Below are 117,269 nucleotides of genomic sequence, written 5' to 3'. Positions count from 1 at the left end.
ATGCTACCATTATCCCTAAGATCCTCTTTAGCCTTATTAAAGACTGAGGCAAAGTATTTGTTTAGCTATTGGGCCATGCCTAGATTATTCTTGACCTCCACTCCATCCTCAGTGTTTAGCGGTCCCACTTCTTCTTTCTTTGTTTTCTTCTTATTTATATGGCTATAGAACCTTTTACTATTGGTTTTAATTGCCTTTGCAAGGTCCAACTCTACTTGACTTTTAGCCCGTCTCACTTTATCCCTACATGTTCTGACCTCAATAAGTAGCTTTCCTTGCTGATCCTTCCCATCTTCCACTCCCTGTATGCTTTCTGCTTTTTTCTGAATCACCTCTCTGAGATGCTTGCTCATCCAGCTTGGTCTACAACTCCTGCCTATGAATTTTTTCCCCTTTCTTGGGATGCAGGCTTCCAATAGCGTCTGCAGCTTTGATTTAAAGTAATCCCAGACCTCCTCTACCTTTAGAGCCATAAGTTCTTCAGTCCAATCCACTTCCCTAACTAATTTCCTTAATTTTTGAAAGTCAGCCTTTTTGAAATCAAAAACCCTACTAGCAGATTTATTTTTGTTAATCCTTCCGTTCAGTTTGAAATGAATTAGCTCATGATCACTCGAACCAAGATTATCCCCTACAACCATTTCTTCTATGAGGTCCTCACTACTCACCAAAACCAAATCTAAAATGGTATCCCCTCTAGTCGGTTCAGGAACTACTTGATGAAGGAATCCATCAGCTATCGCATCTAGGAAAATCTGAGCCCTATTATTATTGCTAGCACTCGTCCTCCAGTCTATATCTGGGAAATTAAAGTCTCCCATGATCATGCAGTTTCCATTAGTATTTACTTTATTAAAAACATTAAAAAGGGCTCTATCCATATCCAAATTAGATCCCGGTGGTCTATAGCACACCCCAAGCACTATCCCAGGGGAGGCTCTAGTAGTTTTCTTCCCCAATGTAATTTTTGCCCAGACGGACTCTGTCTTAGCCATTCCATCGCTTCTTATTTCTTTACATTCTACCTCATCGTTGATATACAATGCTACTCCACCACCTTTACCTTTACTTCTGTCTTTCCTAAACAGCACATACCCTTCAATACCCATACTCCAGTCATGACTACTATTCCACCATGTTTCTGTTATCCCTATAATATCTGGTTTCACTTCCTGCACCAGTAGCTCTCGTTCCTCCATTTTGTTATCTAGGCTCCTCGCATTGGTGTACAAACATCTTAATTTTTGCTGTTTGGCCTCACTCACATTCTGTACCTTATTAGGCACGGTCATTCTACAGCCAGTATTACCTATTAGACTGGTATCCACACTGCCCTTCCTCCGTATATACATTCTCCTACCCATGGCTGTATCCTTTCTTACTTCTTTACTGGCACATGAGAGGAGGGAGTTACCTTACAAGTGGAGAACCAGTGTTGGCAAGACCAATTCAGTCAGGGTAGATGTGGTCCACTCCCAATAGTTGATGAGGAGGTGTCAATACCAAGAAAGGGAAAATTGCTTTTGTAATGAAGCAGCCATTCCCAGTCCCTATTCAAACCCAAATTAATGGTGTTAGGTTTGCAAATGAATTATAGCTCTGCAGTTTCTCTTTGAACTCTGTTTTTGAAGGTTTTTTGTTGAAGGATGGCTACTTTTAAATCTGTTATTGAATGTCCAGGGAGATTGAAGCGTTCTCCTACTGGCTTTTGTATGTTGTCTGATTTGTGTCCATTTATTCTTTTATGTAGAGACTGTCTGGTTTGGCCAATATATAGGGCAGAGGGGCATTGCTGGCACATGATGGCATATATCACATTAGTAGATGTGCAGGTGAATGAGCCTCTGATGGTGTGGCTGATGTGGTTGGGTCCTATGATGGTGTTGCTAGAGTAGATATGGGGACAGAGTAGGCAACGGGCTTTGTTACAGGGATTGGTTCCTGGATTAGTGTTTCTGTGGTGTGGTGTGTAGTTGCTGGTGAGTATTTGCTTCAGGTTGGGGGGTTATCTGTAAGCGAGGACTGGCCTGTCTCCCCAGGTCTGTGAGAGTAAGGGATCATTTTCCAGGATAGGTTGTAGATCATTGATGATGTGCTGGAGAGCTGGGGGCTGTACATGATGGCTTGCGGTGTTCTGTTATTTTCCTTGTTGGGCCTGTCCTGTAGTAGGTGACTTCTGGGTACCTGTCTCGCTCTGTCAATCTGTTTCCTCACTTCCTCAGGTGGGTATTGTAATTTTAAGAATGCTTGATAGAGATCTTGTAGGTGTTTGTTTCTGTCTGGGAGATTGGAGCAAATACAGTTGTATCTTAGGACTTGGCTGCAGACAATTGATCGTGTGATGTGTCCTAGATGGAAGCTTGAGGCATGTAGGTAAGTATAGTGGTTAGCATAAGTAATGTTAAGGTCTTGTTCATATTGTTTCAACTAATCCTAGTACCAGCTTTTTTAAAATATGCTGGTTGCAAGCATAGTTTCATGTATAGTAGGGAAAGAGCATTAAGCTTTTTATATTAGCAATGGACCCAAGCCAAAAAACAGATCTTAGTACAGCTGAACTATCAGGAAGTTTAGTTTCAGATTTGAATTTTGAAGCTGGCTTCTATTTCTGTAATGGACCAACACCTTCAGACTTTGGAGAAGTTCTGGTCAGTATCTGGATCCAATATCTGCAGCTCAGGACTCATCTCCCATTTCTATTAAGCCATTTTACATCTATGGTTTTGAGACAAGAAGTTCAGTCAGACAGTACACGTCTCTTGCAATAAAATGTACTGAATGTATTAATCCTATTGCAAATGTAGCTTTCTTGTACTGGCACCAGAGTTTGGGCAAGTTTCAAGCAAGCTGTAATTAGGCAATGGTACGATTCCAATCGGGATTTTCCTGAATTAACCGGATTCTTATTTTAATGCTTTCAAGTATGCCTGGAATCTCTTGCTACTCCAAGTGTTGCCTAAACCAGATTATTCAAGATGGCCCATTTTCCATAAACCCAATTTATATTTGCATCTGCAACCCATTGCTTATTATAAATTGCATGGCAGGTTATTTCAGAAGGGTCATGTTCTATGCTACCCTAGATGCTGCCAAAGGATCCAAACCATTTGCAGTTCCAGCTCAGCCTTTATTTGCATGACAGGCCAACTGCCTGACAGAAACAAAATATTCACTGGTTTCTAGGGATGGCTGCCTTATTTCTTCCTCTGTGGTTGGACACTTTCCCATACCATTCCATGATGAGTTCGGCTGGCACCATTGCAGTAAACAAGCTAGAGACATACGGGGCCCAGGTGGCTTCAGGATGCCAGCACCAGATGTGCTCTCTGTGCCTTTGTTACCTTCAGTGCCAATATTCAGTGTCATTGCCCTATATATGTACCCTTGGAATAGGGACTGAAATTTTATTGTTTCATGCAACCAACAATCTTAATGCCCTCCTCCTAACCCACCCTGCTGTGCCTGGCAGGCCATATTCACCATGGGTGAGATTGGAGATCGGTGCTATGCAGAGGCCCTCCAAAGCTGAAGTGTTAATAAGCATGGCTTATTTAAAACTTTATGGGAATAAGGGAAGGGAGTTCTGAAACTTATCCTTCACTTTCCGTTGTGGCTGTAAATTCAATGATACATCTGTCTGTTTTGTCTGTAGCTGTTGCAGTCTTGAGGGGTGCCTCTCCACACCCCCAGAACACTGGACGCAGATGAAGAGGAGAAAGAAGAGGACTAGGGAGGATATGTTTAGTGAGATCTTGCAAAACCAGTGCTGCACCAGACCACAAACAAAGGACCTGGGGGGTTGACATGGCAGACAGGATGGAGAGAGACAGAGAGGACAGGAGAAACTGAAGAGAGAAATGCATCAGGACATAGTGGGCACACCAGGACAGCCAGCACACACAAATGCTACAGATTCTACTTGACCTACAGGTCTAGCAATCACCAGACTTGCCACCCTTTGCAGTCCCTGGAAAACTCAATAGTGGCTGCTCCCTCTACTCCTCAACATTTTACGAGGCATCATAGATCACATCCCTACCACAACCACTCCACTCTGGAGAACAGTTAGGACAATCACAACTTCACAGACACCGACTGTGCCTCTCACAGGTCAGTGTGTGAGTAGCCAAAATGAACTGCATTTGTGCATTAAATGGACAGAAATGTTAGCTGCCTTTCTAATTTTGAAGTTCCCTTTAGTTAATTTAGGTTAGACATTTGTATTGCATTGTTCTTTTTAATTTTTTGCACGGTTTTATTCCACTCAATAAAATTTTATTTTTTGAAAATAAAGACATCTTTATTAGTTCACTCCACATACTGCAGAAAGGCATAGTGGTACTCAAAGCACTCAGTACTTGTAAGTGTACAGCACTACAGAACTTAAAGGTTCAACAAAGTACCCAGTCATATGTGTAAATGTACAGCAAGCACCACATAAGTCATAGGTTCTGACACACACTGTAGTAATTATAATTGTATCGCATAATTCATATGTTCATTAAAAGACCGTGTCATATTTCTCAATGCACACTGAGCAATACACAATTTCTAACAGCTCACAAAACCCTACGGGCCAGAGCACAGTCAAGAACAGCACAATAATATGACTGATCATTTGAGTGCTCTTTCAAAGATTCCCAGAGCCACAGAGCTCCATGCTGAGCTCTTGTAATGGCCCTTGTGTCTGGCTATTCAAAATCAGCAGACAGCTGCTGCCCTCTCTCTCTCTCTCTCCCCCTCCCCCCCCCCGCCTTTGCTTCACAGATATTATGCAGGACACAGCAGGCAACTATAACCATTGGGATACTTTTCTCACTGAGATCCAATCTTGTGAGTAAACACCGCTAATCTACAACCTTGTGATTAAACACCACCACCATCCCTTCAATCTACCGAAAGCACATTTGACTGTCATTCTGCACCTGCTGAGCTGGTAGTTGAATCTTTCCTTGGTGCTGTCAAGTTGGCCAGTGTATGGCTTCATGAGCCAGGGGAGCAAGGGATAGGCTGGGCCCCCAGGATCACTACTGGCTTTTCAATCTCACCAGTGATAATCTGCCAGTTGGAAAAGAATGTCCCTGCTTACAGCTTTCTGAACAGTCCTGTGTTCTTAAAGATGTGAGCATTGTGAACCTTCCCCGACCAGCCCACACTGATATTGGTGAAACATCCCTAGTGATCCAGGAAGCCTATAAACCAGAAAAAAACAGGCAAGAGCTCTTTGGGAGGCTTTTTCTTAAGCATCTCATAAATTGTAATTACATTCACTAAGGTTGAGTGTAGTTGGGCACCAGATCTTAAATAACATAAGGAATGATCATTTCTCAAATGGCGGTCTCCCATTTACAGCCATATCAGCAGGCATTAAAACTTTAAAAACTTTGACCATGGCTAAGCTTACAACAATATCTTCTGGTAGAGTTAAGAACTAGAACATAATAGAATATACAAGCCAAGTTCTTCCCTCAGTGACACCTTTGCAGCTACCTTGCTGCTTTCAGCGAAGCTGTGGAGGTGTCAAAGGTGGCAGAATTTGGTCCAAAGTAACTTGAATTTGGTAAAAAATTCTGATGGGTGACTTCCATGCAGTCCTCCCATGCATTGTAAATTGCCAAATCAGGGCCTTATTTACTACCTCATTTTAGTATATACACCAAGCTAGAGGCCCTGATTATGCTGCTGTTGATTTCAGTGACAAAATTCTTATTGACTTGAGAGCCCGAGGCGCCCAGATTCCTGAATCAGGCTACGTCAGAGTCTTACACTTAGTCTCTTGTAACGTACAGAAGATTTGTAACATTTTATCCAACCCCCTTCTTCCATCCATTTCCGGTTTTAAAAATGTGCAAGCAAACTTCAGTGACTAAATTCACTACCCAGAGCAATTGGACTTAAAAGCTTTGTAAGCGCCTTTGAAAAATCAAGAGATCCTGTTTTCACCAGCTAAATCACACACTTATGTTTTCATATATTGGAGCTGCTTCTTTGCATCTTTCTGAAAATGGACTGACTTTAAATTGATTTGATAGTCTAACCACATTTATCTCCAAAGAAAAAGGGATCTGTGGAAACATTTAGTAAGCAAGTAAATGGAACAGTTAATAACTCATTTCATATGTTCTTAAACTTTCTCCGCCCCCCACACTTTCTCTCCTAAAGAGAGAGAAGCATGAAAAGAAGAATTAGAAGGGATTTGATTGCTTCTCTTTTTTTTTATTCTGCCTAATAATATGAGAAAGGGTCGTTTGATTAAATTAATGGCAGCTAAATGAGGACACATAAAAGGAAATTTACACTCAGTGGAGTTCATTGTCATGAAAGGGTCACAGAGTCAAATATTGGAGCTTGAAGGCCTGGATAATTTTATGATCCCTGATACCATTATAGTTATACAACTTAGGGCGGGTCTACACTAGAAGCACTACATCAGCGCAGCTCTATGCCGACTGGAGAGCGCTCTCCCATCAGCATAATTACTCCACCTCTGCAAGAGGCAGAAGCTCTCCTGTCAACATAGCGCCTGTGTGGACAGTGCTTAGGTCACTGTAACTTGTGTTGCTCGGGTGGGAGGGTATCTTTTTCACGTTCCTTCGCAATGTAAATTAGATCAACTTAAGTGGTCATGTAAACCTGCCCTTAGTAAGAAAGAGGTAATCAGATCTCATGCTTGAGGCTGCCAGCTGAGTTCTACAGGCCTGAGAGGAGTATTTCCTTCACTCATTTGCAGCATTAGTTAGGTATTGGCGAGCTAAATTTACTCAACCTCCTTGGAAGCATCATGTAGTGGAATCTGCTAGATACAGGATATTTGACGTGATGGGTCATTGAATTGATCCAGTATGGTAAATTCTGCATTCCAGGAAAGTTTGGGGGTTTTTAGGCTAGTCTTGCTGACTAGCCTAGTTGTTATTTCCTTTTGTACCAATAGAAGAAACAAAGCTGAAAGCTCTCTCACAAACTGCAATTAATTCAGTACTCGGAGCCTGATGCCACATGATGGAATTGGGCAAAATGGCCTTCTCTCCCTGAAGGTCTCACATTCAGACATCACTATTGGCCCAAGTGGGGCTGATTAAAAGTGCAGAGTGCCAGAAACTGCCCCCCAAATCCCATTCTTTACCAGATTCTGTAAGCACTGCACTAATAAATGACAAACATATATATCATTCCTGTCATCTGGAAAGATCCCAAAGTGCTGTACAGACTGTATATAGAAATCACTTCACCTGCCACTGAAATGTGGTGTCATCTGAAGCGAAATGAAGGCCGAAGATGTGAAATATCTTAGCTAACTGAAAGATGGACAGCATGTAATTACCCGAGTTGGAACCCTGGCCCCCTGCAGCCCCTCTTACTCTTGCAGAAAGCACCATGGAAATTTTAATAACTACAGATTGTCAGGACTTTGGTTCCACATCTTACCTCTGAAACAGTCACCTTTCCTCACCTTTAATTGCAATAGCATTTCACTTAACTGTCAGGAGAAGGACTTTTAATGATGACACCAATGCCTAATAAATGACAAAGAGCACAGTAGCAAAAAATAAGTGTGGTAATTTATTATCTATCTCAGGTACCAATATGGTCCCTCTCACCATAATATCTGAGCACCTCACAACCTTTAATGCATTTATTTTCACAACTCCCCTTTAAGGTAGGAATTACCCCCACTTTACAGATGGGAAACTGAGACAGAGAGAGACTAATGTTCACTACGTACCCAGCAGTTTATCTTCAAGGCCAGTACTAAAGATTTTGGTGCCCCAGGTACTCTGCTTTCAGCTATCACAATGGTGGATTGGGGTCAGGAGGTGACAATTGACTGGAACTTGGTGGAGCTGCTTCGGGTTTCTGCTGCCTGCTGGCATGGGAAATGGCCCAGAATGGCAGGACACCCTCTCCCAAAAGCTGTGCTGGTGCCATGGCCAGGCTTGAGTTTTACTGTCCCTGTAGTTCAAAGCAGCTTCTCACTTTGGGAATGGAGGAAATGCAGTGATCCAGGCCTTGGCTAGGTTATGCCTCCCGTGAGGAGAGGCAGTGGCAAACCAAAACAGTGGAGATACCTTAAATTTTAAGCTTTATAAAGGAAAAACCCAGAAATTTGGCAGGAACAATAATATAATATTATGATTCTATTACTTATATTCTATTATTCTATTGTTTATATAATATAAATAATACAAAGTAACATCAAATACTTGCTCAGGAAAATAATAAACTGTAAATTACCATCACAGTACAAGACGTTTTTCAACAACATACTGTGCCACCCCAAGAGGAAATCAACCCCTCCTCTCCCTGGCTGTGAAGTCCTGCTTCACCCAACATGGCTTTGTGGAGCTCCTTTGGTTCGATGTTGCAATGACCGCACCTCTTTCCAATAGCTCCACCCGCGAACACCAGTCCTCAGCCAGAGGGACCCAACCATTCCCCGGGCGCCCAAACTGTATTCCCTCTCTCAGTGTCCAGTGGTCCAGCTCACAGGTCATATGCTCTATGCCTCTCGCAGCCAGTCCTTGCACACTGCCCTTCAAGGCCCAGTTTCCTCTCCCCAGCAAATCCCCTTTTTATCCCAGCACTGTCTTTTTTCACATTCTTCTCTAACTGCCTTCCAAATGCCCCCTTCGGTGGGATTCTGAGCCCCTTCCCCACTCAAGCTGCCCTCTCATTGGCTTTCTCTCCGCCCTCCTGCCCCACCCACAAACAGCATTCTACGCTGCTGCTTCACATTACACCTAACGTTATACCTCTTGGTCAAAACTGCAGCAGGTGCTAGTGCCAGGGGCAGAGTTACTACAGAAACCCCTTTAAAGGGGCTAGCGCCATGCTGGTGTGGCCCCAGGTGGTGTGGGGGGAGGACAGCCAAGTTAGCAGTTCCCCCTAGAAAATAAGCTGCTTGATTCTGGTCCTGCTCAATTTAAAATATGTTTTGGGAGAGTGGCTGACTAATGCTTTGGGAGTGGGATCTAGTATCTTTCCCCTCTGGATCACCAGTACTTTTTTGCCCTGGTCAATTCAGACTGAAAGTTACTTAAGGCTGTTCACTGGCCTGGGCGAAATGAATGTGGTGGTTTCAGGCCAGTCGTCAGTGCTAAAACTGGTCAACATTTCTTTTTTCTTTCTTTCTTTCTTTTTGGGGGGGTGGGAGGAGGAAATGTCCTTTTGATTAAATACATTTCTGTCAAAAAAATTGTGCTTTCATAAAAAATATTGAAACCTTTTTTGTTTAAAGAGACAAATTTGGTGGTTTGTTTGTTGAAAAGTAAAAGTATTTTGGTTTTTTGATAAAAGCCCAAAACTTTTTTTTTTTTTTAAAGAAAAGTTTGTTTTTACCAAAATTTTACAGGAAAAAGAAGAATTCCTGATCAGCTATACGTGGTAGACAAGTAACAAAACCAGTACTATAGCTAGGGAGAGCAGCCTCAGTACAGAGGCCATGAAGAAAATGAGAATGGAATTCACATTTTTCTTTCTTAGAGGTGAACTTCAAGGTCAGACAGACCAACTGAAGACCTACATGGAAGAAGCTTGCGCTGCTTCTGGCCTTGATATTCTTGTTCTATAGATAAATCTAGCAGCTTTTATAAGTACTAAATCCTCTTACATTTTTTAAGAATAAAAAAATGGAAATTTGTCACCCATCTGGTTAAATTTATCCTTTGAAGATACATTTAAGTTAAAATCTGATTGACTTAAGTGAATCACAAAGCTTAAATTCTTCAGTCTGTATATCTTATGGCATATTTAAAGCAGCTCTCACCTTGGTTTTTAGTGTGCTGCTTTTACAATTTAGGGGATCCCATGAAATATTGAACGGAGCTGGGGTCATGCAGACTTAAGAAGAAAGTCTTCAGAAACTTTTAACACTGAACTGCTCACACATATTAGTAGCGTTCAGGCCTTCAAATGCAAGTTTCAGGAAATTAGAATTGTTTTCCTCTCATGGGTGATAAAGCCCAGAAAACAAGGTTTCACAATGGAAAAGCTGACAGAAGTTTCAGTATATTGTCTAAAACAAAACACTGTGATTTTTAGTTTCCAATCAAACGTATATTTCTTTAAAATTCTGCTCTTATGTAACTTGTAAATCATTTGGGTGACAGCTCACTAGGAAATATGAGGCTAATGTTGAGCTTTCTCTTAGCAGGGGAGGAAAGGGGAGCAGGGGAAGGAGCTTTTTTCTGAACTAAACAATTTTAAAATCTCTTATCCAAACAATATACGTGCTGGATGAAAATATTCTTAAAATATAAGCTATGAATTTTTAGCAAGCAAGCGAATTGAAGTATGCTGCTGCCTCCTTGTGGAATTCTGTAAATGTCCATCTGGAATTTCCTCTATACCCAGAATTGAAATGCATCAGCATGTTCTAGTCAAACTCTATTTAAAAATATTCACGTCTTCTGTTCAATTAAAAATAGGAACAATGCACCACAACAGACAAGCTGAAGTGTAATAGACACAAACTTAGATGCATTAGCAATCGGCAAGAAAAAAAATCTGTTAAGCTCCAATCCTGAGCCCACGTGCTATCAATTGTGATATCAGAACCTAAATTTCAGAGCGCCCCCCCATGACCAGGTAGGATTTACTAATCTCCATCATTGCTGGGATAAAACTGATTCATATGTAGTTATAATCCATCAAAAATTGCAGAAGAAAGTATTCTTTTTATGGAGCTAAAGGGTTGCACTAAACAAATTCACAGTTCCAAAGTAATTTCCAGAGAACTTGCCATATAAACAGGACTTTTGAGAGAAAAAACTTTTTCTTAATCAAATAATACTGTCTTTTTGTAGATTACTAATAACAAAAGATTTAAGTCGGTCAGTCAGGACACACTGCAATGTCTAAGGCTGAAGTGGACTGAAAATATTGCTAGAGAAAGTACCACTCCACTTCCTGCAGCACATTATTTAACTGTATTATTAAGGATGGGTTCATTTTTCATACCCGAGGCCTCCATTGGAAGCTTGAACTGATTCCACACTGGTGAAGAATTATAAAATATTCTTGTTGTTCATGTGACTATTCAGCTCCCCATTAAGAATTACACACTGCCAGCCTCTCTATTTTCAGGACAATATGCTGATTAGTGCTTTATAAATACCAGAGGGACACATCACAGCCTTCTAAATCCATATTCCCCATGCCTAGGTTTCCACCATTCTGCAAGGAATGGGAGGCTTGACTGCATGTATGACACCATTTCCTCCCCATTCAACTGGGGTCTACACTGGGGAATAGGGTGGAGTCTAGGTGAGCAAGGGACAGGAGTACATCACCAGTTCTCTGGTCTCACAAACATACCCAGGAAAAATAATACAATGTCAGGCAGTATCACCTTTCCTGTGGAGCTCACCCAGCAATCCTTATATGCAGGTCAGTCCATAATAATACAGACCCAGCAAAGCTATGCTGCCAGGGAACTGGGGTTGGGCTAGGAGTGTGTGACAGAAAATGCCCATGTTCTAACCCTACACATTATTGTAATATTTTTTGTATGAGTCATACCTTATAAATATCATTTGAAAACTCATAATTTGCTGGTCAGTATTGTCCTGATAAAATGTGTGTGGCAACATTGTATGTGAAGTTATAAGATTTCGCTGTATGATGCTATTAACGCATGTTCCAAATCCCACAGCTCTGCCCAAACAGAAGTCAGCAAACTGGTCTGTCCTAGACAAAGGAATGTGTGCCTGCCTTAATTTGCATTTAAGCAGTAAACAGCATCATCAAGCTGGGAGGGATACAAAGAAAGCTCAAACAGGTGAGAAAAAGCCAGCAGGGAACATCCTTCCAGATAGGCACAATGTCTCCTACAGCCCAGCTGTAAATATTTTTCAAACGGGAACTGAAAATAGAAAAAGGAGGGACAAACACCCCAAAGTACTCCCCTATCTTCCTGCCTGTCACATTAATTGTACCTGAAGAAATAAAGGAAGCATTCGTTGGACTCTGGGGGACCGGTCCAGACCTACACAGTTTGGCCAGTAAGACTGCTTAAAGCATGTGATGAGAAACTTTGCTTGAATCTAATATAGTCTGTTAAGTTATCTTTATTTTCCTTGTAACCATTTCTGACCTTTACGCCTCATTTCTGGTACTCATTTAAAATCTCTCTCTTTGTAATTAATAAACTTGTTTTTACTGTTTTATCTAATCCAGTGCGTTTAAACTGAAGTGTCTAAATATCTATTGGAGATAAGTCGATGTCATATTATTCCCCTTAAGGAATAATGGACTTAAAATATTTGTACTGTCTAGGAGAGGGCTGGCAGTACAGGACATACATTTCTGGGGGAAATCTGGCACTGAGGGTACATTGGGGTCATCCTGCAGAAGAACCCAGGCTGGTGAGAGCCGGAGCATAACTCAAGTGTGGCTGGCAGGCTGCAGTCAGACACTCAGAGTGTGGCTTGCATGATAGAAGGCTGTTTGTGAGTGGCCCAGGTGGGAGCTACTTCAGCAAGGCACTTAGGTTGCAGGGCAGAGGTGACATCGCTACTTATTATTCTGGATTGTACCCTGCTATGTCACAGGGTGTCCACCACAGGCAAAAGCCAGTGCAGGGCACAGGGCCTCTACAGAGAGGTTCTGACCTTCCACAGATCCCTCTGATGTACCAGGTTTGGGAGCAGGCCCCAAAGCCATTATTGCAGGCAGTGGAACTTCCACCCCCAAGCTGATGTGGAAGAATTTCCATAAGGAATTCCTTATGGAGATTTCCACAGAGCTCCCACAAGAGGGCACAATCTGGCCCGTAGATAAACAGCACAGGTCAACCAACATAAGGTAATGCCACTAAGCATAACCAAGAAACCCCAACATAATCTGATACCAAGTTAAGTTCTTCCCTGCTTTACAGATGGAAAAGCATTAAAGGGGCAATGACCCAAAGCTTTGGAGTATGACCTTCATGGGCTAACTGCACCTCCATTCCAGAGGTCATTCAGGAGAGGCTGTATATTGCTTCACACTGCCAGAGCGAGAAACAAATGAGTATGAGATACGTTTCATTTTGGATGACTTCAGGAGTAAAAGAAAGAAAAGGGGATCTAACAGTATAAGAAAAAAATCCTGAGAAGGGACAAGTTCCAAATATTTCTTATGAAAGAAAAGCCACCCAGGTTTGTGAAGTCCTCAGAAACCTGTCCCCAAATAAAGTTTAAAAAACCCCAGTTGGTAGGAGTACAACACAGAGTAGCACAAAACATAGAAGTAACCAATCCTTCAGAAGCATCTTCCTTTGTAAATACTTGGCCCCCTATTGTGTCACTGGAATAAGGGCAACAACAGCCAGAGATGACTACATCCACTAAAAGTCAGTAGCACAGGGTTGTCTTTTTTATAGAAACTATTTTCCAGCATACCTTTCTGGGATGGCCTTTTAGACATTGCAGAGGCAAACAGATGAAGCCTTAAAGTAGCCATTTTGTAACTGTCTGATTGCCACAAATTCCTTTGTTTCAGCTGGTAAGTATTACCTCCTGTTATGCTCCCTTTACCTCCCCTAGTTTTCTCTTTTCTATGTATGGGAAGATAGACCATTCTCCTAATGCTTTAGTCTCTTATCCGCAAGTCTGTAATTAGAGTCAGTTCCACCCAATAATACAGAAATTTCACTACCTATAAATCAACCTCACCATGGATCACCTCTTCAAAAAAAAAACAACTGAAAAATTAGGTATAAACAGCTGGGTACCAAATGTACACAATATGAGTGTATTTTAGGGCAGCAACTCAATAGAAAATACTCCCAAATCACTAATGGATTGTATCACACCATTTGGAGACCACTGTGTATGTAGTGCCATTCTTTTCTAGTCCATTTTAATGGGTGTGCTCATGGTGATGTACCTATTGGAGCTGGTTGGATTTTTTTTTCCCCACATAAAGCTTTGATGAAAACAAAATTTCATTTTCATCGGTCTTTTGCAGAAATTTTTGACTTTTAATTGAAAAACGTTTCAGTTCTTCATAGACCTAGTGTTGTCAACACGGTGACTTAGGTTGGCTAAACTACAACGCTCAGGATATGGATTTTTTATACCCAAGTCATGTAGTTAAACTGACCTAATTTTCTTAGTGTAGACCAGGCCTTAGTTATTTGAGGGCAGAGGCTCCCAATGGTGGGGAATGATAGAGAAGTTCTCCAAAGCACTTTCCTCCTCAAGTTACAATCACTTCTTTCTTGCCTAGGTTTACAGTAGCTCATCTTCATTCAGGGCCTAACTGAGTAAGCTGGTAGATGGTGCTGCTTATGTTTGACATCATGGAGATGTAGAGCCAGGTGTCCTCTGCATACCGCTGGCTTTCCTGTCTGCTGTTGTACTGTCTGGGCTTCACACAGATGTTGAATATAATGGGAAAGAGGACTAAGACTGGTCAGCCTTTGCAGATGCGGGTTTTGAAGGTGGAACAACACTTAACGATAACAATTCTCTGAGTTTGGTCTGGTTCTATTCAGCAAGCACTTGAGCATGAGCTTACGTCCACTGATGGACAGCTGAACTGGGGCTTCTGAGAAAGGACTTGAACTATTTATTTCTATTCATTTATTTATTTCATTTCTATTCATCCCTGCAGCCTGTTGGATACAGAACAAGAGTATTTTGTGATCAGCAGTGCAAATACCAGAGAGAGATCCCGCAAGACAAGTTTGGTGGAGGTCAGCCACCAGAGCAACAATGTCTCTGTACCATGCCCTGGCCTGAAGCGATGGTTGCCACCTCTAAAAAGTACAAAAAAATAGAATATCCGGGATGACCCTGAGCCCATAAAACTGGAAAGCTGGCATTGTCAGGGCTGGATTAGCCCAGGGGCTTTAGGTGCTGCCGCCCAAAGGCTTTAGGGGCTGCAGCCCAGGGGCTTGGGCTAAGGGGGGCTCCGGCGCAGCAGGGCCCAGGCAGGCTGCCTGCATGCTGTGGCCCCACGCTGCTCCTGGAAGTGGCTGGCTGCTGGCACGTCTCTGCAGCTGCTAGCAGGGGGTGGGGGAGGTGGCTCTGCATGCTGCCCGCAGCTCCCATTGGCCGGTTCCCAGCCAATGGGCGCTGCGGTGGTGGCACTTGAGGGCACGGGCAGCACATGGAGACATGCTGTCCCCCTCCCCGCAGGGGCGTACAGAGACGTGCCAGCAGCCGGCCGCTTCTGGGAGCAGCATAAGGCTATGGCAGGCAGCCTGCCTGAGCCCTGCTGCGCTGCTGTCTGGGAGCTGCCTGTGGTAAGTGCCTCCTGGCCGGAGACTCCACCTCACACCCCCTCCTGTACCCCAACCCCCTGCCTCAGGTCAAAACCCCTCCTGCACCAAACTTCCTACCAGAGCCCACATTCCTCACTCTCTCCTGCACCCCAACACTCTGCCCCAGCCTGGAGCCCCTTCCTGCACCCAAACTCCCTCCCAGAAAGAAACTAATATAACAGCTGTTCTAAGGTAAGTAGTAAGGTATTTTGAATTAACTTAACTATATTCTACCTGTTTTAAGACTGAAATGTAACCACAGAATGGCTTTATGTTAATTAAAAGGCAAGTTTAGTATAGGGTTAATAGCCTCGATGCCATGATTGTGATAATTTTGTTTTAAATTAGGAAAAATACTTGTATACAGGGGCCCCACAAAATCTAATCGCCTTGGGCCCACAGGAGAGTTAATCCGGCCCTGGGCATTGTATACTGAGAACCCTTATAGATTTCTTGGGACAACTATCTCAATCAAGGGTTGATCCTGGGAAAATCTGGACAGGTGGCAACCCTGTCTGAAGCCCTATTGAGAGGGATCCAGGAGGTGTTAGAGACTCTTTTGATAGCTTCTTGATTGGGTTGCTTAGAAAAGCAAGGTTAGACATTAGGCAATAGTCTGCTAGGTTTCTAAAGTTAAGTTTCTTTAATAGTGGTTGCACTATTACATGTTTTAGGCATTGACAAGCTCTATAAGTAGAAATGCCATGCACTTTCCTCAATGGGCAGGGGAACTTGGGCCCAGAGTGAAAGGGAGCAGTCTCAGGACCAAGGGAGGGAGACACTTGCTGAGGGACACCAGGTAGCTTCTCCCCCTAGGAGTCTCTGGCACCCATTGGCCAGGTGGGGGAGACATGCTGATTGGCCAGCATTCCCCAGCTTCTGGGATTTAACCTGGAGTGAGGGCCATGTGGAGCCTCCTTCGGCTCCATTCCAGCAGCCCCACCCTACCCACCTGAACTAGGAATGGGAATCTGGCCTCACAGATGCTGTGGATCTAGCCAATTGCCCATTTGGGGGTCAGGAAGGAATATTTTCTTCCTATGGGCCAATCAGCAGTGGATCAGGGAGTTTTTCACCTTCCTTGCTGCACCTTCAAGCCACAGTGGGTTAAGTAGGAATGTGCTTAGTACCTAACTGAGCTACTGGGGTGGAGTTGTTCATTTGTTGTAACTTGTGGCTGGTTTCCAGGGGGGTTAAAAAGATAACATGAACTGTTCCTAAAGGAAAAAGACCTGGGATTTTGGTGACGGGCCTTGGACTCATGGGTGAGACCTTTTGGGCTTTGAGGACTGAAGTCCCCCACCCCGGTGTACCTTTGTCCCCCTCATGGGGGGGCGAGGAGGGGAGGATATTAGGACTCAGAGAGAAATGAATCCTGGGTGGTACACTGAGGAGAGCTATGGGTTATCTGGTAAGGCTTCTGTCCTCATTTTGCCATTGTGTCCACGTGAATTCTTAGTGTTCTCTGTTTTTCTTACCCCCAAGGAAAGGCAGAGGCCAGAGACATGGGTAGTAGCTTTAAATGCTGGTGTTTCTGAGATTATTTCTTGTGTAAATGGTCCGTATTCTTGGAAGGAGGGCATTTTGTTTTGAGCCCTCTGTGTTTCCCATTATGTCATCCTGGACGCAGGCAACCTACTTTGTGAAATTATAGCTTCTTGTACCAAGAGTTGCCTCCTTCACAGCAGTGACATAGGTTTTTCAGGAACTCCCTGTGGAAATTTAAAGAAGGACTAGTAGGGATTTTGAAGAAATTCTGGCACTTCCCTCTATCATCCAGCTTCCTTCTGGCAAGGGTCTGAATAATTACAACATGAATTGAAGACTATTTCATCGTGCACACGTGGACTAATCTAAGCTTTTTATGAAACCATTAGACCTACATATAGGTATAATATATTCCAGGTAATCAATTCATTCACCAAAATCCAAACAGAAGTTAAAGACTCCTTGAAAGAGTGACATTTCCTTTCTGTCAATGAATGAGCAAAAAAGCAAGCAGAGAGTCTACTTCTGTTTACATGGTTCACTTCTGTTTACATGGATCAGAAATTATTTTGCTTAAAGTTAATATCGTCAAGATTTATGCTAATTGAGGGAACAGGTCGGCTGAAGGGGGGAACGGAGCTATCTGAGGCAGTCAGCTGAAGAAAAGAGAGGAAAGACACTTGCACAGAAGCCTTTAAAGGTATAATGATGTTCATTTCTCCCCTTTCCTTTCCTCTAGCCTGAGGGAAGCTAATGGCTCAGTTTCCTTCTTCAGCTAGCTGTGCAGTAAACTTTGGAAGACATCTGGCCAAGACTTCTGGTTAATCAGAGTTCAGATAATCTTAGTTCTACTGAACCTCAAAGACAGTTGTGGTAAATGGAGGATTAGAACCAGAGCTGTGCAACATTTTTGCAACAAGACACAAAACCACGAGAAACTTGCTGCGCGCTAGATCCTGTTACAAGCTTGAACGTGAGCCTAGACTTACTGAAAAGTCTGTGACCCTCTCAAAGTGAAGCCTGACAGAGACTTAGGGGTTTTGCAACAAAACTGTGAGTAACCTGGCAGTTCTTGCTGAGTTACACTTTGAGCTTTCTGGATCTGTGTGAACCTGAAACTTATAGTGAAATTTGGAAGGGGAAAATGGGAGTGGTGGGAAAACTGTGTAAACTGAAACTGAAGAAAACATTTGCAGAAATGCTGGCAAAGCTGAACAGTTGAGTTTTGTATGCCTCTGATTAGAACCGTATTGTCCCTCTTTGGCAGAATTCAGGGCTCCCAAAAAGGTGTGCATGTATTCCAGCCAACTGAAATGAAAGCGTGGATATAGTCCTCCGATCTGCATACTGATCAGAATGCTCCTGGACATAAAAATCCACAAAGAGAGATAATATATAGACAGCTCTCCCCTCCATGCCCAGAGCAGGGTATCTTAATGAAATGGCTTCCATTACCCAACTGCACTTGCTGCTGTACAGTTTAGCTTGCAATATTTATTTTGCTTTCTACAGTAAAAAGAGGTGCTTATCCAAACAATTTAGGTTCTTCTGACAAATACTTTTTTTGCAGTTACTGTATTTTAAGTAACAGCAATAATAACCAGGCTGCACAAAAATAAACCCCACTTCCTCTAAATATCACCTCCAATTATATTTGCTTCATCAGGAACCCCAAGATGATATTTTTTGCAGTTTCCTGAAGATAAACAGATTTGAGGTCTTGGCGGAAGCACATTCCGAAGGGACACCCACACAGAATGAACTGCCAGTAGCCCCCTTTCATTTATGCTGGGTGGAATTCACCTCAATTGCCCTGCTGATCTCAACTGTGCCAGTAGAGCAAAGGGAGAGTGGCAGCCTCTTGGGTAGGAATGCAAGAGCCACCTTTCACAGCAAGCCATAGGTGTGACTAGTTGAATACAACTCTCAAGTGCTTATGTTGATTATTGTAAACTACTTTAATGTAACAAATATCTGGGGGCGTGATCTGTTAAAGGCTGATCCTGCATACTTTACTTGGAAAAGTTCTCGCTGATGTGAACATCTAACCTGAGGGTGGATTCCAGGATCAAGCCCAGGAATCTTAACGAGGCCTATATGCAGACTGCAGAACCTGTCACTAGGTGGTGCAGTTTTCCACAACACACACAGCAGATCTAGCAGACAGCCTTATTTTAACAACAGGGGACTGCTAGGCCAACTTCAACAATACAAAGATGTCACATAAAGACATTGTGGCTTCTAACAGACTTTCTTGCAAATGTATCATATCCTTCAGCTAATATAAATATATGCCAATTTTAATTCATTCGTGGTACTATAAAGTACATTTAGGGTATACACATTAAAACGTATATGCAGGAGACCGAAGAATACAATCCTGAATGTGTAATGTCAATAAATGCATTATTACTGTTTGCCTACAGCTTTAAGAAGCCTTTCATGGCATTAGTTATATTTGTTTATCATTAAAAACAACCAGTATGTTTAGCCTACCTGAAGATTTTTCACTTCAATCAATTGTTTTGTAACAAATAAAGGACCTATACACATATGAGTAAAGGCTGCAGGATTTTATCTAATGCAAATTAAATGAGAGATCCATTTCTAAATTTACCCATATTTCTTTTAGTTATGTATTACTTGTTATTTCATAGTACCCCAAAGTGTGCTAGGTGCTTCACAGATAATAGTATTTTTAAAATGTCTTGATATTCAAGCATCCCAGAAATGATAGCTTCAGCTCCGAAGTGGCAATTTGAATTCTATCTGTCTGTTCCTTCTGCATTAAAGTAGCTAAATACAGCCACTGTCATTGTTTTAGAATAGGAAGAGGAAGATAAAGAGATAATTATGCTTTTTAATTTTAATTTGGTGTTATTTTAATTTATGTTGACTAAAAGAAAAAATGAAGAGACTGCATGAACAATGTATAAATCTGCCTAGAATTCCATCAGTCTAAAAAGAAATGGTTTAAGATTGATTGAAGAAGCCTATATATTTTACAGAACTCTGTTCAATCATTGTAGCTTTAGGAATTCAAAAGCAAAAATGCACCTTATTCCTAATTTGCTCTTTGTTCAGTTCAGGGAAGGAGGCTAGATACTGATGTTCAAATTTTCAAATGTGTACAATTTAGATGCACACTTCTCCATCTGTAAATATGTAAGATAAAATTATGCGCATGTATATAAGGTAAGCACACTGGCAATCCCACCTTGTATGTGTGTATGCGGGAATTTGTGTGTCTACACTGGGCACTTGTGAAAATGCCTGTTTGAAAATATGGATCCTATTCTTTTGTGTGCATGGGTGTGTCCATTATAAAACAATAAAATAATAATAAAAGCTTCTGAGGCCTGGTAGCACTTGACTTAAATCTACCAGTTTTGCCTGAGATTGGGATTGTAGTTAATAGTAAATGGCAGTAACATGTGAAGTGAACTAGAAATATTTTCCACACATGAATATATGAAACAATACAAAGTAAACTACAACCAAGGCCGAAAACAATGTGAGTATTAAGGTCTGCACTCAAGCACAGATCCAAACAATACAGTGATATGCAGCTCTGAAGTCACAGTTGCATTAGAAGTAATATATCACAGCTTATAGTTGGAGTGTTTCATATGATTTTTAAAATAATTATTCACATGATTTTATACTATTTTTGTGGAATATATTAATTAACTCAAAATAAAATGAACTATCTTAGGTGCTTTTAATGCACCCCTTACTATTCTATTATTTATAATAATTTCCATTTCGGGCCTGATCCTACTCCTGCCGAGGTTCATGGATTTCAGCGGGAGCAGAATTAGGCTCCTCCATAGCACCTTACTTCCAAAGATAAGCAAGGATGTTAATTAAACATCACAGCATCTTGAGAGACAGCCTCTCTGTACCCAAGTGATTTGCTCAAGGTCATGCAGTGAGTGCCAGAGCTGAGGCAGGTCTCCAAAAGCCTGACTTCCAGCCCCCTGCCAGACTCTCTAGGCAACTCTCCCTCCCCAAATCAGTATTGTGATAGGTTTGTTTGCGCTAGAGAACTATTGCGTCTGTATCTAACTTCAATGAGCAGAACAAATCAAAGCCCCATCCTCCTACCAAAAGCGTACAAACAATTTACAAAACTATATTTTGTAAAGCTTTTAACACAATTAGTCGCACTCTCCTTCATGCTCTGCCAAACTCACGGTTCCAGTGAGTCTTCTTTTATTTCGCGATACCTTTAAAAGTCTGTTTCTCTCTTTAATTAAATAATAGTGTCTTTGTTTATGGAAATGTTTATTCTCAGCTGCAGTGATTAAATATACAAACTTCCTCACTTTTCTCTATTTTCATACCACTTGAGGGTAGAATTCTCTCAGCCTGATTGGAGGTTCAAAAGGTCATGACTCCTATTTCATCCATCTGTTTGGATACGTCTACACATGCTAAAACAGAATGTAGCTGTGGCAGTATGAATGGTGGGAGGGGCTAGCTGCCCCAAGTGCTGTGCCCATCAGACACTAAATACATACGCAGGCAGCTAGCTCCTTGTGCTGCTCATGATGTTGTGGCTACATTCTCTTTTTAAGTGTACTAGCTCGATGAGAAGGTCTCCTCAAACTGAGAATCACACCCCCAGCTCAAAGTGTAGCTATACCCATCGTGTAACCCATTAGTGGCGTGTCACAGGTTCCCCTCAGAGCCCTATCCACAGAGGATCTGAGGCCATTCCAGCCCCACTTTGTCTCTCTAGCACAAGCTGTAACAACTCATGCTTTTAGCTCTGGTGGCCTCAGGTTCAATCCTCAATGTTTTGGCCAAGGTGGCAGCCATCACATTAGCACAAAAAATAATGATAAAGAAAACTGTTTCGGTATGCGACCAAAAAACAAGGACAGTAAAATTACTAAGGAATATATAAAGGGGGCTAAACACTAGATAAAGTATGAGTTTTCAGCCACATTGAGACAATTCCTCCAAAGAATATAAAAAGGTCAGGTAAAATCAGAAACAAGGTATCAAGATTCTCACTTATACATAAATATGTAGCCCATGTTATGGCAGAAGAATGTTTTTGTAAGAAAATGAAGAATAAGTTAGAGTGGCATCCTTTTATTACTTATTTATAATACTTTGCACCAAAGACCTCAAAGAACTTTACACACATTTATTACTAAATCCAGACAACTAATGCTGGCTGACATTTTTGTTCAATATTGTTTTCAATGAAAAATTACCATTTTTCATATAGAAAAATGTTGAAAGAATTTTTTTTTCCCCCAAAATGTTGTGATCCCCCCGGCCCCCACCCACAAAAAATTCAGTATTGCCAGTTCAAAGTGTTCATAAACGAGATTGGCTTAAAAATCATGAGATTTTTAAAAATAAGTTTTGGATTCTTTTTATTTATCTTCTTCATGGAGTAATAGTAATAGGATGAAATTTAATAGTGAGAAGTGTAAGGTTATGCATTTAGGGATTAATAAGAATTTTAGTTATAAGCTGGGGACGCATCAATTAGAAGTAACAGAGGAGGAGAAGGACCTCGGAGTTCATAGAATCATAGAATATCAGGGTTGGAAGGGACCTCAGGAGGTCATCTAGTCCAACCCCCTGCTCAAAGCAGGACTGATCCCCAACTAAATCATCCCAGCCAGAGCTTTGTCAAGCCTGACCTTAAAAACTTCTAGGGAAGGAGATTCCACCACCTCCCTAGGTAACGCATTCCAGTGTTTCACCGCCGTCGTCGTGAAAAAGTTTTTCCTAATATCCAACCTAAATCTCCCACTGCAACTTGAGACCATTACTCCTTGTCCTTGTTGGTTGATCAGAGGATGACTATGAGCCGCCAATGTGATATGGCCGTGAAAAAAGCTAATGCGGTCTTGGGATGCATCAGGAGAGGTATTTCCAGTAGAGATAAAGAGGTTTTAGTACCGTTATACAAGGCACTGGTGAGACCTCACCTGGAATACTGTGTGCAGTTCTGGTCTCCCATGTTTAAGAAGGATGAATTCAAACTGGAACAGGTACAGAGAAGGGCTACTAGGATGATCCGAGGAATGGAAAACTTGTCTTATGAAAGGAGACTCAAGGAGCTTGGCTTGTTTAGCTTAACTAAAAGAAGGTTGAGGGGAGCTCTCTATAAATATATCAGAGGGATAAATACCAGAGAGGGAGAGGAATTATTTAAGCTCAGTACCAATGTGGACACAAGAACAAATGGATATAAACTGGTCATTGGGAAGTTTAGACTTGAAATTAGATGAAGGTTTCTAACCATCAGAGGAGTGAAGTTTTGGAATAGCCTTCCAAGGGAAGCAGTGGGGGCAAAAGACTTATCTGGCTTTAAGATTAAACTCGATAAGTTTATGGAGGAGATGGTATGATGCGATAACATGATTTTGGTAATTAATTGATCTTTAAATATTCATGGTAAATAGGCCAAATGGTCTGTTAGATGGGGTGGGATCCGAGTTACTACAGAAAATTCTTTCCTGGGTATCTGGCTGGTGAATCTTGCCCATATGCTCAGGGTTTAGCTGATCGCCATATTTGGGGTCGGGAAGGAATTTTCCTCCAGGGCAGATTGGAAGAGGCCCTGCAGGTTTTTCGCCTTCCTGTGTAGCATGGGTCACTTGCTGGAGGATTCTCTGCTCCCTGAAGTCTTTAAACCACGATTTGAGGACTTCAATAGCTCAGACATAGGTTTTTCGCAGGAGTGGGTGGGTGAGATTCTGTGGCCTGCGTTGTGCAGGAGGTCGGACTAGATGATCATAATGGTCCCTTCTGACCTTAGTATCTATGAATCTATTTTGAGTTGTTAGAGTTGACATTTTTAAGTTTCTCTCCACAAAGCAAGAAGGCTAGAAACTTATCATTTAAAAATGAAAATTGAGATTATCATGTAATCACGCTTCCAAGAGCTGAGGCTTTTAAAAAAAGTGCAAGATGTCATGAAATTTGAGATACCATTACGAGATTTAGCAAAACTGAGGATTCTACCTATGTGGGCAGTTCCTCAGGTGGTGTAGAGCTACCATCAAAGCTCTCATGTCACCTTCCTTCCAAGCCACTGGTGTAGGAGGCACGGCTGGGGGATGGGACAGGACACGGATAGAGTGTCCTTCCCGTACCCTGGTAATCTCTGGCTGCTAGAACATCCAGTTGGGGCTGTTGGTAGCTTGTGTCAATTTTCACACCTCTCAGGCGTGATTTTATTTACCAGGTGGACTTACGTGGTAGTTGGAGGTTCCCTCAATTGGGCCAGAGGGATATAATGGGCATCTTTGCTCCACCCCACTGACCACTAGTAAATAATCTAGCCCCAAATCCTTTTCCAGTTCTCATTTCATAAATTGCCCAGTAACTTAGCAAATGATCAAAAGGACCAGTGTTGCTGGGTGAACTGGGTAACCATTATTCAGAAGTAATTAATAGTTTTTTTGATTTGGAAACAGTACTAAGTTCTTTTTTAATTCACTATATTTCTCTCTCCAGTGAATGCAGCCATGCCATTACAAGAAAGACTGCTTTGATGTTTACCTGAGCTAAAAGAATACTATTTCTCAATCTTACCATAGAAGACAAGTAATAATTAGGGAAAAAAAATACTGTGTGAAGAACAAAGGATAATAACAAAGACAGTATTGCTTCTGTTGTTAAAATACTGAGATAAAATAAGACTAGACTTATACCATCCCAGTTTTCTTTACAAATGGCATGGATTTAAGACTTTGATTAATCTCTTGTTTGGCTTTATCACTGGCTCTTTAAAGAATATTCTTGCCAGGTCATGTTCTGGAAAAAAAGGCTTCTTTAAAAAAATCCTACCATAACAAAATTAAAAACAACAAAGGTATCTCTGTATGCACCTTTTAATAACACAAGTATCAAACATATCAAATGTAATGTACTGTCATGTATGCCTCTCTCCAGATGAAGACTTCAAAGGTTGTGCTTTGACCTAGGGCGAGTTTGTTGGGGGCGGAGACGGGGAATATTTTCTGGAGAAGTAGCATGATCCAGAGGATAAAACACTGGACTGGGTGTCAGGAGACTTGGGTTCAATTCCTGGCTCTGACATGTAATCAGACATTTTACCCTTCTGTGCCTCTGTTTCTCTCCTCCCACCCCTTTGCCTATCTAGAATGTGAGCTCTCACTATGTGCATGCACAGCGCCTAGAGCAATGGAGCCCCAATCTTCTTTGAGGCCTCTAAGCACTACTACAATACAAATAAATAATAAAAAGCTTATTCTGCACCCAACCCAAGGAGAATATTTCAAAAACCACTGTACGAGAATGCAAAACAACTCTTTACCCATTCCTTTTTTGTTCTGCCAAAACCACAAACAAAGCAAAAATAAAGGTAAAAATAGCTTTTAGCTTTACATTCCTAGTAGAACTTTGATGGCAACCACAAACAATGGATTATATATATACACACACTTTTCTTTCCAGCTAATAAAATAAACCATTCATTCCTTTCCAACAGACTATATATTCCAAACATATTTCATGTACATTTAAAATACTGGTTATTTCCCCAATCACATTAATTTCCTTGTTAAAAAGCTACAGTAAATAAACCTAATAGTACCTTGGAACTCCTATGGTACCTTTCATCCAAAGATCTCAAAGCACTTACCACACATTTATTAATTTAGCATCACAGCTGTAAGTAGTAGATTAGCATTACTGTCTTTATTTTTCATGTAGGTAAGCTGAGGCACAGAATGGTTATATGACTTTTAACAAATCACTGGGAGTATTAACACTGATTTAAGAATGCATCATTGGTAGAGGTGGGCATAGAACTCTGGAGTCCTGACTCACAACCCCTTGCATAACACTGGCTCCCTTAGCAGGTTTATAGAATTTAAAAAAATCAGGGTAAGGATAAGTGCTGTTGTTTTTTCACGTGACAGTGGAGAGCTCTGGGAAGTAATGAAACAAAATTAAGTATAGGCATAAAGAAAAATGTAAATAATTAAACAAATTAAGGAAGCTATCAATTATCTCCTGTTACACAGAGTTCAATATGAATTGTGTCTATAAAAAATTCTCTGTTAAAGCAACACTTTAGAGACTTTTAATTCATAGTGTGAACTATTTTCTGGCAAACAAAATTTGTTCTGTGAATGTGTGTTCTTTAAAGGTTTATTTTGTCACCTCTTCTCCTAGATTTATTATTATTGTAGTCTCTCAAAGGTCACAGTCAGGACCATCTCCCCACTGTGTTGGGCACTTCAGAAATGCGCAGGAAGAGACAGTCCTTGCCCCAGAGAGCTTACACCCTCTCCCTCCCACAAACTTGCCTCCTTCTTAAACCCAATATTGGAAATGCTAATCTCTTTATTTTCCATATTTGGCCAAAGCTAGATCTGGAATTAATTACAGCCACTCGCAGTTAAATCCAAACAACATGAAGGTTACAGTATATGAGTAGACCTTTGTTGTGTCTTACATTGGATCCTATTACTAGCTGTGAATTTTGATGTACTTACATTTTAACTCAAGCTCATAATTAGAAAATGGAAGGTTTTATAATGTAATTATCATTTCATGCAAATGACGGAAACTACTCAAGTCTTTTTCCCTTCCGAAGAAATGCTGTTACTTATGGGTTTTTTTCCTTCTGTCGCTGAGCCCCCAGTTCATGACTTTGAAATGATTTACATCAGAGATACTTAATGATTCTTCCTATTTCCAGATACATTACCCTTGTACCCCTTTTGCTTTGTGGTTTGAATAATGCCCAAGTTTCCACATCTGAAGTGAGTCTCATGTTTCTCTTTTCTTTTTGTTCAGTCTTTGTTTATAAAGTGCCCAAAATTATTGGCAATTTGATTCAAACCACATGAGCCCAGGAGAACCTTAACAGAGTGTCCAATTCCTGCATTTAGACATGCTATTAAGGCACCCGCATTTCTAAATTGGACTCTCATGTATCAATTAGTATTTTTTGAGCATTGACAGTATGCTTCACTTTGTACAAAACAGAGGCAGAGATGAATTCCGCCATAAGAAACTTTTGTTCTAAAATTCAAGTTTCTTTCTAAATATATGCAACTATACTTTCAATTATATAGCACCGAGTTGCTGAAACCCTTTATTGTACCAACTGTTGGAGATTCTTGAGAGCATTTTGCATACAAAATTTTACGCATGCTAATAAGAAATACCAATTCCTTTGCATTTCTATTATTTATTCTTTCTGTAGGTGGTGTTCTAGACAAATAAAAAGACAGGTTCCTGCTCTAAGGATCTTGCAGTCTGAGGACTTGATCCTGTAAATATTTATTAGCAAGCGTAGGCTTACTTCCATGAGTAACTTCATTGAAGCAAGCACTATGCCTAGTAGATTTATAGTAGTGAAGACACAGCACAGCCAAGGATGGCAAACAAAGGAAGATGGTGGGGGTTGGGAAACTGCAAGCATTGCAACTGTGGAAGAATATATATACATATTGTTAAATTCCTTTTTTCCTTTTGGAAGTACTTTACTTTAAAGGAGCAAAGTCCAGATACAGAACAGAAGAAGCAGAGTGAATATTAGGAGAGGTTGTTGGAAGGCTAACGGAAAGAAGTGTCTTGAGGAAGAATTTGAAGGCAAATAAGGTATGGCATGGGATCAAGGAGAATATTCTAGGCACAGGCATGGTTTAAGAAAAGTTGCAGAGACCAGCAGAGGAGTGACAAGCCATACTGCTCTGGCAGAACACAGGGTGTGAGCTGGGGACTAACTCGGAGATGATATATAGGAAGGCACAGAGCTGGTATTGCTCTGAAGGTAAGAATGTAGAGTTTAAATCTGATGTGGAATGAGATAAGAAGCCAATGCAGAGATTCAAAGGTGATGTGTGGGTGACTGGAGGAGTAATAAGCAAGAAAAACGACATTTGCTGAATCGCTGTGGATAGATTGGAGAGGAAAGATGTAAGAATCCTGAAGGTCAAAGAGGAGCAGGTTGTCACAGTTAAAGCAAGAGGTGAGTTGGGTAAGAACCAGTATTTTAGCAACAGAGATGAAGAAGAAAGGACTTATTGTGGAGACCTTCTAGAGAAATAAACAAAGATCTAGCAGCAGCCTGGATGTGGTGGGGAAAAGAAAAGGCAGTTCAGGCATGACATTCAAGTTGTGAGCCTATATGGCTAGTTTGGTATCTGTTTATCTGAGAGTCTCTCTGTCTGTGGGTTCATATCCTAATCATGATCAGCAGAGGCATCTGTGCCACCTCAGGTTAAATGGGAGGAAGTAGTTCGTAGAGTGTTCTCTTTGACTTAAGGGTGCATTTGTCATAAAAATTTGTTAATCTTCTTTTAGGCATGACAAACCCCACCTTTGTTCATGGTCACTTGGGGTTGGGGAAGGGTTGATTTGAGAGGTTTAGATGTAGGAAGATGGCCATCTGCTTGAATTTGTGTATTGAATCCAGTAACTTGAATTTCTGTACTTATTGCTGCTATTTAAGGGGTATGAAATTTGGTGCAATAAAATTCGACAGAAATCAATATGCAAACAAAAAGATGAGAGTGGTGGAACTATCAGCTTTGACAACAAAGGGAGACAGAGGCTTTTGGGGAAAAGTTGAAGATACGGAGTTCCATCTTAGCTCAATTTGGTATGAGCTGATAACTAGACATCCAGGACGGAAGTTCAAACAAACAGTTATAGATGCTAGACTGATAGCAGGGGGAAAGGTCAGGGGAATGTGAGGTAGATATGGGAGCCATTGGCAAAGAGGTGGCAATTAAAGCCATGGGAGCGAATGAGGTAATCCAGTAAAAGAGCATATAGGAAAAACAGGAGGGACACCAAGGACCCAGAGTGACACCTGGGATGGAGAGGAACCACTGAGTAAGAAGATAAAAGAGCATTCAGGAAGAAGGGACGATAATCAATCAAACCCAATACCAAGAAAGTCCAGGGAGGAGAGGGTCAAAGAGGAGTAAAATGCTGGCTCTTCTGAAGACTGCAGCAAGATCAGGGAGAATTAGCACAGAGAGCAAGCTCCTTGCTCTTGACCAGAAGCAGGACATTAGTAGGTCTCAGCAGAGTGGAGGGGATGGAAGCCATATTGCATAGGATATCTGAACTAGAGCAGTGAAAACTGAGGCAGGAAGAGCAGACTGCATGTTCAAGACACTTGGGACTGCAGAGGGAATGAAAGATAAGAGTGAAAAAAGGTGGGAAGTGACAAGGTTGATGCAAAACCTAGATTAGAATGGGGAACACGTCAGAATAATAAGGGCTCATTTTTAGGTATAATTTGCAGCAATGTAAGAGCAACATTCGTCTGTAGAGCAATTCTTCAAAAAAAATAAAAGCCAAATCAACATTTTTCAGTTTTACTTCAATGGCACAAATCATATTTCCCCCTTGCCCTCTCCCTTGAAGTAATTATTCATTTGTGAAACTATACAAGGTCAGCTATGAGAAAAGTGTAACGGTTAAAAACTGATGCACTGGGTTTGCTGTTAAAAGACATACAATTTTGAGACTGTTAGGGGCATTCAGTATGTGTTGTAAGCATTTTCTCTTGTAGTACAATATAAATAATAGCTTACCCACCCACATGCAGTACATGTAACATGTGTTGAAGACAAATTGATTAAATAAATTCTCTTGTCATGGAAAATAGTGAGAACAACATGTTGATGACATTGAAACCATAAAAGATTATATTTCGAAATGTTCCAACATCTTTGACACATTAGTTCTGTGATTCTAACATCACTGGCATGAGATTCCTATTTTTCAAGCTTAATAGTATCCTCTTCCATGTTTTTTCTTACAATGTAAACAAAAATGTTCCTATTTTGGACTTTTCTGTGTTGTCTATCCCAATTACACAACCTTAGTGTGTGGGGTCCAGTTCTGCCTGTACCTATGTTTTTCCCCTGCCTACTTTAAGATGACAAAAGCCATTCTTTTTGTGTCCAAAAAATGAATAAATATTTTCATCCCCAGAGTAGTCTTGCAGGCAAGTTACACATAAATACATAACACTAGCCTTGGTCTGAAAATGGGATCTTCCACTTTAAGAAGGACAATCACTCACTAATACTGCCCGTCATACTTGGGAGGAGCTTCCCTCATGAACATCCACAAAGCTACCTTATTGTCCTCCTTAAAACTCTCCTTTTCCATAATGCCTACAAAAAACCTGACAACAGCTAGGGAGTTGGTATGATGAAACCATTGACTCTCATGCTGATCATTGTTGCCTTGTTTCTTGGTACTCCCCTATCTGTATCTACCTGCTGTCTCATCTTCTACTTACTTTTTAAGCTCATTGGGGCATGTTTTTGTTCTGTATTTGCCCAGCACTTAGAGCAATGGATCCTGATCCATGACTGAGGCTCCTAAGCAGTTCCACAATACAACTAATAATAATACTAATGCCCTTGTTTATTTTAATAAGCCACAAAAGCGGTCTAGTAAGCTTGTATGTAGAGCTGTGTAAAACCCACTTAATTCAGTGTGAGTGCATTTTGCAACCTTAAACCAGTGGATTTTTTTGTACCCATCTTAGCTCTGTTGGGTTTGCTTGGCATTTCAGATTCACATAGAACCAAAATTATAGGATCAACCCATATGAACCCCAGATACATGCAACTGGTGAGTTTTGCCACAATTGCTTTTTCAATCCTCAGCTATTCACTTTTCTTCTAGCAGGCCCCAGAACTCCCACCTCTTACCTTTGAAGTATTTTGAGAGGGTTCAGGTGGAGCGACTTCAATCCTTCTCCTGTTCCAACCTATTCATAAAAGGACAGCTGCTCCGTCTTTCTCCCTACCTTACAAACAGAAGTTCAGGGAACACAAACTGGCTTGGCTTAGGGTTTTATTGTGGGCCTCCCATATAACTACATACCTGTGTGAGGAAAGGACATCCTGTGTAAGTCAAAGGGAGCTACTGAACGCTCAGCACTTTTCAAGGTCAGGCAGCTGCCTCAATAGGAATTTAGGGCCCTGATTTTAGACTCCTATTTTTTTTTTTTTTAAGTCTCTGCCTGTGTCAATAGTGTAAACTATAGTTAAGCCTTTAGCCTTCACGTGTGTGGAAACACTATGCAGACAGAATGAAAGCCATAGAAAAAGCTGGAAGAAAAGCAGTACAAAGATTTTAAAGTTCTTGATTAAAACCCTGGCTGTCAATGGGAGCTTTGCTATTGAGCTCAATGGGGCCAGGATTTCAGAGTTTGAGTTGGGGCAATGAGCTGAGATAATCACTTGATAGGGATTAAATGCAACCATATGATACATGTAGCTTGGCACAACGACTTCTGCAACTGCCAGAATGCAGTGGGATTGAGTGGCCAGTTTCCTCTTCTGGTCTATGAGTTGTGAATGTGAACAGGGACAATATCTGGTGCTTCTAATATACATTATTTTTTTTAAATATCTAAAAGACATGCCTGCTCATTTATCTAGGTCTTCTTAAAATATATCCTGTGCCCATAACGTATCTGCACTTACTATAGATAATGGCTGTGCGCTGATATCCTCTACCAGGAATATGAAAGATCTGCACTGTCTGGGAAAATTTGCCCCTGAGTTTTGTAGAGAGCTTATTTATTCCCAGACAGGATTTTTTTTTTTTTAAACATATAGGGTAAAATCCTGCTGGTGTGTTGGGAGAGGTTCAAAGGAAGGATTCTCTTCCCTTTCTCTCCCACTGCACCCCACTCACAGTGCAGGCATCCAACACAGCATTACCCTGATTACTGGAAGGGGGAAGCTGGCTATCTCAGCTGGTGGTGTTCCACAGTTGTAATGGGAGCAGGTGGGGAGGGGGAAAGGAAGAAACAGTCAGCAGCTGCCTTTAGCAGCAGTCTCTAGGGGATTTAGAGGACCACAAGTTGCTCCTTTTTGGAGCAATAGTAAGAGTGCAACTAAACATGTTACCTGAATCATGCTAGCACTATGATGGCTCCTAGTCCTACTCAGCTGCTATCCCTCTCTACTTATCTTATTGTATGTCATGTTTCTACTTGTGGTAGCTAAGCTCCTCTGCCTGGGTACCAGTGGTTAAAGCACGAGATTCTTAGGTCAGTGATTCTCAGACTGGTTCACAAAGCAACGGCAGGTTTCAGAATAGCAGCCGTGTTAGTCTGTATCCGCAAAAAGAACAGGAGTACTTGTGGCACCTTAGAGACTAACAAATTTATTAGAGCATAAGCTTTCGTGGGCTACAGCCCACTTCATCGGATGCATAGAATGGAACATATAGTAAGAAGAAATATATACACATACAGATAAGTTGGAAGTTGCCATTCAAACTGTGAGAGGCTAATTAGTTAAGATGAGCTATTATCAGCAGGAGAAAAAAAACTTTTGTAGTGATAATCAAGATGGCCCATTGAGACAGTTGACAAGAAGGTGTGAGGATACTTAACATGGGGAAATAGATTCAATAGGGGTAATGACCCAGCCACTCCCAGTCTCTATTCAAACCCAAATTAATGGAATCTAGTTTGCATATTAATTCAAGTTCAGCAGTTTCTCTCCTTGGAATCTGTTTTTGAAGCTTTTCTGTTGCAAAATTGCCACCCTTAGGTTGAAGTGTTCTCCTACGAGTTTTTGAATGTTATGATTCCTGATGTCAGATTTGTGTCCATTTATTCTTTTGCATAGAGACTGTCCGGTTTGGCCAATGTACATGGCAGAGGGGCATTGCTGGCACATGATGGCATATATCACATTGGTAGATGTGCAGGTGAACGAGCCCCTGATGATGTGGCTAATGTGATTAGATCCTGTGATGGTGTCACTTGAATAAATATGTGGACAGAGTTGGCATCAGGCTTTGTTGCAAGGATAGGTTCCTGGGTTAGTGTTTTTGTTGTGTGGTTGCTGGAAAGTATTTGCTTCAGGTTGGGGGGCTGTCTGTAAGCGAGGACTGGCCTGTCTCCCAAGATCTGTGAGGGATCATTTTTTAGGATAGGTTGTAAATCTCTGATGATGCGCTGGAGAGGTTTTAGTTGGGGGCTGAAGGTGATAGCTAGTGGCGTTCTGTTATTTTCTTTGTTGGGCCTGTCCTGTATTAGGTGACTTCTGGGTACTCTTCTGGCTCTGTCAATCTGTTTTTTCACTTCAGCAGGTGGGTATTGTAGTTTTAAGAATGCTTGATAGAGATCTTGTAGATGTTTGTCTCTGTCTGAGGGATTGGAGCAAATGCGGCTGTATCATAGAGCTTGGCTGTAGACAATGGATAGTGTGGTGTGTCCTGGATGGAAGCTGGAGGCATGTAGGTAAGTATAGTGGTCAGTAGGTTTCCGGTATAGGGTGGTGTTTATGTGACCATTGCTTATTAGCACAGTAGTGTCCAGGAAATGGACTGCTTGTGTGGATTGGTCTAGGCTGAGGTGTGGATTGGTCTAGGCTGAGGTTGATGGTGGGATGGAAATTGTTGAAATCAGGGTGGAATTCCTCAAGGGCTTCTTTTCCATGGGTCCAGATGATGAAGATGTCATCAATGTAATGCAAGTAGAGTAGGGGCGTTAGGGGACGAGAGCTAAGGAAGCGTTGTTCTAAGTCAACAGCAGGTGCCATAGAAAGCTCCTTTTGTCAAACTGATGAAGAACCTATCAGTCCTCAAGCAGCCATTCTTCTGTCTATATGTAGCCTACTCCAGAATTCTTAAAACAAGATTTTTTTTTTTAAAGTGCATGCGTAAAGCAAGGCTCACATACTATGGTCTGCATACCTTTCTTGGGTTCCTCACAAATACACAGAATCACACAGCACATGCAACATTCCCTTCCCGGAATATTAACAAAACATCATTCAAATCTCCCAGCCCTCTTCCACAAATGCCACACTTTCTTTCTAAGACTTTCTCTTTCCTATGGTCTTTCCCAGCAGAGACTTCTACTCTTGCTCCCTGCATGCACCCACTAGGAGTTCCACCTGGGTAGGACAATGGGGTCCTCGATAGCCTGACCCTGGGCCTCTTCTCCACCCATGGAGACTCCTTTTTATAGGAAGTGTCAACTTAGGGCTGCAATCAATCACTTGACTTGAGCCACTGGGAAACTTTGTGACATGTATATTAAATGATATCTTGTGAAAAACAAAAGGCACAAGGATAAGAGGTATTTAAGATATTTTTGAAGCCTGATGATGAGGTATCTGTTTATTATTATTTCAAAAAGTCTCCAACTACTCAGTTAGCAACCCTTCCCACTTATACAGTGCCTTTTATAGGAGGATCTCAAAAGGCCTTTACAATCACTGATTGATTCACAACACCAGTGAAGTAGGGTATTATAATTATACCCATTTTACAGATGGTGGGGAGAAAGGTAGAGATGTTAAGGTCAAAAATGGGTGGCCATTCTTGGAAATTTTGTCTTTAATGATTTGCCCCAAAAGTCACACAATAAATTAGTAGCAGAGCCATGAACAGAAGAGAGTAGTCTTAACTCAGCCTTTTGCTCTAATCTCAAGTCAGGCATTCCCTTATCTGCGAGTTTCCTGGTCATGATGGGTTAATATGACTATATTGTGTGCTTCTGTGGTTTAATTGTTATGTTATTAGGGTAAGTAAAATAAAGCTGCAGCTTTTCTTTTGCCATATTAGTGCAGTTTAATTACATTTGGGAAAGGCGAAGAGGAGAGTGGGAGCTTGCCAGCATTAATGCTGTCTGTCATTCACAGCCCATTGATGACAAGGAGTTGAAAGCTTGGCAGTTACTCTCGTAATCAGCAACCTGGCTGATGACGAATGGAAAAGATTATGTGAACTATCCAAAAAGGGGCTGGGGGAAGTTCTCCAAAGAAAAAAACAAAAGAACAAAGGGGGAGGAGGGACCCAAATCCAACACTAAGGCCTTTGTGTACACTTTACATGAAAGACACTCCACAAAATAGTTGTAGTATTCAGTGAAAAATTCCATTAGAAACTATAGCTAATGTAGGATCCACATTCCTAAAAATACAAGTACAAATATTTACAGTTGATGGTTGCTAAAAGTAATTTAGAAATATACATTTTTTCTAACTGAAGAATATATCTTATTGATGAAAAATACAACTTGCCAATAATACAGATGGTCTTGCCTCATTTTTATTTTTCATTGCATTAGCAGAGGAATCTATAGAGCCTTTCAAAAATATAGCTCCTGGTTTTCTGAGATGAGAATGAATACTGTTATTTCCTTTCATTAATAATGACACAAAATAGGCAACCATCTGCTGCTCTGGGTACCTCCGACATTATTTTAAATAATACAAAAAGCCCACAGCAAAGCTCAAGAAAAACTCCAGCAAGACATAACCTCCTACAAAACCCCCTGGAGAGGATTTTGTCCACCAAAAGTCTGTGCCTGATTAATAATCACCCTCATCAAACCCTGTGTTAATGGGGTTTGTCTGGGTAAATGAGGAGGAGAATAGATTCCATTGTGGTTGTGGCTTATCAGATACAGTGGAGGATTTGGGATTTTTCTGCTTCACTTGTCAAAATCTAAGTGTAATAATACTTGGCCATCCCCTTTTACTGCACCTTGTAAAAGTATCAGCCACCTCTCACGTGCCATTTCTTGGCCTGGGTTGTCTTTGTGCCACCCTTCCTCAGTTTCTCCTCCACGCAAGCTTCTGAAACACTCCACAAAGGTTTATGTCCAATAACACCACTGTTTCTTGGGATCTCATTTCTTACTTTATGTTTGAGTTTATTTTATGTTATCTTCCACTCCAACTCCAAGCTGGGCACAGTCCCTCCTCCCTGAAAGCCTGCCTTTCTTCTTACGCAGCACTTGTTAGACTGGAGTTCAACCTTCTCCACAAGTCTCTGCTTCTATCTTCCCCTAGCTGACCCAAGGCCCTAGAAAGAGCTTCCTTACTCTCAAGTATCTGAAGGAACTATCACTACACATTTGTAGTGCCTTGTCCTTCCAAGGCTTTTCGTTATCTATGATAGGCCTGACTGGGTCCCCTGACCTTCATTCTCCCTACCTGGAGCAGCGAGTTAAGCTTTTCATAGGTGGACTGAAGCCCATCTCCCGGTAAGAGGACAGCCATCCTATGACACACCTCCATGATAAAAATCATGCTTGCTTGTTGGAGGTGCTGTCATGTAGTTACTACGGATACTGAGTATTCCAGAAAACTTTATATAATTGTTCTGTGGGATCCTAGATGCATGCCATTCAATTTGTAGCACAGATTATTTTTTCTTGTGCTTGGTTAGGCACGAGGCCTTACAATACTCACAATTACTGTACCACTGTTACTTAGAAATAAGTGCCTGATTATGTATAATTGTTTTATGTAGATCATATGCTACTCAGGTAGCATGTCACCTGTTGTGTCTTGTACAATGCCAGAGACAGAATTGGAGCAGAAATAACACACAGGTTTTCAATTGTAACGATTAGCAGCTGAGGTCAAGTTGATGTTTATGAGTGGATAATGTTGGTTGTGCCAGACTTTGTAAACGGAAATTCTATATCATACAATGGAAGGGATATAATACTACTATCTACAGTTCATGGATATCTATTTAGAATCCAGTCTGTCTTCATACTACATGGAGTATAAGTACTAGGACAGATGGAACAGAAGTCCCATTAGTTGAAAAAGGCAGTCCAAGTTTTCAGTGGAGCAGCCTACAATAATGAGAATGAGGCGACTTCCAAATTTAGTGTATGGTATTGACTATATATTTATTATAACACTTTCCAAATACTATATATAAGAGATCTCCTTAGAAATTCTTGTGGAATATTTTAGCCACTCTGCAAACCTTTTTATAAATCTACCAGTATAAAAAAAAAATCCAGGGTAATCTTGCATATTTTTGTGACAGTGGTATTCTCCCGCTGCCTAGAAAACACTCCCTTAATTACTATAAGATGACGAGGGATATTCATTATGATTCACTGAAGGTTAATGTGATAAAAAGTTACAAAATACAGCCCCGGTTCTCGAAGTTGATGCACACAGATGGGTCCTGGTGCCTGCACTGAGTCTGTCTGCATGGTTCAGCTTGCAGGACTGAGGAATACCAGTTTAGCAGTGAATAGGTAGATGTTTGAGATCATCAGACAAGGAAAATATTTTGGAAAAATGTTTGTGTCCATTTTCCATCAAAATCTCATTTTCATTGACATTTTCTGACCTGTTCTCTAGTACTTACATTCTTCTTCAGTGAAACTAGGCAACCTTTCCAATCAATTTACTTAATGATCTGCTTGGAGTTTTCATTGCAAGACAGGTAAAATACTAAGCAAAGAAAGTCTGTATTGCATACCTGTCAGTCTCCCTATCTCGCAACGTGGGCACAAACCTGCTCAAAGGGACAACTGTTTCCTCATTCTGCCTCTCCACTGCTCCCCAAATGTGACTCTACAGATCTCAAAAGTCATGATTTTTTCATTCTCCATTTAGTGCTTTCCAAACATCCTCTTATGGAAAATCCCTATAGAATGTAATGGGGATGAAGTGAATAGGGTTCTATAGAATTTATTTTCAAAAAACAACATAAAATATATTCAGAATTACAATTTCTAAATATTTCTTAGCTGTCCAATAGAATCCTATAGCAATTTGTGATTCTCTATTAAAATCTAAAGGCCAATACAAAAACAAAGAAAAGGTATTTAATCAAATATAAAATGACGTTAGGATCGTTCCCTATGGTCCCATCTGTTCCATCATTTCCTGCAAACATTACCTCATCTTAATCTCCCTCCATTTGCCTTCCTGTGCAATATGGGTAGGCCTTCATTATTACATAAGTAGTAGTTTGGACAGGAGTTATACCAGGAGACCCCAGACATTACACCTTGCACAACAGGGAACTCTCATGTTTGTTGTCTGTTTCAGTTGTGTCTCTCTTTCTCCACACTGTGTCCTCAAGAAGCGAAGTCCTCTTTCTGCTGGCTCTTCTCCAGAATATGCCACTCCAGCCATCTGATTAGATTTGATCCCTACTCTGGCTAATCACCATGGCATTAGACAGTGCCAAGAGGGAGGGGTCTGCACATAAGCCACCACCAGTGAGCTCAGACAGAGAGACGACTACAGCGTCTTCAGTTCAGTATCACCAGTCTTTAAATTGCAAGAGAATCCAGCAGCACGACTGGACAAAGACAGAAAAATTGCTCTGACACCGGATGTTCCACTCAGTGTGGGGACAACTGAAAGGCAGCCAGAACATTTTGATCTACAGTTAAAAATTAGTGTTAGAAAATGCAGACTTGTTAACTCCCATCATCTCTTATTTTATTTTATCAAAATACTTTCAAGCTTGACTATGGTTTTGTTGACACGAAAGAATGATCCCATACACTCTTAAACAAAGGATGCAACTATAAGAATGCTGCTTTTGGTGGGACACAACTGAGAGTACCAATTCAGGACAAATTGCTTAGAGCAGGGCAGTCACAGCCCCAGGCTGGTGGTTCTCCACCTCTAAGGCACACCAAACCAGCCAAACAGAGAGGACTTCGGTCTCACCCCACTGGCTAACCATAAGTCATACAAGCAATTCCCTTAGACACGCCAGTTTTCCAGTATCACCACCAGTGCCACTCATTATGGGGACGGATGGTTATGAAAACCAATACCCCAGTAAAAGAAAAAAGGTTCTCTCAATCCCAAAGGACCAAGCCCCAGACCCACGTCAATATACAAGTGAGATCTTACCCACAAATCACGCTGTTGCCAATCCTTTAGAATCTAAAATCTAAAGGTTTATTTAGAGAAAGAAAGAAATATAAATGAGAGTTAAAATTGGTTAAATGGAATCAATTCCATACAGTAATGGCAAAGTTCTTGGTTCAGGCTTGTAGCAGTGATACAATAAACTGCAGGTTCATATCAAGTCTCTGGAGTACATCCACAGCTGGGATGGGTCATTCAGTCCTTTGCTTAGAGCTTCAGTTTGCAGCAAGTTTCGTCCAGAACAAAGAAACAGGATTGAAGACAAAATGGAGGGGTTTCCAGGGTATTTTATATTCTTTGCCCGGTGGAAGGACACCCCTTTGTTCTTACTGTGGAAAATCCCAGCAGCAAGATGGAGTTTGGAGTCACATGGTCAAGTCACATGTCCATGCATGACTCAGTTTGCAGGCAGTATCTTGAACATTCCCAGGAAGACTTCTTATGTGGATTGGAGTCTCCGAAGGTCCACTGTCAGTTAAGTGCTTCTTGATTGGGCACTCAATTTGAAAATTCCTTTCTCAAGAAGCTGACCAAATGCTTCACTAATGCTATTCACAAACACACTGAGATACAAGTACATAGCCAATATTCATAACTTCAACTACAAAAATGATACACACATACAGATAGCATAATTATAACCATCAAATCATAACCTCTTCATAGGCACCTCACACAACAACCTTTGTACAATATTTGCTGCAAATATATGACAGTGGTTGCAACAATGATCTATATGGTCACAGATCATGTCAATAACATCACAGCAACAAATATAGCTTTTTGTTTGGTTTTGATCCATTAAGTGTCAATATCTGGCAGATACCAAATCTGAAACTGGATATGACAGCAACTTTACCGGGAGGGAGCTGGTTAGCAGAAGGGGATTATCTGGCTGAGGAAGGAAAAGAGATGTGCAGTCGGTGAAGGATTTAGGGATGTGGAAGTGGGTGGAGGAAGGGAGGGTAGCAGAACAGTGGTGGGTTGCAGATCACAGAAGCACCACTGGCTACCCACATTTGACTACAGACTGTCATTCATCACTGTACTAATACTCCTGTATCCCATTCTGCAATGGCACTTTGGTGACAGAAGCCTGCACTCTTTGTTTACTTCATAAATATCCTTACTGATTATAATGCAATGAACTAAATAAAACTATACATAAAATACTGTCAATTAACAAAATAGACAACCCAGCCAGAAAAAACAACTTTACAAAAATAAAGTGATGCACTGCTCCACCACTTCTCTCTCCATCCCTGCTGATCTTATTAACTTCTTGTTTTGCACAACCGTTTTCCTTTAGATAAGTACATCTTTCTGTATCACATGAAATTCTTCAGTTTTTGTCTTTTGCTGCATAAATAACATGTCCATATGTTGCAATTTCTGCTGTCAATAATAATTATTTAAAAATAGGATATAAAAGCTTCTCCACCTTCAAGGATCAATCTCTTTGCATAACCAAGGGCAATTGCAGCTCATTTTTTAAAAAGCTTTGTAGCCTCATGAATTAAATTAAAATCATACAGCAAATGTATACGTAAATGACTTATTGGGTAACAGATGATTCTAGAATATTTCTAGAGCTTTTGACCATAATTTTGTATTAGGATATTAATAATAGATAATGATACTTAGAACTTGTATAGAACTTTTTCTAAATATCTTAGTGTCTTTCAAAAAGGTACACATTACTCATATTTTACAGATGTGGAAATGGAGCAACCAAATACCCAAAGATTTTCAAAAATGGATGTGTAAAGTAAGTCTCTGAAGTTCATATTTAGCGATCTAAACAGGTGGCCTGACTGTCAAGAACTGAGCAGCCAGCAGTTCCCAGGACGCGCTCAGCACTCTTGAAAATCAGCCCACTTCTTTACTTAGGAAGGAACTATTTTAAAAATTTTAGCCCCAATATTTACTAATTATTCCCACATAGCTACCACACATCATTGTCCAGTAGGCCACATTTGAACCAGTGCACAGGTGTCCAATGTATCCTTGGAGGGGTTTGAATGATTTCAGCTTAGAATTACAGTAGAATTTAAGAGTTACGAACACCTCAGGAATGGAGGTTGTTCATAACTCTGAAATATGTTATAGTTGTTCTTTCAAAAACTTAAAACTGAACATTGACTTAATACAACTTTGAAACTTTACTATGCAGAAGAAAAATGCTGCTTTTAACCATCTTAATTTAAATGAAACAAGCACTGACAGTTTCCTTACCTTGTCAATTTTTTTTACCTTTCCCTTTTTTTTTTAATAGTTTACATTTAACACAGCACTGTACTGTATTTGAGGGGTTTTTTTTGTTTTGTTTGCGTGTTTGTTTTTGTCTCTGCTGCTGCCTGATTGCATACTTCTGGTTCCAAATGAGGTGTGTGATTGACTGGTCAATTCATAACTCCGAGGTTTTATTGTACTAGAACAGTAGTTCTCAAACTGTTGTACTGGTGACCCCTTTCACATAGCAAGCCTCTGTGTGCTACCCTCTCCCTTTTAAATTAAAAACACTTCTTTGCATATTTAACACCATTATAAATGCTGGAGGCAAAGTGGGGATTGGGGTGGAGGCTGACAGCTCACGACCCCCATGTAATAACCTCGTGACCCCCTGAAGGGTCCCAACCCCATTTGAGAACCCCTGTACTAGAAGATTGTATATCACAGCCCTTCATATGTTTATAATAATTAGTCTCTCCTCTATGTATTCATTTAACTTTCATGCTCTCTAGCTATAATATCATATGATAGGATCATTAATATATCATAGTGTGTTCCTGGCCTGATTTTGAAACTAGCAGGAGCTGTGCATGTTCAGTACCTTTGAAAGCCACGACACTAGCAGTCTGGGGCAGAGACCTTGTCTCATCTTGTTCAGTGGTGCTGTATACATATTTTACATTTTGTATAGCGTCTTTCCCCCCCAAGAACTGCTAAGTGCCTCTCAGGAACATAGTCACCCCTAAGGTGGCAAGATAGCAACTATTCTACTTGGCTCACCCCAGCAAAGGAGGGAAATTTTGGCCAAAGATACCAGGGGAAATCCCAGTGTTCATATGCCTCTTACTTTTTTAAAATGTCATGAAAGGAGCACTGGATATTTTTGCACTTGCCGGAGCTGATAGCAGGTCCTTTTTAGTCTTGAATAAGTGTCAAATCATCATCCTAAATCTGCACAAAGGGCATGTGTGTGGGGAGGTGGGGGAGCTCTATTCATTCCCTCTGAAGGGACTGGCCAGTGTCCGAAGAGGATTCTGGGCGAGATGGACCATTGGTCTCACCCAGTATGGACGTTCTTTTGGGATCGGGTGGGAATCCTGGCCCTAGTCAATGCCCAGGGACCACCCAGCGCAGGGTTGCAGGGAGAAGCAGGGCTCAGACAGTCCCAGCCTCGGACAGGTCTGCTGAGAAAGTCCCCAACAACATAGAGGGCGTCAGGAGATTCCCACTCCCTAAGGCCCCCAAACCAGCCAAAGAGAGGGGCACTGGGACACAGAGGGTTCCTCTTCCCACCCCTAAACCAGTGGCACCACGGAGCTGGGAGTGGGAGCTCCCCAGCTCCTGTGATCACCAAAAGCAGCCCAAGGGTGGGGGCCCCTCATGCAGGAGGAGGCCGGGGGGGGGGCCCTGAGAGCCCCAAACCATCCCATCACCACACCAGGTGGGAAGGGAGGGGGCTCTGACTCTCCCTCCACCCGGAGCACAGGGGCCGAGCAGTGGCCACCCCCCAGTCTCCAGCGCTGCAGCGGGGAGAGGCGGGCTGGCGCGGGGGGCAGCCAGCAGCCGGGGAGGCGGCGCGGGAAGGGAGGGGGGAATCCCCGGCCCCCCCAAAGGAAGAGGGGGAGGGGAGGCTGGGCTGCCGGAGAAGGAGACGGTGGCTTGCAAAATAATAAAATAATAATAAATGCTGCCTCTTCACAGCAGCCCTGGTGGGGAGGGTCAGTCTCGGGGGGGAGGGCCTCCCCCTCCAGGGATGGGGGCGGATCCTTGCAGCCCCCTCTACGCGTGCGGCGCTGGGGGGGGGGCTTCGCCGCAGCGCTATTCCCCCTGGTGCAAGGCGGGTGGCCAGGGGCAGCCAGGCGCCAAGGCTCCGGCTCCCTCCCGGGGTGGGGAGCCGGGCTGGGGTGGGGGGCTCGGTGCGCCGCCGCGCGAGCGTCTGGAAACTCCCCCCCCCCAAGCGCGTCAGGGGCTGGCTTCTCCCAACCAGGCTGCCCCGTGGGCTGCTCCGGGCTCCCTTCAAACAAACAAACAATTGCCCCAGAGCTAGCGCGGGAGGAGGCAGCCGGCCGGGGCGGGGGGAAGGGCTGCTCGGCGCTTCCCGGCCCGGGAGAGGAAGAGGAGGAGGACGAAGAGGAGGGAAAGCAGCTGCAATCCTCTCGGCTCCCCTTCCCCTGCCTCAGCGCGGCTCTGCTGATGCTTGGCTGCTGCTGGGCTGGTGGAAAGGGCTGGCTGAAGGTAAGGACTGGCACTCTGCGCGCTGGGAAGGGCTCGCTCGCTCTCTGGGTTGCCCTGGATCCGGAGGGGTTGCGAGGAGCCCTTCCCACCTGTGCTCCAGTCTCCTAATGTCACCTTGGAAGTTACTTTTTGTTTGCAGAGTTCCCGTGGAGGCTCCTCAGGGCAGCCTGGGCATTGCACCACCTCTCCTCTGGAGCCAGAGACACTGGGGTGGGGCTGGACTTCGCTGGGGAGTGGCGCTTTAGGGGGGCCTTTCAGGGTCATTTTCTTCACCCCATTTTCAAATACCACCAGCCGCCCGCTGCAGAACTCCCCAGATTTCATGGCACTGCTCACTTTGTTTGTGCCCTCACCTTTGAATGGCAAAACGAAGGGGTGGGGGAGGTTGAATTGTTTCCTTTGTGGTGGGAGAGGCTTTAGTGACCTTCCAAAGTTTTGTTCCAGCAGGAAACCGTTCTATAAGTTTTTCAGAAATTAGGCTGTTTCTGGCATCATCTATTATGTTAGATGGTTGTGGTTTGGTATACAATCTTACACGCTATATTCTTTTATGGGGGGGAAGACAGAAAAAAATGGACATTTGGATGTTGTTTAGCTACTTCTAACTTGTGGCTTTATTAATAAATGTATTTTATATGTTGCAATTGTACATAACTTTATTGACTGAATATAGCATAGTCACTATAGGACACAGTGTATGTGTACATTATATATAAAATTAAATCAGGAAAATAAAAAAATTGGTTTAAATAAATTACACTGTCTCCTAAGGTTTAAAACATTCCATCACTGCTTGGCAAGAAGATCAATAGTTGAGGATGCACTTGCTATACACAATCCTGTCTTCACTACGCCATAGTTAAAAAGGGTCTACTAATGATTATACCATTAATATTCTTTTCCAACTTCAGTAAAAGTTAAATAAATGTAACAAGTGATTAATTTATAATATGGTCTAAAACTGTTTTTGGTATTGTGGATAAATCAATAACTAATCAAGATTATTAAACTATGAAAGGGGCTACTGCTGACATGTACTAACAATATTTCCAAAGGATTTTATTATGTATTTTAAATACAAGTTTGCATCCTAAATTTATGTACCCAAAATAGGCTTTTGACCCCTATGAGAAGAATATATCTTTTGAGAAAAGTATTTAAGGGGCCATTATATCCTGCAGTGGAGTACTAGCTTGTAATAAGATCCATGAATAATAAACTGTGTTTCATGGTGCCAGACACACTGGCAGTGTGTTGCATGCATAATACTTTTTGAATTGTTATTTTACCTATGGATTTTCTTGGCATTCTTATATGTATTATAAATGCATTAATTGATGGGCACACATTAGTTTTGCTGTAATTCAGCCATGGATTTATTGGGTATTATTTGGCTTTGCTGTTGTGATTTATTTCATTTGTCTCAGAGGGCAAAAAATCTTGATTGAGCACCCTTGTAATTTTTATCTTTCTGTGAGTGTACTTTATATATACATACACCATTCCCTCGTTAGGTGTTGTTAGAAGTAGAATAACCATTTTAAAAAATGCCTACAGGAGTTCACACATAGAAAAATGCCCATTTTCAAGATATACAAATGTGCTTGATAGATTAGAGCAAATCTATAATACATGTTTTAGAACCTTCCATTAAGATGCGATTTTAAAGATATTTGAAATGGTGTTATAAACATATGAAAATGCAAATACGTTTATAGAGTTGACACTCTAGTCTTATTTACACAGGTTGTGCTTTTTTATTTAACTCTGCATGTTCAGTGTGGGAGCTATTGGTATCAGTGTAAAAAGGGCTAGAGGTCTGAAAGCACACAATCTTTTTGGACGCTTCAGCCTCTTGAGAGAAATAGTTCCCCTAACAGTGTGGTTTTGTAGGAATATCTGTTGTGATACGCTGAGGAGTTTCTCTCAAAAGTCACAAAATAATTGTCTGTTCCTACTCCTGTGGAAATCATTGGGAACAGAATTGGACTCTGTGTTCCAAATTGGACTCACCCGAGTAGTTCCACTGGTTTTGGCCCTTGTATTTCAGTAGAAGATACGGAGTTATGTGAAGAAGTCACTATGGGCACAGTTCTGCAACACTGAAGTCAATAGGAGTTTAGCCATTGAATTATACGGGAAAAAGATTAAACCCTGTGATACCAGATTACTATTTAATCCATTTATCAAAACGGGTCCTGTTTCCAGACAAACAAAACAATAACAATTAGTGAACAAAGAAAAATAGTGTATAGTGAGAATTTTAATACTGAGAACATTAATAACAATGTTCATCCAAATTATTAGCAATAATAATAAAAAAGAAATCATGAAGGTCATTTTTCAGACCTTGCTTTGACAGAAGCTAAGGATGAAGGGCCGCATTCAGAGGCGATATGTAAGGTAGCGTAAATGAGACTCCCTTACACATATTGTACTGACACTGGTGTCAGAACTGGAAGAGACGGAACGTGATTATGTTAAAGTAGGGTGAGGGCTACTTGCATGTTCTGGACCTTATACTGTTAGACTCTGAATGGAGTGCGCACATGAATAGAGTTGGGTGTAAGGATGTCTGACTGAGTACAAGGTGATCTTGCACCACTCTACACATTATCTCTGAATACGATATGGAGTTTTTATGTTAACCTTCAATATTCTGGATTATGTCTATCAGAAATGTTAAGCATGCATCCAATGAAGTGAGCTGTAGCTCACAAAAGCTTATGCTCAAATAAATTTTTTAGTCTCTAAGGTGCCACAAGTACTCCTTTTCCTTTGCGGATACAGACTAACATGGCTGCTACTCTGAAACCAAGCATTTTTTTGTGCATGCAGGAGCGGGAGTTCTCAAAGTTCATTTTCTCCTCTTTATTCCCTGTCAAAAGCCCATGCTTTGGATCTAATGTTCTTCTAGGTAAAATAGTTGTGAATTTACTGCTTCTGAAAGGTGATAAGAGTGGAAATGGAGTCCTGCAACTGTTTCTGTGTAGAACAGATACCGTATGGACAGTAGCAGAACTGTTCTGCTAATGAATATCCAACTGGTGCTGCAGGGACCACTTTAGAGGGGTAAAGGAGTTTATTCTTTATGTCTATTCACTCCTTGACCTCCTTGTTGAAATTGTCAACAAATGTGCCAGATGTGATGTGTTACCAGAAGTTATGTTAGTACTACCAACTAACCCTCACTATGTAACTTCCAGTAACAGCTAATCTGGAATGGATTCGTTGCACTGACTACATGTAAAATGCATAATTTCCCCATTCAGTCACTGAATTCAGTGACTTCACTGGGAGCAGGATTAGGCCCTTAATGTTCTTTCAACATACTCTATTGTATTTAATTACATAGGTACTTATTAGAATCAATATGGTAAGGATGGGTGAGGATATCCATTAAAATGCCTATTTTTAGGAGTATTGGTCTGTATATTTCAACTGTAAATATTTGCTCTGATTGAAACTTGTCTTGTATTTTTTTAGCTTATGAATTATTATTAATAACAAGGTTACTGTTAATGGCAAATATATTTTTAAAAGCTACTTTTTCTGCAGAATCTTTTCTTCCTGCCCTCCTACCCCAATTCCTTCTCTATAGGCCTAGTCCAACTCCTCTTAAAGCCAATGAAAGTCTTACTATTCAGCCAGAGACTGAATCTAGCAGAGCAGCTGCAGAAGCAGTGGTCAACGGACACCAATATTTTCTACAGTTTTGACAGGATTTTCTCTGGCCTGTGCTGATTGGCTGTTTGCTCCAGCCCCCTCCAGTTTCTTCACCTCAGTGTTACTCCATGCTTGCCCATCTTACCTTCCATCCCTTCCTTCTTCTCACCTGCTCTGTCCCTGTAACCTCTCTCCCTTCCCAGGCCTTCTCTGTAACAGCTAATCCCTTCCTATCCACTCCACTTTCCCCCGACCCATGTAAAAGAACTAATGTGGCATTGCTGACTAAGCTTTTTGGGGAAGGGACTGTTGACGGCTCTATGTTTGTACAGTGCTTAGCACAATGTGGCCCTGATCTGGGTTGGTTCCTAGGTAGTGCTATAATAAACATAATTATTATTAATAATTAATAATACCAGTGACTTCAGTGGATGCCCAATCACACAAGTTCTACTTACTGGTTCTACAGTCATAAACTAATAAATTCTTTTCTCAGAATTATATATAGCGCCTGGTCTTGAGAGTCCTTTCTTACATGAGTAGCCCCATTAACGTCAGTGGGACTTGTCATTCCTCACTTGAGGAAGGAGTTGCGGGATTGGATTGCTACTCAGCCATGCTGGTACACATAAGGAATATACAAAACAGCCACCTAAATTTCAGCTTCATTTTGTTACACTTGTGTATTCGTATTAGAAATCAGTGCCCCAGCTCAACTTCCTTAGATGCATTCACTGAGGGTTTCCTCCATGCATAGCTCTCTCCTCTCTGACATGGAAGGCAAGAGGGCTCAGCTGCATCTGCATCCTCCCCTCTCCTGTGGGCCTTATGGAGGGCACCATGTGAATCTGGAGTTTGTTCAGAGGGAAAGGGGGAGGATTGGGAGGAGCCCAGAAGCTGATACACATTTTGTCCAGCCCAAGGAGGCTTTCTGGAGAAGATAATATGGTCTGAGCCCGTAATATATTTTCCCTGGTAGAAGTCCTGTAGTGCAGCTCCTGTGTAAACACAGGGTCTTTGTACGGATGGCTGTGGCTTCCAGCAGATCCCTGGGGATCTGGCAAGTTTGGGGCTGATCCCATGGCTTTTTCTATAGGAAAATCCTGATACCCCATTCCTTTCACCCCTAATAGGGATGATAGAGGATTTCTGTGGAGATTTCCTCCTTCCAAAGGTTTTACCACTGGAGGGGATGACCTGGCTCAGTGGTTGATAGGGCAGTGCGCTTTATCTTCAGTACAGGTCTTATCATTTACCTATCAGTACAGAGAAATGCTATGTTTTAAAAAAGCATTGTTTCATTTTAGATCATTTTAAAAAAAATACTGCCAGCACCTTAGGTTATTAACCTGAGAATTTTAAAATTCTACTTTACTTTTCCCCGTTTAAACTCTGTTCTTGTTTTTTTGCATTTCACTCACTTTGAGCAATAGAAATAGACTGGTCAGTTTTACTTTCTAATTCTCTTGCACGAACACAATGCTGCAGTGTTTGGGTTGTCAACACTGAATTTGAATGCTTAAATACAAACAAATTTAACTGAACACTTAAAAATTATAGCATTTCTATTAATAGTAGGCTTTGTAACATTCCTACCTTAATTTTGGTGTGAGGGAGATAGGTGAAACTACCAGATAAAGTCTCTTCAGTGGCTTATGGGTGCCATATTCTACCCTCAGATATGTGTGCACAACTTAGTGGAACAAGTTCTGCTTGCTTTACTTTGTAAGTAGTCCCACTGAAGTCAGTTGTGTTACTTGTGTGAATAAGGCAAACAGGGTTTGGCCCATTGGGAATTGTATATATATATGTTCAGAGGCCAGGATTTGACCAACTGTGCATCATATAACCCACATGATGCAGTGTCTGGATGAAGACTATCAAAGGATGCCTGAGAACAGAGCTTTTCAACTATGAGTTTAAACCAAACATCCCAAGTACTAGTTTGTTGCATGTATGTTTTAATACTTACTTGTAAATTTCTCAAATATAAAATATTTTGTTTTTTAAACTAATTGCTGGATAAAATGACAAACCATATTTCAGAGTGAAGTGTAGAATTAAATAATCACAGTACTAAATTGCTGATGCTTTTATACATTTATAGTTATTTTTTCTTTAAACTGAGTATTGACTTGGTTTATCATTTTTCTTTAATTCATATCCTTAACTTCCAGTAATAATATCCTGAAGTTTGATGAATATTAGGAGAGGAAAAAGAGATTCTTAAGAGTAATGGAAGAGCTTTGCAGCTTTTATGTATGTATATAAAATTTTCTTGACTAGACTTACTTACATAGATTAGCTACCACTAATTTATTTTGGGATTAATATAAATAACCTTAAACCAAAACTGTTTATTTTTCTGAAAGAGGACTTGGTTTATCCTGTAAGAAAATGTGGCCACTTTAATACTTTACTCAAGTATGATATGCTGGATAAATTTAGTCAAGATCTAATGTAGGATTATAATAATTTATTTAGTCTCAATAAACGTCTTCTCTTTGCTCAGTACATTTGTGTATGCAAACACTGTAATATTCTTATCTCCAAGATGTACTGGGTGTTCAGACCCTGAAAAGGCTCTATTTTACAATATATCATGAAGTGGAAACAGAAGTATTATTGTGCTGCATTTGTATTTTAGAATGAAAAGAATAAGTGAGCAAGTACTTGTGTACCCCAGGACATGATCCAGTAAGTTGTACTGTTAATAATTTAAAAATGAAACAAATTTTTGTAAAATGAAGAACAAGCAACTACAATTTTGTGGGCGTTGGAATAAGAGAATTAGAAAGCGCGATCATGTAGTCATAATTCAAAATGATATATACTGAAAGGCTTCTGAGCGGTAAACGTATTAAATCAGTACAGCTATTAGATTACTTAGGTGAAATATTTTAATATTCAGTGTATTCTGACTGCATTCATCTTCCTTCCTTGTCTGCCTGTCTGTCCACAGGACTGTCCAGAATTGTGGCATACAATAAGTAAAACATTTCTATTGATGAAATTCAGTAGAAATAGGCAAGGAGGTATAGTTTAAAAAGGAGACAGACTTTAATGTGTCTTATTTCCTCCTTTTATATCTATTTACAATATGCATATAATCTTTTTTGTGACAGTTTCACCCAACAATTGCTTCAGTGCTCTTTAAAACTAAAATAATGACAATAACTTACTTGTATGTGTGATCAGTGGAGGAAAACTAATTTGAAGAAAATTAATTTCAGTAAAGGATTTTTTTTACCCAGTATATGACAGGTAGTTATAAGCAGCAAGACATAATGTTGGGGTTTTTTTTGTTTGGTAAGTAAGGGGAAAAGAATTTGAATTTTTAAAAAACGGCTGAGGTAGTTTCAGTTAAAATGAAATAAGAGGTCTCATTGAGTCACCAAAGCACATTTTTCCACATTATAAATCAGACATTACTCAAAGCAGTTCAGATCTGTGGAAACAAATTATAGGCTTGATGAGATGGTAAATCCTGTTAGATCATGAGGATGACATCACGCCAATAAACGATCAAAATCCACCATTGAGAAGTGACGTTTAAAAAGAGGGGTGCTAGAGATCTATTTCAGTTAGACATGCTCCTGAATCAAAGGACTTTGAGTCTAAGGCCTGGCCTACACTTAAAATTTAGGTTGACATAGCTGTGATGCTCAGGGGAGTAAAAAATCCACACCCTGAGCAATGTAGCTATGCCAACCTACCCGCCAGTGTAGCTAGAGTTAGGTCAATGGAAGTATGCTTTTGTCGACCTAGCTACCATAGGTTGGGGAGATGGTGTACCTGCACCCCTTCTGTTGGTGTACACTGCATCTATACCACAGGATTAAGCCAGCATAGCTACAGTTATATCCTAAGGGATCAGAGCATAGAAGTATATGCTCTGATTGACAGTTGAGGATTGTGAAACCTGTGATGAGAGCAATTTCTAAATTTTTACACTATACAACTTTTGTGCCATCTCATGACTTCTCAGTGGCATTCCCAGTGGAGAGATATCCTTGTTACAAAAAATCACCATAATTAGCACCCTTCTTAGCAGTTACACCAAAGAGGTCATAGAATGAATGGGAATGGTGTCTGAACTACCCTTCTTACCCTCAAGAAGGGGTCTCTCCAGGCAGGCTTGAGACACAAAGGGGGTTCAGGGAAGCTTGCAGAGGACTTCAGTGTGCAAGGCTGTCACCCTGGCACCTTTCAGCAGCACTAAGCTGACATCTTAAAAAGTTAATGGTGCCATTTAATGTAGTGCTTCTGTACCTAAAATGGGGTTAGGTTTCTAAATAGAACTTTTAGATCACTAATTCATAACATAGAAATCTTTGGGGAGCTTGCAGGGGGAGGAAAACACCTTAAATGACACTACAGATTATAACTTAAATATCCCCAAGGAATCTATTCTCTTTTCAGCATTCTTTCTTAACTGTCATTGACACTAATGGCAGGTACATAACGCATTCACATTGGGAAAAGTAGACTTTTAAGTGCATATTTCAGTGCTACACATTATAGTCTTAGTTCAGAAAATGTACATTTTAAAAAGTTCCCTAAATATGCATTTATACAACAAACTACTGGCTCACAGGGAGTACTTGAGGCCTAATGGTTCCAGAAGTACATTTGTACAGTACATGATCAGCCTCAACAGCTACCAGCCTCTAATGGCCATTTAATCAAGCTACCTTTGTTTTAAAGTCCATAAATAGGCTGAGAACATTTGATCTCTTATTTTAAGGTAAATTCAAACCAACCAGAAGAGACTGTTCAGTAGTCGTGATTTGCCAGCATTTTTGTCATTATTTGTCTTAGCAAACAAACAAACAAAAAAAGAACATATTCCTTTGAAGCAGTTTTTAATTGCAAACTTTCCTGTAGAAGAACATCTATCCAGTTCCTGGTGGCAGAACTGAGAGCAGCAAAATGATCCTATTTACCTTTTTATGTCAGGATTATGTAAACATTATAAGTTAGAGGGAAAACCTATTAGAGCATCCAGTCTGTTTCCCACATTAAATGAAATAATTGTTTCTTTACTGATAGCACTAGATTCCTTTAATGCTGGGCTATCTCCATCAACCCATCCCTTGTTTAAAACAAAAACATAGAGTATTTTAGAATAATGGATTCAAATGCTACATCTTACAGTAGTGTTACTGGGATAGTTGGCACTCTTACTGTAGAACACTCTGTGGCACTGGATTTTTCTAAAAATAAGGTTTTTGCTTTCTTATCTAAAGTAACTTGCTTCTATTCCTGAGACAAACTCAATGAGAGCAGTTTTGCCTGCAGTGCAGAGGAAGATTTGAACTCTCTACCAAGCACTATTGAGTTTATTTACTCCATCAAAGATGTATTTGCACCATAAGCAGCCACACTGTATTACTGTACTATCTATCATGAACTCTCATACACTTCTTTAAGAGAATGTATTGTGTTTCTAAGCACCTCTTTCCCTGAAATATGTGGGCTTCACTATTTTAAAGCTGAATGGAAATGCCTTAATCTCCTCTCCGTTTGCTACTGCACTTTCTTTCTCAATTGCATCCCCGAATCCCAGTTCTTCAGACTCTCCATGAACAAACTCTAGCCTACCTCACATATCTTCTCTCTGTCTATACTGTTCCCACTCATCTACCTCTGGCCTTGTCTCTCTTGCTCTTCACCTTACCTCACTACTGTTGGTGCAAGAGCTGCAACTGTTCCACTGCAGCTCTTATGATCTGGAATAGCCATCATATGTTTCTCTGCCTCATGGACTTTTCATGTATTTGCAAAGCTCATCTCACAATACATCTCTTCTTCACACTTTTTACTTCTTAATTTCTATCTTCTGCTTATATTATTTTATTTTAACAACCTACCAGTAACTATTATTTAAGATGACAACTACTGTACTTGAGCCATGGTGGATTTGGATCCAGGCTCTTGTCCAGTAGCTGGGAAGGTTATGAGAATACCTCAAAACAGATGTTTGTCATGGGACTGACAAAAAATAGGTGGTAGTGGGGACTGTAGCACAGAGAACGGAGTAAGTTAGTTGAGGAACAATGGACAGGGAAAGATAGGAATTGGAGGAAGAACAAAAGGCAGAACAAGAATCAGAGTGGGGATGGGGGAAGGGAGATTTAAAGTGAAATGTTGGTTTGCAATGGAAAAAGTGAAGGAGAAAGAGGTTAAATTAAACAAAGGAAAGATAACTCATGCAAAAGATGGACTGGAATTATTTTGTTTGGTACCTATACAAGAGAATATTGGGATGACATTAAGAAAGGAAAATTTTAGGGCTGAAAAAACAAAATCAGGAAAACTCCATACAATGAGTTCTGTAAGGCCCCAGTTCAGCAGGGGATTTAAGAACGTGCCTAATTTCAAGTAGATGAGTAGTCCCATTGCAGAATAATCTCCAAGTGGAAGTGGTGGAATTCCTATTGAAGGCAGTGGGAAGACATCCATTTAGTACAGTGGTTTTGGATCAGACCTTTGGGGACATTTAAAAGTAAACTGGATAAAGTCCTAGAAAAATAATTATGCAGAGAACATTCCTACACTGGTAAGAAGATGGATAGATAATTTAATAGAATCATAAATGTTGGAGAATGAAAAAGAACTAACATCCAGGATTGTGATTTTTATTTTAATATTCATATTCATGAAACCTTTTTTACATTTCTCTGTATCTCCCTGGCAGCCATCCCATAGCTCCATAAGTCTGGGGGAAGAGAGTGGTTAGCATGTGTTGCTGTGGGGATTTGAGTCTTAGTGCTGTATGTTAGTAGTGTTGGGCATGTGATTTTAAAACTTACATGGTACAGCTGCAGGTAATTATTTTCCTACTGCATGTCACACCCTGTTCTGGTTTATGGGGGAAATTTCAAATTATTTTTAAAAAATCTTAAGGAATGTTGTAAAGGAAAATAAGGGGGAGTGACTAGTGTCAGTTTGGATAGCAGTCAGGCTGGAGGGAGACAGCTTGTTCTATCAGTCACCAAGAATGTTAGCAGCCAGCCAGCCAGCCACTTATTCAGCAAGGCATCAAGAGAGTGAAAGGTAAGGATCAAAGACATTTGTGTATGTTGCTGACAGTAGCTTCATCTGTTGAATTAATATTGTTATGTACTGTGGTTATATTGTTCTGATTTCTGTTTAGGACTAGTTGTTCATGTGATTGCTAGCTATTTCTTTTTTAGGGTAAGATCCAGCTTTTTGGTTCCCTTTCCTATCCTGGACAATTTGTATGTCTCCAGGGTGGACAATGTATGGCTGTCACGTGGTAGAGAGCTCAGTAGTGCTATGAGAACACAATTTTTTCCTCTCAAGTGAGACATACTGGCTTCTCATTTTCTGCCTGTTTACAGGGTGACCATCATGCTGAGTGTCTCTGGCTAGCATCCATGCAGGCTGGCTTAGTGCTGTGATTCACAGGCTCTCCCATGTGTGAAGACACTGGATCCTCACTTATGAAAACCCTTCTACAGTAAGTGCTATCAGAGCAGTATATTTGGTACACTTTTCTCAGTGTTTGGGAACAAAGTATAATGAATTCTACCAAAAGCAGCTAATGTTAGTGGAATTAGCAAGTGCTATTGTCCACCTTGTCCAGCGAGGAGGAAGTAGTTAATGCATCTAACTCAGAATGAGGATTCCTGGTGTCTAGGACTGGTTCTGCCAATGATTCTCTGTGTGACCTTAGGTAAATCATTCAGGCCAGGATTTTCAAAAATAGGAGCCTAAAGTTAAGCATTTTTAGCCATATTTTCAAAAGTTCTGAGCACCCAGCAGCTCTCACTAAGGTCAGTGGAGCTTTTGGATGCTCAGCAATTTTCAGGATCAGGCAGGTACTTAAATATCGATTTAGGAGCCCAACTTTAGGCTCCTAATTTTGAAAATATTTGTCTCAGCCTTACTGTAACCTTGGGTTAGCCATTTGTAAAATGGGGGAAATTTTTACACACCTCACCAGGGTCTGGTTGAAACTTAATGCTTTATAAAATATTGCAAGACCCTTTTGTAGACACTTTGGAATTTCAAATTACTAACTGTGCTGAATTTAATTCTAAAAATCACCATTTATATTAGTTTACTTCAAACAGATGTCTGTTTATTCAGAGCAGCTGGTCCAATAAAGAATCTCTGACTTTGACATGCATGGTCCATATGAACTTCTTTGAAAATGCACCATTTTGCATACAGTGCTTCTAGGACAAGACCTCATATCTGCCATTTTAATCTTTTAGGGCTTTATACTACTGGGACTCTACTGGCAAGCTATGCTGCCATAACCCCATAGTGTAGACACAGCCTACAGTGACAGGTAGCATTCTTCCATTGATCTAGTTGCATCTACACTAGGAGTTAGGTCAGCATAGCTATGGCGCTCAGGTGTGTGGATTTTTCCCTTTCTTGGGCAACGTAGCTAAGTCACCTAAATTTTAAGTGTAGGTCAGGCCTTATTTCTTAAGTCCAAAAATGTGTACTCTATTATGCTTACAAGGATCATTCTTCTCTTCCCTCCTCCTGCTTTCAAGCATTCCATTCTGCTGCCTGCTCCATAACATGCACACAGCATCTGAGAGTGTTTAAAATCCAAAAATTTCCTTGGCTGTTTTTCTACTATTTCCTTACCACTCATTTCTAATGGAGTCAAGAAGAAATATGCTCTTTTTCTTAAATTTTCAGGCTATGTCCCTGTAGGTTGGTAATGACAGCAAGTTATCATCATTTTACAGCCATGTAATGAAATGAACTAGAGGTCTCATCCCAGTTTCACAGAAGACAAACTTCCACCTTACAAAAACTAATTCCAGATTTGGCACCCAGGTAGGCAGTCTTAATAGCTAGGCAAAGGACTGAGTGATTACCGACCATGAACTGCCTTCCTATCATGTTTGGAGGTGGTTCCATTAGAGTGGAACTGAGATACGTTGACCATGTCTGTGAGATACGTGCAGAACCACTGCCCAGAGACTGTATATATTCAATGATAACTATTTTATAATGTGAATATTTGTAAAATTAGTTCCTTTGAAGCAAAGTATTTTTTCAATAAATAAACAAAAACTAACAATCTCATAAAAGAGCCGTACTTTTATTGCCAGTCAGGAAATAGTTTATTAAAACTGGGAGTAGGGGGGGAAGGGGACGGGATAGATAAAAAGTTAATTTAATTTACTTTCTGCTATTTTCAGTGGTTACTTTTAGCATTTCAGTCAGTTTCACTTCCCAAACAATCGTTGCTGTTGTTCTAGGGTTGGATACATTGTGAGGAGTATCCAAAATGGTTTCAATTGATTTTCTTTTTAAAACTTAATGAAAACATTTTTATTGGTATAAGGCTGTGAAACACCCCATTTTCCAATGAATCCTCTATTTGGGGCCTAAACTACCTCACAGTAGGATATGAGGTGTGATAGTGGAGCAGTAGCACTTTAAGCTTTCATATCTGCACTAGGAGACCCTTTAGAAATTATTACAAAGCCAGGCATAATATAATGAAATGTGAATGGGAAACCCATTTTGATACCCATTTCTTATCTCAAGGGAGCTTGACCACACATACCTTTCATGAATGCCACAGCACTACTGTAAAACAGGCCTTAAACCGGTGATTTTTAATTAACTTAAAAATGTGTTGCATTTTAGTCATTCAGAGAAAGTCAATTGAACATTTTTGAAGGGGGCTATGATATAAATATTCACTAATACAATGACGGGGGGAGTAAATAATTGTGTTGACACAACCTTAAAATTGACATACCAATACTGCATGGTGCTAGATTTGTGTTTAAAAGTCTTAACTATTTGAACATGTTGCGCCATGTGTTCTTTTGCAAGTGTCCCTCCCCTGCAAACTCAGACTAAAATATATTCATCTAGTTACTGAGTTGGAAAGATTTGTAATGAGTTCTTTGAGCTGTAAATGTTCCCCCACCCCCTTTAAATCTTCATCTGACATTAAATAAAGCAAATACAAAACAGATTAACTGTCAAACGGTTATGCTCCATCTCTTCAATCTGCTTTTAGGTTTCAGAAGGGGAGCACGTTGATGAGGTAAGGAGACAACATGGTCTTCTTCCGTCGATGTAGAAAGATAGCACAGATGATTGTCTGAAAAAGCTGTACTGCACAGTGCAAGTATGGCTTTCGCCCAGTCGCACATTATGGCCGCTAGAAGGCATCAACACAGTAGACTCATAATTGAAGTGGATGAGTACAGCTCAAACCCCACACAGGCGTTCACGTTCTACAACATTAACCAGGGACGTTTTCAGCCCCCACATGTGCAAATGTAAGTATTATAGTTTTGTTATTGCTCTAACACAGCCTTCAGAATTGTTATTGCCTTGTCAATGTCGTATTTGATGGACCAGTCAGAAAGAATTTAGAGAACAATGTTTTGCTGTCTTTCTAATAATAATTACTGATACAATTCAGTCCATTGGGGAAGCATAGGTACTTTTTTAAAGGATAGAAGAGGAATCACTATGCTAGCACAATTTGGCCTTTATAAAAAGAAAAAAAAAACAAGCAATGTAATTAATCTAAGAGGTTTCATATAGATAATATTTTCCACAGTTTTAGAAGCATTCATCAGCTTTTTGAACTCGTATTCTCAACTTGCATCACATGTAAATAGCTGTTGAAATACCAAGACTGTATTCAGAATAAACATTCTCCTGTTGCTTGGTTAGCTGTATTACCGCTTTGTACTACCAAAAAGAAAAAAAAAAAAGACAGCAACAAATAAAATAGTGTGGGTACCCATCCAACAGCCTACTTTAATACCAGCGTGTGAAAGATATGGAGTGCTTAAAGAGTAATTAAAATGATGTGTTTGTTTTTGACTTTTTATATATAATGATGACATCAGTAAAGTTAACTGTTTTAAATGGTGATTTACTTTTAATGTCAAGTGTAGGATCATAATTACAAAATGAAACCTGCCATAAAGTTGAGAGCCAGAAGGAAGAGCAAAACTGTTAAGCCATTACAAGTAAATTAAGTATTGTATTATAACCATTGCAAAATATTTTATAGGAAATAAAAATGTAACATATTTTATTCTATTCTTTAAAAAGAGAATCAATCTTATATTTTGATCAGAGAACTGATTTTCATTTAAAAAAAACTTTTTACTTTAGCAGGACTGAATAAATTGGCTTAGTTTCATCCACTACATTTAATACATTTTGGTAATTTCTAAACATAGGGAATGATTCATTTAAAAAAAAAACGTGAGTGGATAGTATGTATCTTTTCATTGATATTTTACATGCAAATTGTGGTACAAATTGTACACCATAGAAAGGAAACCTAAAGGCTAATGTGGACACATGCCTGCATGTGGGCGGAGTTAGAATATGTAACTCTCTGGAGCAGGTTTTTGTTATATATGCCAATTGCAATAGGGTCCTGACCCCTAGCTGGGGCTTTTAGGTAGTGTCCCAATACAAATAACGAATAAAACAAATATAATATCTGCATCAGGGAACATCTTTTGTTTGCAGAGCTGGCAAACGGTAACAGAAAACAAAAACAAAAAAATTGATTCACAAATATTTTGGCAAACAGAAGTGCCAAGTTCAGATCTCTGAGATTTGTGGGGCATATTATTCATTATTTGTGTGTATTCAGACAGCCACTGGGCATTCATGAATACGTTTGCCAATCCCAAAAATTGCATATATGCGTTTTCGTCACAAAATTTGGGTTGGAAATTAGTTATTCATTATTAGCCATTTGTTACTCATTATTCTCTTGTTTAATGTTGCGGTCACCCAGCCAGTGAGTGAATACAATAGCATGTGACTTTGGTGATCCACCACACAACACAGTGAATACTCTAAAGGGAGCAGTTCACAAACAAGCCAGTCTCTGAAAATTGTTCCCCAAAAGTGTTCAACACTCATGAATAATTAATGCATTTGAAAAACGTTCATGCAAACCAGAAAATGTGCTAAGTTGTAACAAATAATATTTATAACAGTAGTTTGACCAACTCTATTTGTCTAGACAGTAGAAATCTTGAAGAATTTTTGTGAATGCCTACAGTATTTATATTGTTCTTGGCTTTTACAAATTAACAGAATGGTGAGAAATGTAATCTTGCATCTCCTTTATGCCCATAAATATTATGAGTGAAATCCTGGCCCCATTGAAATCAATAGTAGCTGTTCCATTGACTTCAACAGGATCAGGATTTCACCTTATTAGTGATTTACATGCTTCAAAATCCCTAGTTTAGTGATGTTGCAAGTAATAACGAATAAACCCCATATAAACTTACTCACCCCCAAACTTTCCATAAATGCTTTTCTCCTCAGTGCTTTTGGCTCTCTTCCAAAGGCTCTTCTGACTTCAGCCTTACAGCTAGTACACGGTTTTTCTGGTGCTCAGTGCTGTCTTACACTCCCTGTCTTACCTTAACTACACCATCCAGGAGTATTCCCAACCTCTCACAGCATTTTCCTGGCTCCATCTTTGTCTTTCCTGTTCCTCTGTTGCGAGGTGCTTTGGATTGCCACAGTTGGCAAATGTATTTTATTATTATGATAATTGTCATCTACTGCTTGTTAAGCACTGATAATGCAATCAGAGCTGTAGAAGACATAAATCATGACAGTCGTCCCCTGAAGATTTAAGGTCTTGATCCTGGCTGTATGCAGGCAAACCTCTACTTCTGTATGAAACCCCATTGAAGCCCTGTGTATATACCAACCTCCAGCAACAACTGTTGTCCTGAAATTTTAGCTTTGCTTTTCAATTTATATGCTATTTAAAAAAAACACATAGATCATAAGGGCCTCATTCTTCTCTTTCCCTTACTCACAGTGCAAACAGTTCATTGGACATCAGTGGGGCTACTCAGGGCGTCAGGTGTTGCTCAAGGACATCAGTCTCAGGCCTTAAGAAATTGTGTCCTACAATACAATTAAATGTGTTTATGTGAAACCTGACAGACTTTTGCACTGTTGTACTGCAAAAGCAATTCACACATCCTTAATGTGTGCATATTTTTGTGACACTGTGATCTGTATTTCATTTATTTATCATATTTATTTATATCCAATACATTTTTTGGCCCTTTGTACAAGGTTTTAAAGCAATACCTACCTTGGCTGACCAGTGTGAATCAGGAAAAATCTTCCCACAAAATAAAGTTCTAAATTGTGCATGAGGAAAAGCGTACGTATTGCGTGCTGCATACCTTGCCATTTTAAGTCTGTTGTGTTTTGATTCAACTTCAGAGGAGGACCATGTGAAATTTAGGTTACGATTTGATGCACAAGTTACTGCTGTTCCGCTTGGCTTTGTTCCAGTGATAGGCAAGAGGGAAGAGGCATATTTAAGGGATGCACTTTATGACCTACACTGAAAACCCAGCAATGTAAATTCATATCAGCACATTTTATTTATTTTGTACAAATGCATGAGAACCCTGGGAAAGGTACATTATTTTTCTGGCTACCTTCTTCTGCAGTTGAGAAGTATCCATAATTTAAAACTGCATAACGGAGAGGTGCCCTTATTGGGGAGTTAGGGATGGGGAGAGCAAAAGTTTGGAAGTCAGGGATGTAAGACCTCAAGTTTCTGCTTTTGTGCATGTTTCATGCTCCAACTTTTGGCCTCGCTTCCGGTCACTTTTTGTTGAAAAATTGACAAGAGGTGTGAAACTTTAGGAAGCTTGGGCTTAATACTTCCTGCTGTACAGCACTCGAATTAAATAGTTATTACTCCCTGGATTTAGTAAAGTGGAAAAAAAAAACTTTTGAAAAGTTATGACTTTTGCTAGAACCTGCCCATAGATGTAATGATTTTAAAAAAGACATACCTGCCCCCAAAAAAGTATAGAAAAATAGTATAACAAAGAGAATTTGCTCATACATTAGCTTTTTAATGTGTTTTATAAATGGTAAAGTGAGAATTTCTGTAAGTATTGTTTAATAATTTGAACAGGACTCTCTCTATTCCTGGTTGTCTCACTAATGTCTACTACTGACTACATGAACCTATCAGGTCACATAACATCCATGCCTCGGTTTGCTCATCTGTAAAATGGATATAATTCTTATCTGTCCCATGTTGTGAAGATTAACTTACGTTTGTAAAACAATTTGAGATCCTCTGAAAGCTTTTCCCATAAACACCAAAGTGTTAGCATTAATAATGCTAACATTATTAGGGGGCATATGGTAGAGGTATATAAAATCATGAGTGGTGTGGTGAAAGTGAATAAGGAAAAGTTATTTACTTGCTCCCATAATATAAGAACTAGGGGCCACCAAATGAAATTAATGGGTAGCAGATTTAAAACAAATAAAAGGAAGTTCTTCACTCAGTGCACAGTCAACCTGTGGAACTCCTTGCCTGAGGAGGTTGTGAAGGCTAGGATTATAACAGGGTTTAAAAGAGAGCTGGATAAATTCATGGAGGTTAAGTCCATTAATGGCTATTAGCCAGGATGGGTAGGGAACGGTGTCGCTAGCCTCTGTTTGTCAGAGGGTGGAGATGGATGGCAGGAGAGATATCACTAGATCATTACCTGTTAGGTTCACTCCCCATGGGGCACCTGGCATTGGCCACTGTCGGTAGACAGGATACTGGGCTGGATGGTCCTTTGGTCTGACCCAGTATGGCCATTCTTATGTTCTTATAATAATAAAGATCTATAACTTTAATTTTTCCTAATTACATTTTTTAAATTGAGCCAAGAGGGAAGCAGATCAGATGGGGAAAGATCCAAATTATACATAACAATTTACTAAATTAATGTTCTTAGTCATTTAAGACAAATGTTTACAAAACTAAATTGTTCATATAAAACTATAATTCTCTCTGAGATTTTACTGATATTAAAAAAGCTCTTGGATTTCTGTTTTTCTGTTTTTTTCCACCAAAATTACCCCCACTGAAATTGCAGCTATGGTACAGTTACACATACATACTTCTATATATTGTAATGAAATGTGTTGAGGGTGAAGGAATTTAATGAGTTGCAAATAAGTATATTTCATGCAGCAGATTTGTGTTCTCTGCCTTCCTTACCTAAATCATGAGGAAGCTTCATAAAAGTGGGTCAAATCATTTCTTTTCCTCAGTTTTGAGTCTTGAAATTGGGCACTATACAATGCAGCACCACCCCTTACTGCATCTGATTTACTTAGTACAATTAAGCCCAGAAAGTTACCACAATTGTCCTGACAATAGTAAGGTTAGAATGTGCATTTGCAGCAGCTGTCAGTAGAGTTCTTATCTGCTGGTGCATTAACACACTGAACCATATCTCCAAAAATGCTTTAATTAAATTTGTTGGAATTTTATAACCTGCAGAAAAAATACGATTTGGAAAATGCATTTAAATGTATTTATATATGTGATAAAATGCTTCTCTCAATATAGTGTGCAATCTTATCTAAACGATGAACACAGGATGGTATTCTTATTTTGAAATTGGAAATGCCTTTGTTTTATTTGTAAGTGTCTGAAATATGACAATAACATTGAAACAATCCCTTTTCCATAATCTCTTTCAACTAATAGCTGTACCCAGACAATATTTAAAGCACTATGATGTGAACTCCAAAATTCTTACACCTCCTATTAATTCTGTGAGTTTCTTCTAATAAGTGACTTTCACCACACAGATCCAGAATACGTCATCTTTAGTAACACTGAAAACTGTATTGGAATTGCAAAGTAAATACTAAAAAGGTTATATAGTCAACTGTATTTCATAACCTTCTCATGATGCATTTCCCATAGGGTGGATCCTGTGCCCCATGATGCCCCCAAACCTCCAGGATATACCCGATTTGTCTGTATTTCTGACACTCACTCAAGAACTGATCCAATCCAAATGCCCTATGGAGATGTTTTAATACATGCTGGTGACTTCACTGAACTGGGACTTCCTAGCGAAGTTAAAAAATTCAATGAATGGTTAGGTAAGTATCAGATTAGCTGCCATTTCGGAAGTAAACGTGATTTAATGAATGTATTAACCCTCTGTGCCTCCTAGTAAAACATCGTGCACTTAGGAATGATGAATATTAATTTAGCTTTGTGTTTGAATGGTAATATTTAGAATTTGGATTTTTAAAAATATTGTGCTCTTTCCAGCTGAGCAAATGAGATTCATGTTATCATTCATCCATTCTGCCTTTCTACTCTTCAGCGGGGGAAAATGTACAATAAACAACTTTTGGCATTAGCTGCAATTTAAGTCACTGGGCCTTTTATGATTCGCATAAGAACTCTTACGTACATTGTTATGGCTTTCCCTCCCCATAAAAAGTTGTGGTGAGAAAAGCATTTGTCTGTTTAACCCTGGAGGCTGATAGTTTTTCTGTCTGAGGCTCAGCTGCACCGCAGCGATGAATTCTAAACAAAGCAAAACGCATGTCTGTGGTTGCTGTCTTGGATGTGGCAGACCAGATGTAGATGCCTTCTGTAGGCAACTGTTGGCATTGATCGCTGAAATTCTGTTCCACTGGGCAGGCAACTGGTGATTTACATGCATTTCTACAATGTTATGTATTTGCTTAAAAAAAAAAATTACAGTGGAAATTGGAAAGAGTTCGCTGCTTCCAGAGAAAATCATGGTCTGTGTTCCTCTTGTGCTGGTGCTCTGATTTAGCATAAATACGGTTTTGTTTCTGATATTTGTTTATCAAAAATTTTTGGGTCGGGTGAGTGGCTTTAAAAAAAGTACATGAAGTACACATTTTAAGGGGCTGGGCTTTTTTCTTTAATTTATATTTTCCTGTGTTTTCCTGTCTTTGTAACTACTTAATATGGCATTTCCCACTGTGGGATTGGCGAAGAATCAGGCACAAAGCTGACAGAAGCACGGAAACTGAGATGCAATAAGAAAAATGTCAGGCCTTTCTAGTTCAAAAAAATATTTACAAGCAAACCTGTACCCTAATTTTGGCAGGCTCATGCTAATAAATATTGATTTGACTCTGGAAGCCCAATAATATGTCTAACAAAATAATTAAGAAAAAAAAGTTAACAATGCAGTAAGGTGGAAACATACACACAAAAGCATAGTCATTTGCAGTGAAATCTGTAACAGTACCTTCCACTCACTCTTTCTGTGCCCAGGCATTACAGGACAATAGGACACTCTTACTAAGCAATGTTCAGTTCCACTCTGAGTCTTCACACTATATTGCAATAATGTACAAACATTAGTGCACAAAAACTGTTCCAAACCCCATGGTTATCTGTTGTACACAAAATCAATATTTACCCAGTAGTGTGGAAGGGAAGCGATATTAGAGCATTGTTAGTCAGCAGAGAAAGGGACTGCATGTCTGAGTTGCTGCTGAGCTCCTGTCTACCTGACAGGCTGCCTGGCCTCCTACATGATACTGCCCCAGCTGTGAACAGCAGAAGTCCTCAAGCTGAAATCTCCTCAGTTTATAGGTTATAGGTGAGGGAGTTGTTGGCAGGGCCTTCTTCATGATGGCCTCGTGAATGGAATTGTTTTTCTCCTTGCTCCAAAATAGTCTGAGAATTTGCTGATCCTTAAGGCTTGCTGCCAGGCTGATCTCTCTGAATGGTCACTTGGAGAGGATTGAGGTGTGTGGGGTATGGGATTTCAAGCTATAGGTTTTTTTTGGAGGGTAGGGGGGGTTGGTTGTTGGATTCCTAAGGAGTGGTGCCCTTTTGTGTAGTCTGGTATGAGAATGTTTTACTTGTTATGCTTATAATAGTTGTTTGTTGTTGAAGGGACTGGTGTTGTTTTTTCTGGATTTATATTTTAAATCTCTGTCAAGCTGTCTAGAGCATTTGAATAGGTGGGTGTTTTTATGTGTTTAATTTAAATAAATAAATAAAGTAAAAACACATCCATTTTCTTTGAAAACCTGCTGTACTTGACCTTTCTTATTGACTAATGCATCTAGAACCATTAGAGCTTCTTCCATTCCCCAGCCACCTCCTTCTCCTCCTCTTCCCTCTTTGCCTGGGATCTTGCTAATTTCTTCCCCCCCAAAAATATAAAAAAATTATTGACACCATCTGGCAAGAGCGTTTACCCTCTCTGACATCCTTTCCTGCTCACTCCCAGACTGCATTCTCTCCTTCATCCTAGTCTCAGCTCTCCCTTTCCTCTCCCTTTACCTTCATTCTCTCTATTTTGGCTCTATCCCCTCAGCCTTCAAATATACGACAGTTTCCTCTATCCTTAGAAGGCCTTCCCTTGCTCACCTGCTTTTCAAACTACAGCCCCGTGTCCCACCTTCTCTTCATGTCCACATTTCTTGTGTGCGATGCTGGCTGCCACTCTTCCATTTCTTCTTCTCTCATACTCTTGGATCCCCGGCATTTCGGTTTCTGCCTATATCCTCCTCTCAATCTTTCCGAGGCCATCTGACCAAATTCTGTGGCTGCTTCTCCATTTTCCTTTTTCTCCACATCAAATTCAGGCTCCCTGTCTTTGATGTCAAGTATATTTTACTTTAAAAGCGCTGACTTTAATAGAACTTAAGCTAATGCTTAAAGTTGAACATGTGCTTAGGTGCTATGCAAAATAGGGCAGACCTAAAGCCCTTTCTCTCTTTCTTCAAGCTTGTTTTTTTTTCTTTTTCTGATACTGTTACCTCTGTTATTTTCCTCTCTTTGTCCCAGTCTCTTCCGTGAGCTCATTTTTCTTGAAACACTCTGAGCCCAAAGTGCATTTGGATTTCAGAAGGTTCCGAATTTGAAATACCGTAGATGGTGTCGTGGGGTCACAAGACCATTGAGCTTTCGGATGCCATCATAAGGAATGGGTTGGAAGAAAACTTGAGATTATGCTATATTTTCAGTGTGCCCCACACACTGATGTCACTTTAAGCATTTGAAAATAATCCAGAGCCCTTCTGCCTAGATATTATTCATCAATATATAATAGCAGGATGGTTAAGTTGGATCTTATCCTTGAATACTGGGGACACGCTGTGCTGTGGTTATCCCCTGCACTCAGTCCTCTCACTATTTTTATTTTATTAATTTATTTTTATCTGGCACCCAAAAATGCATGAGGCGCTTTATAGAACAAACACAAAAACATCGTCTCTGTCCTAGTGCAGCCATCAAATTAGATGTGCAACTCTTCCTCCCCCCCCCACCATACATTCTTTAATGATGGTATTGGAAAAGATCTGTGTGGTTTGCTCCAGCCTGCATGAATATTTCCAAATGTTATATACTCCAAGGCTCTAGAGCACAACATGGCTCTGAGTTACACTTATGACATTTGAGCTAAATGTTCAATCTGACGCTCCAGTTCTACACCCACTTGTGTGAGTGTGTATGTGGAGCATTGTGCTCTTGTGTGTAGACGCAAAAGATTACTTAATTATGCTGCACGTTTTCTAATGTTCCTAGCTTCATTATTTCTGAATGAAATTACCTTAAATATGTCAAAGGCATTCTTCTTCTTTGAGGAATAAGTTCATGCCAAATTTGAAATAAAGCTTAGAGTTACAGTGCAAAAATGAAACACACCTGGAACATTTAATAGGTGACAACCACCATTTTATTCTTATTTTCAAATCGCAAAAATGGAGAAGCAGAATTTTATCAAACTTCTCAACACAAATTCACTTCAGGGCTGTGATTTCCCATATGAAATTTCACCACAAAGGGTCAAATTTTTCCCACTGAAAATTGACATTACCTGAAAATAGTTTTGGAATGAAAATGCCCATTTGAACAGAATTATACCAATATTCTACATTGCTATAATTATACACTGTAGATGATTGTTATAGCATTGCTGTTTATATAAAAATCAGCTAATTTTGATCACTAGTCAGTATCCCTGTTGTTTTAAGATACAAATCTTCATCAAAGAAAACAATCTTAGTGTCAGGTCCTTTCTAAAATGGAAACTTCTGCAGTGATGGTAGATATTTTCCTTCTTGTTTTAACAGGTGTATTTTAGGGTGCAGTAATATTCATATTTAAGACAGCTTTAAATGGTGGCAAAGAAGAAAGAAATTCATCCGTCTTGAGCAGCAAAAGAAATTAGAATTTACAAAGTGTACTCTTGCCATTTTGACCATCAGTAATTATACTATTTTTATGTTAATGTAGAAACCCCTTGAAAGGGGTGCTTAAGTACTAATTATCTATTTACAAAAGAATGGCTTTGGAAATGCAGTGAGAAACACTGAGCTGTATAGGGATTTAGAACAGATGTCATTTTAAAAAGACTAGGCATACCAAAAAAAAAAAGTTGGTTTTCATTGCACTTCTTTAACATACAGTGTCCCAGATTCTTGGCTACAACTGAGGAGCACACAGCACAGGTCAGGAGAGAAGGGTACAAAGATGAATTTATAGTCTCTCACAGGTCTGGGCTGCCTGTGCTGGGCCAGTCAGTCCTCTGGCCTAACTTAGGGCAGCCTGAGGACTTCTGTAAATTACACGAGCTGCCAGTAGCCGCAAGGGCCAACAAGGCAGTTGGGGATCACCAGAGTGTAAGGAAGCTGAGCTAGATCACTTTCTTCCACCCACACCTCCTGTGCTGGCAGCGGGGAGCATATGATGTAGGTGCTGCTATATTAGAGGATCTCCCCTGCTACACTAGTCATCCTCCCAAGGCTGGCTGCACCGACTTAGGGCCATTTGTACCACTGCAGTTTGAAATGTGGGTCAGTGTCCATTCCACAGCCGTGGTATTGCTAAAGTCAAAATTATGATTCCTCCTGTTGTAGGAACTGCAGAATGACTCCTATTTCCATAATACCCCAATGGCATGGCTTCCCCCCACCCCTTTTTGTCTAAAAATTAGTTCTATCATTACAAACTGTGGGTCTGATTCTGGCCTCATAAGTTTTACCCCAGTGTTTAACTGTTGGCTTTAGTGGAGTTTTTCTTGAAGGCAGTGGGGTCTGGAGACATAAAGGCAGGATTGGGAGGCAAGAGGTCCAGAATCTAATTCTGACATGGCTGTGACCTTTGGCTAGTATTTTCACTAAGGGAGGTAGGCACCCAAATCCCATCCCATAGGAACTGGGCACCTAACTCCGTTAGACACCTTTTGAAAATCACAGGCTCTGTCTTGTTCCCCATTTGTAAAATAGGGACAATAATACCTAGCCATATGCCTCACAGAGATGTTAATTAGTGACTGTTTATACAGTGCTTGGAACATATACCATAACGCATTATACATAAATGTAAAACATTATTATTAGTGGTGTGCATATACTGACATAATACCAACCCCTTTGTAGTCTTCCCATTGAGAAGATGAGCTGTTGAGGACACTGAGGATTATTTTACAGGATCTGAATTGGAGTCAGTATCAAGTTGTGATGAAATCCCTGTAGTAAGTGTGAAGTGATTTTTTCACTGTTACTTTTTTATACAGTTCTCTGTGTCCTGTCCTTTCATTGTCCCTCAGATATATATGTTATTTTAAAAGGTAAAAAAAAGTTCCTGTAGAATTTTTTCATCCCCATTAAGAATTTGTAAGGTTGTTTTTAATGGTAGAATCGGGAATAGAATTTCATACTATAGCTTAAATATAAAGAGAATACTCTTACAGACTAAAATTCATCCAGTGGCTTAGGGGCTGAACTATGCTGCACAATGACTCCTGTACGCAGGAGGGCAGTACATTGGTTCTGCATAGACAGAGGTGGTTTAAAGCAGGAACTAAGGATCTGCAAATGAAGGTCCTAGACTGGAAGGCGGTCCATTTTCCTTTAGAAATAAATTTGTTCAGTTACTGAACATGTAACAGAGTATCCTGGAATATATGCTTGAATATTAGCAGATTTTTTTTCTAACATATGTTCCTAGTTTTATTTATCTATATCTATGTATTTAAAGAATTCCCATTTTGCAAATGTAGCGGTGAAAAATAGTGTATTTATTTGTTATTTTAGTGTTTGATTTAATTGCTGACTTTTATGTTGCAGAAATGGCTAGATCTAACAGTTTACAAATGGCTTAAGGAGGAGTGTTGATTTACAATGTTATTCAAGATTATACACCATAAAAAAAAGTATGTTAATGTAAATTTCCCAGACATCAGCCAAGTGTTTAAACACAGAACTGTCAAAGAGATGCTAAAAAAGCAATCTGAGACTGTTATACAGTCTTTTTACTATATCACTCACTGCTATATTCTAAAAGGTTGAAATGAGAGGGGGGAAACATTAAGTGGGCATTTATATGATTGTCACTGCTTTTAGAGAATACTAAAAATGCTGCTTAGCACAATACCCAGAGACAAGCAAAGCACAGCTGCTGTTAGGAGTTTGCATATATCTTGTTGAAGTTGCATGGGGATGCAATTGTAAGTCTGTGTGTTTTGTTAAATAAAGTGGGTAAATGGTAAAGACTCCTTACTTTTTAGTACAAGAGAAGTCTGGAGTGTAAAAGGTATGCATTTGCTTTTGGATTATTTGCAGTATTTTATCTAATTTAAGAAGCAAAAAGCATTGCCAAAGGATGATTCACCGTTAAATACTTATACAAAGTCCATTTACAGATAACTCTGAGACAGTGAAATAGAAAATGAAAGTCCCAGGGTTTTTTAGTATTTTCTGATATGCAGTCTGTATTTCAAGTGACAGTGAACCAGCACTTCAGGTAATTCTTTAAAAATTATTTTCCCTATAAAAGGGGCCCACTGTGGTTTGAAAATTGGGAATTGCTATAATAATTTTGTATTGGCACATAAAAAATTTGAAGTTCAGTTGATTTCCTTAATTAGTAATCTACTGTAATGAAAGAAAGAAACAAAAATATTATTAGTTAATCAAATATATATACACACACATACAGTAGAACCTCAGAGTTACGAACATCAAAATTATGAACTGACTGGTCAACCATATACCTCATTTGGAACTGGAAGTACATAATCAGGCAGCAGCAGAGACCAACAAAAAAAAAAAGCAGCAAATACAGTATAGTACTGCATTAAATGTAAACTATTAAAAAAGGGAAAGTTTGAAAAAGATTTGACAAGGAAAGGAAACTGTTTCTTTGCTTGTTTCACTTAAATTGAAATGGTTAAAAGCAGCATTTTTCTTCTGCATAGTAAAGTTTCAAAGCTGTATTAAGTCAATGTTCAGTTGCAAACTTTTGAAAGAACAATCACAATGTTCAGAGTTATGAACATTTCAGAGTTACAAACAACCTCCATTCCTGAGGTGTTTGTAACTCTGAGGTTCTATTCTATTACCAAGGCTATTATACATTTTTTGCACTAAGTGAACAAAGAATAAGATACTTTTTGATGAACATTTGCCAGAACTGGAAAACAAGTGTATTTACTTGAGACAATGTGTAAAGGTCATTTGAGGGGTCCCGTGGGGGGGGGGGGCGGCGACAGGTTTTTTCAGCTACACATGAATCCAATATGATCACCCAGATTTTTAAGTACCAAGTCCCCATAGTCTAATAGGAAAGTTTGTGGTAATATCTATTTATAAAAAGTTCTTCTCTTATAGAAACTGCTTGGCTTAGGTCAAGGCCAGTGTTCCTCCAACATATTTTTGTGTGTAGGGGGGGAAGGAAGAAATGAGAAAAACAGGGAGGGAAAGAGAGGGGAGGAGGGGAATAGGGAATTGTTGAGTTCTTATCCCCACCATCAACTAGTGGCATTGCAAGTGGCTGGGGGAAAAGGAAGAATTGAGCCCCACCTTCCAGGGTGGGAGGCCCTGGAAGTGGCCTGGGGAGAAGGTGCTCCAGAGCCCAGTAGCTGAAATTAGAACGGTTTGAAATTCAAAATTTCCATTTTACACAAAATTTCAACATTTCAGAATTTGTTTTAATTCCAAATTTGATTAAAACCAAATATTGTGGATATTTAGTGAACAGAAAATTCTGAAAAAAAATTGTTTTGAAAATTTCATTTAAGAAAAAATTAAAAATTTAATTTCAAAACAAAATTTTGAATTTTTTCTTACATTTTTTTCCCCGTGGGAAATTTGTCAGAAATTAATATAATTTCACACACACAAGTTGGTTTAATTGAAACAGTATTTTCAGATGGAAAACTGTTTCGATAAAGGCCATGTTTATACGTACAGCACTGCTGCGGGGCAGCTGAATCAGTATAGCTGCGCTGCTGCAGCACGTGTGGTGAAGACGCTCTGTGCTGACAGAAGAGCGCTCTCCCACTGGCATAAAAGACCCACCTCCGCGAGAGGCAGAAGCTAAGTCAGCAGGAGCTCTTCCGCTGACATTGCGCTGTGTGCACGAGCACTTATGCCGGTGTAACATATGTTGCTTGGGGGGGGGGGGAGGGTAGTTTATTCAGACCCCTGAGTGACATAAATTATGCCAGCATAGGCTGTACTGTAGACATAGCCTAAAATTTTGCTACCAGATCTAGCTAGAATTTTCCCTGCACAGTATATTGTGTTTTCCAGCAGGGGGCAGCTACACATGTGCATCTTCGGGGGGAGTCTGAGAGTTTTGCAGACCAGAATAAGCAGTCATAAGAATATATAATTTCCCAAACTTCCAGACTTCCTTCTTTTCCTTTACCATTAAATACATCTGTAAGCCACACCAGACATGTGTATGTTACGTTATGGCATTCCTGAATGGCATATCTGTTTCTTATGTGCTCTCATATGCCTTATACTCTCAATGGGAGCTATAGTTTGTACTGGATCCATATGCAGAATTCCCATGAGAGCAGTATATGGTCTCAAATTTGTTTGCACACACACAGCTAGCTCCCTTTCCATCCCAGGTCTGCTGCTTCCCTGTTAGCAGAGCCAAACACTAATACCAATGTTTTTAAAAGCAACTAGGTATACGAGAAACTTTTACTGCACTAAGTAGAATGTGTAATTTCTTCCTATTAAATTGCTTCTCTGCAGTGGAGTTATTCTGTTAGAGAATACATTCAATGACAATAACTTTTCAACGTGTTTTCCTCAAATGTTGCATCTCTGATTATGACATTAATATAAACTCATTTACATCAGTTATTGGTGAAAATAGTAAAAAGGCTGTGTAATGACATAATGAATCAGGTTCTGCCGCATCGTGGGGGGATAGACTGGAGGACCTCTTGAAATCCCTTCCACCCCTACGTTGCTATGATTCATCAAAGCTTTTAAAATTTCAGAAAATTCCATGCAGAATTGTCAATTTATTTAAGATAAAGATTAATTTCCAAATGATCTGTTGGTCAAATGAGAAATAGTACTCATAACTTTAAGTGAGAATTATTCTGATTATCAGCATTTCAGGTTTTTAAAAATTCTTTCTTTGTTGTTTTTCAGATAACCCTCATATATAATATATAACTACATAAAAATAACAACAGTCCAGGAAAATAACCGTGTAACAAAAAATCCATCCAAAGATTTTAGGGGCTTGCTTCAGGATAATCTAAGTACTAAACATATGTAGGCAAGAAAGTTGCCGATTTAATGTAATGGTTAATGTGTAAATATATTGCACATGAGTGATCTTTGATGTTTGCCAAGAGCTCAGACCTGCAGTATAGGGCATTCAAGAGGCACTCAGTACCTCACAGGATTGAGCTCATGTTGCCTGATTCTGTTCCTACTAAAATCAATGGGCATTTTGCCATTGACTTCGAAGGTAGGAGCATCAGGCCCACAGGGCAGAGAAATTCTTACAGTGCTCCGAAAATAGCATAGGGCTGTGAGAAAATCTCTGTATCTGCAGTAAACTGAGCACTGTTGTGTAGTGAGCATGATAAGATCAAGGCAGAAAGGAACCACAGTAATAGAGTACCATATTCTGCAGCCCTGAGAATGGTCTAGTGCTTCTGTTTGTCGCAGATTATATCCACATTCCTATGGATTCAACCCTAATCGATCAGATACAAATTAAGACCCTGATTTTTTCAAAGACTTATGCATGCACTTAAATTTACACCCTGTGAGTAGTCAGTATGACAAGTTAAGCATGTTCATAAGTCTTTGCAGGATCAGGATTTAAAGATTTTGTTAGAAGGTAACAAAAATGTGGAAAAAAAACCTGCCAAAAATCAGCTATTTTTGCTGTTTTCTAAACAATGGCCCTCTTAATTTAAGTGAAAAGAGGGTTTGAAGGGTGCCAGGGCAGTGGGGTGGAGATAAGCAGGGGAAATAGATTTAGCAAGTTCCAGCTTGGTATGGAATGAAAGAAAGAAAGAAAGCTGAGCTGCAAACTCATCAAAAACAGAGCTGTTAATTGAAAAGCTGACAGACCTGTAACTACAGCGGAGATTCTGGCCGCCGCTATAATAAATGTAACTGTACGTTTAGAGTAATTTGCTAATTTGCCTAAGTAACACCCACAGACAGCAACATGACATAAATACATTAGCGGAAGCAACAACTATAACCAGCTCATACAGATTCTTGGCTAGTAGATGGATGGATCAGATGAGCTGGAAAAGAGTTAGAAAATAGAATAGAAATGGAATTGTTAACAAAACTATGGCATGCAATTTTCTTCAATATTTGTCAAAGGCAATGGTATTGCTGTATCATACTTGTGAATGCCTAGACATACTGTAATACTTATGTTACATTATCAGCCTGTGTGTGAATGTGATATATGGACATGTGTTAGACATTCTGCAGAATGTTAAGCGCTTCAGATTTGGAAATAAAAATATTTTAATTTCAAAAAATGCTTAAAATAACTAATTGACTCTCCAGCATTCATCATCTAAATGTACCAGAAAATCATAAATCAGAAAACTGTTTCTGCTAAGGAATCTGCCATTGGGGAATTGCATTTATGGTCCACAGGAAAGAATTGAATATTGGTATAATATTAACATAAAAACAGAGTACAAAACTTATTCTTAATGTTAGCTCAGCATTCCAAAATGTACCGAAACTCAACATCCTGGTATCCTATTTTTAAAATTGCCCAAAGAAACAGGTGATACTAAGTGTAAATGCTGATTTTTCTTAAAAAAATAAAATAAAAATCCTATTGGTAATGGGCTATTGACTCAGAGCAGAAGTTCAATAGGAGCATGCCATCAGTATGATGTGTAGCTGTGTTGGCTATGGTGTTTGAACATGGTGAGCCTCCTCCGTATGTTTTCACTGCTATTTCCTGCACTAAGGAGCAAATCCTGCTCCCAGTACTGTGGTTATGGAAGGCTATGCTGCAGAACTGGTACAGCTCTGCTGTTCAGGCTTGACGAGTCGGCACATAAGGTGCACATGCCATAGCTCTGTGGGACACCCAGCATATCACTATGAAGTAAGAATGTATCATCTCATAGGTGAGGGGATGATGGATCTGCCATTGGTCATCAGGTAGTGCACTGTTTCTGGTCATCTCCCTCTCCCTCCCTGCTGACATAGCTCAGAGGCTGGTATTGCAGCCACGGAGCAGCTTCACTGTCAGTCCATGACCTGGAGGGGAAGAATCTTTCTATCCCTAATCTCTGAGGTGACGCTTTGTGTTCAGGAGTGGACTTGTGGCTAAGTGCTTGATTTCACCCAGTGCATCCACCCCACTTCAGTGCCTGTGTAGATAGGGCAAGCATATGGGATATGTTCTGCAGGGTACTCATGTGTGCATTTGTGCTTACAGAGCACTCAGTGTCGCATTATTTTCTAGCGCCTCTTCTGTGTTTTGCCAGCATCCTTATATTGCTGGTGTGATGGTGCTGCCTGTGGGAGCCAGCTGAGGTCACTCAGTCAGGGTGAACTGCAAACAGAACAGGGCAAACAAATCCCAAACGCTGGTGGATATTCCAATACTTAGATTTACCAAGCCAGAACAAAACAGCTTCTATAGCACCTCCCTCGTTACTCAGAAGTCCAAATAATGCAGTTCCCTTAAAGTACCCAGCCTCAAGCCTCCATCCAGACACACATGTCAAACATATGATGATAAATTCTGAAAATCTTATTTCATTATATAAAAGAAAAGATTCTCCTGACCCCAAAGGACCAAGCCCCAGACCCAGGTCAAATAATAACTTAGCTCTTACCCCAAATACACGCTTATAGTCCATTCTTATTGACTAAACTAAAATTTATGAAAAAAGAAAACAGAGTGTGTGTTGGTTAAAAGATCAATGTACATACAGACTTGAGCTCAATTCTTGAGGTTCAGATACATAGCAGAGATGAGCTTGTAGTTGCCAAAAGTCCTTTTAGAAATAGTCCATAGGTGACAGTTTAATGTCCATATTCAGGGTGACTCCAGTCAGTGACTGGGGATCTCAATCCTTATGGCTTAAGGTTTCCCCCTCTTGAAACCCAAAGCAGATTTGAGATGAAGAAGGATCGTGTCCCAAGGTTTTTATACATTTCCAGCAGCCTTTTGGCCTTAGAATACAGTAGGCTTGACTTTCCTTCTTCCAAACATCATGGCAATTAGCACAGGATAATTTATCCATTAAACAGTTCGGATACAGCTTATCACAACCTTCAAAGAGACATAGACAATAATAAGTCCCATAAAGAAAAGGAGTACTTGTGGCACCTTAGAGACTAACAAATTTATTTGAGCATGTAGCTCACGAAAGCTTACGCTCAAATAAATTTGTTAGTCTCTAAGGTGCCACAAGTACTCCTTTTCTTTTTGCAAATACAGACTAACACGGCTGCTACTCTGAAATAAATTCCATGTGGATGCATTTTATTCTCAGTCCTACCCATGCCAACTTTTATGCCACTTTATTTAGACGTGGTGATTTGTATCACCTGTTACTCTTGGTCTGAACTGGGCTCAGAGTTATCAGTGAAGTTTTATATAATGTTACCTTGTCAGATTTTTTGGGGGATTAAAAACCACTAGGTTTCTGTGGATTTAGTTAACTACCATGCATTTGCAGTGAAGTCATCCTCCGCCGCCCCCCAACTACCTTCACTAGTAGAAAAGCAATGTTAGGTCCTGCCCATATTCTGGCTGGAAGCAGCCTTATTCAGTGTTTTCCTCTTCCTTATGTATCTTTTAGTCTCCTCTCTGTCCTCTGTAGACACATTCCAAAGGTTTGTGTTAGGGTCCCTGAGGTGATCCTTGCTTTCAAATACAGGGTCCAGCTGATAATCACTTGGAGTCAGGTAGGAATTTTTCTGTTGTAGTGCGGCTGCTCAGGAGTGTTTGTGTGAGAGAGAGTTTGTGGGCAGAGGAATTAGGGGTTCTTGCTGTCCTGTGGTATATGCTGTAAGGATCAACACCCAGAGCTAGTTGCAGAGGATAATATTGAACACTCTTCACTGTGTATGAGGAGTTCACTGCTTTGACTGATACCTTGTTAGCATTCTTCATTTGCAAGCACTCACAAAATTTTCCTAGTAGGCAGAAGTTTTCTACGTTACATTGATCTTAGCTTTTTGCAATTTTATTGTTGCAGCTTTGAGGGCAAGTGTCCCCCCTGTGTTTGTTTTAACCCCTTTCCCAAAACTTGGACAGAGGTTTGAAAATGGGTAGGGCTAAAAGCTATGGGGGAAGGCAAATCAGGCACAGATACAAAGGATCCCAATAGGTAAGCCTGAGCCCTATCTTGGTTGAAGGTTTGGCTTCTGGATTGTGGCAAAGGAGGTCTATTAGTCTGGCAGAAGCTTTGGACATGTAAGGCCTGTTTACCATGAAATTATATTTAAGCACTAGCAGGTTGCAGGAAATTTAGAGGTGGTGTTTTTTTAATAAGGATTATGATCAGTGGCTTTTATACCCAAACACTTGTCTGAGAGTTGTATTGTCATCATGACAAGTGGAAGCTGTAACCAATGGTAAGTAAATACCGTGCATAGGTGTGCATAATTTTTAAAAAATATTAAATAGTTAAGGCAGAGTCATCACACTACTTCCATGTATATTAAGAGTCAAATTCTGCTATTGGAAAGGTGCATGCCACTACCATTGAAGTCAATGGTAGCTATGTTCATACATCTCAGGGCAGAATTTGGTTGTTTCAGATGTGTAAGAATGTTGTGTGGTACTGTTTTGTGTGTGTTTGTTTCTTTTATTCAGTTTTCAGAAACTGAAATATAACTGAGGTTTGTTGTTGTTTTTCACTATTTTAGGTAGCCTGCCATATGAATACAAGATTGTGATAGCAGGAAATCATGAATTGACCTTTGACCAAGAGTTCATGGCAGACTTAATCAAGCAGGACTTTTACTATTTTCCCTCTGTGTCTAAGCTGAAACCAGAGAGCTATGAAAATGTGCAGTCTCTTCTAACAAATTGCATCTATCTTCAAGACTCTGAAGTGACGGTGAGGGGGTTCAGAATATATGGCTCTCCTTGGTAAGCAACTCTTTAACATAAATAAATAAAATTATAGCATTGATTACTACCACACCAGCCATTTCATGCCCTTCAGTCATATTTGGATTAGTGTGTGAATAAAAGAGTAATATTCAGTTTTATAAACTTTTTTATTTTTTTGTAGCTCATCTTTCCTTTGGCAAAATATCTGACTATAAGAGTATGTGGATCATTAAATCAATGAGACAAAGATAAGATAATGTATCCTTTAGACACTCATTCAAGAGCGAGCCATTTAAATATTCCATATAGCTTTAACTTGGTATGTGGAAAGAATATACAATTTAACAAGTTTACATTATTACAGTTTAATTTGAGTGCATTGCAAATATGTCTTTTGAGTTTTTCCTTTGATATTGAAAGCTCACTATTTTAGATATATTGTCGTTCAGTGAAGAGAAAATATATTATTTCTCTTTCTCTCTCTCTCTTAGTTTATTATGAGTTGCTATCCCTCAGAATGTTATTTTCTTTTATATATTAATACCCTTCATCAAGATGCAGTTTAGTTTCTGGAATAATGTTGGCTTTTATAGTAACCCATCAGTGGCTAACCAGTACTTCAGTTTTCCCTCTGCTGTACCCTCTGAGGCCACTTGGAACTTTTTTGTGATAAAAAGGAGAAAACTCTGGTCCAGTGGCTTCCAAAGGACTGGACCTTACCACTTCATCTAAAGAAGAAATTCTCCATTGGGTTGCAGGCTGAACTCTACAGGGGGTCCCTCTGTGTCTCATTGGTGGATAAGTAAAATGAAGTTTGCTCTTCTGTTACTGAAGTTGTAAATCTGGTACATTTCATGAACACTGTATGCATATTTAAAGGAAATTAATATTCTATTTTAAAAGGTAGGTTTTCAGGGAATATATTTTCTTCCTTTTGAAACCACATCAGGCTGGAATGTAGCAAACAAGTTGTCAGACCTGATGCATATACCCAGTGTGGATTCTCACAGTGTGAATAAACTGTGAAATCTATTGGAAACTTTTTTTTAATGAAAATTGGCATTTTTCCATTTGGTTGCTTGAGCTGGGTGTTAATTTTTCTCAAGCTTATTATTCTACATTTATCTATATTAAAATCTCATCCCACTTAAATACGCCCATCTCTCTCAGCTTTCCAGATATTTCTTTATTTTCAACCTACCTACCTGCTGTGTTGAAGCTTAATTTAATCCTGTGTCTTCTGTACATTCAATCAATGTACAATTTACTTTGTTTTCCAAATTATTCAGAAAGATATAAAATTATTCAGTCACAATGTAAAATTTTGGAGTATGCCACTTGCCACCTCTTCCCAGTTTGATATTTAAGTTTAAATACAGTAACTACGCTCTGTTTTCAGTGTGGCTGGCAATTTAGTATTTTCACTACAATAATCCTAATCAGTCACCATATTTCCAAAGTTAGTATTAATTTTTCAGCAATAATGTACTAAAAGTCTCATTAAAAGACATATATATTTAAATTTAATTTATTTATGAAATAACTAAGTAGAGGCTCAAGGAAACCATTTGAACTTCCTGTACCTATACAAATCTGTGAAAGTTTCCTGGGGACATCTTTGCCTACCCACAAACATGAAATGTTACAGTTAAATTAAATCTGTTGTTTTCATTTGTCCACTAAACCTGTAATTTTGCTCAATTTCTGTGTGCTATCAGGTTTGTCTGGCTTGACTTGTTCTTTACGAATCTGTGGTGCTTCCCATTCATTCTGTTACTCTCTTCTAAGTACTTATGTACTAATTTATTCTAAAGATAGTTCTGAATTGTAGTGTTAGAACTGGATCAAAACTTCCTCATTGTTTGACAGTGTTGAGATTCAAAGAGTTGGTTCAGCTAAAGGATAAGCTGGCAAAATTTAACTGAAGATCTGTGCTGCCTTATACAAAAGGTCAGAGTTTCCTGGTGGTGGAACTTCAGCCAGGAGGCTGGGTTACAGTGGGGCAAAGTGACCACAACCTCATTTTTGGGGACATGACAAACATTTAGTGCAACAGAGCATCAACAATTGGTGTTGCTGCCCAAAATGGGGCATCGTCCATGTGCCTAGGAGTCCTTTGATTCAATACCTGTCTGGAGACTAGTGGTGCAAGTAGATTTTAACTCTTACCGGTACAGTACCGACCCCCCGACCCTGACCCCCCCTGTAGCGGCTGCCCCACTCCAGGAGAGCAGGGGTTAAAAGCAGCCCTTTGAGAGGGCTGTGGCTGGGACCCAATTAGAAAAGGGATTAAGAGCAGCTGAGGGAGGCTGGCTGGCTAGTTGTCCCCAGGTGTGGCCAGCTCCATCAGGGCACAGCTGGCCCTGATAAAAGGACGGTGAGCCACGAGAAGGGAGGAGTGGGAAGGACCTAGCTGCCTAGGAGCACAGGGTGCCTGAAGCAGAGCAGTGCTGGAGAAGGGAAAGAGGAACTGGAGAGCTCCAGCCTGGCAACTCCCCAGGCTGAGGCCTTGTTAAGGCCTAAGGAGGCACTGGGGCTGCAGAGGCAGCTGGTGCAACCCCCTTGCCAGTGATGAGTGGCCATCACAGACTGCAGTTTGCCCCAGGGAAAGCGGGCTAGCTGATGACTGGCAGTAGCCACTGAGGCAAGGAGCCAGTGCCCTGCACCGGCAGCTCCTCTGGCGCAGCTGTACTATCCCCAGCCCTGTCCTCTGGCGGGGCTGTACAGACAGGAGACACAGCTGCATAGAAGGGCTGGGGGTGGTACAGCTGCGCCAGAGGAGCTGCTGGCCTGAGGTGCTGACTCCTGGGAGTGGCAGCCCCACATTCTGCTCCTTTCACCGCTACAGTTCTCGGAAAAGCCCTACAGTTCAGCGGATACCAATTTCTATCCACGGATATCCGCATCCATGGATAAATTTGTATCCGCACAGGGCTATACAATTCAGTCTTGAAAATGTGTCTTAATGGTACGGCGTACCTGACTGTACCAGCTTACTTGCAGCACTGCTGGAGACTCTCCCACTGTAAGCATGTCCATGGAATTGTGATGGGAATTAAAGCTGCCCTCCCACACCCCGCACTGCTTCGTTCCCATAGGAGTGACTCTCCCCTGGGAGCAAGGAGCTTTGCTGGCAAGGTGCTTCTTCTGTTGTAATATAAGCCTCAGTGCACTAACTGCTGAATTAGACCCAATGTCTTGCTTATGTTGTTTCAGCTGAACATTGTTTGTTTGTTTTATGGAATGCTAATTACAGTTTCCATGCTGATATTCCAGTCAAGTAAAAATCACTCTTGATTACGCAACCAGAATGGCACATTCGGTAGAAACTAAACCAAACCAACCCCACAATAAGCAGAGAAGCAGTGTGAGTTAAACTTGAACCATGTGTCTGGATTTCAGAAGTGATGAATAATTTAATGAGTAATAATTATGAATGTTAGTTAACTTTTAACTATTTTATTCCTATTTTTAAACTTTATGCATTCTGACCTGGAACCTTTGTCACAGACTTTCTGGGAAATTAATCTCAATCCCTTTATACAAAATAGGAATTATGATCTCAAAAGAATGATAGGAGGCTAGTGAAAGCTTTCCTTGGATTTTTTTCTTGCCTTGCACCACAATACTCCATGTTCCTGATAGTCCCCAAAGACCTCATTGTTACCTTAAAATAGTTCCTAAAACTTTCCTGCAGAGCTCAACAAGAAAGCTGAGTAGTTTCTTGCTGAGTCTCCTAACACACTTTCTTTCAATAATGCCAGCTCTTGAGATTATGTATATAAATTAGCTTTTAAAATGGTTTGGTTATCTCTCTCCCAATTAATGTTCCCATGTGCTGGTTAGGGATATATGTTGTCTAATTCTGAAAAACCCTCACAAGAAATCTTTATCAGTTATTATTCTGAATATAGATGGACTAAATTACTCGTTTTTCATTCTACTTAATCTAATTGAAGGAGGCATTGCCTAGTGGTTAGAAGTGGGACTGAGTTTCAGTACTCTCCTGGGTTTCTGTTCCTGGCTCTATCACTGACCCTGTGCCTCCATTAGAACTAATCTAAAAATGAGTATAAATCACAGCGACCATACATCTCTGAGGTAGGTGAGGCTAATTCATGTTTGCAAAGTACTTGGAGAACCTCAGATGTAAGGTGCTAGAGAAATGCCATTTTTTTTGTTGTTGTTTACATTATACATATCCTCCAGTGTACAAGTTGAAGTTGTTTTAGTTACAAAGTAAAGTGAGAAAGGTGGATTGGTTTGTTTATCTTGCTTGTCTCCCAAAGCCTTTCAGCCAGTACCGCTTGTGGGTGGCTAATATTTTTAGTTGCACTTGTGTACTGTCGTCATCTGACCTCCAATATAATCTAAAAGACAATCACTTTGTCTAATTACAAAGAAAGTAAAACATTATCCTGCTCTCCTCAAAATTAGTGACAAAACTCCCATTGACTTCAAGGTGCAAGATTGGGTTCTTAATCACTAACCCAAAATTTTAAGACCCTTTGATATTCGATTATTGTGAATTATATTTAACAGGAAACAACATCTTGAAACAGGTCATGATGTAAAGTACAATAGTTACCATTAAAAAGTCAACATTTACCACATGCTGATAATCTTAGAATAGGTAATAAGTGTGTGTCAGATGCGGCTGGATATTGTTGACTTTTAAAAGGCTAGCATCAGAGATGTGAAAAAAGACTTTGCTTCTAACTTTAGTTGGAAAGTATTGCAAATCAGTAAATTTCAGAGTTATAAGATAGTATACGTTCCATAGTTTAAACTTTCTCAAAATAGCCAGAAATAAACTAATTGCTAAATTAACCCAAATTGTTTAAGTATAAAACCTATGTGATGATAGTTATGATTTCTGAAACTTTCAAAGGATGAAGCAGTTTTTTCAATGTTTTATTTTTATTGTTTTTATTTAAGGACCCCAATTATGGGTCTAGACCTCATTGTGCAAGGCCCTATACAATCTTTAACAAAAAAATCCCTGCCCCAGAGACCTTGTGATTTTTGTGTCAGATAGGATACAGCAGGTGAACAACACAGATAAATGGGTTGGAGAAATTGGGATGAGATAACAATAAAATAGTTTAGCATAAAAGCAGAAGTTCTTCCTTGCATCATCAAACTGGAGTTCTCCTGAGTGTTACTCCTAGGAGGTCATTGCCCACTGAAACATATAACAGACCCAATCGCTGAATGAAACAATGAATCCTATTAAGAGCTATCTTAGACGTGTGTGTGTGTGTGTGTGTGTGTGTGAGTGAGAGATCATAGATTACATATAAAAAATGTACTGTAAGGTGCTGGCTTGTCCCCAGCACACAAAGGACCGTCTGCCACAGCCGGAGGCTCTTTTGCAGGCAGTTTTATTTCTCAAACATACACAAAAACCTGTGGAACATAGTTCCTCAGTCCAATGTGGGCTGTGGCTCCCTGATGATTTTTTCCCTTTACCTCTCTCAATTTCTCATGTTTCAGGGCCCATGACAGGGTTAATTGAGCCTACCCTCCCAGGGCTCTGTCCCTGGATCCCCTTTCCCCCAGCAGGTTCCTACTGCCTCTTCTCCCAGGGCACTCTGCCAGCCACTCTCAGGGAATTTCCTGCTGTTCCTGCTCCCACTACCTGGCCTCCTGGCTTCTAGCCTGTCTCCACAGTGCCAAGGAACAGACAACAAGAGCTCCAGGTCATGTATCTCTGCCCCTTTCCTGACTGCATCTCAGGCCTGACTCACCCATGCTCTGCCCAGGTGCCTTCTCTTATATGTGGGGGTCAGCTGACCAGTCCTAGATGCACTGGCCACTTCCCTCTTAAAGGGCTGGTGCCACCCTGTGACACTTACACTAAAAGAATATTAATTGTGCAAAGGCAAATGCTCAAGTATTAGGAAATTCCAAAATTAAGATTGCCTGAGCAACCTGTATTCAACCCATTGTGTATATGCATTGTGTACTCCTGGGGGAATTCTGCGCCCACTGCAAATGCGCAGAATTCAAGTCCCCCACAATTCTTTTTTTTCTGCAGAAAATACATTCTTCCGGAGAGATGCTGCAGTTATATATCTTTTGCCCAACAGGGGCTGCCAGCTCACTGGCAGTAGTAGCCAGCGGTCAGCTCTGTTACTCACAGCACCCTGCCTGTGGGGCCAAGTTAGGAGGCACGGGATGGGGAAGGACAGACAGAGCAGGTCACATGGGACTGCTGGGGGTGTCACAGACTGGGGTTCAGAAGGGCTAGTCGGGGGGACAGACTGGTGCAGGGGCTGAATGGGAATAAGGGTGCAAGGCCACAGGGGGGCAGGAGGTAGCTGAATGGGGTGCAGGAATACATGGGGATTGAGGGGGTGCAGGGCTGCCTGGAGGTAGGGGGGTGGTGAGTGGGGGGTGCAGGGACACATGGGGACGGGGCAGATGTGCCTGACTGAATGGGAGAGGCTAGGGGTCATCCAGGATCTGCACGGGAGAGGCTCCCCAACTCCCGAACAATCCCTCCTCCCCCCCCAAAAAACATGTTCCATACTTCTCCCAACAACCCTCCAGGTTCACTCCCAGGCTCCTTCCCAGAAATTATTTCCCTCTCCCTCAGCTCCTCCATTACCCCTGACTCCCCCAAGCCTTTGCATTGCTTCTGAGGGATGTGGGAAATAAGTTTCTGTTAGGGCTGTCAAGTGGTTAAAAAAATTAATTGCAATGTTAAACAATAATAGAATACCATTTAGTTAAATATTTTTGGATGTTTTCTACATTTTTAAATATATTGATTTCAATTACAACACAGAATACAAAGTGTACAGTGCTCACTTTATATTTATTTTTGATAACAAGAATTTGCACTGTAAAAAACAAAAGAAATAGTATTTTTCAATTCTCCTAACACAAGTAATGTAGTGCAATCTCTATCATGAAAGTTGAACTTACAAATGTAGAATTATGTACAAAAAATAACTGCATTCAAAAATAAAACAATGTAAAAATTTAGAGCCTACAAGTCCACTTCATCCTACTTCAGCCAATTGCTCAGAGAAACAAATTTAATTACTATTTGCAGGAGATAATACTGACCACTTCTTGTTTACAAGCTCACCTGAAAGTGAGAACAGGTGTTCACGTGGCACTGTTGTAGCTGGCATCACAAGATATTTACGTGCCAGTTGTGCTAAAGATTCGTATGTCCCTTCATGCTTCAACCACCATTCCAGGGGACGTGTCCATGCTGATGATGGGTTCTACTGGATAACAATCCAAAGCAGAGCGGACCGATGCATGTTCATTTTCATTATCTGAATCAGATGCCACCAGCAGAAGGTTGGTTTTTTTTTTTTTGGTGGTGGTTCAGGTTCTGTAGTTTCCCCATCGGACTGTTGCTCTTTTAAGACTTCTGAAAGCATACTCCACACCTCGTCCCTCTCAGATTTTGGACGGCACTTCAGATTCTTAAACCTTGGGTTGAGTGCTGTAGCTATTTTTAGAAATCTCACATTGGTACCTTCTTTGCATTTTGTCATATCTGCTGTGAAAGTGTTCTTAAATCGAACAACATATGCTGGGTCATCATCCAAGACTGCTATAACATGAAATATATGGCAGAGTGTGGGTAAAACAGAGCAGGAGACATACAATTCTCCCCACAAGGAGTTCAGTCACAAATTTAATTAACACATTATTTTTTTTAACGAGCATCATCAGCATGGAAGCATGTCCTCAGGAATGGTGGCTGAAGTATGAAGGGGCATATGAATGTTTAGTATATTTGGCATGTAAATACCTTGCAATGCCGGCGACAAAAGTGCCGTGCAAAGTCCTGTTCTCACTTTCAGGTGACATTGTAAATAAGAAGCAGGCAGCATTGTCTCCCGTAAAAGTAAACAAACTTGTCTGTCTTAGCAATTGGCTGAACAAGAAGTAGGACTGAGTGGACTTGTAGGCTCTAAAGTTTTACATTGTTTTGTTTTTGAGTGCAGTTATGCAACAACAAAAAATCTACATTTGTAAATTACACTTTCATGATAAAGAGTGCACTACAGTACTTGTATGAGATGAATTGAAAAACACTATCTTATTTTTACAGTGCAAATATTTGTAATCAAAAATAATAATATAAAGTGAGCACTGTACACTTTGTATTCTGTATTGTAATAAAAATCAGTATATTTGAAAATGTAGAGAAACATCCAAAATATTTAATAAATTTCAGTTGGTATTCTATTCTTTAACAGAGCGATTAATCACAATTAATTCTTTTGAGTTAATCGCGTGAGTTAACTGCAATTAATCGACAGCCCTAGTTTCTGGTATTGTAGTTTAAGTGAATTATTACTCAAGGCTCTGTATTAATATGCCAAGTAAGGAAGCTATTTGTCAAAAAACAGTTCCTGACTCTTTTTTGTTGTCTGTATTGTTACAGACATACTTACTGACAGGTATTTTGAAATAAATTACCGAAATAATTGAAACTGGCGTGATTATACTGTGTTATTTTGACAAATATGCAGAATTTTGGAGAATTTAAAAATACTGTGTGCACAATTTATAATTTTTTGATGCAGAATTTGTGATTTTTATTTGGCAAAGAATTCCCCCAGGAGTAATTATGATGCCATCTTTAATTAGATGATCGCATACTATTTTTTTTCCTAGAGAGCCCCAGCTTCATTCAGTGCACAGGATAGATGATGATCACTGAGTGAAGTAGCTGTTTGGTATTTCTTTATATCCTCATCATTCCTGAGATTTGTGGCCCCTGCCTTATTTACCACACACCAAACAAACTCAACATTGAAAACAGAATTTACTGGGTGTTTGTATGGCATTTGTCGCTGTAGCATCTGAGTGTTTCAGAATCATTGATTAATTTCTCTTCACAATGCCTTATATATACCCCATTTTTTGAGAGAAATTAAGGCCAAATTTTTCAAAAATGTCCACTAATTTCTGGTGCCTCAGTGATCAGGCACCCAACTTGAGACACTTAGGGTCTGATTGTTAAGAATACCTTTTTTATATATTTTATATATATATATATATATATATATATATATATATATATAATATGAACAAAGCTGTTTTACAGACATTAATTAATCCTCAGAATACCCTTGAGAGGTTGGTGTGTATGTACTATGTCCTTTTAACAGGAAGGGGAAACTGGTTTGTGCTGGGCTGGTATAAGGGGGAGCAGAGGCCTCCACCTGCATGGCCACTTTGTCAGTATCATCCTCTTACCCAATATGATTCTTAAGTGGTGAGGAGGCCTTCCACTGGGTCTCATATCAGGAAAATGTTGCCCTTACTGTGTTTACTTGGATGAATTGCCTTGTCTCCGCTACAGAAGCGCCATGTGAAAATAAACAGCTCCACTGGTGACTGCAGGTTTTCATATCAACATGAACAAATCTTGATCTACCCTTGCATGCGTGATCTTGTATGTTGTTGTAGCTGCTTCTCTACTGTACAGGATTGCAGTGGTATGAGAGTGTCGTGTCTTGAGCTACATAGACCATAAATAAGGCTATGTTTTAGTCACGGGTATGTTTAGTAAAAGTCATAGACAAGTCATGGGCAATAAACAAAAATTCACGGCCATGACCTGTCCATGACTTATACCAAAAATACCTGATTAAATCTTGGGGGGCGAAGGAGCGCTGGAGGACCATGGGGGGGCAGGGAGCTGCTGCTGAGAGGGGGTGGTCCGAGGGGGCCACTGCTGGGGGCAGGGTGCCCGGGGACGGCGGACCAGGGTCGTAGACAGCAGCTGCTGTGGCTGGCCTGGGGACTACTGCCCGGGGCTGCTCCAGCCAGCTGGCTGGGGACCACTGCCTGGGGCTGCGGACTGCAGCTGCTCCAGCCACCCTTGGACCACTGCTGTGGGCCGCTGGTGCAGCGGCTGGTGTGGCTGTCCTGGGGGCCACCTGAGCAGCTGGCCCCAGAGCCAGCTGCTGGGGCAGCTGTGTGGTCAGCTACCCTGGCCCTTGCAGAAGCCACGGAGGTCACAGAAAGTCATGGAATCCGTGACTTCCGTGACAGATACAGAGCCCTAACTATAAACAAAGTTTCTTGTTTTTATAAGAGATTTCCTCTCTCTTCAGTGCCATCCCTTCCCTTAAAAGTGTGCCTATCCTTTGCAGAATACTTGTAATTTAGTTAAAGGTGCTTTTGTGGATTATATGGTGGTTTTTCCTTGAGAACACAATGGATGAGCACACCATTCTCTGTTCATGTATTGTATAATCAGTGGGTGAGTAGCATCAGGCTGGAGATTGCCTGAATCAGTAATAATAGAATCAAAGACTCATAGAAATGTAGGGCTGGAAGGGACTCAGGAGGTTCTCTAGTCCTTCCTCTCTGTGCTGAGGCAGGATTAAGTATCCTAAAGGACCTCTTCCAGCCCTCTCTGTCTCTCTTGCTCTTTCTCAAATCAGAAGCTGTTTATAGATGAGAAGTGTTATGCCCATGCCCTCGCTATTTCCACTACGCTGCCATTGCCACAACGCTGTGGTATAAAGCTTCCCCCTAGATTAAAACAATACTGTGTGCAGCCTTAGTGTGTGTTTTCCTCCTTTGGAAAACATAGGATTTGACACACCTATCAGACCATTCATCACTGAGGTCCCACCTTTGGCAATGCTTGATCCATCAGAAGAGGAGAAATGTCAAAAAACAACACCACCAACCCATAAACTAACAGCCAACAATACCACAAGCACTAAAACCTCAGAATGTCCCAGATCAATTGTGCAATGCTGTAGATGGGTCATAAAGGAACATTTTTGTCCTCATCCAGACATGCAGCGTGGCAGAAAAGAGTTCTGTATGGCTGGGTCAGGACACATTCCCCTGTGGAAAGTGGGGGGGGGGAAATTATTACTATTAAATGTGAGAGTTTCATTAGTCGGAATGAGATGTTGCTCTGGATAGTCTGAAGCAGCCCTCAGCATGGGATTCTCCGCAGCACTGGTGACCTGAAGGCTGGATTTTTGCTTGCATAGGAATTGTTTGCAGGGGGCTATCCTTGTGAAATGATTCCTCATTTTCCTTTTGGTGGCATTCAAATTTTTCGAGTGTGTATTGTTCCCATTCCCTCCTGTATCCTTTTGTTCCAGGCCATCTGTAACTTCACAAGCTTTCATTATCCCTGTGGGGAGGGTGGGAGGCGAAGGCTACTTTCCCCTAGGAAGTCCTTCACAAGCATTTGATCTGCAATGAGAGATGCCTATCCATTTTGGACTTCAATTTTTTATTCTCTCTCCCCCAAGCCTCTAATGCACGTTGACTGGATAAGGCCGCACCGATTTTCAGGAAGCAACACAGCTCTTGTACAATCTCCCACCAGTTCATGGGAAAGGGTTTTTGTTCTGGTAATGGGCATTCAGTGGCACATAAGTTAATAACCTGTAGGTCAAGTTTCTCTGCTGTGCTTAGTAAAGCCCAGGAGTGTGGTGTGACTGATCCCTGCCATAAAACAGAGCAGTCTTCAGGCTGCTTTACTTTACGTCAGCTGTCAGACTGGCACAAAAAACACCTTAACACAGGGGAAAATCTGGCCACTAATGATCAAAATCCCAGCTCCACTTCAGTATTTGTAATGTTAAATTTGCAATTCTTGTCCTAGCTGTTACTGTTCCTCTTGATTCAGTTTACCTATGATGTAATATTGAGAGCCAAGTCCTGCTTGGCTTATTCAGGCTAACTATTTATTCCATTGTAGTCCTGAGTTTGTAGCTCTGATTGTTGTGTGGGATTCTGCTACATCCATTCAGAGAGGGGAATGGTAACTTTGGTTATACAGTTAGTAATCGTTTAGGTAAAAATGGCAAAGTGTCAAATTAGTCCAGCTTGCTTTTGCTTCACACCCTTCTGCAACCTGAGTCTCCATTTCGGTGCCTTCTGTCTTTCCTCTCCACCTTACCAAACACAGTTATCAAAGTTTTTCATTCCTCACTGGGCTCGGTCTCCAGCGGTAAAATAGTGTAACAAAGATTTATAGGTTCATTTCATGAGAGGGACGCACTTTCATTTTGCCAGTGATGAATCATCTAATGTTTGTTTTGCCAGGCCTTGTACAAATCTTTACAATCACTGAGGTGCACATCAATTAAAATGAAATTGTATTAAAATCCAAGATTTACTCCATTTAACATACCATGTTAAATATTAGTCGTCTCCTCCTCCCTCTGTTGGGAGTATGGCTCACAGGTACAGCACCAGCAATATTAGACGGTAAATGTCAGACTCCTATTTCTAAAATTCAAACAAAATACTCAAATTGCTGTTCTGCCTCAAAGGGTCAGTCTACATTGCACCTGGAGCATGCCTGCCAGCTTGGGTAGACAGACACATGCGAGCCTGCTTGAGCTAATGGGCTAAAAATACCCGTGTGGATGTTGCAGCTTGGGGTAGCCATCTGAGTACAAGCCCACTTGACCCCGTGGGTCCAAGCTTTGGGGGTGGGAGGACTAGCCCACACCACCACCTATCCACATGGCTATATTTAGCTTGAGCGAAGCTGGGGCGTATCTGTCTACCTGGCTGGGAGGCATGGTCCCAGCTGAGGCACAGACACACACAAAGTGATCTGAGAAAACCTCTTTCCTGTATTTCTTTATGTTCTGTCTCTCCCACCCACACCCATGCATAAATGGGCTCTCCATCCTGTGGACTGGGGCAGAATGGCACAGAAGCTACTATACAAAAAAAGGAGATTTTCATCTTATGTTACATCTCCCTTCCCCACCTTCAGTTCTTCAGCAGTTTAGAATAGGGGTAATCAGAGCAGAATTACCTCTGTACTGTTACCTTAAGCAAAAAGAAAATTGCAATTTAAAATTCCTGCAGATCTCAGTTTAATTAGGTTTTTAAGCTAGTTGCATGTTTTAATGTCTAGCTCTGGCAGTGCCTGTTACAGGATGCTGGGTTTTGATAGCTCAAATATTTTTTTTTAAAAGATGAATGTTCTGTGTTGTTAAAAGCCATGGGATTGGAGCAGTTTCTTAACCAATCCATTGGAGGTATGCAATATAATGAGTAATTTAGGCAGACTGACATGCTTCTCCAGGAAAATGAAAATCATGAGTGTGAATAATAGACTCCCCTAGTTATTGAAAATTGAGGCATATCATATATACTGGTGTTTTGGGGAAAGGTTTGACATCTTAAGCCTGATACGGCTGTAGCATTATGGTGAGAATGCTGGAGATGTTTTATTTCAGGTGTTCAGTAAATGGAACATGTGACAGATGCATAAAGAATAGGAACATTTTTAGAAAAGAGAAAACAAAATTGATCATCCTGGTAAAAGATATTAATTATAGTCTGGGGCAAGTAAAACCAGGTTTAATTGCAGCTGTTCTCAAACTGGGTTCTGCAGACCCCTGGGGGTTTGCAAGGGTACTCCAGGGGGTCCACAAGTCATGTCCGGGGCTGCCAACTCCTCCCCCTCCCTCCCAGTGCCTCCTGCACACCGTTGAACAGCTGTTTAGCGGTGTGCAGGAAGTGGTGGGAGGGAGCGTAAGGAGCAGGGACAGGGTGTGCTCGGGAGAGGGGGCAGAAATAGGTGGGGAAGAGGAGGAGCAGGGGTTGGGTGGAAAGAGGTGGGGAGGGGAGGGCCTTGGGGGAAGCGGTGGAGTGGGGGCTGAGCACCCCCAGGAAAAATTAGAAGCTGGCTTGGAGGTTCATGAAAATTTTTAAATCAAAATTGGGGTCCTCAGGTTGCTAAAGTTTGAGAACTGCTGTTTTAATGGAATGCTGGAGTGATTTTTTTTCCCTATTCTGTACTTATCAGAAACTATATTCCATTTTTGGAAAGTGCTGTTTCTAAAAATGCTTAAAACCATAACACTATAGTTTAATTTGCAACATCTGGAAGATCATATGAATGGTACTTCCTGCAAAAATGATTTTGATGAGCTATTAAATTCAGATGTTCAGGTTTTTTCATATTGAATAACACTTGAAATGTAAAAGATTCTCAAATGGAAGAAAGCAAGACTTGAGAAGTGCTTGTAGCTTGTATTTATAACTATGTAAACTAACAAACAAGTTTTTGCCTGAATCTGTTTCTTTGGCTAACAGAATATTGCTTAAAATTAATTCATTTTGAGTAGCAAAACTTTTTGGAAAACATTTTCATGATATAACTTGGAAATGTAGGAAATACAGGACCTATCCTACAAAAACTATGCACATGAGTTCCTTAACTGATGTGAGTAGCTCCACTGAACTCAGGATAGGATCCTTAATTTGTACTGTAGTATTCAGTCAAGTGACTGATGTACAGTAGGAAAAATTGCTTTTACAGTGCTGGAAAAAGGAAGTAAAACAAAAATCTGAACTCCCATTACTCAAGATTAGTCTTCCATTACATGTTAAATGAACATAAGTCGGGTATTGGCATATAGTTTTGATATACACTGTGATTGTATATGTGTAATACTGTACATACCATAGCTCACATATGTAATGGAGATAAATTGCAGAACCATATGATAGATCACTTTTATCATGCACTCTTGAGCACTTTAGCTGCACTCTGCCCACTATTATATTTCCCGCAGGATTTATTATAACAGTTCAAGCCTGTGGGAATACCTGCTGTTTATTTTTAATAAATATTTATTATGTGGGAATACCTGCCACAAGATATTTCCTCCCAAATAAGATTTCTCTCCAAAATTACATTAGTCCAAGGCCCAGGATGGGTAATTCTCAGTACGGGGAACAGTGAAAAGAGTGAGTTAAACCACCTTGCAGATTACATACCCACATGTATCTGTATTATAGATAGGGATTGATGCTTCACTGTGCTGCACATTGTGGAGTCATTTACATATGTGCAAAGTGAGTTGAAATTGTTACAAATCTGAATGGTAGCATTTTATACCCACTTTACAGCTACAAATGACTGCACAAAGTGCAAGTCAGTGGAGAATTGTGAATGTGTGTGTGTACATACTGTATATCTCTATATAGTTACATCATTTATAGTTATTTTCAGAGCATGTTTTGTGGGTGCTAAAATTATTTTGTTTATTGTAATATCTTTGTCCACATTGGGTAACTTTAATATTCTGTAAGATTTTTCTATGAATGAAATTTGCATTTCGTTACTACAGTACAAATATCTTTAGTTTTAATTAAATTTGAGGATAGTAGAAAATATAGTACCCTGATTTCATTAGTTTAGGGGGGAAATATCCTTTCTTGGATAATAATTGTTATTTGTATAGTGTATTTGGGCAAAGTAGTTCAATTTCAGTTCCTCAAAAGAAATAATTGACTCTTCAGATCTAGTAAACTAGTCCACTTTGGATTCAGCTAGTTTTTAATTTAAGACCGACAGAATAAGAGACCTGTAATTTCACTACAGGGAATGCTTCACTTTCACGCAGTTCATAAACCACAAGAGTGAAACAGCAATACCCAAGAGCAGTTTTCTCTTTTCTTTTTCACATTTACTTAAAAGTTTAATTTTGTGAGCAACAGCTGATTAAGTGTTTTTATTTTTGCATTAACAAAAGAACTTCCATCTACCAATGGCCCATCTGCAGTCAGGTCTCCAGTCTCTGACAGCAGCTACTGCAGGATGTTTCAGAGGAAGATGTAAACCCCCCACATAATGCCAGCCTTAATCTACTGTGCTTTGTCTTTAGTTGGGAACAGTGGAGCCCTCTGGCAATATTCCAAGTAAGGAAAACACAAACAGAACTGGTTTGCAGACACACCACTCCTGGGAGCAGATCCTCAGCTGGTGTAAATTGTCTTAGCTCCATTGACTTTGATGGAGCTATAAAGATTTACCCTTGCTGAGGATTGCTTCTAATTCACCACCACCACTGCCCTGTTCCCAACAGCTTGTATACATCTCCTTAGATTCAGGCACAATAGATGCACACACTTGGTGACTAGATGGTAATTTTACAATCCGCCCTAAGTAGAAGGCAGCACTTAGCTGCACCACCGCATAAGCCCACCAAGGAACAAATTCTGATGCACCATATACCAATTCTTTCCCTGCTCCCCCTTGCTCTGCATGAGGGGAACGTTAGTCCACCCCTTCCTGTGGAGCCAATAAGCAGAGCAACAGTTCTATATTGTAACAGAGTGACTGTGCTGGCTGGGTCTGCCTATGTGGGGCACATCCACAGACAGTCCCTGAAAGGTGTGGCTCCTCCCGAGAAGGGTTCCTGACCCTGCAAGTAACCCTGAGAGGAAGGGGGGGAGGAGTGTTTTCTGCTGGGGGTGGGGGAGAAGATGAAGGTTTTTGGAGTCAGTAGCATCAGCCCCTGGAGGGGAACAGTAACGATTACATGTTCTTCTGTTACTGAGCTCATGCCTGTGTCATCATTCTGGGGACTGCCTGCTTGTGCTAATGCCCAAGAACGAGACAACAATATCATAAAGCATCCTGTGGGCCTTTTAAAATCAATTTTTGATAACATTTAAATCTGTTATTGTTAGCAGCCTCTTCTCTGGCCATGACACTAGAATATCTGAAGTTCTGTTGCAAAGCACTATGGGCCAGATCCTCACCTGGTTGGTATCACAAAGCTCCGCCAAAGTGAATGGAACTGTCTGATTTACATCAGGTGAAGGACTTGCACATATGTTTCTTTTTCAAAAGGATACGTCAGAATTCCCAGCCAGCTGAGCTGAACATCCTTGTGTACTTTATAATAATCTTATCTCAAGCCATAAGATGCAGGTATAGAAAGTTACTGTAGCAATGAGTTTGCACTGCCATAGTTAAGGGTGAATTTAAGATTCCAGGAAATTATTAACAGCGCTGTTTTTAGTTCAGTTCAGGTGGCAACTTGGCACACAAGGTGTCAGCATAGGAGCCTTTTTTTTTATCAAGAAATAAGTTCAGCTGTTAAATTATACGTGTTAAAAATAATATACTTTATACATATATAGACGGACTAGGTATTTATTGGTTTGGAAGCATTTTTGTGCTCATTTAACTCAAAATGGGTTTGACTTTTCTAAAAAAAACAAAATTGGCAGGGAGCAGGTCCATATGGGCTAATTACTCCTGGAATTTTGAAAGAAATGTAAATCTGGTGAGATTTACATTTTTCTAAACTGAAAAGTGGCTCCTATTCAGGCCTTTTTTGTGGATTTTGAATGCACTTAAACTTGTTTTGTCTTATTCCAAATCCATGAAAGTTTCACAAGTACTTTGAGCTTTATAGCCACAGAGGCTAATCTTTATTTGAGGTGACATTTCCTCTCTGTGGATAAAATTCACCCTTGTGACACGGGCCAGCACAAGACCTAGGCATTACTTAAATAAATGGGACTTAAGTCGTCATTTTATGGCCCTCTGCACAGGGTTGAGTTTCACCTTGTGATAGATGCCTCATTAAGTGTCTCCCCTGCCTGCCGTTCACCAGAACAGAGTCTCTTCTTCAGCTCGATTGCCACACAAAGGACAAGAGAAGCCCTTGAGAATAAGGTCAGGGAGGTCTATAGTAGACTTCTTTAAAGAGACCACAACCCTACTCCATGAGACCTCCACATGGGGAAGGAGGCCATTTCTTTTAGCAGTGAAGAAAAAAATCTTTGAAAGGGTCCATGCGTGGATGAACTTTGATTTGGTCTTCCCTTGCTGATTGGCTCATTCCTGAGGAGCTCTACACTTAAAACAAGATGGTAACTCCCCAGTGGACCATGGGACCTCAAAAAATAGTGCTGCTCCACTTTTCATGCTTCTGTTTCCCTTTGCTACTATGCCGCTATGGAAATGATCCCATAGGAAACTGCCCTTTCGCTGTGTATAGCCCCAAGGACCTGGCTGCACTCTTATATTGGGATTAACCCTCTGGAGATGAGAAACTGAGGAAACAATTCCTAAAATTTCAGGAAATAAGCTTCTTAGTCCTATGCTCAGTCCAATACACAGTGTTTTGTCACTAAGTAGTAGGGTGACCAGATAGCAAGTGTGAAAAATCAGGACACGTTTTTTTCCAGGAGGGGTATAATTGCGTATCTAAGACAAAGCCCCTAATATCAGGACGGTCCCCTTAGTAGTGTGAGCAGACATCCCGATATTAAGTAGTGATAGGATTTTATCTTTAGTGTTGAATTTCTTTGCTTCTTAGTCCAGTTCATCATTAAAGTTTGAGTGGGTTTTTTTGTTTTGTTTTTTTAACATCAGCTGGGAGATTTCCATTTGGCTTCCAGCAGAATAAAAGAATCTACTTCCATTGGTATTGGCTTGTTTTGAAAATCAGCATTTCAGGAATTTTTCTCCTTGCCTGTTATCCTGCTTTTTCTTGGCATGGAGATAAAATAGCTTTCATTTTATTTTTCATTGTTTTATAACAGATTCATGTTTAGAAATGATCAATTCATAATAGTCACTATTCAGTTTCTTTCTTCTTTCCAGTCAGAGATGTCTGAAGTCCTTCACTAAACAAAAGATAAATGATTTCATGTGTAACTAGAAATGGAAAAAATAATTACTGACAAAGGGCCCTACTCCAATTTTTGGACTGCTTTCCTTTCCCTTTTTTTTTTTTTTAAATTAGTTGTAGTGAAAGTTGCAGAAATAACAGCCCTGGATACTGTAGATTTTTATCCATTGAGCATGTATAGCAAAAACAGAGGTATCGCAAGCTTCTCCACAATGGGAAAAAGATACTGCTGTGGCTAAGGCACTAGACTGGTACTCAGGAAATCTAACCTGAATTCTTTGCTTCACCACAGATTTCCTTGTGGCATTGTGCAAGTCACTTTCTCTCCGTTTCAGATCCCCCTTTTTAAAATGGGGATGATAGTGTTTTCTTACTTCATAGGGGTGTTATGAGGATATATTGCAAACACAGAAGTATAGGAGTTGCCATACCAGATGACATCAATTGACATCAATTCCAGTATCTTGAATCCAACAGTGGCCAGAGCCAGCTGCTTCAGAGCAAGGTACAGGAAACCCTGCAGGAGGTAGTTATGGAATAACCTACCCCCAGGAAATTCCCTTTCTAAAGTATACCAGTTAAAGATTGGTTTATGCCCTGAAGCATGAAGGTTTAATCTCTTTCAATGATCTTGTTGCTTTAATCCTTTCTGTTGTAATTCTAGATGTTCTTGGTACACATATAAATGCCCAATCTTTTTGAATATTGCTGACCGCTTGGCCTCTGACATCTTGTGGCAGTGAGTTCCACAGGCCAATCATGCATTGTGTAGAAAAAGTATTTCCTTATTAGTTTTAAATGTGCTGCCTTTCAGTTTCATTTAATGGTCTGTTCTTGAATTAGTAGTGAATTGTGATAGTGAATATAAGTGACTGATCTACTTTCTCAATACAATGAACTCTTTTTTTATACCCCTATCATCTCCCCTTTTATAGATCTCTTTTTAAATGTAAACAGTCCCAGTCTTTTCAACTGGTCTCATGTGCACATTTTTCTATGTTTCCAATCATTCTCGTCTCCCATCTCTGAACCCCATTTATTTCTATTTGCTAAACCCTGTTCAAGAAGGAAAGGAAGGAGTGAGAGCAGCAGAATAATAATGAATTTTTTAAAAAGCGGACTTTAACAAACTCAAAGAACTGGTACCTAAGGTCTCATAGGAAGAAAACCTAAGGGGAAAAAAAAGAGTTCAGTAGAGCTGGCAGTTTTGGAGGGAGACAATATTACAGGCATAACTGCAAACTATCCCAGTGCAAAGGAAAGATAGGAAAAAGAGGCCAATTTGGTTCCGTTACGTGATCTTTAATGACCTGAAAATCAAAAGGGAATCCTAGTAAAAGTGAAATATGGAGTAATTGCTAAGGAGGAGTACAAAAATAAATACACAAGCATGAAGGGACAAAATCAGGAAGGCTAAGGCACAAAATGAGTTATACCTAATAAGGGACATAAAAGGCAATAAGAAGAGGCTCTTTAAATACCTTTGGAGCAAGAGAAAGATTAAGGAACTTGTTGGTCCTCTACTTAACAGGGAAGGAAGAGCTAATAACTGATGACATCAAGAAGGCTGAGGTACTTAACACCCATTTTGTTTCAGTCTTCACTAAAAAGGTCAATGATGACCAGCTACTCAGCACAATATTAACAAAAAGGGAGAAGGAACGCAAGCCAAAATAGGGGAAAGAACAGGTTGAAGAATATTTAGATAAGTTAGATGTATTCAAGTAGGCAGGGCTGAAATCCTGGGAATATTAAGGAACTATCTGAAGCAATCTCAGAACTGTTAGCAATTATCTTTTAGAATCCATGGATGATGGGTGTGGTCCCAGAGGACCAGAGAAGGGCAAACATAGTGCCTGTCTTTAAACGGGGGAACAGAGAGGACTCGGAATTATAGACCAGTCAGCTTAACTTCAATACCTGGAAAGATAACTTATTCTAGTATTAAACAATCAGTTTGTAAGCACCTAGAGGATAATAGGGTTTTAAGGAATAGCCAGCATGGATTTATCAAGAACAAACTATGCCAAACTAACCTAATTTACTACTTTGGCAGGGTTACTGGCCTAGTGGATAGGGGAAGCAGTATATGTCATATATCTTGATTTTAGTAGGGCTTTTGACGTAGTCCTACATGCCATTTTCATAAGCAAACTAGGGAAGTGCAGTCTAGATGAAATTACTATAAGGTGGGTGCACAACTGGTTGAAAACGATATTCAGAGAGCAGTTATCAATGGCTCACTGTCAGACTTGATGTGTGTATCTCGTGGGGTCCCAGAGGGGCCTGCCTTGGGTCTTGTGGTGTTCAGCATTTTCATTAATGACTGGGGAAATGTAGTAGAGAGAATGCTTATAAAATTTATGCATGAAACCAAGCTGGGAGGGGTTGGAAGCACTTTGGAGGACAGGTTTAGAATTCAAAATGACCTTGACAAATCAGAGAATTGATCTGAAACCAACAAGATAAAATTAAATAAGGACAAGTGCAATCTACTACATCTAGGAAGGAAAAATCAAATGCACGACTACAAACTAGGGCATAACTGACTAGGCGGTAGTACTGCTGAAAAAGATAGTGAATCAAAAATTGAATGAATCAACATTGTGATGCAATTCCTAAATAGGCTAATATTATTCTGGGGTATGTTAAAAGGAATATCATATGGGAAGTGATTGCTCTACTTTACTTGGCACTGGTTAGGCCTCAGCTGGAGTAGTGTGTCCAGTTCTGGGCACTACAATATAGGAAAGTTATGAACAAAGTGGACGGAGTCCAGAGGAGAGTAACAAAACGATTAAAGATTTAGAAAACCTGACCTAGAGGAAAGGTTAAAAAAACAAGGCATGTTTAGTATTGAGATAATACAACTGAGGAGGGACCTGGTAACTTCTTGAAATACATTAAGGGCTGTTATAAAGAGGACTGTGATCAGTTGTCTCCATGTCCACTGAAGGTAGGACAAGAAGTAATGGGCTTAATCTGCAGCAAGGGAGATTTAGGTTAGATATTAGGAAATACTTTCTAACTAAATGGAATAGCTTCCTGGGGAAGTAATGGAAGCCCCATTGCTTGGCACATTTACAATGAGACTAGACAAAATACTAAAAAATGTCCTGTTGCGAAAATCCTGCATGGGTTCCCGGGGGATGGACTTGATGGCCTGAAGCAGTCTTTTCCAGCTCTATCTTCAGTTCTTGGCCTGTTGGCTGCAATTTTGGCAACAAGGATGTTAATTGTACATCGTACACCCATATTCCTTGACTTGTACTTTTTGCCAGTATGGCTTGAGGCATGTATGGGCCAATTTTTTAATGTTCAAGATATTCAGTTGTATAATTATATATAGGAGTGGAGCTGAGTGGACTGACTTTGAGCAATTAGTTTTCCTAATGAGTTTCTGTATGAAGATGGCTAATACCTCCTTGTTCATTTACAACAGAGAAATACCAATTCTGCGCAGGGGATCAATCTGAGTAACACTTCACTGTGATCCTTTTAAATATATATCATAAGCAAAGAGAAAACTAGAACAATCTCTTGCTTGAATGGGACACAGAAATGCCTGTCAGTCAAGAAGAGAGATCATCATAGCAGAAATTTTAGCACATTTTGTTGTTGCTTGTGCGGTGTACTCAAGACACTACTCATTGATGAATAGTATTCTGCAATGTAGAAAGCACAAGTGTCACTGTGAGGGTGCAGGACTCACCCCTGCGGCACCTCCTGCTGGTCATTGGGAATTAGCTCTTTTCCAGCCTGGAGTGCCCTCTGCAGGCCGGTGATCCACACAGCTCTGGCCCCCATGTCCCTCACAGACTCCGGTGCCCCTTTCTCTGGGGTTCTGCACCCTGGCAGTACCCCCACACTCTGCCTCTGGGTCTCCCCTTCCTGGGGAATCCCCAACCCACTATCCCCACCTTGCCTCAGTCTGGGCTACTGCCAGTCATCACCAAGCCCCCACTCCCTGGGGCAGACGGCAGTGTAAAGGCCACTCATCATAGGCAAGGGGGTTCAGACCTGCTGCCTTCCTCTGTCTCCCAGTACCTCTATGGGCCTTGGACCAGGCCCTGCAGCCTGGGGAGCTGCCAGCCTGGAGCGCCCCCGCTCAGCCTGCTCCTTCCCCAGCACTGCACCACCCTCAGTACCCTGTCAGGCAGGCAGCCAGGCCCTGCTCTCTCCTAGCCTGGAGAGAGACTACTTAGGCCTCTGGCTCACAGCCTTTTTATACAGGGCAGCTGGGGCCTGATTGGGGCATGGCCCAGCTGCAGCTGCTTCCCCAATCAGCCGTCCCCAGCCACAGCCCTCTCCAGGGCTGCTTTTAACCCCTTCTATTTTAGGAGTGAGGTAGCCACCCCGCTACAGTCACCCATACATCTTTGTAGACACTGGGTCTGATCCTAAAACCCTTACTCATGTGAGTAGTCCCATTGAAGTCATTGAGACCAGTGGTGTAACGAACAGCCACAGATTTGGGCTTAATTGACTGCACATTCTTGATTAAGCTACTGCAGTAAAATTTGCAGTCCCCAAGTTCTTAAAATGTACCAGCCCGTCAGGAGTTATGGGGTCATGCGATAAATTGGAATGTTTTTTTAATTGCCTACTAATTCTGGAGATGTTCACGTGTAACTGACCTGCAGTGATCGTGGTTTTTATGTTTAGCTAGTAAGTGTAGATGAAGGTAGTAATGGGTCCGTCTAGTTAAGCAGTTAAATGAAAGCCACAAAGAAACACATTTCAGTCTCTCACTTCTTCTGGTGGGAGAATACATATATATTGCTTGGTTTGCCCACTCCAGTACCCTCTTTGTGTATCCCCTACCCATTAATACATCTGCTAAGCAATTTGAGATGTATACCAGTATAAGAACACAAACCCTCAATTCTCACATAAATTACAAGTCAGATCTATGTAATGCATCACAGCCCTGTACAGTAAATTACATAAAACTAAGTTATGCCCCATTTAAGTGACAGAAGAACAGAATAGAACACTCAAACTGCACTGTTCCTCTTTCCAATGGTGGTTGAGTAAAAGAACAAACAGTGATAAATAGTTAAGGGAGTAATGTGTTTGACCACTTTTTTAATGCCACTTTTCTCTGCTATTATGGTAACGGAAATGCACACTTAAAAGAAAACTAAAGTGCCAATGATAGCTAAAAAGATCATTTATAGGAGGCTAAAATGATTTAATTAGAGTTTATTTGAAGGTTACTATAGGAGTGCAGAAAGATGTTAAGGGGTTAACCTATAAGAGATTACATTGTAGTCAGTGTTCTGTTAAAGTTTGAATTAATTTTTCCCATGGGTTTTTCACATTCTAATTTTCAACTAAATGAGACATCTGTTTCAGAAAAGGAAAATTTGCTATGGTTGTCATAGCAACCATCATTCTGTAAGAAAATTATTCCAATGGTTTCTTTAGAACAGACACAGAAATTCAGCATAGAAAGCAACATCCGATTGCTAGCACAAATTTTGAGAATCCAGACATTTCTGTACGTAAGATGAGTTGACCTGTAAAACTTGTTCATGTGTTTTTAACATAAGCTTAATTGTGCAGTAAACATATTCACTTGCAATATACTTTTCTCCCTACAGCCTTATATGTAGTCAGTCATTTTTCTGTCATAATAATAAAAGCACTGAATTTCAGTAAGATATTGAGAGACATATGCTGTTTGCTATAGGAAGGCAAAACCTAAATCAAAGTACACTGTTAATCATGGGTACTTGGTTCCTAACATGAAGTACATTAATGGTATAGGTGTTTAATTGCCAGATACATTTTTTGCACCTTTCTTTTCTAGAACCAGCAGATTTTCCTCCTTAAGTATATTAATGTAAAATAGATAGTCATGTGAACTATTTTATAAAGAAGTTATACTTTCACTGAGTAAACACTTAGAAAAGCGATCCAAAAAAGCATCAGATCTTAACTCAGTAACTTTGCTTCCACATTCTATGATGGATGGAAATATTAAACAAAGTTGTCTTTACATGATTTCCAGGTCAGAAAGTTGTTGGTGTGTATATGGGTAGTGTTTGGTCTTTTTTCTGCACAGAAACTTTGATGGCTGTTTTGTAATAACATTTCACAAGAAGGGAGGTGAGGATTTATAAAATCCGTCTGCACATAAAAATGATTTTACTTTTGTGTGGTTTCAGCATTGAAGTGTATGAATTTATTTAATGTAAAGAATACTAACATTATGCACTGAATCCTTTCGTATTTTATCCAGAAATATTCCAGACATTTCTGTCATTCCTGGGATTGTCATAAAACATAGCATAATGGCAAATCACATAAGTTCTAACATTTCCTAGTCACAGAAGAACAGCTCCAGCATGCATAACTCACCAAACCTTAACTCAAGCAAATATGCACTGCAGCGACAAAGTGAGAGAGGAAAGGGGGACAGTATTCCTTGTCTAAATAAGCTGTAGATCATGCCTATTCAGAATGAAAAACACACTTAAAAAAAAGTGAGTATGTATATAATGGGCCTAGTAGAGGCAGGCAAACCACTGGGATTTTACCCTTATATATGTGATCCATAAGCCTACAGATTTCAGTGGGATCAACTAGACACTGTCAAGTTCTTTGACAGTTGAGGTGTTTTTTTGTTTGTTTGTTTTTATGAATGCTCCAGTATAGCTTTAAAATTTTTTCTATACTGATTTCTTACCTTTTCTCTTCGGCAAATATTGGTGGTTTTTTCCTCTCCATTCATTTCTCAGGGAGCACGGCAGCTGTGTTACATTTTGCTTCCTGTTTGTGCACCACACTCATTGATGATCTCTGTAGAGCATGGGAATAGGAGGCCTGATCCAGTGCCCACTGAAGTCAGTGGAAAAACTCCCACTAACTCCAAAGGGTATTGGTTAGGGCCTGCGTGAGGAGGGGTGGGAGAAAAATGTCTCAGGAACATTTCAGGTCAGTTGGAAACTGAAGTGTGAATTGCCACATTTCCCCCTTTTTCCGTATTCGCTTTTTGCAAGTGAAGTTTTGTTCATATGAATGTGTGTGGGCCCGCAGCTAAACGTTATTTGTTGACTAAATAAAATGTGTGGAGTGTGAGACCAGAATACCCTCCATTTTAGGATTTCCTTTGTGGCGCTAGGGAAGGAAGACTACTGGCATTTGTGATTTGGGCTGCAGCCTTTTTTTTTTTTTTTCCTCTCCCCCTCCTCCGCCCCCCCCCCCCCCCCCAAAGAAATAAGCCAAAACTCTGTAAGCTCTCTATGGTACTTACATCGTCTCCATTACTGTAATAGATGAGCAGCTCACAATCCTTATTATATTTATCCTCACAACACTTCTGTAAGGTAAGGAAACTTATCGTCGTCATCTTCACCAAGTTCACACAGGAACTCTGTGCCAGAGCAGGGAATTGAACCTGGCCTTCCAGTTAGTACCCTAACCACTGGAGCATCCTTCTTCTCACTGGATAAATGAGACAGCCTTCATTTATAGAGGCAGTTGACTCCAGTCTGCTCACAGTTGGGGGAACTGTGCAGGCTGTCTGCAAGGCAAGGGAGAGAGTGACTTAACATAAGACAGCCAAGTTGATCTTTACCTGTAAATAAGGCTGCAGAGATCACTGCTAGCTTATTCTGCAATAGGCCACTGAATAGATGCAGAGTTACCATCCCAGAAATGGGGGGTGAGGAGCCATGTACCTTAGAGTCACATGCTACTCTTCCTGGGGGGACAGCGCCCCATAAGGAAAAAGCCGCTGAAAGGTAAAAGCTCATCAGAAAACTCTGATCCGAAACTCACTGTTCTATGCCTGATTCTCCCTTCGGTAGGTAGAGCTGCCCAGCCAACCCTTACCCTTGTCAGCGTGTCTCCTGCTACTTTGCTGCCATTAGTTTTCTTTCCTGCACTCACCCTCTGTCTCCCACCACAGGGACTGGAGTGATCCAAGAGAGAGATAGTGTTGGTCACAGCTGCAACAGTAGTAACTTCCAGTTAGGTTTTCACACAGAAGCCTAACAGTTAGCCAGGAGAATAGGCCGTGCAGATCCAGGATATAGACTCTTAGCTTGACACCTCCCTCAATCAATACTGCAGAGCCCCAACACTTTGGCTCTAGAGAAATTGGGCCTCTGACCCGTGGGAAGGAGGGGGAACTTCCCGCAGAAGCTCTGCTTGTTAGAGGGCTCTTCTACTACAGTTTGCTTCCTCTTCTAGGATAGCCTGTGTCCCTTTATTTCTCTTAGCATGCAGTGTTTTTCAGTTGTTTTCAGCATACACGTCTAACAGCATTCCGAAAGAAGATGTGAAAAATATATGATCGTGAAGATTGCAGACAACGTGTTAATTTCTGAAGTGGTTGTCAAGCATCAGTAACGGAAGAGGAAGAATAATAGCTTCATGAGCATTCTCTTTTGTCTTTGCCATACATGATGCAAAGAGTAGTTCAGAGAATTTGTTTAAATGAAATCTCGCTTTTTCATTTTGATGCAGTGAGGGAGTGGAAAGCTTTCTTCAACAAAGTAAGATCTGAAGGAAAACTCTGGTTGATGTGTACATATTTATAAACACTAAGGCTGCAATAATCATAAACCTTATTCAATCACAGCCCATTTGTTGTTCTCCGGATATGGCCAGAAGACCAGTCAGTCAATTAAAAATAAATAAATAAATAAAAACCAACCCAAAACTAGCCCCACATTTCATGACTTGTAGCATCACCAGCAAGTCATAATTTGCCACGGTGATATTACTATGAAGTATAGTTTTTTAATCAATGGGATTGCATACACAAATGAATTATATTCTGGCTGCCTCTGTTATAATCCCACCACTTACTAATGAGCTGTTCCATAAATAATGTGTTTTAAAAAAAAACAACCCTAAAATAAATTCTCATCGGCTACTAAATCTTGAATATGTAAAATTTTATAAAACATTAATGTGGTGGATGACGAGGAAAAATGTGCAGTATATAAGAATTTAATAAACATGTTTGTTCTGGTGTGAGGCTTCCAAAGTTAACCAAACATAATACAGATTATAGCCACAACCCTGTAATTGGAACTGTATGTATGAAGGGTTCTGCCTATGCCTATTCAATTGTAAGATCAGGACCAAAGTGGGAAGAAGGCCATGCTATAATATAATACACACACACCCCAGAGTTGTGGTCCAATAGATAGAATGGAACTCCAGGTATAGTACTATGTAGGGTACTTCAGCTTCTACAGTTGCCTCTCAATCTGATTAGAAGAATGCAATAAATATTTTACAAGATATTGTCTGTTTAAACTGATAAGCTTGTTGATTTCCCACACATATTAAATAATGATGGTTGTATGCAGATATGGTGTCATTGTACACAGGGGGAAGGAAAGTAATGCTATTTGTGTCCCCAAATTCCTTAACAGAAGAGAATCCGCCTCCATTTTTTAATTAGATGACCAGTGCATCTGAGTAGCATTGAAGACATTCTCCTCCTTTTTTGGCAGGCAACCTTGGTTTTATGGCTGGGGCTTTAATCTTCCACGAGGCCAAGCACTATTAGAGAAATGGAACCTTATTCCAGATGGAATAGATATTCTTATAACACATGGACCACCTCTTGGTAAGAAAACATTAACACTTTGAGTTACATATTTCAAATAATGATATAGTAACTGTGTGCTGTTTTCAGACATGGGGTGAAATCCTGGCCCCAGGGAACTCAAAAGCAAAGCTCCTCTGGATTGAATTGGAGCCAGGATTTCATCACAGGGTTTCTAATCGCTATTACCTAAACTCAGCGAGGGATGTGAAATATTTTGCCTTAATATACCCTATAAAGAAACAATGGCCCTGATTCATTGAGGCATCTAGCATTCCAGTTTCATGCCAATGTAACTTCACTGAAATCAATAGAGCTACACCAGTGTCAAAACTGGAGTGACACAGTGATGAATCAGGCCTAATATACTTACACAATTTGGAGGTCTGATCCTGCGTTCCTTGCCCACTCAAAGCTTCCATTGAAATAACTGAGGAGAGTTGATTGGACAAGGAATGGAGGATCAGGCCCTAAGTTTTTACATATTGTTTCCCCACCACCTTTTTAGGGTAGCATTCCCCTCCATCCAATATCCAGCATTGATTTCTCCCTTCTTTCATCATGAGTTGCCACCTCTGCTTTCTTCTCATGAACCCAGATAACTTATGTTGCCCATTCTTTAGAGAGGACCTGCAGACATGTGTAGGCCAACAAGAACCATTTTTACATTTTCATCTTACAAATATTAATGTGAGATAAAATATATCTTTATAGAAGTAGAGGGCTTATTATGTTTCCTGATAATAGTTATCTGACCTTGATTATGGAAATAAAGTATTAACAGAAATCTTTTTGTCTCTGATTCAGAAAAGCATTTAAACACATGCTTAACTGTAAACACATGCTCAAAACTTATTAATGTAATCATTTAATCATGATAAAGTAAAATTCATGCTTAAGTGCTCTGCTGAATTGGACTTTTAAACTTACTTAGAACTCCTTTCAGTCCACAATTTCACTAAGTGCTAAAATCCTCCCTCCTACCACTCTTTCCCCTTCTCTTTCAAAATTTTCATTTAGAGTATGTAAAGTGTTTTGGTTTTCACAGGAACAAAATGATTTTGCTTTAAGTGTTTCACTGAAGCTTTGGGGAAAGGGGTTTCTTCTTTGTAAATCTTTGTTCTCCCTATAAGAATGTGTGTTTAATCAATTGCATAACCCACTTCTGGCCATCAGATTTATTCTGTATATGGACTTGGATCTTAAAAATTGGTAACAGCCATTCATCCCTCAGTGCTTGCAGGGCTGGAGCTGTTAGTCCTAAACATTTAGCAGAGGAGATAATCGAAAATCCCAAATGGATTGGTGGCCTAATGGTTAGTGTTGAATTTTTGGTGGACCCGTTTATAAGTCCAGATAAAACAATTGAAAACATGTGAAATACTTTGACTTTTATTCTTAAACCCCCAAACTTCCATCTGATTAGTCATGAAGAAAACCTGTCCTTTGTCAATTCCAAAGAATGTCCACATATCCAGTGTTTGTAATTCACTTATCAACTAGTCTGAGTATTTATCCTATTTTGTTTTTTATCTTCAACCATCCTCCATGGCTTTTCTTAGAAATGTTGCATATTACTTTGCTTTATTTTCCTGGTGTCTTGTCTATATTAATGTATCTGTGGACAGCTCATGTTCCGCGCTGAATGGTCTGCAACCCTTTTGTGAATCGGATCAAAATATTGCTCCGCCTAACATGTTATTTACTTATCTGCAGCAGCCTCTCTGTGGCACTCCAAAGGAAAGCGACAACCTTCTCAGCGTATTGCACCTCGCTTTTTATTAGGCTGTGCATGGATGGGTTAGAAACAGAATTCCTTTCTGACCTTCACAGGCAATTATTTTAACCTGGAAGTTGATTACTGTTATCCTGGTCTTAGACTGCATAACTACAAATGTTATTCATGATCATAAAAGCATCCAATGCTCTTGCAAATTCAGCCACACAATTTAGATGACTTCCTATGACACTATGACTAGAATGCTGCAAAAAGGAGCATTTCCTTTTACTGGTTTTAAATGTATTTCCCTTTAATTTACAGCTTCTGTTAGGTCACTGTCAGATTTGCATGGGGTATTGACAAGTGACCCAGCAAGAGCTGCTATTGCCATGTCTGCAGTGCCAACAGTGATTCTCACGTTATGTTAGGTTTAGAGACTCCCGTAATAGGTGGTGTCTGTCTGTTTAATGACTCAGAGGACAACTACCCTCTTCTGTATGTGGTCCAGGAGAGTGTGCTGCCATGAGGCCTCTCAGGTTGAGTCTTGTTACTGATTATATCCCTCTTTTGAGCTGGTGCCTCATGAAATCGTGTCCTCCTTTCTTCTCCCCTCTTCTTTTTCTCTTACCTGTAGGTCTTAATTCTGCCCACCATCTACTTTTCTCTTCTCCCTATTCATCCCCTCCCTGCAGCAGAACAAATACCCTCCTGATCAACTTATGTTACAGAACTACAGAGATAAATTGGTGGGATTTTAAACGTGCCAAAGTGATTCAGGAGCACAAGTCCCATTGACTTTGAACAGAATTGGTGCTTCTGTGTCACTTAGGCACTTCTGAAAATCCTACTCAGAGTCATTATTCTTCATTATTTGTAGCGTGATAGTGCCTAGATGCCACAATCAGGAATTGTGCTCCCCCTTGTGCCAGGCACCGTACACAAATAATGAGAAGATAGTTCCCCAAGAGTTTACATTTATCTGCAGTCGTACTCAGCCATGTTAATGACGATATACCAAATATTCCTGTGTCACAATATATAGCAGTGTGAGAGACTCTTACCTTTGATTAGGTCATATTGGAAATACAGTAAATATACTATAGCAAAAATAAGTTTCTTTTGAATAGGTATTAATTTCATTTTTTAAAAAGTCAGTTTCCAAGCATGTAAAGAACTAAGTTCAGGATTCTTTGGCTTCTTATCAAGAATTCTTTCCTTTTCTTCGTTTCTTTCTTTTTCTTTTTCTTTTTTTAAGTGGATTTCGTTAAGTCTTTATCTGTAGCTGTCTGCGTGATTGTCTGTGACAAAGATTTATACTTTCCTGACAGTTGCAGAAACCTGTTTCAAATAACCAAACATAAAAAAATCCCTAAGATGAACTCTAATTGTTAGCTAGGTGTAATCAATTATTCTTAGTTTGTGTAGTCAGGTGTATATAATAAGCAGCAAACATATGGGAAGGATTCAGAAGGGCGATAATGCATGTAAACAAAAACATGTTCAACATAAATAATGCTTAATTTAATGGAGAAGTTAATTTCATGAATTTTTGTTTTGTAAAGTTTTTGAAGTGGAAATACCTTTGCCTTCATATTCACCACAGACGTTTTGACAATTAACTGTTTCAAGTCATTGAAATAACAAAAGCCTGGGTTATATAATCTGTTTGGTATGAAAAAGAGATTGAACTGGATTCTGAAAGATACAATTTCTGAACTCACTTTGACGTGTTAAGGAACTGCTGCTGTTTCCTGGAATAAATTTTAAACAGCCATAGAGGACAAAAGTGACTAGCAGAGTCAAATATCAGAGTTTAATGAGGATCATCTGTGTCTGTAATTAAGCTGCATGCAACTGGATTTTCTGTAAAGATCTATACACCAAAGACCTGGGATAACATTTTCAAAAGTACCCTCTCTCAAACAGGACTTAGGCACTTAAAAGCCTGGATTCCATTGACTTTCAAGGAGACAGACTTCTTAGTGCCTTAGTCACTCTAAAAATGGGACTTTTAAACCTAAGTCATTTACGCATTTTAGAAAATGTTACCCTTAGTCACAAAACCCTAAAATATACTGAGACCAATTTTTAAAAATAGGCACCGAAATGGAAACATGTGGGTTGTCCAAGTCTGCCCTTAGGTTGGTATATATCCATTTTGCATGCAGTGCAGTCTTCCAACCAAGTGCTCCATTTCTGGTCTCATTGAAGTAAATGGCTTAACTCCTTGTTAGCCATGTTGGATCAGGCCCTCTGTACCATAATTTGAAAACTGAGTCCGGTGCGTGTAAATCCCTATCCCCTCAGCCCTGTATATATGTAATATATCATAACACCCTTCAAATGTACGTGCAAACAGAAGGATAAATAAATCTAAAGAATAGTACAAAATTGTATATGTTTTAGGTCTCCCAAATTGGAGTGGCAACATCTTATGATAGTGGCAGAGATGTGGCAGCACAAAACAATTAGATCATTCCAAACCAACAGAAATTAACTAAATTATTCCAATTTGCACTGCAGAATAGTGTTTCCCTGCACAGCTCTGGACTCTTTGCTCTTCCATCTTTCACACAGATGTACGGGAGATGATGTTTTCACTTGCAAACAGTCACACTTCAAGTGTCACATCCTGGTTAGGTTACACTAGTCGCTTTGAAGGGAAATGCCATGATTTAGTGAACAATTAGCATCCCTTCTGAAATTATGTTCGTTTATAAATACAATTTGATGTCCAGACTGGGCATTTAGGTTTTCATTGTAAAAAAACATTAACAAAAACCCTGCATCCCATGCAACAGTCACACATGCTTGCCTCTGCAAAGGGGCCTGCAGAGACTTTGGGAGGAGGTACAGTGATCCTGGCAGTTGCATGAGACTTTCCAAAAGCAACAAGGCGAGGGCTGGATTATGGCACCACTATCCTTTTGTGTTGGCCAGTAGAGATCAGCTGCTGAATGCTGGAGTTTCTGCCCTAGCATGTGCTCCCACAGGCTCTTCAGGAATTCAGACTGGGTCAGCCACAATGCCTCCAGGGATTCCTGCTGCAGTGTGGTCTCTGCTCGTTCCCCCGCCTAACATGGGCCCATGTTCAAAGCTGCCATAGTCCTGGATATTTAAAAAGAAGATAATTTTAATCAAATTTCCAGCCACCAGCCCAACTAAGACCATCATCTGGAGCCAGATCCTTGTCCCATCAGGTCAATGGAAAGTCCCAATGACTTAACTGGGAGTTAGACCAATCTCCTGGTGGTGCAGATGTGGGTACAGTTTTTAGTATCATTTTAACACTTTGGTGCCATTAATAAAAGAGTATTTTCAGTGCTCTCTGTTCGGATTTGCTGTTATTTCTGCTTTCTGAAGTAGCTGATAGGACTGGTAAAAAAAAAAAAAAAAAATCTTTTTTTTTTTTTTTTTCATGTCAAGTTGGGTTTTCAGCTAAATGTAACCTTAACAAAGTGCCTGCTTTCCTTGACATTTTTTGATTTTTTTCATACAGGCAAAACCAAAACCAAAAAATTGAAAACAATACCATTTTTGTTTTTTCTTTTTATTAAAAAGTCAACATTTTCTAGTGGGAAAGAAAAATATTTGTACAAGCAGCTGTAGTAGGCAATCATTTTAATGTATGAACATGGAAATATCTAATCCTCAATGCCAGTATGTTTTGGATTAATAATTAGCAACACCAAAGTCATTACATAAGTTAAGATCAAAATATTCAGTGCTTAAAGTTAGAACCTGAATCTCGATTTAAAAGCCTAAATGTGGGTTTAGAGGCCTAGCTTTAGGCACTTAGTTTTGAACATTCTTCTCTAAGCTTCTTAAACTGTAGCAGGGATGGAGTGTTTGCCTTAAATAGAACAAATATGGTTTAATTAGTTTTAATTTAAATCTCTTGCAAGGATCTTTTCTTTAAAAAAGAAATATTGGCAAGAATAACTCTAATCCCATCCCTTTGGATCAACTATTTTTTCATTCCTCAAATATTTTTCATTCCCCCTCCACTGAGCAATGAAGATGTTCATTTTAATAGATTATTCTGTGGCATATTAAAATCTAAGAAACTAAGACACATTAAAATCCAGGAATGATTTTGCGTACTCCAGGTATAAAGTTTCACAGATAATGTGAGTCCTTTCTCTCTCCTTTTAAATCTGTGTTTTTAAATCTTTCTTCTTCTTCTTCCAAGGTTTTCTAGACTGGGTTCCTAAGAAAATGCAGAGGGTAGGATGTGTTGAACTGCTGAACACAGTCCAGAGACGGATACAGCCAAGGCTTCATGTTTTCGGGCATATCCATGAAGGTCAGCAAGCTTGTCTCTCTCTGATTTTTAAAACCAGCTGCGCCCAAGTCACTACACAGTATGGCCAACATTTTCAAATTTGAGTTGCTAAAGATAGGCACCTAAATTAATGGACACTTCTGAAAGTCAGGCCACTTGTTTAGGTGAATAAAATGCATATAAGTGTCTAACATCCAAGTTTGAATATTTGGGCCTCAGCATCTGTTTCCATATCTGTGAAATGGGGATTATACTACTACTCCATATGAGCTACTGATCCAGTTGGTTCAAAACAAGGGTAGAGGTCTACTAGGTGACTACAAGTTAGGATTACTGGGTTCTATTTGTGGCTCCTTACTGAATTACTGTGTGACTTTGGGGAAATCTTGTAACCTCTTGGCATCTCCCTTTCTCTCTCTCTAAAATCCGTAGGGATTTCTAAGGCTTAATTACTGAGATCCTGGGTTAGAAGGGTCTAAATAAATACAAAGCTAAAATGAGGCTCCATAAAACTCTAGAGGTTCCTCCCACTCTTCATCCTAATACATGGTACATGCACAAATTATCTCCTCATCAGCTAGGTCAAGATTCCCCAGCAATCTGAGACACTGTAGTTTCTTCAGAGCGTTTGTCTGAGTGTGTGTCTCAGAGCACTAGGGAGCCCTCTCACTGGCTCTGTGGGGGTAAGATTTTTTTTTTTAACCAGGTTAAGTGTTCAGTGCACAGACCCACCTAGAGTGTTCTGTCAACCATTTGGCTTTCAACTGGGAAAATGAATTCCCTTCTTTTAAATCAGTAAATGGGATCAGCCTTGCTCCCATTCAAGTCAATGGTAGTGGGATCATATTTACAATCAAAGAAAAGGGGAAAGAATACGTCTTACGGTGTTTACTCATATCTTGCAAGGTGTATGGCCTGGAGGTACAATCACTGCCGCCTATTCCTTGCAACGATAAGGCTCTCACTAGGTGATTTCTAAAGTGCTGTCAAATGCACAGAGTAAATAAATTGAATGACTCCTCTCTAGACCTCTTTCAGGTACAGCAGTCTTAGAGGTTACTTATAAGACTGTGTGTGAACAATTTTCAGACAAAACCTGTTCTAAAATTGACATTATCCCTTTAGTTTATTATAGGCCAAGTAAGTTTAAACTTGGTGTAAGTGACCTGTTGTTAGCTCCTGTGAGGTAAATAGAGTTGCATCTGCTTACCCCATGTCTGCATTTGGCTCATCAAAGAAAAAACGTTGACTCACAGAATGGTAAATTATTTCAGTTACCACTGCAGTCGCAGTAAGTAGCAGAGTTAAGAGACAGGGAATTCTTGTCAACTGTCATAATTCAGAGAAAACAAGTGGGAAACTGCAAAGCCTGTTTTGCTGTGGGATGGTAAAACTCCTCAGAGAAGAATTCCCAAGTAAGTTCTCACAGACAGCCTCTGCAAACGAATGTGCTCTTTGCAAAGTGAGTGCATGGTATGAACAGATGATATCTCCCCTGACTAAACACAGCTACATTTACAGCAGTCATCTACTAAATATCCAGGAGGAATAAAGAACTGACTGTTCCTCCCCACTTCCTTCTCTGAACTGCTGCTACTGCCAAAAATGCCTCACCTGTCACCATACTTGCTGCTGCTCCACCAGTCACAGTGACAGGCAGCCCTACAGTAACGTCATCTAAAATCCTACTTCCCATGCTCCTGCCAAGGCTCAGGTGGGGTGGTCATACAGGAGTCTCCAGGTTAGGGTGGGAAGGAATGAAAAGGGCAATATTATAAATCTTGCACAAACATTAACATTTTAGCAACCGGGTACCATGGTGATCGGGTGTTTTAAAACCATGGAGAGGGAGAGAGAACATTCTGAAACTTCCCCTCGCAATGTTAACTGTGCAATTCACATTTATGTTCTGTGGTTCATGTTTCACAACAGACGACTGTTCTGTGGCAAACCACAAATGATTGGGAGAAATCTCTGTGACAGGAAGCTGACGGTTTTCATCCTTGCTAAAGTCCTCTTCTTGTAAGGTTTCCCATGAGCGGTTTGTTGGACCCACAGTTCGTAGCATTAAGTGTGTGGGCTTTTAAAAGAAAATAAAAGAATCTGCAGTTCTTTCATGGCGTTCCTGAACCAAGGGAGTGTACATAGGTCTGACTCAATCCCCACTCAAGTCTATGAAGCCTCCCCGCCCAACTAGACAGACTCCCACTAGCTTGGCTTGAGCTAGCACACTAAAAACAGCAGCGTGGATGATGTGGCTGCAGTGGACATTCAACAAGTCAAGCGAGCTCAGACTCACCGCTGCCTGAGCTGCAGCAGCGACACTGCTTTGTTTAGTGCACTAACGTGAGCCCCACTAGTGCAACTGTTTACCTGGCTCGCTCCCCGCTGCTATCTAGACATGCCATGGGAGTGTTGCCTTGACTTCAATGGGAGCTCAGTCAGGCACGTAAGTAACTGCATAAACATGGCTAGAACTTCTCTGGTAGATTTAAGTGTACACCGGCACACATTGGATCCAGTCAAGTTCCCACTGAAGCGATTTGGAATGTCACCATTAACTTCGCTGGCAGTAGGATAGCGCCCATTAAAGACAGTTTCTAGTGAGCACAGAGTTTTCAGATATTCAAACCTTTAAATCAAACCCAGTTTTTTTTGTGCTAAGCCATGGTATACCTATATCCATGCCAAGTTGCAGATTTCATGCTTCTGCTGGGTTTGCTGAAGCCCAGTTGATTTTTTTTTCTTTTCATAAGTGATTAGAATTCTTTTGTAATGGAAAAATTACGTTCACTTTTCCATACGTCCAAAAATGTTTGAAGGGATTTCACTCAACATTTCTTAAAAAAAAAAAAAAATCTTTGAGCAGAAACCAAGCCTGGAAAATATCAGCCTCAAAAGGTGACGGTTTCGACAAGTTCTGAATGTGAGATTTCCAACAAATCAGGGATTTGAGTGTGGTAAAAGCTTGAAATACAGTCTAGCTCCCACCCTCTTCAAAAACTGAGAGAGAATATTTTTTAAAAGTGATTTTCAAAGAGAAATATTGAAGTTACTAAACTTTTTTGTGAAGACCTCACATTTCAGTGGCTATAATCTCACGCTACGTCTACACTCTGGAGAGTCCTCTTTGGCTTTCTTTTACAATCTAAAAGGGTGCTCAAATTCTTCTGTTACACAAGTATTCTTACTACTCTCATGGAAGCTTCACTAGTATGACAGAGAGCAGAATATGGCCCTGTTAAATCCCTGAGAGTATGGATGTAGCACTATTCAGTACCACTTCCATTTGTGGCACTATATAAGTGAATAATAGTAGTAACTAGAACTTGTTTTCTTTGTAGGCTATGGGGTAATGGCTGATGGAACTACTACCTATGTGAATGCATCAGTGTGCACTGTGAATTACCAGCCTCTCAATCCACCTATAGTTATTGACTTACCTACTCCAAGGAACACATGATTGTTATAGGAATTTAATGATGTACCCATCACACAAGCAGTTTTCTATTGCTGACTAAGAAACATGATAAAGAACTGTTCAATGAAGAAGCGAAGACCCTTTATTTTTTTTCTTTTAATTCTTCACAACCAAATTTGAGTGATGAAAATGAATGGGAAGAAAGATATTTTAGTGCCAATATCTGCCGGAAGCTGATTAAGCATTAAATTTAAAATTTCAACATTAAAATACTTGTGAATACACAAAAGTGAATGCATTCCACATATATATCGAGTAGGGAGTTGGGGTTTTTTTTTTATCAACCATATATTGAACTTATTAAAAGTATAAAGTCTTTTCAAAGGCGTGTTTCTTAAAGAATGTTTACAGTTTAAACGTGAATGTTTAGACTAGGATTTAACCATTTAAAACATTTTCCAATGAGTATTTGGTAAAAATCAAATGATGTTGATATTTTTGCTGAATAATATGGCAAATATGAAAAGAGTCTACACAAGTACTGTGTTGAACCAGTTAAAAGAAGCCAGTTGTTGTTGCAAATCCTTCTGAAGTCTGTGCCCTTGCATGCTTTCAAAGGCAATGCAGGAGAAGGTCCTAATCACTGTTCTGTAATGCAATCGCAACACATCTGGCATTACAGATGGAAGGGGAAATGGTGCATACTGCCAGTGTGTGGGAAACAGCTGAACGTTCTAGAAAGGAGATGGTGTTAAATGCAGTACAAACTCAGGCATTTGTAAGCTCTGAAAAATGTCATTTCCCATTTTTTCTTTAAAAAGTTCCATGTGGTTTAACATGAGAGCTGATCTGTGATTGGATTTAAAGTAAAATAGGAAACCTGTGATGTTCAGACGTGGTTTTAAAAGGTAGCCTAGCGGGACTGTTCGGTTTAAAGAACTGATAAAGGGATGGGCAGCGTATCATAAGGCCACTGCTTTGAATCTGGCCCAGACTGGGAATGATTAACAGTCTGAGCTAATTCATCCCTGGGTTAATGCCCCTGACTTTGATGGAGTTACCCCAAGGATGAGTTTTATAGAATATCAGAGTTGGAAGGGACCTCAGGAGGTCATCTAGTCCAACCCCCTGCTCAAAGCAGGACCGATCCCCAACTAAATCATCCCAGCCAGGGCTTTGTCAAGCCTGACCTTAAAAACCTCTAAAAGAGGAGATTCCACCACCTCCCTAGGTAACCCATTCCAGTGCTTCACTGCCCTTCTAGTGAAAAAGTTTTTCCTAATATCCAACCTCTCCCACTGCAACTTGAGACCATTACTCCTTGGCCCTTACCTTCTAATAGTTGTTCAGCAGCATAGGTGAAATGAGTGGCGAGCTCACTGCAGTTCGTCTAGCACAGGTGTCCACATCACAAGCCCCATCATGGCTATTTGCCCCCTTGTGGACAGTGGTAGTAGAGACCAAGGACTAAATGAGCCCAGGAGACTGAAATCTTTTCTAACCCCCTATATACAGCCTATCCAGATGTGAGAACTAGCACTGCTCATGCTCCGCATCCATGGATTCACAGAGGAGTTGAGTCGGCAGAGTTTTCATTCCAGCACTTTACACTAGCCTGAAAATTCACTTTAAAAAGCAAACCATGAAGTATTTTAACCCCCAAAATATGCCCTAAAGGAAAAGGGGCCTCTGTCCTGCCCTAACCCAATTTCTCCAACTTCCAAGAAAGCAAAAGGAGACCTCTTGCCTTAACTGCCATTATCTAGGTATGATACTTTGGATATGGATTTTCAGAATTGTGGTACTAACAGGATCTATGTGTTAAATAACCTTCACACACATTAGGCAAAGCTCATGGGTGAGACATTCAGACACTGATGCTAGAGAAAAAAAAACCATGCATGTACCCAGTGCATTTGCAGAGCCCACATTTTCACACACAGATTATGTAATTGTGCATGTTAGTGCCCTTGTGCACACACACTTGCTCAATATGAAGACATAAATGTGAGCTTTGGATGTAGCAGCTGTATGTGCTATATTTGCATGCACAACTAGGGCCACTATTTCTGAAAGCTTGCGCCTCAAAATCAAATCTGGGAGGGACACTAGGTTCATTTCCAATGCTTCACATGTGCCAAAACTCTTCCCCCACCTGGTGCTGGGAAGCATTAAGTTTGAGCCTAGTAACTTCATCCAAACTGGTATACCCAAACACATGACATGCCACAAATCTCTCATTTCTTGTAAGCTGTTTGGTGAATTAGGACCTAAAATGGTTTGCTGCTCTTTGCTGAAACTAAAAAGCAAACAGTGGGCCCCATCCTGTAACCCTGTCTTATGTGAATCGTTTATGTGCACATGAGCGGGCTGCAGTAGATTTACATGGGACTGTTTTTGCAAGAACTATTTGTGGAAGGGTTGTAGGATCAGGCCACATCAGCGAGGCTGGAAGTTAATAACCTATTACTGATTTCCACCATCATTGGGAAGAAAAATGATACTGTGTCGTTAGACTACAAGTGTCTTAACCAGTCACAATTCAAGTGTTTTATGAAACAAGGGTGGCAGGAAACTGGCTGTATGTTAAAGAAGTCTGAAATGTTTACATTCACTCTCAGCACTTGTTACTAGAATGTTAAGGGGGGGGGAGCTTTTATTAGCTGCAACAACATTTCTATGTCAACCAGAAAATATGCTCTTAAAAACAAATTTTTCCTAAGGTATCTTCAAAATACTGTGTATTTTATGTGAAAAAATTATTTGAAAGCAGCTGTTACTTTAAAAGTTATCATTAAAAGACTTGCGGTATGAAAGCTTAAAGGTTATTTAATCATTTTGGCATAACTTGATGTTGTAATTTTTTTGTCAAGCATGTTAGACAAATAAAATCTTAAAAAAACAAGTTCTGTTTACATCTATCAGACATTCCATTTGGCATGGTAGTAAAATATTTACTGTAAAATACAACACATCTGCCCTTTATTTTAGGTGCCAAAGCGCTCCGTACTGTGGATCAGTTACCATACAAACCTAAAAGCTACTGGTGGGATATCAGCTGGACTTGAAGGTGTTAAGCCTTGTGCATAATTGTGTACCAAACAATCTTGCA

At 40.2% G+C, this 117,269-nt stretch overlaps 1 protein-coding gene across 2 annotated transcripts; it reads left to right on the top strand.

Moving 5' to 3' along the window:
• The first annotated feature begins 42,424 nt into the window (after window positions 1-42,424).
• On the top strand, window positions 42,425-117,009 carry MPPED1 (metallophosphoesterase domain containing 1). 2 transcript variants are annotated; one of them, XM_074936760.1, is made up of 8 exons: window positions 42,425-42,873; window positions 53,907-54,025; window positions 56,573-56,837; window positions 62,312-62,493; window positions 76,543-76,768; window positions 104,637-104,752; window positions 110,644-110,757; window positions 114,081-117,009. In XM_074936760.1, exons 3-8 carry the CDS (start codon window positions 56,686-56,688, stop codon window positions 114,197-114,199), a joined length of 909 nt encoding a protein of 302 aa, XP_074792861.1. In that variant the 5' UTR covers window positions 42,425-42,873; window positions 53,907-54,025; window positions 56,573-56,685; the 3' UTR covers window positions 114,200-117,009. The 2 variants fall into 2 exon arrangements, with proteins under 2 accessions (XP_074792861.1, XP_074792869.1); XM_074936768.1 differs by lacking the exon at window positions 42,425-42,873 and adding an exon at window positions 53,412-53,598.
• Window positions 117,010-117,269: the final 260 nt, after the last annotated feature.

This window comes from Natator depressus, chromosome 1 (genome assembly GCF_965152275.1).
Source record: "Natator depressus isolate rNatDep1 chromosome 1, rNatDep2.hap1, whole genome shotgun sequence".
Taxonomy (NCBI): Eukaryota; Metazoa; Chordata; order Testudines; family Cheloniidae; genus Natator; species Natator depressus.
This window is presented reverse-complemented; position numbering and strand designations above follow the sequence as displayed.

Excerpts from the sequence above, each read along its gene's own strand:
- MPPED1 (XM_074936760.1), top strand. The coding sequence starts at position 56,686 with ATGGCTTTCGCCCAGTCGCACATTATGGCCGCTAGAAGGCATCAACAC. Across the intron at positions 104,753-110,643 it reads AACACATGGACCACCTCTTG|GTTTTCTAGACTGGGTTCCT; the intron begins GTAAGAAAACAT and ends TCTTCTTCCAAG. Across the intron at positions 110,758-114,080 it reads TTTCGGGCATATCCATGAAG|GCTATGGGGTAATGGCTGAT; the intron begins GTCAGCAAGCTT and ends TTTTCTTTGTAG.